Consider the following 121,338-nt stretch of genomic DNA (forward strand, 5'->3'; position numbering starts at 1 on the left):
GGGCTCTGAAGCAAAGGTCCTCAATATTTGCTGATCTATTAACAACTTGCTTTGACTAAGTGGGGGTTCAAATTCCAGCTCTCCCATGTTCTGGCTGTGTGATCTTGGACAAATCAGTTAACCTCTCTGAACCTCGTCAGGAAACTGAGGATGATAAAGCCTACCACAGCTGTGTACACAGAGAAACGACTAGAAGGAACAGGTGAAAATGTTAACGACAGTGATGTCAGAGAGACAGTACAAGGAGTGGTTTTGTTCTCATCTTTGTGATGGCCCGTATTTTCCAATTCTGTCCTTCCCCAATCATTGGGGGCTCCGTGGGCAGGATCTGGGTCTGCCTACATCACAGCCACAGAACAGCGTCTGGTACACAGTAGGCACTCAGTGTGTACTCGTTCTTGTAGAATGCACGTGTTATGCTTGATTTAGGTGGGTAAGTTGGAAAGTAGACATGCCTACTTTAGTTTTCTAAAACTCAGTTATTCCTGGCTAATTAATGGACTTGCCCTGGTGGCTACACATGGGCTCTCTCTCTCTCTCTCTCTCTCTCTCTCTCTCACACACACACATACACCCCCCAAGGTAAGACTCCAACTACTCCCTGGTTCAAGCCATCTCTACTGCCAGACTCTGAATCTTCCAGAAGAGTGGTAAGTCCTGAAGGAAGTGAACCACACCTTCTGCTATCTTTGAGACCGTGGGAAACGGTCGGCATGTGGGATTTTCTCAGGACTCCTGGTGGAGAACCTCCCAAACATTTCAGAGCCGAGCCTAGACGAGTGCTCAGGGGTTTGGTTCGGCCCAATTTCATGAACATTTTCCAAGCACCTGCCAAGGTCAGAGAAGGCCCTGAGGCACCTGGTCAACAGGAAAGGTCTTTTTCTGAATTGAGTCATGCTTTAGCCCCTGTGTGACCTGGAGAAACTGAGTTCACCTCTTTGAGCCTCAGTTTCATCACCTGTAAAATGGGGATGGTGGTGGTGACAAATACCTTCCTTGCAGGGTGGTTAGAAGGAACAAATGGGATTTTTCACCCCTTCATTCATCCAACAATTAATTTCTGAGCACTCAAATGGGCCAGGGAACACAGCAGTGACCCAGACCCCGACGCCTGTCCTCCGAGGCCCTGATGGAACAGCAGATGCGGACCTACAGCACACGACCACACAGCTGTCTAATTATCTGCCGTGATAAGAAGGGAAAGTGTAAAGCTGGAACCCGACCCAAGCAGCGGGGGTCAGGGCGTGCTCCCTGGGGACAGGGCGCTTAGGCTGACACAGAAAGGACGATCAGACTTCAGCAGGCGAAGAGAAAGGGCTTTCCAGCACAGGGGGTGGGGCGCGATGTCCAAAACCCAGAGACGATACAGAGAGTGGTGAGGCCAGGGGACCACCAGAAGCCACATGTGCCACAACGTGGAGCTTCCTCTGGCTACGGGGACAGAGCACAGCAAAGGGCTCCAAGATACTAACAATTGCTACTATTATTAACAAAGGTGTCACAGCACCCAAAGACGAGGCAGGATGACCAGGGCCAATAACGTGAGCAGCTGGGAGGGGAGGGGGCTACAGGAAGCCGTGGACAGTTGCCACTCCTCCTATCCACCCCGTCCCCCCAGCCATAGCCCCCACTTCCTTGCTTCATCCCCAGCCCTGGGAGGGGGTGGGACACGCCGGGCTGGTCTTCATCACAGCTCTGACATGAGCCGGACTGGCCACCGTCCTTAAGGTCACAACCACTAGAGTGCCGCACACCCATCAGCCTGGCCAGAGCCCCCCAGAGGCTGGACCCTGACCCTGACCCAAAACGCCCACTGGTGCCTCCTTCGCCCAAGGAGGGCCCTGTCTCCCCTAGTGTGCCCTGTGTCCTTGCCTGTTTCCCAAGACTAGCTCCATCAGTGTGCCCTCCGGGTGGGGCCCTCCCTGCTGGTCAGCCGGCCCCTCCGAGGGGCTACCCCGCTAGGCCTCTGGCTCACCGTGCATCCCCTCTACACTCCCGCCCCCGCTCCGGGTTTCCAGGGCCTCAGAGTTGCAACCTCGAGGCCTCCAGACCCGGAACACACTGTTCCTTCTGTCTGAAACGCTCTCAACATCTCGCATAAGCCCTCCCCCGCCCCCAAAACCTCTCTGTGCCTTCTCAACTCCTACTTCTCCCTCAGGTAGGGCTGCCAAATTTAGCAAATAAAAATACAGGATGTCCAGTGAAATTCGAATTTCACATAAACAATGAATAACTGTTTAGTTATGTCTGGCAGCCCTACCCTTGGGTCTCTGCTGAAATGCTGCCTCTTCCAAGAAGCCCTCCCAGGTGCACCACAGAACCGGTGGGCTCCCATAGCGTTGTGCAACGCTCTGTCTTGTTTCCTCACCAAGCTGTGAATGCCACGAGGGCCAGAAATCCATCCATCCAATGTGCCTCGTGTCCTGGCACCCACGGGACCTGGCAGGAAACAGCTGTTCCACAAACAGTTTCTGCATCAGGCAGTGAGGGGTGGCAGAGCGGCCCGGGGATGCCCTCGGCCAGACTTGCCCACACGGGTACACAGGGCCTCCAGCTGTGAGAGAATGGGTCTCCTTCCCCAAGCTGCGTCCAGAATGCTTCTCATGACACTCACCCACCTCCACGAAGCCAGAGCAGAGGAAACACGAATGAAGGTGAGAGCAGCTAGCAGGCTCCTCTCCTGTATTTTGACGGCCACTGTTGGTTTTAATTAAGATCCCGTCCTGCTCAGGCCCAGCAAGGGCCTCATCATAGGCAGCCTGGAAACAATAATCACCCAACGTGGCCGTGTAGGCTACCGAGGCACGGAGGGTGGCAGGGCGACGGGTGCCGGGAGACAGGAGCCCCGCCAGCACAGGCTTTGAGCTCGTCTAGCTCCTTGCCTGCCCAGCACATACACCATATATTTTTGAACAGAAGGGAAGAGTTGGCTTTTTCCCCCACAGTGCCAAAAATAGCCCCATCTCCTGCCTTTGAACAGGAATCTTTTGGTTCCTACAAAGAGAAAGGAGAAGGAGGGGCCCGGGAGGAGGGGCCAAGCTGGCTGGCTGGACCCCTCCCCGGCTCCCCAGCCCCAGACGGTGAGAGGGGCTGGGGTCTTTGCTAAGCCTCACCTGCTGAGGCCCAGCCTCCCAGCACCTGACTTCTGAGGACCGCCCCGCCCCCCCCGGGGATGTGTTAAGCCCCTCGTCACCCAGTCCAAGAGGTAGGAGGAGGCCAGACAAATGGAAAGCAAAGACCCGAGATGGATGAGAAGAAACGTCGTTTAGGGATTTCCCTGGTGGTCCAGCCGTTAAGACTCCGCGCTTCCACTGCCAGGGACCCAGGTCCGATCCCTGGTCGGGGAACTAAGATCCCACATGCCACGTGGCCAAAAAAAAAAAAAAAAAGAAAGAAAAGAAAAGAAATGTCGTTCATTCATTAGCTTGTCTGTTTATGGATTTGTTTTCTCCTTCATTCCAACAAATGTGCTCCAGGCTCTGTCCTAGGAGCAGGGATGCAGCAGTGAACTGTGAAACCAGACGCGTCCCACCCTCACGGCGCTCACAGCCGAATGGCAAGAAGGTGGGTTAAACAGGTCCTCACCGCCAGGTCTGGGGCGGGCACTGGCTGGGCCCAGGGCACCTCCATGGAAGGGGACGTTGGACGCTGATGCAAGCTGAGTGTGGGCGGGGGTGGGTCCTGCTCAGGCTCAGAGGAGCGAGGCAAACAGACGTCAGATGGAAGGCGGTCTCAGCCTCCCTTCGCCCAGGTGAGGACCCGCGTTTCTTCCGCAGCAGGCCCGCAGGAGGCGTTTTCCCATTTTATGTATGAGGCCACCAGGACTCAGAGGAGGGATTTCAAGAGCCTAGCGTGTGCCAGGCCCTTTTGCCAATAGTTTCACACTCATTCCATCCACCACACTGGGAGGCAGGGTTAGCATCAGCTGCCCATTTTACAGATGAAGTGAGGAAGCTCAATAGGAAAGGGCTTGGCCAAGATCCCAGAGCTGATGAGAGGAGCTGGGCTCTGTACCCAGGCCCGGCTGGTCCCTGAGGAGGAACTCAGCTGCCGTCCCCCTCCCCGCAGTTCCCTAGAAGAGAACGCAGGGGTTCATGGTAGGAAGTGATCACAGGGCTGGGAAGTGGAGAACAGGGGATTTGAACCTAGCTCTGTCTGCCTCCAAATCCACGGTCCTTTCTGGTTCCCACAGCAGTTTCTTACTTCTAAAAAAAAAAAAAAAAAAAAAAAAAGAGGCCACTTCCTGTCCCCAAAAGGCCAGAGCAGTGGGGGAGCTGGTGGAGCCTGGAGAAAGAGAGAATGGCGCTCTGAGCCCACTTCCTAGCTGAAAACCCAAGCCTGAAATAAAAAATGCAGAGTGCTATTTCTGCCTTGGGTTAAACATTCCTCAAAGCCACATTCCTCCGCTCTCCTCCTTCTCCCCTGCCAGGGAATCCAGAGCACGGTGGCCTGGATGTGCCGCCAGCTTCCTGGGGCCACCTCATGAGACCAGGAGTGCCAGGGCCAACAGCTGCCCTGAACCCATCCTGGGCAACCCCAACCCAGACTCCCTTGGTGGGGAGCACGGCCTCCTAGATGGTACCGTCAGGGTTCCCTGGGGCTGAGAAAAGGTGACATCCATATCACTGAGAGTGGGACAGATGGGGACACTGAGACCCTGAGAGGCGCAGCCACAGCAAACTGGGCTGGAACCAGGACCCCAGACTCTTAGCTCCCTGGCAATTCCCCACCCCCATCAGATTGCAGGTCAGGGACACAGGTGGGCCCCGCCCCGGTCAGCAGAGAAGCAGAACGAAGCAACACATGGCAAGCACTTTGGAAAGCCCAAGCCTTACCCAGAGGCACTCACAGGCCTGCACCATGCACAGCTCCCGGCTGGGCACTGAACAAACGCCCAAATCCACCAGATGCGTCCCTACCCTCAAGGTGCTTACAATCCCCCAGGATACTGCTACCAGACCTCCAGACCCCAAGGTCCTCTCTGTCACCGTGCCTCTGAGCCCCGCATGGCACCCGTGAGGACTTGGTCTCTCCCTTGACCAACAGACACTTCCTGAGGCCCCCAGGCCACGCCAGGCACGGGCAGGGCAGGATGGCCGGGGCACTCTGGGCCTCCACGGCTTCATCCTCGGGCTGCGCCTTAGCACCCAAGCCCCCCCCCCCCACCGGATGGGGCAAAGGCTAAGAAAGCCTCAGAGGCCTGGGTGCGGCCCAGCCCGCTGTACATGCTTATTGATGCTCCCTGGACTTGTCACGACCCTCCTCCTGTCACCGTACTGAAGGCCTCGACTCTGCCTCCATCCCACAGGAAGCCAAGTGAGGCTGCCCCCAGTCCCCTGCAGGAAGCAGAACGGCAAGACCAGTAGAGCTGGGGATTCCCTGGCGGTCCAGTGGCTAGGACTCCGCACTTTCACTGCCGAGGACTCGGGTTCAATCCCTGGTCGCGGAACTAAGATCCTGCAAGCTGCACGGTGCGGCCAAAAAAAGAGAAAAAAAAAAAAAAAAAAAGACCAATAGGGCTGTGTGTTCCCAGCTGGAAGGATCCTACCACCCCACCACCCAACCTCACATCCGGCCCAGGAATCCAGGACGCCTGGCAGTGTCTGACACTCCAGCAGTTGCTTGAATGCCTCCAGTGATGGGACACTCACTACTCTTGGCAGCAGCTCTAAGGTTACAACGCTCACAGAGGACATGGGAGGCGGGCACAGGGTGGGAAGGGCATGGCTTTGGCAAGACAAAGGTCTAAGCCTGAGCCCCAGCTTGGCCACTGACTGGCCGGGAGGCCTTGGGCATGTCCCTGAACCTGCCCGGGCCTCCTTTTCTTCATCTGTAAAATGGGCATAATAGTTCCTCCTCCAAGGGCCGTGGTGAGAACGCAGGAGGGAAAATCTGTACTCAACACTCCTGGCACCAAGTGCCCACTTGGCAGACGAGAGTCATCATCACTGTCACTCCTACCAATGACATTTCCCCACTGCTCGAGGGCAGAGGGGCTCCCAGAGACCATCGAGGCCGGGGCAGAAGGGGAGAGACGTGGCAGCCACGCCACCTGGCCCAGGGCAGGCAGCTGGGCAATCAGCTTCTGATCCAGGGCCCGGCCTGCCTGTGCCTCCCACCTGAGGGCCCCCACCCCCTGCACACCTACATTACAGCCCGCTCAGGCCTGCCGCCACACACACCAACGTGCCGCTCACTCACTCCTGACACATGCCACGACCCCGCCACTCACGCTCGGAGCATGCCCACGTGAGCCAGGGCTGCACACCCACACTCACTCATGCTCACCCCCACACCTGCACCGAAGCTTCTTGACGCCCCCCAACTGCTCAGGGCCCCTCATCACAGCCCAGGGTCAATTTCCCCCGCACCACTCACCAGATGTGTGGCCCTGGGCCAGCGCCGGTCCCCTCTGAGACTCAGTTTCCCCACCTGTAAAGTGGGGGCCATGCACGGCTCCTGGGAGGAGCGGGTGACAAACACATCAACGCTGAGCTGGGCTGGCATGCTTAATGCCAGACTCCGGCCGAGGCGACAGCCTCTCATCCTTACTCGTTGCTGGTTACGGGGTCTCCACCACCACTGATGAGCTACGGGGAGCACCCAAGCCACCAAATCCAGTGTCTTTGCTGTTTCTAACCCCGCACGCAACAGCCCTGTGTTATGAGGGCATTATACTCTCCAACTCACAGATGAGAAAACTGAGGCATCAGGAGATGAAAGACTTGCCCGTGGCTGAGCCAGCCAGAGAGTCCAAGTCATCAGGCACCGGAGCCCGAGCACGTTCCGTCCCTGGGGCCCCGGAGGAGCTGCCCCGCGGAAGTCTCACCATCTGGCAATCTGAATATTGCACAGAGCGGGAAACCGAGGCCCGGGGCGGGGGGCTAGTGATTCGAAAGTCACTGTCCAGGCTGCAGTGCCTCTGGGACAGAACCCCAAGCAGGTGTGTCTCCAGTCCTCCAGGCCCGCGTCCACACAGGATCCTAAAACCCAGCACTCTGGAGCCGGCCCGCCCTCCCCAGCTCCCAGAACGATCCAGCTACCGGCCAGGCCAAACACAGAAGCCGTGTGCATGTACCATTCCCTCCCAATTCAGCCGAGGGCCTGTGACAGCTCACGCTGTTACCTCCCGGGGGGTGGCCGCGAACCGTCCCCTGCCTCTGACGGCCAAGCAGCCCCATTCCTGCGAGGACATTTATTGAGCACTTACTAGGTGTCGGTCCCTGTGCCTGCCAACGGCACACACCTGGCACCCAGAGCTCAGCAGGGTGAGGGGCTCCCCAGGGTCACACGGCCGGCAAGCTGGCCCTTGAGCCCTCACCACTCTGCTGTCCCACCCCCGGCCGGGAACCTGACCCCAATTTCACATTACCTGGAAACCTGGCGTATTAATTTATGACGATCTCTGCCGTGGTAGATAGACCACTTGTGCAAAGTGTTTCGTCTCATAATGACAGTAAGGAGGAAGCTCTTTTTAATTTATACTGGTTTTTCTTTTCCTTACTGGAGAGCAAGAGAGATTTAGGACAAGATGAACCCCATCAGCTTCAATGAAGAAAGCAAGACATCTTCATCTCCACCCCAGCAGGCAACCCATCACGGCACCATAGGAGGCACCCGACAGGAGTCAACCTGCCCCGGGTATTTGCCATGTGACCCTGCGAGAGATACTTCACCTCTCTGGTACTCGACTGGTCCATTAGTAAAACAAGGACTTTGGACTACATGACCCCAAAGTCTCTTCTAGCTCAAAGATTCCAGGATTTTATTTTATACTAATCAAAGAAATGAATATTGAAACAGTGAGCTACTCTTTTCTTCCTCATCAAGTTGGCAATTATTAAGAAAAACAATAACACTCAGTGCTGGCAAGGATGCGGGGAAACAGGCACTCTCCCACGCACTTTTGCTGAAAATATAAATGGGAACGTACTTTGTGGAGAGCAATTGAACAATTTTTCAATCAAAAGCCTTTTAAGATGTTCCCAGCCTTTAATACGACAACTTCATCTGGGGAAATTTATCTTCAAGAAGAGACATGTGCAAAGATTTACTACAAAGATGTTCATGCCGAGATTTAGTACAGAGATGATTCTCAAGCACTGTTTATATCAGAGAGAAAAAAAAACAACCTAAATGTCCAATGGCCAGGGATTAAATAAAATATGTTGCATTCATATGAGGTACTGTTAAAAAATCATGGGCAAACGTTCACAGTTGTCAGATTTTGAGAAGTTAACAAGTATATAATCCCGAATTTACAAGGTAATGAAACCTATGTACCAAGTCCTATTCAGTCTTCCTCCTAAATATATGTAGGATCTGTCCTTGACGTCACCCCCAGTGATACCCCCAATTTATCACCATGATCACCCGGCCTTGATTCCAACCCCCTCCATACTAGGGACTACGTGCTAAAAGGATATCCAAACCCAAATCTAACGTCTCCACCACCTCCATCCATTGACAGCCACCCCCGGCCCCGCCCATCTGGGAAAATGTCCAAAACCCTTCCTACGGCCTTTGGGGCCCTTGGTGAGGGATGGCGTGAGCCCAGTGCACTGGCCGGCTGCATCTGCCCCAGAGGGGCTCAGGCCTGGCCTTGGGAGCAGAGGAATCTGGGCCCAATCCCAAGGCCGCGGCCAGGAGGAAGGGCTCTCACCTGACACTGTGAGATGTGACATGCCAGAACTCTCTAGGGTGGGGATGGGGGTGGATGGAGCTGGGGGATGCAGAAAGAGCCGGAAGAGGTGTTTGGAGGCCTGGGCTCTGAGTCCCTGCCCCTCTCTGACCTCTGCTTCTCTCGGCAAGGGGTGGCTGTAAGCCAGTGGGCCCGTCCTGCGCTGGAGGACAGAGGACTTGCCTCTGAGGATCAGTTGCCACCAGGAGAGGTTTAAAGGGTCCCCCCAGAACCAGGCACCACGCTGAACCCTTCAAGTGCGCAGATTCCTCCCACCTCTGGGGCCCCCCTGATGCCTGTTTTCCAGAGGAGGAAAGTGAAGCTCCATGAGACGGGGCTTGCCCAAGGACAGGGCCAGAACCCCGGCGCATCTGGTCCCCGGGGTCTACTTCCCTCCCTGAGACTCTGTGGCTAAACAGCGCCCCCTCCCCTTCTGGCTCACGCTCGGACCTCCAAGCCCTCGCCCCTTTAGATCCACAGAGTCACGTGGGCAGGTACAGCAGATGAGCAAACTGGTGCTCAGAGAGGGTAAGCAACTTGTCCAAGGTCACAGAGCCCGAGTGAGGACCCAGCCCATTCTCCAGGATACTGAGTTTACAACAGGCTTGATATCTTGCCCAGCCCAGCTGTAAGAGTCTAACCTCGATACCTCCTGCTGCTGCTGTTTAGCCTTCAGTGGAGTCGGGGAGCGGCCTCCTTGGTCTTACCCGCATGCACACAGGAGGCAGAGGGGTCGCAGAAGCCGCCTCCCTCCCTCAGGGCCTTCCCTCTCCTGGGTGGCTTATCCCTTTCTCGGCTGTGGGGCCCTCCACGCCCCAACTCGCTCAGTTATCTTAAGATGGGTGCCAGATACTGCCTCCCCCCAAGGCAATGTCTTGCCCTCCCTGGTCAAGCAGAGTTGGGTGGGGGAAGCACCAATCAAAGAGTATTCCTTATTCTACAGGAAGGGACCCTCAGGCGACCCTTCCCAAAGCCAGAGAGGCTGGTGACATCCAGCATCTCCCCACCAGACTCCTGGGGGTCCCCTTCTCTGCTCTGGGCTGCAGACACTTTAGCTGCTGGCTTACCCTGACCACCCCCGCATCCAGATGCCCCTCCCACCATTCTGGCATCAGGGGAAAGGCCGAAGAGACCCAAGATTGGCAACAAGAGCGGAGGGAGGAGGGGACCTCCTCTGAGTTTTGGAAGGAGGTGTGGGGAGAGCCGCGAGCACCACGGGGAGAGAATAAGGGGGAGAGAGGGTGGAGGGTTCTGCCTCCCCCAGGAGGCTGGCTGGCTTGGCCCAGAAGTCTTTAAACGGTGCAGCTCAGACCACGACAGACGGCTTGAGCCCCACAAGCTCGGTTTTCCGGATGACCTGGCTAGTTTCCACCCGAGGGCAGGAATTACATCTCTCTCGTTCACATCTCCATCTCTGTGCCCAGGACAGAGTGAGCACTCAGGGAAGGGCAGGTCAGGGCAGCCTCAAAATTAACAAGTGGGATGGGGGTGGGGGAGACACTGCAGCAGGTAAAACAAGAACCTGCTAAGGTTCGGGCAAACCCAAAGTCCCATCTTTCCACGCCTCCTGAGTGCCAGGCACAAAGACCAGGGCCGTAGGGAGGTTCCTTCATGGAGAGATGAACTCTGCTCACAAGATATATTTACGACCGGTTCGGGATGAAGCCGAATTGTGTAGTCAAAACAACGTGTTAGTAACGATCACTAACATGCATCCTCGCATCCTTGACAAGTGTGTGTCACGCATCAGGGACCTCTTACCATACGCCTTATGCTCTGCTGTATGTGAATCATCTTGTTGCCTCCTTACATGCCCTTGGAGTCAGGGACCATGAGCACACCCATTTTGCAGATGAGAAAACTGAGGCTCAGTTAGGTGAAGGACTGGCCTGTCCCACAGCCTGGGCACACAGGGATGACAACATCCTTACCAACAAACTGCACAAAAGTGGGCCAGACCTCACAGAAACCGGGCTGCTGGCCACACCGAGCACTGTTTGATGAGTCCCGGCTGGGTGGGGCCTCCGTCTCTCGCAAACCTCCTGCTGCCCCTGGATGTGAACTGTGCCGGGGAGGGTGAGGATTGGGTTACGGGGCGCTGATGACTTACAAAATCTTTTCCGCAGCAGAGGGAAAAAAATCTGCTCTGCAGTGTTAAAGCTGAATGACAGAGAGGTTTAGCTAGGCTGAATCCAGATGTGCCGAGGGAGGGCCACACGGTTGGAGCTCTCAGAACTCCTCCTGCGTCCTCACACACACAGATCACCAAGACAGTCTTTTCCAGAGAGCAGGAGACTCACCACCAAGGATGGCAGCCAGCACTGACCTGGGCATGAACATCTGGGGCTCCCCTCTGGGCCCCCCTCGGCGTTGTGGCTGGCTGTGGGATGCCGAGGTGGCCTAGGACACCAGGTGATGCTTACACATGCCAGGACTCCTAGAACCAGTTGCGGGTCTTCAACTGGGACTCCTCAGAACCAAGGTCTGCATGACAAACACTCGTTAAGGGTACAAATTCCTGGGCCCGGCCCAGACTCTAAGAATCGGAAATCTGGGAGGGCGACCAGACCCAGGCACCTTGGTGTTTAACGGACCCTCCAGGAGATTCTGACATTTGAAAGTCCTTCCTAAGCGCTCCTCTCTTGACCCCGTATAACACACAGAACCCCTTGAACAAAGAGCAGACGGCTTCACGCCCCGGCCAAAGGAGGCCCATCTGGGGCCTTAGAACAGGCTGGAGGCTTTCCTGCTGTTCCTGCCGGGAGACTTTTCATTCAACAGATACCTGTGGCCCTACTAAGTGCCAATGCAACCCGACAGGGAAGGGCCTGCCCTGAGGGAGCCGACATCAGCAAGGGAGATAGACAGAAGTCCCACGAGCCCACCACGACCTCCCTCAGCCCAAACCCAATAAGAGCCCTAGAGGAAAAGTACCCGGCTCACTCTCTCCCTCATCGAAACTGTTCCAGCTCTCCAAAGGCCTTTTAAAATAGCCCGGCCCAGCCCAGCACCATGGGCCTGATTCCTAACAAGGCCTTGTTGACTCATCTTCTCCCAAAGTTGACAGATCTGCCCAGAGAGAGGGCGATGGACAAAATGACTGCCCCAGGTGCCTTCCCAACCCAGAGGCCACCATCACGGGCTTAGAAATCGGAAAGGGACACACAGAAAAAAAGCCCCTCCAGATTTCTCAGCGCGAGCTCTGAGGTCTCTCAAGGGGATTGACTTGGGGGCCAGACAGGCCTGAGTTCGAGTCCTGACACTGCCTGCTGACGGGCCCTGGGATCTTGGGTCCCGGAACTACGGTGAGGATTGAACGCGTTAGGGAGGCAAGGAGCTTGGTGCGCGATGTGCTCCAGAAGCAGGAAACCTGGCTCCACTCAGCTCGCAGGTGATGGAGACACCCTGGTGCAGCCCAAGCTCACTCTTCCTTTGAAACCCACTGGACCCTCTGCCTCCCCAAGCCCAGGGGCCTGGGAAGCCCCGTGTGCAGCCTGCCTGCTGACAGCTACAGGCCGCAGCTGGACAGAGCCTGAAGGAAGGCCCAGCAAATCTCACAAGACAGCAGCCAAACTGGGAAGGGCCACCTACCCACCTTGGAAAGAAGGTAAGAGCAGCAAGGACGGAGTCCCTGGTCCTCAGAGCCTCAGCCCTTCAAGGAGCAGCTACTGGGATGTGAGCGCCTTGCTGCAGAATTCCACTGGAGAGGGGCCAGTACCTCCCAGTGGCCTAGCACCCACTCAGGAAAGACCCCTTCAATCCAAGCACATGGGGGTGAGGGGCATGGAGCTGAAGTGTGGGCTTGGACAGACCTGCAAACGTGCCCAGAAGACCAATGGAGTGGGGGGAGGGGCGAGCAGAGGTTGTGCAATGCACCATCACAAGCTGCCTCCCAAGCCTCCATCAACGCGTGGAGGTGGCGGTCAATCTGCCTCCGTCTAGGGAGGGCACAGAGCGACTGGACCCACGCAGCCGCCCAGGTACGGGCTCAGAATCCCAACCCAAGCCCAGAGCCCCTGCCCCGTTCCAAGTCAGATCCCCAGGCAGAAGCCCTTCCAGACCACTCAGCAGTCCTCCTCCGATCCCCCAAAAGAAACACCTTAAAAGAAAGACCGTGTGGTCAGGACCCAGTGCCATTAACCCTTGGCACGCTGGGACATCTCCAAGAGGCTTGCAGGGAAGGGAGAAGTCTGGTACAGAGAAACTGGAGAGGTGAGGCGACCGGAGAGTTGCGAAGTTGGGCACGTGGAGAGAGACACACTGGGACAGATCTAGAGAAATCTGAAATTGACAGACCCTCCTCTCAGGGGTGCCCCAGACGGTTAAAAGATGAGATGGACCAGATCACCCAGGGCTGTAGAAACCCATTTCCCAGCCTGGCAGATACAGATAGAAGCTGGGAAGGTGCAATCTGGGCCAGAGGAGAATTCAGCCTATAAACCCTGCAGCCAAGAGGATGCCCAGGACCCTTCACCGCTGCCGCTGCCATGAGCTCTCTGACAAGTCTCACCACCCCACCACACACGATCAGGGCCAGGGAGGGGGCGACAGGCTAACCTCGCAGCAGCAGCAGCAGTAGCGGCGGCAGCAGCGGCAGTAGCGGCGGCACCGTGATGCATGAATCACCCGCCCCGCTGCGCTCGTGCCAGTCGGCTCCGCGCAGCCGGAGCCACCTCGCAAGCAGGCGCCCCCTCTCCGCCCCTCGCCCTTGCACACCCCTGTCCTTTTGGACAGTTCTGCTGGGGGGGCCGCGGGGGGGCTGGGGGCTTCCCTCCGAGCCCGGGGGTGGCCCCGCGCTCGCGGACAGGCGGCACACGTCCCGGGAGCGCGTGGTTGGGGGGTGTCCTAGAACAATAGGGCCAGGTGTGGGGCTGGGGGCGCGGCCGGGAGCTTCCGAGGGGCCCGGGGCGGGTGCAGGGCAGGGGATGGCCAAGGCAGGGTGGCGGCGTCGTGGGGAGCGGAGAGCGGGCCCGGAGCGGACGCTGGGCGGGGGGTGGGGGTGGTGACCGCGCGTGGGGGGAGGGGCGCGAGGGGGCGGAGGCAGCGCCCGGCAGCGCAGGGCGGGGGTCCCGGCGCGCGCACTCACAGTAGGTTTTCCTGGTCAGCTCCTCCACGACTTCAGGCTTCAACTTGCTGTTGGATTTCCCCATCCTCGGCGGCCGCGGCCCCCGCGCCCCGGGCCGGACCCCGTCGGGACGCCCAGCGGGAGTGGCTGGGCCGGGGCGGGGTGCGCGGGGGGCCGGCGGGCCGGGGCCGCGCCTTTGTTTGCGGCTCGCGGCGCGGTGCCCGGGGCGCGGGGCAGCCGCTTGGCAGGCCCGGGCCGTCCGGCCGCCGCCCTCTCCGGGCGCCGCGGCGCGGAGCTGCGCTGGGCTGGGCGCCGACGCGGCCGCGGTGTTGCCGCGGTCGTCCCTGGTTACTGAGCTCCGCGGCACATGCTCGCTGCTGCGCTCCCTCTCGCCGCCGCCCCTGCGCTCCCCGCCTCCCGCCTCCCGCCCGCACCGGCGCGCCAGGGGTGGACCCGGAGCCGCCACTCAGCGCCCGGCGCCACCTCCCGCCCCGCACCCGCCCGGCCGGGCCTGCGCCCGCGGAAAGACGACCCCGCGAGCGCCAAGCCAAGCTCGCAGAGGGGCGCCCCCGGCCTCATCGGTCCCCGAGCGGGAGGGCGAGGTCACCCCCGCCACCTCCCTCGCGGCGATCCGGCCCCCCCGTAGGGCGGAGCCGGGCGGGGGAGGGCCCGGAAGATCTGACGTGAATGAGGCTGAGGCTCGGCTTGGCGAAATTCATTCATTCGACACTGATTTGTTGGGCGCTGGGGAAGCCTGGGAGCAGGCCAGGCGCGGTCCCAGCCCTGACGGGGCGGGGGCGGGAGGGGAGGACACGTCTCTGCAGGATGTCACATGTGGTGGCAGGTGGGGGGGGCACCTACCGCGGCCTGGGGAAGGTGACCTCCAAGCCCGGGGAGGGAGGGTGGTTGGGAACGTGTTCAAGGTCCAGAAAACCTGGAGGAGGGAAGGAGGCCTGAACGCCAGGGAGAGCTCCTCTCCGTGCACGGGACTCCACGCCCAGTCCGGGGTATGATGTGAGGCCAGAGAGAAGGGCAAGGACCAGTGGGGACAGGCCTGCGCTCGCCCCAAGGAGCTGGGCCTCTGCGATTTAAGCAAGGAGGTAACAGGGTCAGATATGCTTTCTCTGCTTCTCTGGCCTCAGTGTGGAGGGGCGCTCCGGTCAGGAGCTGTGGCCCAGACCAGTGGCCAGGGCTCCACCTGGATGGACAGAGGCAAGGGATGGGGGGTGGGGTAAGTTTATGGTGAGGGAGAGAGTCTACGTGGGCTTCCAGGGCCACCCCATCTACAATGTGAACATGTTGGGACCTCTTCTGTCCCCTTCCCCAGCTTTATCTGTTTTCTCTTTAGCAACTATCACAGATCTCTTTTTTTAATTTAATTTTATTTATTTTTTTATACAGCAGGTTCTTATTAGTCATCAATTTTATACACATCAGTGTATACATGTCAATCCCAGTCGCCCAATTCATCACAGCACCATCCCCACCCCCCTGCGGCTTTCCCCCCTTGGTGTCCATACGTTTGTTCTCTACATCTGTGTCTCAACTTGTGCCCTGCAAACCGGTTCATCTGTACCATTTTTCTAGGTTCCACGTACATGCGTTAATAAACGATATTTGTTTTTCTCTTTCTGACTTACTTCACTCTGTATGACAGTCTCTAGATCCAGCCACGTCTCAACAAATGACCCAATTTCGTTCCTTTTTATGGCTGAGTAATATTCCATTGTATATATGTACCACAACTTCTATATCCATTCATCTGTCGATGGGCATTTAGGTTGCTTCCATGACCTGGCTATTGTAAATAGTGCTGCAATGAACACTGGGGTGCATGTGTCTTTTTGAATTATGGTTTCCACCCACTTCAGACCTAGGGACACATACAGACTGAAAGTGAGGGGATGGAAAAAGGTATTCCATGCAAATGGAAATCAAAAGGAAGCTGGAGTAGCAATACTCATATCAGATAAAATAGACTTTAAAATAAAGAATGTTACAAGAGACAAGGAAGGACACTACATAATGATCAAGGGATCAATCCAAGAAGAAGATATAACAATTATAAATATATATGCACCCAACATAGAAGCACCTCAATACATAAGGCAACTGCTAACAGCTATAAAAGAGGAAATCGACAGTAACACAATAATAGTGGGGGACTTTAACACCTCACTTACACCAATGGACAGATCATCCAAAGTGAAAACAAATAAGGAAACAGAAGCATTAAATGACACAATAGACCAGATAGATTTAATTGATATTTACAGGACATTCCATCCAAAAACAGCAGATTACACTTTCTTCTCAAGTGCGCACTGAACATTCTCCAGGATAGATCACATCTTGGGTCACAAATCAAGCCTCAGTAAATTTAAGAAAATTGAAATCGTATCAAGCATCTTTTCAGACCACAACGCTATGAGATTAGAAATGAATTACAGGGAAAAAAACGTAAAAAACACAAACACATGGAGGCGAAACAAAACACTACTAAATAACCAAGAGATCACTGAAGAAATCAAAGAGGAAATCAAAAAATACCTAGAGACAAATGACAGTGAAAACACTACATCCAAAACCCATGGGATGCAGCAAAAGCAGTTCTAAGAGGGAAGTTTATAGCTATACAAGCCTACCTCAAGAAACAAGAAAAATCTCAAATAAACAATCTAACCTTACACCTAAATGAACTAGAGAAAGAGGAACAAACAATATCACAGATTTCATTAGCAGATTTTTTCATTGTGTTTTGCTGTCTCCTCAGCTAGAGTATGAGCCTCCCGAGGGCAGGGATTCTTTCTTATTTGTAGTTTTATTTCCAGCACCTAGAAGGCACCTGACTTTGCAGTGGCCACTCAGCAAACCTCTGTAAATGAGTGAAGGGCTGAGGGCGGAAGGACACCGGTGCTGGGGGCCTGGGGGTGGACAGAGCATGGCAGGAAGAGGCCGCCCTCCTCAGGGCCGCAGGGATGAGGTGGTGGGCAGGGTGTCTTTTTGTCCCCACTTTGGCACAGTGTTCAGACCTCAGGGGATCCGGGAAGCCCGAAGGAACGGGGGAGACAGAAACCCTGCCTCTCAACCCCAGATGCCTCCTCCTCCAGACATGCCCCATTCCAGCCTTTCTCCTGAAGGCCTTGCCTGGCCGAGGCCCTGGCCCCAGGAAGCCTTCAGAAAGGGGTACACTTGCTGGCCTGCTAGAGCTCATTCTGTCAAGGAAGTGAGGAGGGTACGGACCCCAAGAGCTGGGCCCACAGTTGGAGGGACCTGGTTTAAACTTGGGAACAGGATGTCCCAACCGTGAGGACTGGCTAGGAATGGACAGTAGGGAGGGACCCGCGGTGAGGGGTTTAGAGCTGGCCAGCCCAGCCTGAGCATCCTGCCTGGGAGGAGGGGGAGCCAGCAAGGGGACCAAGGCCTAGTTGGGACGACAGTGACAGCAGTAGCAATTAAAGCCCTAAATCCACGTGCTCCTCCTGTATTTCTTGCCCACTGTCTACATGCCAGGCACTGTGCTGAGCACTGGGGACACCACCGTGACCAACGTGGTCCATTTCCTCAGGGAGCTCAGGGACCTCCCCCTCCCCTGTCTGCCCCACATGGGTCCCCAAATCACACTGGTGACAAACTCCACGAAAAGATGTGAACCATACACAGAAACTCCTGTGGGGGCAGGGAGCTTCCTGCGGGCTTCACAGATTCCTCTGTCATTCAGCAAGTATTTACTGAGCACCTACTATGTGCCGGGCCTGCAGGATAGAGACAAAACTCCTGCTGTTGTGGAGTGTACAGTTAATGAGGGCACAGTGATATAAACATAAACAAAATTCATGAGTAAAATATATAATGTCAGAGGTGAAATATAACAATAAGGCAGGGAAGGCGGATGGCAAGTGCTGGGGTGGGAGCTGTGAGATGTTTACTGGCAGGGAGCCCTCAATGAAGAGGTGCTATTTGAACAAGGACCTGAAGGAGGGGGATGCCCTGCAGTAGAGCCTGGTGGCCTCTGTGTGGCCTGGCAGGGGCGCAGCAAGGTGGGGCTTAGAGAGTGAGGCAGAGATGGGAGATGAGGTCAGACTCAGGGATCTGTTGGTACTTAGCCGGATCCCTGGGCTGCTGCACACTGACTCCAGGCAGGTGGGGTGGAAACAGGGACCCTTGGGAGGTCACAGCATCATCAGCTGGAGCGGTGGTGGCCGGGTCCAGCGTGGCAGCGAGGACGTAGAGAGAACTGGTTAGAGTCGGTTATATTTTGAAGGCAGAGACGGCAGGATACCTGAATGGATCGGGTAGGGGTGTGAGACAAAGAAAGAAGGGAATCAAGGCCAAGGATTTCGACCTGAGCCACTGGGAGAATGGTTTCCATTTGCTACCGTGGGGAGTGGCCAGGTTTGCAGATGGAAAGAGCAGGAGTCCGGTTCTGGACGTGTGAGGTATGGGAGGCTTATTAGACATCCAAGTGGAGATGCCGAAGAGGCAGGTGACACAGGCGCCTGGAGTTCATGGACAGGTCCAGGCTGCAGGGATCAGCTGGGAGTCATCCTGGCAGAGATGGAATTTAAAGCCCTGCACCGGGATAAGGTCACTAAGGGAGCGTATAGATATATAGGAGCTGGTCGGGCAAGGCTGGGCAGAGTGTTCCGGGCCCCCATGACGTGGGGAGAGCATGTGGGAAGGTGCTGGGCCTTGGGGCCAGCCTTACCCTCTTTCCTGACCTGGATTTCAGCCCAAAGGGTCCCTGCCAACATCCAAATACCTTATCCCGTGCCACCCCAGACTAAGCGCTCAGATCCACTCTCTGATGCCCGGGGCCGTTCTGAGAGCACTGGTTCTGGGTCTTTCTGCCACAAGAATTTGGTGTTTTAAGGTGAAGAAAAATGTGCAGCCAGGCTTCAAGCCAGGGTTTCACGACCAGATTCCCACTTTCAGAGGCCCCTTCTGGCTGCTGTGGATTGGAGGGGACAGAGTCAAAGCCCAGAGGCCGGTGAAGAGCCAGGGAGTTTGAGTGGCAACTGATTAGATGGGGGTTGGGGGGATGAGAAAGAGGAAGGGACGGAATGGATCCCTGGTGGAGGGGGTGGAGGGGGAGGGAGAGCCCGGCAAGGAGCAGGTCATAAACCAGTGCGCACAGAATAATCGAATTAGCTCCATATACCTATGTAGAAAGCAGTCCGAAGGGTACACCTCCAGGGTGTTACAGCAATTGCTACCAGTATATGTGGGATTATAGGTCATTTTATTTTCTTCTCTCATCTGTATTTTTCCTTGTGTTTTAAAAAATTGGGATGGGACTTCCTCGGTGGTCCTATGGTTAGGACTCAGTGCTTTCACTGCCGTGACCCCGGGTTCAATCCCTGGTCAAGCCACTCAGCGGGAAAAAAAAAAAAAGGGATGTAATTCACATAATATAAATTTACCATTTTAAAGTATATAATTCAGTAGTTTTAGTCTATTCACTAGGTTCTGCAGCCATTATCACTACCTAACTTGAGAATCTCCTCTGTGTCTTATATAGACTGTTTTCTACAACTAAATGCTTTGCTTTTAAATAAGAAAAGTATTTGACAAATCATCTTGCTCAGCTGCCGGTAGCCCCAGGAATACGCCTTCCTGAGTCAGCTGCTAGGGCTGGTGGATGACCTGGATGCCCAGCCCCCTTCCAGACGTGGTGAATCTGAAGGAGGTGGCATCAGGCCTGGGAATCTGCATTTTAACCCAGCATCTGGTCTCCCTCTCTCAGCTTTCAGCTGAGAGTCCCATCCCTTGTGTTATAAGCTCACCTGGGAGAGTGACCCCAGATGCTTGCTTTGTAGTTCTTTCAGAAAGCTTTGCGGGGGGGAGGGAGAAATGACACACATGTGGTGGGCAGAGTCAGGATTAAAGATTCCCCCAGGTCACTGCATCCTGGGTGTCAGTTACCTCTTCTGCCTGATCAACAGCTCCATTCTGATCTCTTCCAGGTCTCAGTCCACATATCCAGTGCCTTATAGGGTGTGTCCATTTGGACGTCTCGCTAGCATCTCAGACTCATCACGACAGAAACATAACTTATCCCCTCCCTCCCAAAAAGAATCTTCTCCCCTTGGGCACATGGCGCCCCCCATACTCAGTGGCTCCAGCCAGAAATCTGAAACATCTTAGGCTCCTCCCTCTCCCCAGGAACCCTCTCTCTAGATCCATCAACCTGGTCCATGGGATTTCACTGCCTAAATAGCCCTCAAGGCATAAGGCTTTTCTCCACTCCTCCCCAGCCCAAAACAGGTCTAAGCCAGCCACTGCCCTTTCTCAAAGCCACCTTCTCCTGCCTTATCTCTTGGTCCCCCTAACAAGTTGTTACCCCGCCGGGGCTGCCCTCCCGCCCCCTCCCATATTGCAGTGACTGCCTAGACCTTCAAGCTCCGACAGGAAACCCCTCCCACACCTACAGCCACTGAGCACCTGAGATGTGGCCGATCCAATGGAGACGTGCTCTCTGCACAAAGTACACACTGGATTTCGCAGGGTGATACAAAATAAAAAGAATGAAAACTATCTCATTCATATATTTTAAAAATTTGATTACACACTGAACCGATAATATTTTGGCTATAATGGGTGAAATATATTATTAAAATTAATTCCATCTGTTTCTTTTAGTTTTTTTTAAATGAACCTACTAGAAAATATAAACTTCCACCGGTGGCCACATTCTATTCCTAACAGTGCTGTCTTGGACGTCCCTTCTAGTCTCCATTTAAGCATCATCTCCACAGAGCCTTCCCGGGGTCCCACAGGTGACCTCATGCCCCTGTAGTGTGCCCACCTACGCCCAACGGCACCTGGTCCTGGGGTTTGCAGCACTTTATGTGATTTAAGGAGGTGTGTCCCGAGGAAGACCTTTCCGTTCCGTCGTTCCATCGGTCAGGTGGGTGCGAATGGGGGCTGCCCAGGTACAGCCAGCTGCTAGGAGTGGGGGGAGGGGTGTGCTGGAATTTGGCCCAGTCGGGGGAGGGGGAGGAGGGGACCCACTGAATCCCCAGCGTGGAGCATGCATCCTGAGGCCCAGGCTCAGGCCTGGTTCTGTTCCTCATGCACTGTGTGGCTTCGGGCAAATCATTTCCCATCTCATGGACGAAGCTGATCTTCTCATGAGGGGAGGGTTTATAAGCATCAAAGACGCTGGGCACAAACGCACGCCAAACAGTTAACATCTTTAACCTATTAAGAACTTTCTAAGCTAAGAAGCAAACGGTGAGCCCTCAATAGAAAATGGGGAAAGGACTCAAGGAGGTGATACTGGAGCAAATGCAAGCCTCCCGTCAGCACAAAATCTGTCCCTGACAACTCATCAGAGGAACACAAAACAAACTGGAAAGAAAAAGAGTCAGTGACCATAACCCAGGGTTGGCAAAGAAGTGAGAAAATGGGCAACCAGCCACTGCCAGGCAGGTTGAGTTGGTACAACCTTTCTGAAGAACATTTTGGCAGTAAATACCCATATTCTCTGACTCAGCAATTCCACTTCTAGGAAATTCTCCGAAGCCAACAACTGGAGCTCTATACAAGTGTTTAGCTTCAAGGATGTTACTGTAGCGGCACTTATAACAACAACAACAAAAGTGGAAACAACCTACGTATCCAAAACCGAGGGATTCCATTATCCATACCATGGAATCCTATCCAACAGTATTAAATTACAGCATGGACAGAAATCTACTTACATGACACAGATCCGTTAACAGCACAAAAAAGTTTCAAAAATCCTAGGATGATGCCAACTGTGGGATGAAAAAGAAATCTGTGCTCTTCATTGTGAGTGTGTGTGGGGTTTTTTTGGCCACACCAGGCGGCATGCAGGATCTTAGTTCCCAGACCAGGGATAGAACCCATGCCCCCTGCAGTGGAGGTGCAGAGTCTTAACCACTGGACCGCCAGGGAAGTCCCTGTGTTTTTTAATTAAGTAGTTTTTAATCATATTTTTTCTCCAAGTTATGAAAAGATTATCAAAAGTATATAATCCAGTCTCTCCTGAAGAGAGAAAAAAAAGTATATAATCAAGTCTCTCCTGAAGAAAAGCCAGTCTCAGTGGTACACATGTCCTGTGGGGAAAAGGGTTCCCTGGTCAAATGCTTTGGGGGGATATCCCATTTAAGAGTCAGGCACATTCCCATACTAAAGGCTCTGAGAAATCCTGCAGAAAAGAAATTTGTTTTATTTCAGTATTTCTACTCTTATTTTTTCCTTAGCTCCAGATAGCATTTGAAGAACTGATGTCCCGTGGAATACACAGACATGAGGAACCCACTGTTTTATGGGTTCTCCCGTGGCAGAAATGATGTAATGAAGAGGTGAAATGGATGGAGGTGAAGCACTGAGTCTTTAGTTGTCATATTCACAGGGTCGGCACTGCTAGAGAGAGCCCACCCAGTGGCCAGCTGCCTCCCCATCTCAGATGTCCTGAAGGTACCTGGCCCAAAGTGGGAGCTGCATGACCATAGGCTGGGTCCAGCTGAGCTGATTCACCCTGTCCCCAAAACATGCTGCAGTGGGCTGCCGACCCCAGCCCGTGGGCAGTGGCTGCCGTAGCGCTGTGTTGGGCAGGGGCTTGGCTGGAGAGAGCGGCATGAACCACTGCGCTGTGGGTCATGGTCATCACGGAGGAAGAAGCAGCACTGTGTATCTCCGTGTTCCCTTGGGAAGAATTCTGTGGTCTTTCCCATCCTTCTTTCCTGCGGGGCAGGCTACATCATTCACCCTGAGTGAACTACCACCCAGTCAGGGCAAATGGCGATTGGAGAGGACCGGGGGCTCTGGGGTCAGAGAGGACCAGGGGCTGGTCCTCCATCCATGATGTCAGAACTGCCCACCACAGTCACATCCTCACTAGGCCCTCTGGCCAGCAGCCTTGTGTTATAGGGGCCTGTGGAAGTGGCCAGTGGGATGGTGGTTAGCACAGGCCCTGGAGCCAGACTGTGCTTACTGGTTGTGTGGCCTTAGGTAAGTTACTTAAACTCCTTAAGCCTCAGTTTCCATATCTGGAAAGTGGGCATAATAAAAATACTACCTCCCCACAGAATCGTTATGAGAATTAAGTGATGTATGGGAATACGTAGCACTCCTTAGTAAAGACTGGCTATTATTATTATTGATGAATAATAACATAGGTTTTAATAATATTATTGTTATTGACAAAGGAAAAGAGATCATTTAATGACATCATCTGGGGGGGCGTCCAGGCATGTGACGACCCGAGCACGTGATGTGGTCAGCGCCGAGATCCGCATGGGAGAAAAGAATGAAAAGAAAAACAGCTGGGCAGGTCTTCAAGACGGCGGAGGAGTAAGACGTGGAGCTCACCTTCCTCCCCACAAATACATCCAAACTACATCTACATGTGGAACAACTCCTACAGAACACCTACTGAACACTGGCAGACCTCAGACTTCCCAAAAGATGCCTTCAGGTGACCTACACGCAGAGGCGGGGCCAAATCCGAAGCTGAACCCCAGAAGCTGCGCGAACAAAGAAGGGAAAGGGAAACCTCTCCCAGCAGCCTCAGGAGCAGCGGATTAAATCTCCATGATCAACTTGATGTACCTGCATCTGTGGAACACCTGAGTAGACAACGACTCATCGCGAAATTGAGGCAGTGGACTTTGGGAGCAACTCGAGACTTCGGGTTTGCTTTCTGCATCGAATTTGTTTCTGGTTCAATGTCTATCTTAGTTTAGTGTTTAGAGCTTGTTATCATTAGTAGATATGTTTATTGATGTGGTTGCTCTCTTCCTTTTATGTGTGTGTGTGTGTGTGTGGTGTTTATTTTTCCTTCTTCTCTTTTTGGGAGTGTGTGTGCGTATGCTCCTTGGTGTGATTTTGTCCGTATAGCTTTGCTTTTGCCATTTGTTCTAGGGTTCTGACTGTCCGTTTCTGTTTTTTCTGTGTGTTTTTAATATAGTTTTTAGCGCTTGTTATCATTAGTGGATTTGTTGTTTGGTTTTGTTGCTCTCTTCTTTCTTTCTCTCTTTCTTTTTTCTTTATTACTTTTAAATTTTTTTATTTTTCATAATTTTTGCCTATTTTAATAACTTTATTTTTTTCTTTCTTTCTCTCTCTCTCTCTCTCTCCCTCCCTCCCCCTCTCTCTCTCCTTCTCTCCCTCCCTCTCTCTCTCTCTCTCTCTCTCTCTCTTTCTTTCATTTCCTTTTCTTCTGAGCTGTGTGGAAGACAGGGTCTTGGTGCTCTGGCCAGTTGTCAGACCTGAGCCTCTGAGGTGGGAGAGCCAAGTTCAGGACATTGGTCCGCCAGAGACCTCCTGGCCCCACGTAATATCAAACGGCAAAAGCTCTCCCAGAGGTCTCCATCTCAATGCTAAGACCCAGCTCCACTCAACGACCAGCAGGCTACAGTGCAGGACACCCTATGCCAAACAACTAGCAAGACAGGAACACAACCCCACCCATTAGCAGGGAGGCTGCCTAAAATCATAATAAGGCCACAGACACCCCAAAACACACCACCAGACGTGGACCTGCCCACCAGAAAGACAAGATCCAGCCTCATCCACCAGAACCTCCACCAGGAATCCTACACAACCCACTGAACCAAACTTACCCATTGGGAGCAGACACCAAAAAAATGGGAACTACGAACCTGCAGCCTGTGAAAAGGGGACCCCAAACACAGTAAGTTAAGCAAAATGAGAAGACAGAGAAATACACAGCAGATGAAGGAGGTAAAAACCCACCAGACCAAACAAATGAGGAAGAAATAGGCAGTTTACCTGAAAAAGAATTCAGAGTAATGATAGTAAAGATGATCCAAAATCTTGGAAACAGAATGGAGAAAATACAAGAAACGTTTAACAGTGACCTAGAAGAACTAAAAAGCAAACAAACAATGATGAACAACACAATAAATGAAATTAAAAATTCTCTAGAAGGAATCAATAGCAGAATAACTGAGGCAGAAGAACGGATAAGTGACCTGGAAGATCAAATAGTGGAAATAACTACCGCAGAACAGAATAAAGAAAAAAGAATGAAAAGAATTGAGGACAGTCTCAGAGACCTCTGGGACAACACTAAACGCACCAACATTCGAATTACAGGGGTCGCAGAAGAAGAAGAGAAAAAAAAGGGACTGAGAAAATATTTGAAGAGATTATAGTTGAAAACTTCCCTAATATGGGAAAGGAAATAGTCAATCAAGTCCAGGAAGCGCAGAGAGTCCCATACAGGATAAACCCAAGGAGAAACACGCCAAGACACATATTAATCAAACTATCAAAAATTAAATACAAAGAAAAAATATTAAAAGCAGCAAGGGAAAAGCAACAATTAACATACAAGGGAATCCCCATAAGGTTAACAGCTGATCTTTCAGCAGAAACTCTGCAAGCCAGAAGGGAGTGGCAGGACATATTTAAAGTGATGAAAGGGAAAAAACCGACAACCAAGATTACTCTGCCCAGCAAGGATCTCATTCAGATTCGAGGGAGAAATTAAAACCTTTACAGACAAGCAAAAGCTAAGAGAATTCAGCACCACCAAACGAGCTTTACAACAAATGCTAAAGGAACTTCTCTAGGCAGGAAACACAAGAGAAGGAAAAGACTTACAATAACAAATCCCAAGCAATTAAGAAAATGGTAATAGGAACATACATATCGATAACAACCTTAAATGTAAATGGATTAAATGCTCCAACCAAAACACAAACACTGGCTGAATGGAGACAAAAACAAGACCTGTATATATGCTGTCTACAAGAGACCCACTTTAGACCTAGGGACACATACAGACTGAAAGTGAGGGGATGGAAAAAGATATTCCATGCAATGGAAACCAGAAGAAAGCTGGAGTAGCAATTCTTATATCAGACGAAATAGACTTTAAAATAAAGACTATTACAAGAGACAAAGAAGGACACTACATAACGATCAAGGGATCAATCCAAGAAGATATAACAATTGTGAATATTTATGCACCCAACATAGGAGCATCTCAGTACATAAGGCAAATGCTAACAGCCATACAACGGGAAATCGACAGTAACACAATCATAGTAGGAGACTTTAACACCCCACTTTCACCAATGGACAGATCATCCAAAATGAAAATAAATAAGGAAACACAAACTTTAAATGATACATTAAACAAGATAGACTTAATTGATATTTATAGGACATTCCAACAAAAAACTACAGAATACACTTTCTTCTCAAGTGTTCATGGAACATTCTCCAGGATAGATCATATCTTGGGTCATAAGTCAAGCCTTGGTAAATTTAAGAAAATTGAAATCGTATCAAGTATCTTTTCCGACCACAATGCTATGAGACTAGATATCAATTACAGAACAAAATCTGTAAAAACTACAAACACACGCAGGCTAAACAAAACACTACTAAATAACCAAGAGATCACTGAAGAAATCAAAGAGGAAATCAAAAAATACCTAGAAACAAATGACAATGTAAACACGACAACCCAAAACCTATGGGATGCAGCAAAAGCAGTTCTAAGAGGGAAGAATACTAGCAAACAGAATCCAACAGCACATTAAAAGCATCATACACCATGATCAAGTGGGGTTTATCCCAGGAACGCAAGGATTCTTCAATATATGCAAATCAATCAATGTGATAAACCATATTAACAAATTGGAGGAGAAAAACCATATGATCATCTCAATAAATGCAGAAAAAGTTTTCGACAAAATTCAACACCCATTTATGATAAAAACCCTCCAGAAAGTAGGAATAGAGGGAACTTACCTCAACATAATAAAGGTCATATATGACAAACCCACAGCCAACATCATTCTCAATGGTGAAAAACTGAAAGCATTTCCTCTAAGATCAGGAACAAGACTCTCACCACTCTCACCACTATTATTCAACATAGTTTTGGAACTTTTAGTCACAGCAATCAGAAAAGGAAAAGAAATAAAAGGAATCCAAATCAGAAAAGAAGAAGTAAAACTGTCACTGTTTGCAGATGACATGATACTATACATAGCGAATCCTAAAGATGCTACCAGAAAACTACTAGAGCTAATCAATGAATTTGGTAAAGTAGCAGGATACAAAATTAATGCACAGAAATCTCTGGCATTCCTATACACTAATGATGAAAACTCTGAAAGAGAAATTAAGGAAACATTCACATTTACCACTGCAACAAAAAAAATAAAATATCTAGGAATAAACCTACCTAAGGAGACAAAAGACCTGTATGCCGAAAACTATAAGACTCTGATGAAATAAATTAAAGATGATACAAACAGATGGAGAGATATACCATGTTCCTGGCTTGGAAGAATCAACATTGTGAAAATGACTTACTACCCAAAGCAATCTACAGATTCAATGCAATCCCTATCAAACTACCAATGGCATTTTTCACAGAACTAGAACAAAAAGTTTCACAATGTGTAAGGAAACACAAAAGATCCCAAATAGCCAAAGCAATCTTGAGAAAGAAAAACAGAGCCGGAGGAATCAGGCTCCCTGACTTCAGACTGTACCACAAAGCTACCATCATCAAGACAGTATGGTACTGGTACAAAAACAAAAATACAGATCAATGGAACTGGATAGAAAGCCCAGAGATAAACCCACGCACATATGGTCAACTTATCTCTGATAAAGGAGGCAAGAATATACAATGGAGAAAAGACAGCCTCTTCAATAAATGGTGATGGGAAAACTGGACAGCTACATGTAAAAGAATACACATAATAAACTCAACACCATACACAAAAATAAACTCAAAATGGATTAAAGACCTAAATGTAAGGCCAGACACTATCAAACTCTTAGAGGGAAACATAGGCAGAACACTCCATGACATAAATCACAGCAAGATCCTTTTTGACCCACCTCTTAGAGAAATGGAAATAAAAACAAAAATAAACAAATGGGACCTAATGAAACTTCAAAGCTTTTGCAGCACAAAGGAAACCATAAACAAGATGAAAAGATAACCCTCAGAATGGGAGAAAATATTTGCAAACGAAGCAACTGACAAAGGATTAATCTCCAAAATATACAAGCAGCTCATGCAGCTCAATATCAAAAAAAATCCAAACAACACAATCCAAAACTGGGCAGAAGACCTAAATAGACATTTCTCCAAAGAAGATACACAGACTGCCAACAAACACATGAAAGGATGCTCAACATCACTAATCACTAGAGAAATGCAAATCAAAACTACAGTGAGGTGTCAAATTCAAGGTTTTTGACCTTAGCACTACTTACAATTGCCAAGACAGGGAAGCATCCTAAGTGTCCATCGACAGATGAATGGACAAAGAAGATGTGGCACATATATACAATGGAATATTACTCAGCCATAAAAAGAAACGAAATTGAGTTATTTGTAGTGAGGTGCATGGACCTAGACTCTGTCATACAGAGTGACATAAGTCAGAAGGAGAAAAACAAATACCGTACGCTAACACATATACATGGAAGAACATAGGGGCAGGACAGGAATAAAGATTCAGACATAGAGAATGGACTTGAGGACACAGAGGACACAGAGAGGGGGAAGGGTAAGCTGGGACTAAGCGAGAGAGTGGCATGGACATATATATACACTACCAAATTTAAAACAGATAGCTAGTGGGAAGCAGCCGCATAGCACAGGAAGATCAGCTCGGTGCTTTGTGACCACCTAGAGGGGTGGGATAGGGAGGGTGGGAGGGAGATGCAAGAGGGAGGAGATCTGGGGATATATGTACATGTATAGCTGATTCTTTTGTTTTTTTTTTCTGTGGTACGCAGGCCTCTCACTGTTGTGGCCTCTCCCGTTGCGGAGCACAGGCTCCGGACGCGCAGGCTCAGCGGCCATGGCTCACGGGCCCAGCCGCTCCGCGGCATGTGGGATCTTTCCGGACCGGGTCACAAACCCATGTCCCCTGCATCGGCAGGCGGACTCTCAATCACTGCACCACCAGGGAAGCCCTGATTCATTTTTTTATACAGCAGAAACTAACACACCATCGTAAAACAATTATACTCTAAAAAAAAAAAAAAAAAGACATCATCTGTGGAAAGGATCCTGACCCAATATTGTGAGGGCTGGTCCTAGGGTCAGGCATGGGGCCTCCTGAGCCTCGGATTCCTCACTTGTAAGTTGGGATCGTGGTGCCCTGGGGAGCCTGCTGCCTCACAGGGCTGCTTATGGGCCTTGACAGTGGGGCTTCTCCATCGCAGAAGGAGCGGATATCCCAGGGAGCAGCTGAGCGAGTGGGTCTGTGAATGAGAAGCAGGTGCAAAACCCATCGGCCTGGGGACACACGCTTCCGTCCTCCGTTCTCTCGGGCGCCTGGGGAAGTGAGAAGGGATCTCTTTGCTCCTGAGTCCATGACCATCACGCCCACCCACCATTAACAGGCAGTGTTCTGGTCCTCAAAGTCTCTCTGCCCGGTGCGCTTGCGAGATGTACCTTCTCTGAACCTCACCTTCCCAAAAAGCCTTTCGCGAGGGTCCCGAGTGAGCTGGAGCTGGCCACACACACACACACACACACACACACACACACACACACACACTCCTGCTGCCCCAAGGCTGTCGGCTAGTGTTCCCCTGTCCTTGCCAACCCCACTAAGGCTTATTCTCTGGGTCTGGGGAAGGGTCAGGGAATCCATGCTTGCCCCTGGCCCAGCTGAAGCGAAAGAGGGATTTATTAGAAGGTCAGGAGGAGCCAGGGGGCAGCCCTGGGACAGTGCCGGTTCCTCCCCGACATCCCGGCTCCCGGTGGCCCGCAAAAGAGAGACCACAGCCGGCTAACGGCAGCAGAACTAGCAATGTTTGTACGCACAGAACTGCTCAGGGGACTGATGGAACGGCCGGAGGACGGGCTGAGGAGGGGCAGGACCCAGGAATCTCTGGAATGTGGAATCTACTGGCAGAGGCAAGGAGACAGTGTCTTCAGGATGAGATGGGCTCTGGCCTCTTCCTCCTTCTCTGCAGCCCTTTGCCCAAAATCCAGTCCCGAGAGACTGTGTGATGGGCCACGCTACACTGGGGTCTGGGGACTCCACTGGATGGGGGCGGACAGGGCAGCTCGGTGGACAGCTTCCCCAAGGTTGATCCCAGTGGAGGAGTCGGGGGAGTCTCCCTCCAAAGTAAACGGGGTGTTTTTTTTCCAGAAGAATGGAGAATGAATGCTGGGCAGCAATGGGGTGCAGCGGGGCAAAATCTAGTACATGACGCCCAGGACCCTGCTTCTTGGGGGCAGGTTCTGCCTTTGCAGACAGCTTCCCCTGCGCCTCCTGCCCCAGCGCGGCCTTACAGTCCCTCCCGGTCACCTGCCCACCAGACCGGCGGGTGAGCCACACAGCCCAATCCTGGGGAGGAGGATCTGATTGGCTCACATGAGTCAGGTGTTTGCCTGGTCCAATCAGCCCTGGCCAACGAGGTTAGGTCACACAATGCCAGCTTCAGAGGACCACCCTCTGGAAACGGGAGCTGGACAGACACCCCGAATACCGATGACCACACAATTTGAGAATCCTCAAAGCTGGGAGCCAGTATTTGAAGTCCCCAAGTCCAACGTGCCCGACTTGCAGACAGGAGAAAGGAAGACAGAGTTTTGCTTCTCTCTGAGGGGCGGGTGCTGGACCCCCTCCCTAGGGACCAGTGGGCTCTCCCAGGGTCAAGCTCAGACATGCTCAGGGGTGGGGAAAACGAGCAGCTTTCTTGGAGGCCCAAGCCCTGGAGCCCATGACCACCCTGGGTGAGGGGAGCCACACACCACCCGCCCCCCAGCTCATCACAGAGATGTCTGTTGGTTTCCAAGCCAGGCCCAGCCCCTCCTCATCCCAGGGCGTGCCAGAACCAGAGTTAGGGGCCAGAATACAGTCTCTTCTGGGCAGATGCAAGGGTTGGTTCCTAGGAGAGGCCCTGACGGCAGCTGGGGCCCAGCCCAGCTCTCCCAGGCTCCCGGGCCCCATATGTCTGTTATCTCTGAGCCAACCCAGCAGCCTCATGAGGGCAGGACTCCATGTGTCTTGTCACTGCTGCCTGGCCAGGGCCCAACCCAGAGTGGCAGCTCAGACAACACCGATGAATATGGGTGGTGACCCTTCAGCCCCTTGACTCCTCTCTGACCGTGACGTTAAGTCTATCTGTCTCCTTGAGGTCAGCCATGCAATGAATACAATAATGCCCAGGCCACTGTCCTGGGCTCCAGGCCCACTAACCTCCTTCTGGTACAGACCTGGACAACTGCTCTCACCCTCTGGACCTCAGTTTCCCCGTCTGTACAATGAGGGGCTTCAAGGTTCCTTCCAGTTGGGACATTGTGTGCTGTAACAGTTCCAAGCTGGGGTTCAGTCTTGAAGCAGTCAGAGCTGACCAGCATTCAGGTGGGACGCCTTGCCTTCTCTTGGAGTCCTTCAGCTTCTCTTGCTTTCAGACTTGAACTTAGTAAAGAGCAAGTGCACAGTAAGAGCAGCAGCTACCACTCTCTGCGCCCTTGCTGTGTGCCAGGCAGTGCGCCAAGTGCTTGCTGAGCACCAGCCCACCGAGCCTTTGCAGGATGCTATGAATTAGGCAGCCAGGCCCAGAGAGGTTGAGGAGCTGGGCCTGGGTCACACAGCTGCTGCCCAGCCATAGGGATTCAAGTCAGGCTTGCCTGATCCCCAGCCTGTGAGTTCACTATATGGTGCAAAAGCATCCTGATATCTGAGTACAAAGAGATGTGTGGTCTGCTAAGACCCATCTTCATGTAATCGCTTGGTTTCACAGCTCACCAACGCTGGCAGAAGGCAGGGCATCCACATGATTTGGGGCTACTTACTGCTGCATGGATAAGTCTGCAAAGCCCCTTCCTCCTAACAGCTCTGGAGAGCCTGAAGGGCTGTACCTGCTCGGCCTCTGGAGTTTTGTGGAGGGAGCCTGACAGCACCCCCTGGGTCCAGCAAACAGTGGACAGCCATCAACTGTGCATCTTTAAAGCCCTCACTGTCGGGACTTCCCTGGTGGTCCAGTGGTTAAGACTCCGAACTCCCAAGGCAGGGGCCCCGGGTTCGACCCCCAGTCAGGGAACTAGATCCCACATGCCGCAATGAAGACCCGGTGCAGCCAAATAAATAAATAAATATTAAAAAATAAAATAAAGCCCTCATTCTCAACGGCCGCTGGGCCATCACTAACATACTCATGTGCAGACCTCACACCCACTCCCCCAGCCCAGGGAAATTCACGCTTCCTCACTGACTGCTGGCCAAGGATGCCTGACCCAGGGCTCCATGCCCAGTGTGGGATCCCTGCCCGCCCTACAAAGCCCAACCCCCTGCAGGGGACTCAGACGGGGTCTTCGTGTAGATTCTGGGAATAAAGAGGCAGAATGCTGCAAAGTAGGATGTAGGAAAAGCTCCTCTGGTAGGGGAGGGCACAGGGCTGAGAGTTTGGAGGAGGAGTTCTAGAAGTGTCTTTCCTGGACTCCCTAGCCCCCATCTCTCTGCCCCTTCATCTATAAAAGAATGGCCTCTGCTCCTCCTGACTGTGAAATGCTTCCAGAGCTAGCACGGCCACGCGCCCCCTCTCGCCCCACAACAGGTTAAGTATGGGCTGGGGGCTGGAGAGGGGATGTCCTTCCCCCCCTCGCTCCCACTCTGAGAGCCCATCCAGCAGCACACCTGACCCAAGTCCCAGGTCGCTCCCAGTCTGGGGGAGGGAAGGGCAGACAGGACCTGACGGTCCGTGGAACTTGGCCTCTCTCACCTTCCTGCCCAGTCCACCAGTTCCTGCTCCTCGTGGCTCTCTGCCCCACTCCATCTGAAGGACACCTGCCAACAGCAAGCTGACAACAGGGCCCTGCAGGTGACAGAGTGCCCCTCGGAGCCTGGGGCCAGACTGAAAACAACCAACCAGAGGGAGAGACAGGCATAGCTTTTGGCTCCTTCCGAACAGGCTGGTGGCTCAGGGGTGATTTAAGGGCCAGCTTGTCTCCAGGGGTGAGGATGGGCCCTGAGCCTGGAAGGCCGTGGGAGCCAGTGCAGGCTGTGGGGTGGGGGAGGCCCACCCTCCCCTTATTGGCCCCTTATTGCCCGTGTGACCTAGGTTCTCCCCTGTTCTGCTGCATGGCCAGGTTTCCCGGCAGTTCCCTCCGGAGAAGTAAATACAGCCTTGTTAATAATTCTGTCTGAATCACCCGGCCTCTGGCTGCTCTGTGCTAAGAGTGGTTCATAGGGGCCTGGAGAGACTCATAACGGGGAGGTTAAACATGACTGAAAATCAATGAGGCCACCCTCTAATGGGTTTTATGAGGCCGGGACCAGGAAAAGGCAGAAGCCACAATAGTCGGGGTCACCAATATGCAGGGCGGGCAAAGGAGCCCGCATGCGAATTCCAGAAGGGGTAAACAAGTTTTCTCTCAAAACCAACAAAATCAGCTTTTATCCCAGGCTCAGCCCTGGAAGGCTTGTTGCTTCCAGTCAAAACGCAGAGTGGTGGGTCGGAAGGACTCGCCCCAGGATACAGCACAGCTGGGCTCCAAGTCCAGCACTTGCTGTGTGGCCGTGCGCAGGTCAGTTGCCCCCTGGGACCTCACCTTGGCTGCCTGGTTTATGGAACTGGGCGGGCCCCCTTTCGTGCTCAGTGTTGGGTCTGGGGTCAGGGTTGCTGAAATCCCACCTGGCTGCCTGCCCTCAGGGCATTGGTGATGAATGAATGTCATTAGCAGATTTTCAGGAAGGACACTATAAACCATCCCCTCCCTTCCCATGACAGCCCTTCCACCTCTGCTAACTAGCCCCTTCTCGTCTCAGAATTCTGCCCCAACATTTTCCAGGGAGCCTTCCAGAACCCTCCAGGGAGACTGCAAAGGTTCCTCAGGGCTTCCTGATCCCTTGTGCATCCCTTCTGTCAGAGTGTCTACCTGCTGGAACACTGCAGAGTAACAGAAAACCTGACCTAAACTGGCTAGAGCATAAAGGGAAATTCGACTCATGTAAATCAGGAGTCCAGCAGTATCTTCAGGCAAGGCTTGATCCCTGCTTATAGGTTATGAGAGGATCTGGGTTTCCTCTCTCCATTTCTGGCTCTGCATCCTCAGCGTTAGGGCCATTCTCAGGAAGGCTCTCCAACTTGCTGCAGGCGGCAGTTTAGGCGTCCCACCTGGTGTTCACATCTTGCTGAAAGTGACCCACTTCCTCCCCACCCTCATCCTGCCAATCATCAATGTAGTGGGGTGGGGAGACAAGGGATGTGCTGATCAGTTTCAATCTCTTGAGGTTCAAGCCTAGAGCTAGGAGTATGGGGTCAGTCTCCTCCAAAACACAAGCCTGAGAAATCTGAGGTCCAGTTTGGGATAGAGAAGAAGAGATAAAAGTGCGAGAGGCAGCCAGGCCATGTCCCCCACATCACTCCTTTGTGCTGTAATTACCAGCGTGCTGGATGATCAGGGTGCAGTCTGACCACATCACTTCCCTGTTAAAACTTGCCAGTGCCCTCCCACTGCCCTCATGGTAAAGGCCAGCCTCCTTAGCAGAGGGCCTCCTGACACAGCCCACATCTGCTTTTCTAGTCTCATCCCTCTCTGCTCCCAACTTCCCACTCATGATTCCAGCTCTACTGGATCCGTCCCAATGTGCCAGGATCTCATCACTGGCCTTAGCACATGCCATTCCCCCCACCCAAACACCTTTCCATCGCTGCCTGCTTCATTGAGCTAATCCATACAAAATGGTACTTCCTCCATGAAGCCCTCCTTGACCTACCCAGGGTTGGGTGCACAGGCTGTGTTCCCACAGACACCTCTCAGTTTGGATCACTATTTTTTTAACAGCTTTTGTCAGCTATGATTCACATACCATACAATTCACACATGGAAACTGTACATTTAATGGTTTTTAGTATATTCGTAGTGTTGTACAGCCATCACCAACATTTTAGAACATTTTCATCGGTTCAAACAAAAAAACCCTCTTCTAAAAAAAAAAGTGGATGTATGTAGAACTGATTCACTTTGCTGTACACCTGAAACTAACACAACACTGCAAATCAACTGTACTCCAATAAGAATTAAAACGGCAGCAGCAAAACTCACTCTTTAGCAGTCACCCCTTGCGAGCCCCCTCCCCCGGCCCCTGGCAACCACTAATCTACTTTCAGTCTCTACAGACTTACCTATTCTGGACATATTATATACATGGAATCGTACAATATGCGGCCTTTGTGTTTTCTTTCATTTAGCAAAATGTTGTCAAGTTTCATCCATGTCATAACATGTATCAGTACTTCATGCTTTTTTTATTGCTGAATAATATTCCTTTGTACATAGATAGACCACTTTTATTTATCCATTCATCAGTGATGGACATTTGGGTTATTTCCAATTTTAGGCTATCAGGAGTAATGTTTCTATGGATATTTGTATCCAAGTTTTTATGTGGACCTGTGTCTTCATTTCTCTTGGCTGTGTACCTAAGAGCGGAATTGCTGAGTCACATGGTAACTCTACACGTCGTCTTCGGAGGAACCGCCAAACTTTTCCAAAGCAGCTGCAGCATTTTATACATTCCCATCAGCAAGTGTGTATGTAAGGATTTCAATTTCTCCACATCCTCACCAACACTTGTTGTTATATATTTTTTATTATAGCCACCCTAGTAGTGTGAAGTAGTATCTCACTAATTTTGATTCACTTTTCTCTGGATGTTGAGAGTCTTTTCAGGTGCTTGCTGGCCATCTGTCTATCTTCTTTATAGAAATGGCTATTCAGATGCCAAGACCATTTCAATGGGGTAAGGACAGTCTTATCAACTAACGGTACTGGGAAAACTGGGTATCCACACGCAAGAGAATGAAGCTGGACCCTCATCCTTACGCTATACACAAAAATGAACTCAAAATGGATCAAACTAAACCTAAGACCTAAAAACTCTTAGAAAAAAAAATAAAAGCTTCATGGCATTGGATTTGGCAGTGATTTCTTGGCAACAACAAAATAAACAAATTGGACTTAATCAAAATTTTAAAATTTTGTGCAGCAAAGGACACTATCAAGAGTGAAAATTCATTTGTTATAAAGCAGAAACTAACACACCATTGTAAACCAATTATACCCCAATAAAGATGTTAAAAAAAAAAAGACAAAAATAGGGCTAATTCCTTGGTTCTGGAGCCAAAGAAGAAGAGATAAATCCAAGAGGAACTGGTGAAAGCCATACTCCCATCACATAGTCCCATGTGTATTCTAGTATCATAACCTTTGTTACTGTGTATGTAATCACCAGTTTACTTGTCAGTCTCCTAGATTGTCAGCAACTTCAGAGCAGGGACCACACTTTATTGTCATTATTATTCCTGTGCCTGACATAGTGGCTAATATTTACTAGGTATTTAATAAATGTTTGCTGAATAAAAAAAAAAAAGAGTGAAAATTCAACCCACAGAGTGGGAGAAAATACTGCAAACCATATATCTGATAAAAGATTAGTATCCAGGGTATATAAAGAACTCCTACAACTCAACAACAAAAAAACCCAATCCAAAAACGGGCAAAGAGAACTTTGAGGACACGACGCTAAGTGAAATAGGCCAGTCACAATAGACAAGTACTGTGTGATTCCATTTATACGAGGTGTCTAGAGTAGTCAGATTCATAGACAAAGTAGAATGGGGGCGGTGCCAGGGATTTGTGGTGTAGGGGAGAATAAGGAGTTGTGGCTTAGTGGGTGTAGAGTTTCAGTTTTGCAAGATGGAAAGAGTTCTGGAGATTGGTTGCAGAACAACGTGAATGTATTTAACGCGACTGAACCGTACACTTAAAAATGGTTAAGATGATAAATTTATGTATATTTTACCATAATTAAAACTAAACTAAAACTAAAATGAGCTAAGGACTTGAATGGACATTTCTCTGAAGAAGATAAACAAATGGCCAAGAAGCACAGAAAAGATGCTCAACATCACTATTCATGAGGGACATGGAAATCAAGACCACAATGAGATACCAAATCACAGCCACTATGATGGCTATGATAAAAACAAAATAACCTACAAAATAACAAGTGCTGGCAAAGAACACTTGTGGAGAAACTAGAATCCTTGTGCACTGCTAGTGGGAATGTACAATGGTACACCTGCTGTGGAAAATGGTATGGCAGTTCCTCCAAAATTTAAATACAAAACTACCATATGATCCAGCAATCCACTTCTGGGTATGTACTCAAAAGAGTTGAAAACAGAGACTTGAATAAATATTTGTACACCCACGTTCACAGCAGCACTACTCACAATAACCAAAAAGTGGAAGCAATCCAAGTATTCATCAATGGATGAATGGATAAACAAAATATGGTATGTCTATATATACATGAAATGGAATATTGTTCAGCCTTAAAAAGGAATGAAATTCTGATACATATCACAGATGAACCTTGAAATTATTATGCTAAGTGAAACACCTATTCAGATCCTTTGCCCGTTTAAAAAATGGGTTATCTTTTTATTGAGTTGTAGGAGTTCTTCATATATCCTGGAGACAAGACCATTCTCGGATATACAGTTTGCAAGTATTTGGGTTGCCTTTTCACTTTCCTGATGATGTCCTTTGAAGCACGAAAGTTTTAATTTTCATCAACTCCAGCTTATCTTTTTTCTTTATTGCTTGTCTTTGGTGTCTTATCTAAGAAAACACTGCCTAATAATACAAGGTCGCAAAGATTTACTCCTGTGTTTTCTTCTAAGAGTTTTATAGCTTTAAGTGTATGGTTCATTTTGAGGTAGTTTTGGTATATGGTGTGAGGTAGGGCTACAAACTTACTTTTTGCATGTGGATGTCCAGTTGTCCTTAGCAGCATTGGCTGGGAAAAAAAATTCTTTCCAGATTGAATGGTTTTGGAACACTTGCCGAAAATCAACTGACCACAGATATATGGGTTTATTTCAGGACTTTCTATTTTATCTCATTGAGCTCTACATTTATACTTCTATCACTACCACATTCTCTCGATCACTACAGTTTTTTAATAAGTTCTGAAACTGAGAAGGGGAATCCATCAGCTTTGTCCCTCTTTTTCAAGACTGTTCTGGCTACTCCGGATCCCTTGCATTTGCATATGAATTTTAAGATCAGCTTGTGAATTTCTGCAAAGAAACCAGCTGGGATTTGGGTAGGGATCACACTGAATTTGGAGATCGATTTGGGGAGTATTGTCATCTTTAACAATATTGTTTCCTGATCCATGAATATGAGATGGCTATTTATTTAGATCGTCTTTCTTTCAGTGTTTTTGTTTTCAGAATATTAATTTTACACTTCTTCTGTTAAATGTTTTATTCTTTTTGATGCTATTGTAAATGGAAATGCTTTAATTTCATTTTTTGGACTGTTCGTTGCAAGTACATAGAAATAGTTGATTTCTGTATATTGACCATGCATCCTCCCTGCTTGCTTTTGCACCTCTGTGCTTAACACAGCAGGCAGGCACTCGGCCAAGGCATGGCAAAGGCTGGGAGTGGGGCAAGACTGGAGGTCAGGCCACCAGCTGCAAGGCAGCAGCTGATGTAATCCGGGTTACGTGTGAGTGCGGCTGGCCTGGCTAGTGGCAGTGGGGAGAGAGAAGTGAGTAGGTTTGAGCTACAGGACTGGGATGGGGTGAGGGAAAGGGAGTGTCAAGGATAAGGCCCAAGTTTTTGGCCTGGATCACATTTACTAGGATTGGGGAGGGGACGTGCTCATTTCATTTTGAAAGTGTAGCTTTGAAGTGCCTTTAAAACAGTCCAGGGACTTCCCTGGGGGGCCAGTGGTTAAGACTCCATGCTTCCACTGCAGGGGGCACGGGTTCGATCCCTGGTCAGGGAATTAAGATCCCGCGTGCCACGCGGCGCAGCCAAAAAAACAAAAACCAAACAGTCCAGGAGGCAGGTGGATAAACCGTAAGTAGCTCAGGACAGTTCTAGGCTGGGAATACGATCCTGGGTGTCAGAGAGCAGAAGAGAGCTGGGGCAGTGCCGAGGAGCCCAACACCGAAGGGCTGGGCGCAGGAAGCCGACTGTGGCCAAGCAGCTGGAGAGAGAAGGAAAACTACCGGAAGTCTAACCTGGCTGGCATGGAATTCTGAGGAGGGAGGCAGTGGGTGCAAGGTGATGTGGCCAAGGGTGAAAGGGGAGGGTCCCACTGTGCCACAGGCTGCTACAGTCACGGCAGGTAATAACCAAGCCCCAAAGGCTGCAGGAGACTTTGGCCGGTGGAACCCAGACCGCAGTGAGTTGGGGGTACTGGAGGGGAAAGAGGCAGACCAGAGAAGTTCGCCCTGTAAGTGGGGTGTGGGGGCTGCAGCTTGGCCTGGGGAGATTTGTTTTTTTTAATGGGAAGAAAACTTGACCAAGCAGTACTGCCGATGCGAAGGGGCCAGTTAAAATGGAAAGGGTGGGAGGAAGCGGGGGCAGCAGTCATGCGCTCAACCCTCCCCCACGCACCCCCCTTATTGCTCTCCCATCATGCGGTGGAAACCAGGCTCGCATCATTTTGCGCTGTGGTCCTGCAAACACTAGTGCGTTGAGGAGTGCAGCCCTCGGTGAGGCTTGCAGCCTAGAGCCCGGGCCCTGAATGAGACACGTGCTGAGCGCATGAACAAGACTTAAGCTCGGTTGGTTCTGCAGATGTTTCCATGAGCAGATTCCTTGTTTTTTATGAAAGTCAGCAACCCTGGCAAACTGGGAAGGAGCAGTGCAGGGTACAGCTCCTGCAAGGGGCACACTGACCCCTAAAATCCAGCCCCCAAACCGCTGAGGCAGCTTCTCCCCACGTGGTGGGGCCAAGCCAGCTCTGGCGCTGGATGGATGCTCGGAAACGCCTGTTGTGCACGCAGCTCGGGCGCAGATCTGCGGGAAGAAAGTCCAGCACTTTCTCACCCCACTTACCAGCCTCACTGTCGAGTAGCCTGAGGGCCCGCGCAGCTCTCAACCTGCCGACCTGACAGATCCCTGGGGAAGGGCAGGGCGCCCGAAGGCGGCTGCTACAGGGAAGGAGCCCACATGGGCGTCGGGAGGACTCCACAGGGTCCCAAGGGCCGTCGGCCGCTCTCACCAGGTAGATCTGGGTCAGCTGTCTGCTGCCCACTTGGTCTGCTCTTCCGGCTCATTAGAGAAACCAGAAGGCGAGTGAGCTGTGGTCGGACCCACTGGCACAGGCCTTCCTGACCCTGAGCGGCACTGGAGGTGCAGGGTCCTCGGCCCGCGAAGTTCACAGGTTGTCAGCCCGGACGGTTGCATTTCTAACGGGGGAGGAGGAAGCCAAGGCTGATGGAGGCGAGCAGCTCAGCTGGCCCGCTGGCACCCCTCACCGGATTACCACTGCAACCCTGCCACGCAGGCCCGGAGTCAGGACGCCGTCTCGCTGCTGTGTGACCAGCAGGAGTCTGCACGGGTGGGTGCTCGACGCACCCCCTGAATGACTGGGGCAAGTCTCAAGAAGGGAGCTGGGTTACACCAGAGGTTCTCAAGGTGTGACCTGGGACCAGCCGAGGTGGCATCACCTGGGAGCTTGTTAGCAATGCAACGTCTCAGGCCCCGCAAGAGACCTACTGAACCAGAAGCCCTGGGCCCTCCGGGGACTCTGATGCTTGCTCCAGTTTGTGAAGTACTGGATTAGACGGTCCCCAGGTCCTTCCCACACCTTTCCTCAGCTGTCCCCTTTCTGGGTGGCCTCAGCATCTCTCACCCTTGAGAGTCTCACCCGATTCCTGAGCTCTACTCTTGGAATGCCCTGTCCCCGCTCCTAGGCTTCTCTCCATGGACACCCTGGGTAACCCAAGGCCTCTGCAGAGTCAGGAAGGAGTTGCGGGTGAGGCATGGCCGGCAACTGGAAAGCCCGGGGGGAACGACATGGACTCTGAGGCCCTTCATTCCGAGCTTCTGGGATGCTGTGAACTGAGGATCATTCTAACGTTACTGTAAACACAGCAACAGTACCCGATAGAGCTCCAGGCCAGGCCCCTAACTTAATCCTCATCACCACACCAAGGCTGGAGTCAGGAGACCTGGGTTCTCACCTCAGCTCTGATACCTACTGGCTGGGAGAGGGGGAGGGTGGGGCACAACCCTCTCTACGCCCCCATTTTTTGCAGCTTTAAAGCCAGGGCTTTGGATGGACAAATCACAGACAGTCTCCTGAGTGGAAGAAGCCATACAAGGAAGTGTGATTCCACTCACGTGAAGTTCTAGAATAAACTAACCTACAGCGTAGAAATCAGAGCAGCGGCTGTGGTAGTTCTGGACAGGGGGTGGTTTTGACTGAGAAGGGGCACAGGGGACTTTATGGGGTGATGGAAATGTTCCATCTCACTTATGGCAGAGGCTACAGAACTGTATATACACTTGTCAAAACTCATCCAACTATATGCTTAAAGGGTAAATTTTACTGTATGTGAGTTACACCTCAATTTAAAACATTCCTAGTAAAATAAGGGGTTTGGGATTGGAGGACTTCCAAAAATGCTTTAAGTCTGAAATCTTGGATTTCTCTGATTCTGATGTGGGAACACCAGCAGGGTTATCTGATGACCAACATCATAAGAGGGTGAACCCGAGCCTGTCACAGGGTAGGCTTTACCCCAAGTCTCTGCCGTCATCTCCCCTCAAATGGCAGCAGTGCCCAGGCCCTGACTCAGAGAGCAACCCCTGTCCCCAGTGGAGGCAGGACACCAGTCAACTACAACTGATCTTCAGTTTGTTCCAAAACAAAGCCTCTGGAGTTGAAGTCACGTCTGAGTTTCAATGGCAGCTGAGACACAGGGAGCTTCTCTAGTAGGTGTCACTCTTGCCAGTGGGAGCGAGTGGGAGGCAATTAACTAATTTAATGAACAAAAATCACAAAGGAAAGAATTATAAGGGGGGAGGGGGGCGGAGAGACAGCAGGCAGCAGTTGGCAACGCCCTCGGATTACAAACATACGTTCCTGTCACAGAATCTTTATTTTACATGTTTGCATCACAGCAGGAGAACCCGTCCCCTACATCACCCGGATCGGAACCTCCACCCGGCAGATGTTCACATAAACACTCTTCAGTGACCATCAGTGTTTAAAAAAAAAGTACTGAAAACTCCTGCTGCATCCCAATCTAACCTGGAAAGCAAAGAATATTTACAGACATTTTCTCCCCCAAATGAAACTTATTTCTGGATTGGATGTGTCTGAGTGCTTCTGAGGTCACATGACTAGGCAAATCCAATTTACCATCCGCAAAGGCTGCTTTGCTTACGGCATCAAGAAGCCCCCTTGTGTGGACAGGAGTTTTGGACCCTTTTGTAATAAGTGTCTTAAACGCTAAGAAGGCTGACCGCCTGGCCCCCTGACTGGTTTGGCTGCCCACCCCAAAGCCTCAAACCCCACCCCAAGATAAGCTTGCTGTCTGGGGGCGAGCTATCTCTTCTGTCTCACCTTGACCTTTACTGACTTTATCCGCACTCCTTCCCAAACGGCCCGCCTGCAGACTTCCTGCCAGTAGGTCCCAAAGGTCCTTGACACGACACAACCAAATCCTTGCTCCTGGCACCTCCCCGCCCCGCCCCACCGAGTGCTTTCTGCACACAGTCTCTCGGAGGATGTGCGTGTCCATGTCCTAGCAACGAGCCACTGGAAAACATTATATTTCAAGCATAAGCCGTGCAGAGAGGGCAGATGCATCGCCAGGCGACAGAGGGCCCTGGGGGGAATGTCGGGCTTGCCAATCAGTAACTACATTCCAGGTCGTAGTGACAAGTATTAGCATCAACTCAGGTGGAGCTCTTGTACGACCTCCTGCCAGAAACACCCTAGAGAAAACTGGAGTAAAGGGCAGATCTTCTAGAACGTCTGGTATGGTTTTTGATACACCAAAAGGTATCAAGTTAAAGTCTAACTTAACTTCTTCCGTGGGGAATTCTGAAGAGAAAAGAAAGCAGCAGGCCACAGGCGTCCTGGGCTCAGCGTGTTGGGAATCTGCTGAAGGTCAGGCGTGGGTCAGGGAAGCAAGGGTGAGGTGTGGAGTGCAGAGCAGGAGGAGGAGGGGGCGAGGACCCATGTCCTCTGAACGAGCTGCTCGGCAGCAGGAAGCACCAACAGTCCCACTGCTCTACGGGGTGTACAGAGCAGGGCCAATAACCCATCAGACTGTCTCGGTCCTAGAAGCCTCCCTCGAAGGAAATGCTCCAGGATGGCAGAGATGGCCAGAGCCACTCACAATTAAAACTGGCATCTTTGACACTGTTCCTTGGTCAGTACAGACTAAAATAAGACATACATCTCCGTGCAGGGGCAGAAGATCATATACGGTCCAAAGCAGTAATATGTGCTCTTGGGATAAAATTCTTAGCTTGGAAAATACATCCTTCACACAGCTGCTGGGAGAAAATGCTGCAATGCACCACAGGCTTCAGCCCGTATTCCCAGACTGAGCCCATGTGGAACTGATGGGCGAGGGCCAAGGCGAGGAAAGAGAAGGAGATGGGGGGGGAGGGGGAAGGTGGGGGGGAGGAGGGGGAGGAAGGGGGGAAGAGGGAGGGGGGAGGAGAGCATCCTGTGGCGAGATCACAATGAGGGAATGGACGCCTTGCCGAGGCAGCCCCGTGGAGTGCACTTATGAAGAGACTGGTGCCGCCTTGGCTGGCTGGACATGTCCAGGGGAAAAAAAAACTGGAAATTTTACCCTAAAGTGGTTTCTTGAAAGAAAACTGAACAGACTCAGGCTATGATCTGAGAAACCATCTTTTACACCAGAGCAAGCTTCTCTTTACAAGAGGAGCCAGCAGGAGTATTCAGCGGAGGCACTGCTGCTAAAACGTTAAAGTATTGCGGGACCAAGAAACAGGCTGATGGAGTCTTTCGCCACTGTTAAGAGCCAGGATTAAGAGATCAGTGATTGTTCTTGTGGTCCGAGAAGTAATTTTCTAGCAAAACACACACACTCTATCAAAGGAAAACAGATCCTTTACTTGCTAAAGTTTCACAGCCAGCGGCACCTCCAGTCCACGGCCGGATTCTCAGAGGAAGTGCGTATATTCGCGTAGGCAGAAACGGGGAGCAGCCCAAAGCGAGGCTATAAATACCACCGATCGTTCTATGATGTGCACCGATCCTTTCTGCCCAATCCCTGAAATACTGAGAGGGCTTAACCATTCAAACACTGCATCACCGTGAGCCCAAGGGGACTGTGAGAATCAGGCTGCAGGAAGCGGGCTGTCAGCTGGGGAAGCACCTTGGCTTTAGCCCCCAATCAGTCATCTTTACTCAAGAGTAGAGCTGAATGCTGCTTACTGCCATCAAGTCATAGAGAAAGAGAACAAATTTTTGCAGAACAGGATGAAGAGCTTAAATAATTTTGTAAAAACTTGAACCACCACCTATTTTCCCAATCTTGGGCTGGGGGTTTGATTTCTCTTGATCAGCGGCCTGCCTTTAAACCTTCTGCCAGTTAAAATATAGGACGTGGGCAGACGACCCGTTTGCTAGGAAGCCTGCGGCCTGCCTTTATTTCTAATCCACTACCTTATCTCATCTGTACCTTCCGGTTCCAGAAGGGTCAGCACTGTAAAACTGCAGCCTCTCAGCCATTCTGCGAGCCTAGAGGTGCCGCGTGGGATTTGAAGACCACCCGGTACCACAGAGAAGCCCAGCCCTCTGGCTCATGCCCTCCTGTGACCGCTGGGGCCCGGAGACCTCAGAGCAGGAAGGCTGAGCAGGGGCCGGTGCCAGCCCACATGCACACCCTCATCTTCATTTACTCGCTTCCCCGCTTCCAGCACATGAAGTGAGGACACCTCCGTGGAGACCCTTTCGTGGGGTGTGTGTGTGTGTGTGTGCGTGCGTGTATGTGTTTCCTCAAACCTTTGGTTCTTGCCAAGAGGTCTACGGCCTAGTCGAGAACATCTGCTTGCAGGACAAACAGCAAGCACGTCCCTCGGAGGGAAGCACCAAAGGAAGTTTTGGCCACAGTATGCGACACATTTCTTAACCACTGGGATGGTGTTCACGTCAGGAAAACAAAGTCTGAAAAATACTCCCGTCCTCCCTGCCACTTCCTTCTGTCACACAGCTCCCAGATTACTTAAAAGACAAAAAAAGGCCCTTAGATGAATACCTGGGGCCTATTTCCTCGCTCCTGAAGATGGGAAGACACATGAACCCTTCCCTAAAATATCTGCGGAGAGGTGGGCAGCAGCAGCCTTGGAAGATGCTGGTCTTCCTCCTCACTCAGCCAGGACCGAGCCCCTGTGGAGGTGGCACTGGGCAGAGCACAGAGGGCTCATCGAAGCGCATAGAAAGGACACTTGCTTCCTCACTGGTCATTTAGGAAGTGACAATGGTACAGGAGAGGGAAAATAACTGTTTTCTGAGTAAAGACACTTCAGGTTCCCAAACCGGGCATACTGAGCGGCACCCCTAAATCTTGTGGCTTCTGATCGACCCTTCCAAGCCAGAGGTAAGAGAATAACCACCAGACACCGTCACCATCCAGCACCCAGGAGGCAGGCCAGGAGGTCGGGGGGGGGGGGCTCGGGCTCCTGACGCACGTGGGCAGTGGGAGCTACCCTGCCCGGCTGGGACCCCACGCTCCAGGGAGCTTGCCTGATGCAGTGTTTCAGTCCCCATCTCAGGCTCCGGCAGCCAAAGCCTTAGTAGGAAATAAGCGGAAAGCCCTGCTATGCCCTCCGTCACAGGGAACCTTCTGAGCTTGTCCCAATATTCAGATGACTTGGCTACGAGCTGCAGTACTGCTCACCTCAGGCAATCTATCCGTGTTCCTCTCCAAGCTCTGAAAGTTTTGAAGGGAACCTCACTGAGCTTCTGTGAAAGATCTCATCATCCCCACACCCCAGAGTAAACCTGCTAATCACCCTCATCTTCTTCGCATACTTACTCTTGGAATACAGGGACAAGGTCTGCTGCATTCCTCCCTTTAGAAGTCCTACCTGGCTACAGGGAAAGCTTTGTCATGATGACGATGTGCCTTAAGGATCTGCTTTGACATGATCCTTTCTGCCCCCAGCTGCTCCTTAAGGACAAGTCCTTCCCATTTCCCCGTATTCTGATCACACAAAATAGATGCAGCTGCGAGAAGAGAGGGAAGAGAGGGCCGCCAGAGACAGTGCTGCTCTGCGCCGTCGGGGGGACCAGATGTTCAGGGAAATCCTACAGGAGGCGGCTTTTCGAGCTTAAAAACACACTTCCGTCCATCCATTAGGTAACACAGAACACACTTCAGTCAAGAGAACCATTTGCCACCACCAGGGCCTTGACTCTGACACCGTAGCCCTCGGACGACTGTCGCTCCTGGTCACTTTCAGAATCCGGGATGAAGGTCTGGGGCGACATTCAGGGCCGGAAATCCTGGGGCACTCTCTTAATACTAAATTGGGTTTTGACTTTGCTTTCTAAAATAACCTGATCTCACTCGTTTTTTGCCCCCAAGACGCAGCGATGCTCACCTCTCCCTTCTTTGTGAGCCCCTGTGCCCCACTCGACATCTGCTCGTTTCCTAAAGCCCCTTCCCGTGCCCTGAACGGCTGCAGACACACCACCACCCGCCGTGCCCCATCCACCAACACTCCGCTGCTACACACTGGGTCACAACTGCACCTACCTGAAGAGTTCCCAATTTAAAATAACAGAGATTAAAAACAAGGTCTTCCTTTTACCCTCCTCCTCTTACACCCCCTACCCAGCACTCCCACCTGAAGGAGAATTCTAGCTGCCTATCACCAGCCACAGATCCGGCTCCAGAAAAGAGTGAAAAGTTAGGCTTCCGTGGCAACTGCTCCCAGCCACGTGCTCTGCGGTGTCACCGTCAGGAGGGCCGACCTCTCTCGCAGACCAACAGGACTACGAATAAACCGTTTCCTTTGACAGTGCCGCCTCGGAGCTCCTCCATCACGCGCTGCCTTCCCACTCACCCTGCGGCTCCACCGAGCCGTTGGTCACCTTCTTGACTTTCTTCATATTCTCCATCACCCCTGACGTGGTCACTCTGAATGAGGGAAAAAACGAGGAAAACCTCAGTCTTAAAGTAAAAGGCCGTCTTCACCACAGCACAGTGGCAGCCAGGGGTAAAGGGTGTTGGCTCTGGAATCAGACACACGTGGGTTCAAATCCTGACCCGCCCTTTGCTAGCTGTGTAAGCTTGCCCAAGTCACGTGACCTCCCTGTGCTGCAGGAGAAACACAGTCCCCACTTTCCAGAACTGTCGTGAGGGAAAAACGAGATTCTCTGTCCTGCCCAGTCACTACATACCAGCTGTTATCACAACCAGCATTCATCTCTTTCTTTTTGTCACAAATTTTTGTTACGTATACACACTAGTCACAATTATGACACCAGTATCTGTATCATAATTAACATTCTGAAAAAAAGCTAATCAGCTGTAGACGTTTACACTAACCAGCCACAGTGGATCATTTCTGAGTCCTGGGACAGAACCACAGGTTTAGAGGAACTTTCTGGGCCCAAAGATTCTTTGACCGTTAGAGACAGAGAGTGACTCACGACATCTCCTGAGAAGGTGGGGGTCTATGAGAAGATAGCCTCTTGCCTCACAAAATGTGAGCTAGACAGATTCTAAGGATCTGGGTATCCATGACGCAACTGAGCGGCTCCGTAGCAGGAAACACCAAGTCGATACTGAACTCCACCTGCTAGGCGGAGCACAGGGGATTTTCAGGGCAGCAAAATGACTCTGTATGATTCTATTATATAATGGTGGGCACACATCTGTCCAAACCCACACGGTGTACAGCACCAGGAGTGAGCCTACTGTAAACTACGGGCTCTGGATGGTAATACGTCCATACAGGCTCATCAGTTGTAAGGAACGTACTACTGTGGACAGGGGATGCTGATAATGGAGGCAGCTATGCGTGTGTGGGGCGGGGGCATATGCGAAGTATCTGTACCCTCTGTTCAATGTTATGAACCTAAAACTGTTCTACAAAATAAAGTGTTAGAAACAAACACCCCTGGCCCAGCATCTCCCTAAGGACTCTAGGAAGCAAGGAGGCACCTATGTTCCTCCATCGCGGACCAACAGGAATTTCCTAATCAGTAAAATAAATGCAATCAATCATTCCAACAGACTCTCCAAGGACCCTACCTATCCCCCGCACCAATTCCCAAGTCCTGTTACTTACAAATGGCGACTCAGTGGCCCTACATGTGACATCTAGAGTTTGTCCAGCTGGACCTAACAGTAGATAAATTATTTTATTTGAGTAAGGAAAGAAAATTTTTTCTCCCTTCTTTCCTGCCACCAGCTGCTGCTGTGACCAAGCCCCAAAGCCATCCAGTCCTCCCCAGAGTTGGGGCTTTTCTCAAACAAGAGTCCTTTGGACTCATGTGTTACCTGTACTTCTGGTAAAGCCAGGACAAAGTATGCTGCAGGTAGGTGGTTCTTGTGGGAACTGAGGGATCCCTGCAGAGGCTGTGGCTGAGTATAAATGCAGCCCCCAGACAAAGGGAACACCAACTGAGAGAACCTAGCATCACTTCCTGCCAGCCGGTGCCCGTCTCGGGCCTGACCTCACCGGGAAGCGCTCACACTTCTCCCAGGAGAAATCCATGCACCCAGGGCAGCTTCTAAAGGGACCTTCTCCAGACTAGGACACAGGCACCACAAGCCTTTCCAGCCCCAGCAGAGCAACCCCTATGCGCCTCCAAACCTGTTGACATAAGGGAAGAAGTACAACCTCGAGTCTTCCAGAAACACTCCTGGCAACAGCCGGCGGATCGTGTGGCTACTGCCCCAGGTTGAAAAGGACAAGGAGGCGGCCAACCCGCGCGGACACAGAGGGCAGAGCACAGGCGCTGTGACCCAAGGGCGGCTCGGAGAGTGGGCCTGGGAAAACCTTTGCTCCCTTTCCTTCCCTAAGGAAATACTCCTTGCCAGATGGTGGCCCAACTGAGAAAACAACATTCGCTCTGTCAGGCCAGGCCTGGGGCAAGGACAGAGAGCTGGAACTGGTGCTCCCAGGGAGCCCACTGCCCAGCAGAAGGGACGGTCTTCCAGATGGACACGCAGAGCCACTTCACACAGACAGGATGGGGGTGCCAGGGTGCAGGTGTGACGACAGCTTGGGGTGAGAAGAGTCACCTCCTGTGTTGAAAGACAGGAGCAGCAGCGAGATGGAGGAGAGGGGGGAGGGCAGGGGAGTTTCTGAAAAGAAATCTAACAAGAAAAGGCTTGGAGGAAACACAAGAAAGCTCCCCGACAGTCAGGGAGTGCTAAGAAGCTGCTGGTGAAGGAACGTGGCAGGAGAGTCGAGGGTGGGCACGTGGGGGGCTGTGGACGGCCTTCCATGCCGTGTCACCGGGGTGGGCGTGACTCTTATACCTGGGTTCTCGGGCCTGGCTCCAGCAGGATCCAGGGGAGTCAAAAAAGCACAGAGACACCTGAACCCCCAACATTCAGAATCTAGTCTCCGGGGAGGAGCCAGGGTATCCTCTTAAAAAACAGTCTACAGGTGATTTGGGTAGCTGAGGAGAATGGACGGGAAGGGAAGAAGATGGGAGGTGAGGACATCGGCCACACGAGGGCAGGGCACCAGGATAAAGTGGGGAGAGGGCGGGAGACACGACGTTAAGCCTCCAAGAAGCGGTCACTCACCCCACACAGGCCGAGGGAGAGGGAGGCATTTAGGCCAAGACCCATATTCTGCTGACAGCGACTGGGTGGATGCCGAAGCCCACAGGGTATGCAGGGGAGAGGCAAGCTTGGGGTGACAGGTGGACAGAGGGGCCCGAAGCTCAGGACAGGCAAGGGGGCTGGAGCTGGAGACTGGAGCGGTGAGTGAGCGGAGTGGAGGCGCCCGGCTGCGGGGTGAGGGGTGCGTGGGCACAGAAGGGTGGCACGGGCGGAGCCAGCGGTGATGGGGTGTGGTGTGGGGCTGGACGGGCGCTGTGCCCTGGCTCCCCAGTGGAACCTCTGGGAAGTGAGAGGGGCGCCAGGTGGAGGAGACAGAGGAGGAGGCCGTGGTCAGACTGGCGCCCAGGAGCCTCCCGGGCAGGAGGCGGCGCTTTGGCAGCTGCACAGCTCCACGCACCCCCCGCACGCCCTGGTTTCAGTACAAACACTGAATGGGGACAAAGAGCCGCAGAGCCGTCCTCGGAGCAGCGCCCCGCACTACACACAACCTGCGCAGAGGCCCTCCGTGTGGTGCAGAAAGACACCGGACAAAGCTCAGGTCGAGCACCGAGCAGCGGTGATGTTCAGTCTAAACTCAAACCCCAGGGATGCGAATGCAGGCGCAGCCCCTGGAGCCGCCCAGGCGGGGACAGCCTGGTCCCCAGAGGGCAAGGCCTGCCCTTCCTGCCTCTGCCCATCCCAGCCCTGCCTGACCTCTCGCCCCCACTGCTGAGATGCCTTTCTGTGGCTCCAGACACACACCTCTATCGCAGCGCTGTCTACACTCTGTCATGCTGTTCCCGCAGGAGACTGGGGGATTCGGCACCGGCTGGTGTCCGGAACCACCTGTAGGGCTGACAGAGCGCTCATACCAGCGCGAGTAGACTCGGTGCCCAGGCCAAGCCAGCCTCTCTGGCTGCCAAGTCCCACGCTGCTTCCAGCAGAAGCTGTCCTGCCCTCAGGGCCTGCTCAAGTTTTTTGAGCCGAGGTGGCCACTCCTGACTTCAAGAGGACACTGGCCCCAGGGTCAGCAGCCCCTGAGCCGGTCTGAGGCAAGGGGCCACAGTGCTAAGCCGACAGAGGGGCTCCCAGGGGGATGGGTCCAGGGGAGCGTGGAGGATAGAGAAGACAGTGGAGCAGAGAGGTGCCCAGAGGAGGGGGTTTCCAGCGGAGACGGGGGGAGCGGACGGACCCAGCTGCCTCCCGCTTTCCTTCTACCCCTATGTGGTGACCTCTCTTTTCCTTGTAGAGGCCTGAGTCTCGTGTTTGCAACCGACAGGGCCCTAATGAATACGGGAAAGACGAGAAAGGGGGCTTCGGGTCCCCACTGCTCCTTCTGCCACACGAGACTGCCGTCAACTGTGGCCTGGGCCGAAGTGGCACACGGATGCATCTGTTTCTGTAACCAAACTAAATCTAAATGCTAACCATTTCTGGACTTGAAATGTGGAGAGGCTTGGTTAGGAGACAATTCTATTAGTCTCCAACCTCTGTTTCTACATTTACTGGTTACCCACTTGCACGAGTGCAGGAAGTAGTAAAAGGTTACTGGCACTCGGGAAGGGGAACTCCAGAGACACAGCTTCTGGAACCCAAACCAGATCTCTTCTCACTCCCGCTTCTCAAGATGGCAGAAATAATTCAGACCATCAAGGATACACATAGCACGTGCGGTGGCTAAAAGTCTGATAACTGAAATTACATCCAACACTTAACTTGCTGATTTTGTTATGATAAATTCTGTTACCAAAATCAGTAAGCCACTTTGAGCTTGAGCCCAAACAGAGATGTCGAAAGGAACAGAAAGAGAAAAAGATGGAAAGTCAGCATTACTTCCGAAGGCGCCCTCATTCTCCCAGGCCCAGGGGGCGTAGCTGCCCGGACTGCATGCAGGCCTAGGCTGGAGGCGGGGAGGACACACTACCCTGGGCCAGACTCACTTCCCAATGCACCGCCCTCCCGCAGCTCAGCTTCAGACAGAGGAGGTAAGAAGAGGTGAATGAGAAGCTACCCAGAACCTCAGTCAGAAAGGTCACTGCGCGGCCCAGGTCAGAGTTCTGGTGCAGAGGGCATATTAGGAAGGGTGTGAATTCGTCTTAGGTGTGCGAGGCATAAACATTATTACTGATACTTTACACAAAGAGGTGCTTAATGTCCTGGGTGGGGATCAGACCTAGTGCCCTCCTTCAGGAAACACCCTCCAGTGTGCATGACAGAGCACTCAAGACCTTCTAGAAAATACAGGCAAGGCTGTGCTGGTCTCTGGTTTGGGTTATTTCTGGAGGATTTAAGAAGGGCCCTCCAGGAACAGAACTTCCGAGCAGAAGAGGGAGATGACAGTCCGGGCTCGGCGGTCCCAGAAGCTGCTGAGCCTTGACCCTCACCTGCGGCTGAAGCCTCCCCCTCAGGCCTCTTCTGCTGTCACATCTTTTAACTTCACAGAACTTTCCCAACAGTCGAGTTCTCAGCTAAAGAGAAACCCCAGTACAACTGCCTTGCTGACTAAAAGGCACCTGGCCTCAACTGGCTCCTCCACTTGTCTTTCACAGGCTCATCGGGGCTGGTGCTCCCGGGGACACCACCACCACTCCTGTAAGCAAACCTTCATTTGGGCCGACTCCCTCTCTAGGCTGGTACATGTGCAGCCCTCCCGTCACGGAAGAGACGCTCACGTCACCATTACGGGAGGGCCCACACTCAGCCAACCCCGGAGAACAGAGCACAGAGCGCTCTTCCCCGGTAACAGGAGTAGAAGCTGAGGCAACCCAAGGGTCAACCTTGGCTCAAACTGCCCACCCTCCCCAAATCTTGCCAGAAGAAAGAAACACACTCCCCCTAGTCTCCAGCGGACTGCTGGTCTGTCTTCTTCCCTTTTCCTCCCCTGATTTTAACACACACACAGGCCCTCTTGCGTTTTCGTTACCACTACCACCAAATACTGTCAGAGAGAAATAAAAACCAAAACAAATTTTTAAAATTTTGCCAATGAGACAAACATACCTTAACAAAGCATCTGCGCTTCTAGATGCAATGGCTGATGGAAAGGATGTGGGGAACAGGAACGCCTGTCTTGCTGGGGAGAACATCAACTGACCACACTTCAGTCAAGCGGAAGATGCTAGGACCCAGCCATTCAGCTTCTCGCTATGACCCCAGAGCAACCCTGCCTCAAACGGTTACAGAATGCTGAGCTACAGGGCTCCCCGCAGGGGAAAGGAAAAATACACCACGTCTCCGGTTACTTCCCAAAGCTGCTGCTTACCAGACGGACTCTATTTTTTAATTTTTTTACCAACAGCTTAAGTATTTTAATTGTTTCCAACTAAGCTTGTTCATTATAAATATATAATAAAAATGTACAAAGAATAACGCTGCACTTTTTGGTTAGATTTAAGTCAAAGGCATTCATCAATAAGGAATCTTCGGATGTGAATATTCCAGAAATTTCTCTAAGCCATCTGATGAGGAAATTGTCTCTGAATATTACCTTACTTTGGAAGGTATTGGCGGACATTTAAATTGAACTCAGACTTCTTCAAAATAAACCTTAATTTAAGAAAACTATTCTGGCCTGAGCGTCTGGCTTCCAATCTGCCTGAATCTCAGTGCTGCCTGAGATCCTTCCCTTCGGGACACTGATAGTTCTAGGAAAACCCTCAACTACCAGGAGCCACTAAAAATAAAATAGGCCACTTGGATGATCACAAAGGTTTGAGAGACAACCAAGAGTCAGGGCAGGGTTGAAGGAGGAGGCTCATCTCCTCCATGAGGCCCCTCCTTCAAGATTGGGAGAGGCGGCTGTTTATCTAATGCATAGACACCAACACAAGAGTCGAGCAAAATGAAGAAATCGAAGACTATGTTCCAAACAAAAGAAAAGACAGAACCTCAGAAAAAGCCCCTAATGAAATGAAGAATTGACTAGAAAGCTTTTCTGAAAACTAAAATGACTAGTTTAAACAACTTGTATATGAACGTGAAGCATGAAAACAAATTTACACAAATGAGAGACCTAACGGAAGGAATGGCTACCTTGATTTAAGGCAGCCTGGGAGCATGTCTTAAAAAGCAGTTATGCAAGATGATTAAGTTCCATATATATGCTGTAAAACACTGTGGCTATAATTAGCAACACTGTATTATACACTTAAACATTTATTAAGAGGCCACGTGGCTGACAGGGTCTTGGTGCTCCAGCTGGGTGTCAGGCCTGTGCCTCTGAGGTGGGAGAGCCGAGTTCAAGACATTGGTCCACCAGAGACCTCCTGGCTCCATGTAATATCAAACAGGAAAAGCTCTCCCAGAGATCTCCATCTCAATGCTAAGACCCAGCTCCACTCAACGACCAGCAAGCTCCACTGCTGGACACCCTATGCCAAACAACTAGCAAGACAGGAACACAACCCCACCCATTAGCAGAGAGGCTGCCTAAAGTCATAATAAGGTCAGATACCACAAAACACACCACTGGACGCAGACCTGCACACCAGAAAGACAAGATCCAGCCTCATCCACCAGAACACAGGCACCAGTCCCCTCTACCATGAAGCCTACACAAACCCCTGAACCAACCCCTTAGCCATTGGGAGGAGACACCAAAAACAACAGGAACTATGAACCTGCAGACTGCGAAAAAGAGACCCCAAACACAGTAAGTTAAGGAAAATGAGAAGACAGAGAAACACACAGCAGATGAAGGAGCAAGGCAAAAACCCACCAGACCTAACAAATGAAGAAGTAGGCAGTCTACCTGAAAAAGAATTCAGAGTAATGATAGTAAAGATGATCCAAAATCTTGGAAACAGAATGGAGAAAATACAAGAAACGTTTAACAATGACCTAGAAGAACTAAAGAGCAAACAAACAATGATGAACAACACAATAAATGAAATTAAAAATTCTCTAGAAGGAATCAATAGCAGAATAACTGAGAGAGAAGAACGGATAAGTGACCTGGAAGATAAAATAGTGGAAATAACTACTGCAGAGTAGAATAAAGAAAAAGGAATGAAGAGAATTGAGAACAATCTCAGAGACCTCTGGGACAACACTAAACGCACCAACATTCGAATTACAGGGGTTGCAGAAGAAGAGAAAAAAAAAGGGACTGAGAAAATATTTGAAGAGATTATAGTTGAAAACTTCCCTAATATGGGAAAGGAAATGGTCAATCAAGTCCAGGAAGCACAGAGAGTCCCATACAGGATAAATCCAAGGAGAAACAGGCCAAGACACATTTTAATCAAACTTTCAAAAATTAAATACAAAGAAAAAATATTAAAAGCAGCAAGGGAAAAACAAATAATATACAAGGGAATCCCCATAAGGTTAACAGCTGATCTTTCAGCAGAAACTCTGCAAGCCAGAAGGGAGTGGCAGGACATATCTAAAGTGATGAAAGGGAAAAACCTACAACCAAGATTACTCTACCCAGCAAGGATCTCATTCAGATTCAGTGGAGAAATTAAAACCTATACAGACAAGCAAAAGCTAAGAGAATTCAGCACCACCAAACAAGCTTTACAATGAATGCTAAAGGAACTTCTCTAGGCAGGAAACACAAGAGAAGGAAAAGACTTACAGTAACAAGCCCAAAACAATTAAGAAAATGGTAATAGGAACATACATATCGATAATTACCTTAAATGTAAATGGATTAATTACTCCAACCAAAAGACACAGACTGGCTGAATGGAGACAAAAACGAGACCCGTATATGTGCCGTCTACAAGAGACCCACTTTAGACCTAGGGACACATACAGACTGAAAGTGAGGGGATGGAAAAAGATAATCCATGCAAATGGAAATCAAAAGAAAGCTAGAGTAGCAATTCTTATATCAGACAGAATAGACTTTAAAATAGACTATGGGCTTCCTGGTGGCACAGTGGTTGAGAGTCCGCCTGCCGATGCAGGGGACACAGGTTTGTGCCCTGGTCCGGGAAGATCTCACATGCCGCGGAGCGGCTGGGCCCGTGAGCCATGGCCGCTGAGCCTGCACGTCCAGAGCCTGTGCTCCGCAACGGGAGAGGCCACAACATTGAGAGGTCCGCGTACCGCAAAAAAATAAAAATAAAATAAAGACTATTACAAGAGACAAAGAAGGACACTACATAATGATCAAGGGATCAAACCAAGAAGAAGATGTAACAACTGTAAATATTTATGCACCTAACAATGGAGCACCGCAACACATAAGGCAAATGCTAACAGCCATAAAAGGGGAAATTGACAGTAACACAATAGTAGGGGACTTTAACACCCCACCTTTACCAAGGGACAGATCATCCAAAATGAAAATAAGGAAACACAAGCTTTAAAAGATACATTAAACAAGATAGACTTAATTGATACTTATAGGGCATTCCAACGAAAAACAACAGAATACCCTTTCTTCCCAAGTGCTCATGGAACATTCTCCAGGACAGATCGTATCTTGGGTCACAAATCAAGCCTTGGTAAATTTAAGAAAACTGAAATCTTATCAAGCAGCTTTTCCAACCACACTGCTATGAGACAAGATATCAATTATAGGAAAAGATCTGTAAAAAACAGAAACACATGGAGGTTAAATAACCAAGAGATCACTGAAGAAATCAAAGAGGAAATGAAAAAATACCTAGAAACAAATGACAATGAAAACATGACAACCCAAAACCTATGGGATGCAGCAAAAGCAGTTCTAAGAGGGAAGTTAGCAATACAATCCTACCTCAAGAAACAAGAAACATCTCAAATACACAACCAAACCTTACACCTAAAGCAATTACAGAAAGAAGAACCAAAAAACCCCAAAGTGAGCAGAAGGAGAGAAATCATAAAGATCAGATCAGAAATAAATGAAAAAGAAATGACGGAAACAATAGCAAAGATCAATAAAACTAAAAGCTGGTTCTTTGAGAAGATAAACAAAATTGATAAACCATTAGCCAGACTCATCAAGAAAAAAAGAGAGAAGACTCAAATCAAAAGAAATAGAAATGAAAAAGAAGTAACAACTGACACTGCAGAAATACAGATGATCATGAGAGATTACTACAAGCAACTATATGTCAATAAAATGGACAACCTGGAAGAAATGGACAAATTCTTAGAAATGCACAACCTTCCGAGACTGAACCAGGAAGAAACAGAAAATATAAACAGACCTATCACAAGCACTGAAATTGGGACTGTCATTAAAAATCTTCCAACAAACAAAAGTCCAGGACCAGAAGGCTTCACAGGCGAATTCTATCAAACATTTAGACAAGAGCTAACACCTATCCTTCTCAAACTCTTCCAAAATATAGCAGAGGGAGGAACACTCCCAAACTCATTCTATGAGGCCACCATCACCCTGATACCAAAACCAGACAAAGATGTCACAAAGAAAGAAAACTACAGGCCAATATCACTGATGAACACAGATGCAGAAATACTCAACAAAATACTAGGAAACAGAATCCAACAACACATTAAAAGGATCATACACTCGATCCTCATGATCAAGTGGGGTTTATCCCAGGAATGCAAGGATTCTTCAATATAGGCAAATCAACGTGATACACTACATTAACAAACTGAAGGAGAAAAACCATATGATCATCTCAATAGATGCAGAAAAAGCTTTCAACAAAATTCAACACCCATTTATGATAAAAACCCTCCAGAAAGCAGGCATAGAGGGAACTGACCTCAACATAATAAAGGCCATATATGACAAACCCACAGCCAACATTGGTCTCAATGGTGAAAAACTGAAACCATTTCCACTAAGATCAGGAACAAGACAAGGTTGTCCACTCTCACCACTATTACTCAACATAGTTTTGGAAGTTTTAGTCACAGCAATCAGAAAATAAAAAGAAGTAAAAGGAATCCAAATCGGAAAAGAAGAAGTAAAACTGTCACTGTTTGTAGATGACATGATACTATACATAGAGAATCCTAAAGATGCTACCAGAAAACTACTAGAGCTAATCAATGAATTTGGTAAAGTAGCAGGACACAAAATTAATGCACAGAAATCTCTTGCATTCCTATCCACTAATGATGAAAAATCTGAAAGAGAAATTAAGAAAACACTCCCGTTTACCACTGCAACAAAAAGAATAAAATACCTAGGAATAAACCTACCTAAGGAGACAAAAGACCTGTATGCAGAAAACTGTAAGACACTGATGAAAGAAATTAAATTGGGAGATTGGGATTGATATATATACACTAATATGTATAAAATGGATAACTAATAAGAACCTGCTGTATAAAAAAATAAATAAAATTCAAAAAAAACACCATATGTAAAAAAAAAAAAAGAAATGAAAGATTATACAAACAGATGGAGAGATATACCATGTTCTTGGACCGGAAGAATCTACATTGTGAAAATGACTATATTACCCAAAGCAATCTACAGATTCAATGCAATTCCTATCAAACTACCAACGGCATTTTTCACAGAAATAGAATAAAAAGTTTCACAATTTGTATGGAAACACAAAAGAGCCCAAATAGCCAAAGCAATCTTGAGAAAGAAAAACGGAGCAGGAGGAATCAGGCTCCCTGACTTCAGACTATACTACAAAGCTACAGTAATCAAGACAGTATGGTACTGGCACAAAAACAGAAATATAGATCAATCAAACAGGATAGAAAGCCCAGAGATAAACCCATGCACATATGGTCATCTTATTTTTGATAAAGGAGGCAAAAATATACAATGGAGAAAAGAGAGCCTCTTCAATAAGTGGTGCTGGGAAAACTGGATAGCTACATGTAAAAGAATGAAAATTGGAGCACTCTCTAACACCATACACAAAAATAAACTCAAAATGGATTAAAGACCTAAATGTAATGCCAGAAACTATCAAACTCTTAGAGGGAAACATAGGGAGAACACTCCATGACATAAATCACAGCAAGATCCTTTTTGACCCACCTCCTAGAGAAATGGAAATAAAAACAAAAATAAACAAATGGGACCTAATGAAACTTCAAAGCTTTTGCACAGCAAAGGAAACCATAAACAAGACCAAAAGACAACCCTCAGAATGGGAGAAAATATTTGCAAAGGAAGCAACTGACAAAGGATTAATCTCCAAAATTTACAAGCAGCTCATGCAGCTCAATATCAATAAAACAAACAGCCCAATCCAAAACTGGGCAGAAGACCTAAACAGACATTTCGCCAAAGAAGATACACAGATTGCCAAGAAACACATGAAAGGATGCTCAACATGACTAATCATTAGAGAAATGCAAATCAAAACTACAATGAGGGGCTTCCCTGGCGGGCGCAGTGGTTCAGAGTCCGCATGCCAATGAAGGGGACAACGGGTTCGTGCCCCGGTCTGGGAAGATCCCACATGCCGTGGAGCGGCTGGGCCCGTGAGCCATGGCTGCTGAGCCTGCGCGTCCGGAGCGTGTGCTCCGCAACGGGAGAGGCTGCAACAGTGAGAGGCCCGCGTACCGCAAAAAAAAAAAAAAAAAAAAATAGAGGGACAACCTCTGGGGCAACAAACTGTGGAGAGCAGCTGCTCCAGTTCATACCACGCTGCTCTTAGTTACGTGAGGGGCGAGGGAGGGAAGGGAAAAAAGGAGATTCTTACACAGATTCCATTTCCAAGTCATCTTCTTCCTGAGAAAGTTGTAGGTAGGGGTTATCTGAAGCTGGACGGAACTTATACCCCGTTAGAACAAAGAACACCAGCGTGGCCATTTCATCCAGGAGCTGCAAATTTTAAAACCACCCCCAAATAAAGGGATTAGAATATTGTTCTTCAGAAAGCAGTGGAACTAAACAAACTGACCCCCTCCCTCCCGACCACTCGCCGATCAGTCACTCAAATGCCAGAGCTGACCGCTGGGGAGCATTTTCCTTAGAGGATTTGCTGAAGCCTTAGCTAGGAGCAGTCTGCCCAGAGATGATATTTGAGACTCCTTGCTTTAAGTGTCTTCATTGGCATCTTTTAAGAGCTCATTACATACATACATTTTCCTACAGTGTCTAAAGCACCAAGTGAGAGCCTCCAGAAAAAAGTCTCGAAATCATATGGTGGCTACCCTAGTAGTTAAACTAGTTCTAGTATATTGCAAAGATACTTTGTTATTGAAATAGTAATAATGGGCAAGAAAAAGGGAGGTCTGGATTCCAAGCTATTCTAAGCCCTATAACTGGCTTCATCTAGATTTTAATTATACAGGGCAAGTCTTTCTCGGCCTGAGGCTTTTCTCTGCAAAAACTTTTAAAATTGAAAACTAAAATCAATAATGCAATTACTTCCAGATTTCTCATGTAATCCAGCAGCTTTCCTGGACAAACATATCGTCTTAATTGCAGACCGGAAGAGACAAAAGGTCTTAGTGGCCACTGCCAAATAAATTAGTAACGATCTTAAGTTACACCCTAAGACTTCATCCTCAGACACAAATTCTCTGGCACTGTCCCCTGTGAGCAGCATACCTGGTAGAGCCACTTCCACTGGAACGGAACAGCAAGTTTGAGGAGAAATGCAATAATCCTGGTGAAGTATATGTAACACACGATCTATATGAGGAGCAAAGAAAACAAGAAATAAAATCAACATAGAAATTATGGCACCCCTTTCTTCCAATGACCTGCCTTCACAAATTAACTATAAAAGAGAAAACAGAATTACCTGAAGATCATTTGACACTTACAGTGCTAATTAATAAACATGGCAAAGAGACAGATGCTCTGCTAGTTACACAAGAAAGGATTTCTTCTTTTTCTCTAGGCGACCAAGATATTGACTGACCACAGTCACACCCACTGGGAGGACACTTTGCTGTAGTTGCTCTTAATTCCTGAGTAACCCCTTCGTCGCCTAATTCTCATACATAACCCACTGATTTCAAGCCCCAAAGGGTAATAGTTTTTTATTCCCAGGATTTGAGAAATATTTTCCAGCAGTAATAGCGAAATAAAGCCACACAGGGAAAATACTGATTTTTAGTCTCTTCAGCAGATGCTGCAAATGTTTGAGGTCCACGCTCAGAGGAAGTACCAATAATCCTAAGCATTCTAGTAAGAGAGGACGTGAAAAGGATTCAACATGCTGACCCCTCGAGAGTGGACGGCTCACTGGGACCGCACCCAGGGCAGACAGGCTTGCAGGGGACTGTGCAAAGTGACAGTCAATGCCAAAACCACAGATGAAGATGACTCAGAAGCTTTCGTTTAGTAGTACGGAAGCAAATTCTAGAAGAAATCTATACCTTATATAGTCCAGGAAATTATGACTCTGATAACTTATAGTAAGTCCTGCCTTTGGTGCTACGTTTATATGGACTTTTCATGTTCATTCCAGTCCTGTTTGTAGATATGATCCCATTTTTGTAAATGAATTTTTTAAAAAGCAAGTCAAAGGAACAGCTATGCGTGGCATATGCCTAGAAAGGAATCTAGCAAAATAACCACTGAACTGTTAACCATAATACCTGGGGGAGGAGGAAGAAAAGGGGAAGGGGTATAGAAGGTCGGGGTCATAAGGGGCTTTTGCTGTGTTCCTATAATCCTGCATTTTAAAAATATCAAGCATGTATTAATTTTCTGAGTATTTGAAGCCAAATTTAAAACTAAAATTTAAGAAGAAGTAACTCAGATATTTAATTTCCCATGCCCACGGCCCCCATCTGGCTTTGTAAACGAAGCCCACCCGCAGCTCCAGGCGGCACTTCCTGTGCTTTTACCAGTGTTTTGGAAGTTCACTAGCTCTACTCCATGAATGGACCTTACTTACAAATTTAGGAATTTTTTACTCACCAAGACGTAGTAATGTCTGAAAAGTTTCAGCTTTGCCAAGTTAATGGCAGCTGGGGAGAAGAAAGGAACAAAATGAGAGGCTACTTCTTTTCTCATTCTTAAAGCCCATCATATTCAGGTACCCTCTCAGTCAAGAGGCCAAGTCTAATGCACATGGGTACCGCCCAAGGGGTCGGGGGCACATCTGTATTTCTGGAAATGCAGTTTGGCAGGGTCTCCCCCAGTCACCAGGAAGAATTTGGGAGCTGTGGCGGCAACATGCTGGGACTCCCAGCTCCAGTAAACCAGTGCACCTCCCCACTCCACGTTCCGAAGCTTTAAACAGCCACGCTGAGAATACAGTGACACCACAGAAATCAGCAGACACTACCAATCAGGACTCTTCCCCCGCCACCCCCAAAGCCATCATTAAACATTTCAGCTCTGCCACTGTGGCTACAGGGCTGCACCCCCCAATAGGACCAGTCCCAGGTGGGTCCCTGAGCCCCATCCAGGGGAGCCTCCAGCTAACTGAGGGTATAAATTCAATTAACCCATGGGTGCGTCTTGCAAATTTCACTTAGGTTTTCACTAAGTGTCTTGTAACAGAGCCCTTGAAATACAACCTCCCCAGCTTTGCCCTACCTTCAAGATTGCTCAAGGTCAGGGAGCCAGGACAGCTAGCTTCCTGCCACCGCCAATGGCCATGAAATATTGATGACCACAGAGGGTAGCCTGGCTCCCTCCCCGACTGGCAATCCTTTCATTCATCATAAACCTCCCTGCAGGAGGCAAATTAATTTTGCTCAGTAACATTTAATTAGTGGTTCCCTTTAGGAATGGAACTGTGGGTGGTGAAGGAGCGACTTCCTTCTGTCTCCCTCCTCTGGCTCATGATTAGTCGGGGGGCAGTCAAGCTTAGGATTCCTGGAATCCTGAATTAATCTTCAAGGTGATTATCAACTAACAGTATCTGCAAGAATCCGCTCTGAGAAACCGAGTGTGTCAATGAGAGGAGGTTCAGAAAATCTGAGAAATTCTAACTCCCCAAATCGAGAGGCTATAATACCCACATACAGAGCTGTGATGGACTCGTGCACTCAGGTAACACCTGAAGAAGCTAAATGAAGCAGGCAGATCGGCAACAGCTTTCTTATCTAGCAACCCCTCTGGCAGTCTTGCTATTTTTTAAATTAAATCTCTCTGGTTCTCCGTCCTTCTTCATCTACTCTGACTCTGGGCCAGGCCCCTGGATGCAGCAGTGACCACGGCGCCTGCCCCAGGGGTGGCTGCCATCCCTTAGGGAAGGAGAGGCACTGGATCACTGGCCATCCACTCACAATGCTAAGCGCACAGAGTACTGGGCGGTGCGGGTGTGGGGTCAGGTTCTCCTCCCCGCCTGGGGGACAGGAGAGGCTTCACGAGGTCAAGATGTTAAAACAGAGAAGTGTCGGATAACTACGTCACCAGATTTCAAACTCTGCACGTTTGCATGAACCAGCGTTCCTCCTGTGTTCCTCTCTGCGTGCGAGTCTCTGCTCACACTGGCGGCAGTCAGCGACATGGCCAGCTGCTCCTGCACTCTGCCCCATAAAACCAGGTGGCCTACGAGAACTGGGCCCCTTCCAAACAAGCAAATCGGTCTTGAATTTGGACGTTCAATCCTCTTCTTTGTGAATAACTGACAAAAAACAGCACCAACAACCAGACCATTTAGACAATAAAAATGCTTTCCAAGTCTCTTCTGAATTTTGCTTGCTGAAATAAATCCTGGCAAATGAATCTCCTGCCTTTGCTTCAACAAGGAACATCAGCCCAACAGAGAGAAGCAGCATGTTTCTATTCCTGGATTTCATGGTGCTGTGCTGGGATATGCATGGTTGCCATGGCCACGCCCAACTGAAGGGCTCAGATTAAGGGGATAGGGAGGAAAGACAGGATTCCCAAAGGAGGTGGTGTCCAAGCAGAGGCCTGATGGGGGCTCAGAAGGGAGGGAGAGTGGAGAGGCAGAGCAGAGAGAACGTTGGGGAAGAGCAGATACCAAGGTTTGGAGATGCTGGTATCGTGTCTCGGTGCAGAGAAAGCAGCTCAGCGCAGCTGGACTGCGGAGAGGCTAGGGACACGGCTGGGCTGAGGACAAAGACCAAAACTCAGTCAGACGCAGACCACGAGCTGCTCTCCTCGTTGAGGCCAAGGCCCCAGGGAGCCTCTGAAGCATCTCAAGCAGGGCAAAGCCTGAATCACATCTACATTTTGGAATAATCTCTCTGGGGAAAAGATGGAAGAGTCAAGAATAAGAGTCCAGGGACTTCCCTGGCGGTCCAGTGGTTAGGACTCGGCACTTCCACTGCCGAGGGCTGGGGCTCAATCCCTGGTCGCGGAACTAAGATCCCACAAGCTGTGCAGTGTGGCCACAAAAAAAAAAAAAAAAAAAGAAGAAGAATGAGAGCCCCACTAAGGTCAAAAACCTTGAATTTGACACCTCATTGTAGCTTTGATTTGCATTTCTCTAATGATTAGTGATGTTGAGCATCCTTTCATGTGTTTGTTGGCAGTCTGTGTATCTTCTTTGGAGAAATGTCTATTTAGGTCTTCTGCCCAGTTTTGGATCCGGTTGTTTGTTTTTTTGTTATTGAGCTGCATGAGCTGCTTGTAAATTTTGGAGATTAATCCTTTGTCAGTTGCTTCATTTGCAAATATTTTCTCCCATTCTGAGGGTTGTCTTTTGGTCTTGTTTATGGTTTCCTTTGCTGTGCAAAAGCTTTGAAGTTTCATTAGGTCCCATTTGTTTATTTTTGTTTTTATTTCCATTTCTCTAGGAGGTGGATCAAAAAGGATCTTGCTGTGATGTATGTCATAGAGTGTTCTGCCTATGTTTTCCTCTAAGAGTTTGATAGTGTCTGGCCTTACATTTAGGTCTTTAATCCATTTTGAGTTTATTTTTGTGTATGGTGTTAGGGAGTGATCTAATCTCATACTTTTACATGTAGCTGTCCAGTTTTCCCAGCACCACTTACTGAAGAGGCTGTCCTTTCTCCACTGTACATTCCTGCCTGAATGGCCATCATCAAAAAATCTAGAAACAATAAACGCTGGAGAGGGTGTGGAGAAAAGGGAACACTCTTGCACTGCTGGTGGGAATGTGAATTGGTTCAGCCACTATGGAGAACAGTATGGAGGTTCCTTAAAAAACTACAAATAGAACTACCATATGACCCAGCAATCCCACTACTGGGCATATACCCTGAGAAAACCATAATTCAAAAAGAGTCATGAACCAAAATGTTCACTGCAGCTCTATTTACAATAGCCCGGAGATGGAAAAAACCTAAGTGTCTATCATCAGATGAATGGATAAAGAAGATGTGGCACATATATACAATGGAATATTACTCAGCCATAAAAAGAAACGAAACTGAGCTATTTGTAATGAGGTGGATAGACCTAGAGTCTGTCATACAGAGTGAAGTCAGTCAGAAAGAGAAAGACAAATACCATATGCTAACACATACATATGGAATTTAAGGGAAAAAAAATGTCATGAAGAACCTAGGGGTAAGACAGGAATAAAGACACGGACCTACTAGAGAATGGACTTGAGGATATGGCGAGGGGGAAGGGTAAGCTGTGACAAAGCGAGAGAGAGGCATGGACATATATACACTACCAAACGTAAGGTGGATAGCTAGTGGGAAGCAGCCGCATAGCACAGGGAGATCAGCTTGGTGCTTTGTGACCGCCTGGAGGGGTGGGATAGGGAGGGTGGGAGGGAGGGAGACGCAAGAGGGAAGAGATATGGGAACATATGTATAATTTGTTATAAAGCAGAAACTAACACACCATTGTAAAGCAATTATACTCCAATAAAGATGTAAAAAAAAAAAAAAAAACCTTGAATTTGTAGAGGTTCCTCGAAGTGGCAAGGGATCTGTCTGACAGGGCAGAGCAGTGGCGGGCCAGGGAACAAGGTGGATCCTGTCTTAGTGGCTGGGGGAGGGGTGGGATGAAGTTGAGAGTACCAGAGAGAATTCTTCAGGTGAAGTCTGAGCCCCCCGCCATCACAGGAAAGCAAATCAGGGGCAGAGGGAGGGCTGACTGAGAGGAAGCAGAGGGGTCAGGTCACCGCAGGTCTCCATGGGATCAGAGGAAGGCGGGAGGCACTGCCTCTCCCATCCCCCTGCGATCTGCACCACCACGGCTGCCTGTCAGACACTCCGAGAAGTCAGGCAGGCCAGGAAGCAGTCAAAAAATGAGCCTGCACATGACGTCCAGGCAACACGAGGAAACGTCAGCACGGGCACCGATGCTGCGCCATCCCGGGACACGTGCTGGAACAGATAAACGGACCTCGGGAACAACCGCTGTTGACTCTTAAGAAATGCAGCCACAATACGCAGGGCTCAGGGTTGATCCCGAAACCCATCAGTCACGACAGACATCATTTCCAGTCACAAGAAAGACATCCATTTGCAAGTCTGCTGCTTGTGGGATCAGGCTCCCGGGTCCCACATGGGTGTTCCAGTCACAGCCATGGCTGTGAAGGCAGGAAGCAAGCTCACTTATTGTTGTGAGCAACAGCGTAGGCCCTGCACATGTGAACATCTTGGGTTCTAATTCCAACTGTGCTGTTTACTAGCTGTGTGACCTCAGATAATTCACCTAACTTCTCTGAGACTCAGTTCCTTCATCTGTAAAACAAGAATAACACCACCTACCACTAGGGTTGGAGGAATTGACTGACACGGTACGTGGAAGACAAACAGCACACAGTAAGCACTAGGTGAATGTCTGAGGTTACAGCATTAGGACTGTATTAGGATTACAGCTGATCCTTGAACAACACGGATTTGAACTGCTCAGGTCCACCCTTACGTGGATTTTTTTCCCCAACTGTAAATACTACAGTACTAGGGGACCCGTGGTTTGTGGAATGCAGATACGGAAGAACAGCGGTGACTGTTATACTCACCGATTTTCGACTGCGCAGAGGGTTCGACTGCCCCAAGCCCCGCGCTGTTCAAGGGTCAACTGTTTATAGTTTTCCAATACCAAATGCGTTGTGATGGCTGCCACACCTGGCAGGAGTCCAGGCTCTAGTAAGTGAAAAGGGAACAAGTGGTGGCCCTGGGCTCTCCTGGAAGCAGGGCCATGTGCACATGCTGAGTCAGCACGCTGAGCAGAGGAGGAACCAGCTCCGAGGGTGCAACCTCACCAGTGTGCTGCAATGGGCAGTGATGCAGCACGTCGCAGCCTGGAATCCCAAGCCTCCCCTTGCTTTTCTTCCAAAAAAGCTTTCCCTGCAGCTAAGAGCGCCGAAGGCGTGCGCCTTACTGGGCCGCGGCAGGGCTGGCCTCCCATGGGAGTGAGGCTCACCACGTCTGGGCTGGCTATTTTTGATCCCACCACGAGGAACAGCAAATATGGTAAAAGAATGAGCAAGATGAGAGGAAAAATACCTCGGGAGGAGCCAGGAGACCCGAATTCTAGTCACCGCACCATCGTAACTCAGTGTGCCCTAGCCTGGCCTGCCACTTCCTTCTCTGGGCATCGGTCTCCTTTAGAGCAGAATGTCTTAGTGGTGGGTTAGAATTTCTTTATGGCAATGGCTCTTAACCGGTGAGCACCAGAATCATCTGCAGAGCTTTAGTTCAGGACAGATGCCCAGGTTGCCCCTGATTCTTCTGCAATTGGGCCTGGCTATAAGGATTCTGAAAAGCCTCCCAGGGAATGGGGAAGGGCAGGGATTGGGGGCAGGGAGGGAGCAGGTCCACCTGCTTCAGGAGCTCCTACAAGGCTGGCCTCTGGTGGATTCCTCTTCCTCCCACTCACTCTCAGGAAAACAGCCATGACTCTGGGTTTCGGCAAGTGCTTTTTACTGATGAGCACAGAACAAGTGCCCACGAGGCAGGAAGAGCCCAGGTTCTCATATACTTAACAAGTCAGTTCTCTGACACAGTAGCAAAAGAGCAAACGCGCCCGGCCTAGAGGAAACACCACACCTTCCCTAGACTTTCACCTTTCCTCTTTACACCAATGGCTAACTAAACAGGCTGGCAAGAAGGCAGGTCGTCCCCTTCCTCCCCAGTGGTCTTCCCTGGGTGGTCTCGGAACTGTGACAATGAAAAGAACAATAGTGCTGGTGGTCACATCTATTGAGTGGTAACCACGCACCAGGCATCTGCCTGGACACCCCTCATGCTTCATCTCATGTAATCCTCACAACATCCTCTATGAGGGAAGAGGCATTGTTACCACTGCCTCACAGATGAAGGACTCAGGCCTGAAGAAGTTTAGTAAATTACCAAGGTCACATAGCTTCTAAGTGGGGAGGCCAGTGCTCAAACCCAAGTCCCTCCCTCCAAGGACCAAGCTTTTAACACCTACACTTTGTGCTAAGAGAAAGGCAATTCATAGCTTTGTAATCCACTGGCAGCTCAGGGATGTGATGGTGGCTCGGAGTGTGGGCAATGCCCAGGAGCTGCCAGCAATCCAGTATTGAGGAGTCAATACTGGATGGTCCATGGGACACAAAGAGGCAAAGGTCCACGACAGCCACTTAAAGGGTGAAAATCCTTCCCCGGGAGTAAGGAAAGCCTCGGGGCTTAAAAACATCCTCACCTACCCATCACCTTTTTCTCCTGCTTCCTCCCTGCCACGCGTCAGAGGGAATTTTGAGTCAAGCACAAAAATTAAAGAAATGAGTGTGACGGCAAAGCCTGGACGGCAGGAGACTCACTCTGACTCACTCTCAGTAGTACCATTTCCACAACCTGCTTCAGCATCGGGCTCAGGCCCACTCTGTACGGGTGACAGGGCTGCTTCCCCTGTTCACGGTCAAGCACAGACCTGAAAGCCAGGCCACACACTGACCTGGGACCCCACTGTTCTGAAAGGGTCCTTTCTGGGGAGTGATCAGCTAATGGGGTGCCCTCTGGCCTCCATTAAGAAGAGATTCCACTAACGCATCTCACAGAGAAGGTATCAGCAAGTACGGGGAAGGGTGCGCTAATACAAGAACTACTTAGAGAAGGAAACTCTTTGACCTTCAAACTGTTGAGGGTTGTGTGAAAAGTGGTTCAAAATACATTTCCAATATATACTTAAATCAATGACCCAGGAGTGGTCAAAAGTCATGAACTGAACAGTTAATGACTGTGCATCTTACTGTAAGCAAAATTTTATCTTAAATTACTAATAAAAGGAAAGAAACAAGAATGGCCCAAGAGAGCGGCTGATGGCCATCCCACACAAGGAAAGTAATTCTATGAAGACTTGCACTATCAAGTCAAGCAAATTTCTGCCTTTCGCTTCCCTTATACTCCAGAACCACACCAAAGGCCCCGCTAGAGGAGGGGTCCTCAGGGCCAAGCTGATCTCAGACTCGGCTCCTGTCAGCCCCTCCCATCACGTCCAGTCTCTGGAAGTCCACAATGAGCTGAGCTGAGTAGAGTGTCTGGGACTCCCCCAGCCCCAGGGCCGCCCACTGCACAGATGCAAGTCAGACATCCCACTGCTTAAAGACACAGCTGGTTAACAGCGGACAGCACCTTCTCAATAAGAGAACCGGACCTCCCTGAGTACTGCAGTGATGGAGAAGAGCTGGTTTCAACTGTGTCTGTCTCGAGACTCTCAGAGTCAAATGCGTGCTGACACCCCTAGACAGAGAACCACGCCCGGATCCAAGGTGGGCCGCCAACCCAGATTACTGACCAGGCCCGCTGGGTGGCCGAGGGAAGGACCCCTCAGGCAGTTAGGTTCCCAATGTTTTAAAGGCCTAATAAAAAACTGGTAATGTGACCATGATGAGGCTGGTTCTCAGCCTGAGGACATGAGGGGCCCCTTTGCTTTTGGTTGTAGATTATACGAACTCAGGGCGGTATCACTGGCTAAATGATTACTTCAAAATGTTGATCAGAAGCTGTGATTAGGTTCACAACACTGAAGGAATTTTGTGTGATCTGCGGAGGGCAAGTAATGAGAAGATTTTGGTGTTTAAAGAAGTTAAAAATCACTGGGCTTCCCTGGTGGCGCAGTGCTTAAGAATCCGCCTGCCAATGCAGGGGACATGGGTTCAAGCCCTGGTCCAGGAAGATCCCACATGCCGCAGAGCAACTAAGCCCGCAAGCCACAACTACTGAGCCCACGTGCCACAACTACTGAAGCCCACGCGCCTAGAGCCCATGCTCTGCAACAAGAGAAGACACCGCGGTGAGAAGCCTGCGCACTGCAACAAAGAGTAGCCCCCGCTCAGCAATGGAGACCCAACGCAGCCAAAAATAAACAAATAAATAAAATTTTTTTAAAAATTAAAAATCACTGTATTAAGCCAGTCTCATAAAATACACTCTTTTCTCTCATTCTCTCTTCATGACAGTCTACTTAGCTATGGTTTTCACCCTTCCTAGGGTCACAGACTTGTTTGAAAATTTGCTGAAGGCCATGCATCCCCTACCTGCGCCTGAAGTGCCTGGTGGCACACGCCAGGGTAAGGCACTCCCGGATGCCATGGGAAGAACATCAGAGTCAGAGGGTCGCCACACACTTCAGTGAAGTGGCCCTGAGCACAGGACAGAATCCTTTTGAGAGCTCGACATATGCCCCCTCACCTCATGCCTTAAGAGAGGTAGGAGGTTTTATGAGTACTTCTATCACACTGCCGGAGAGAAAGTGGTCTGCCTAACACGCCACCCTTCTGGAGCCGAGGACTGTTACAGTGCTCCCGTGGTATGCGTCAGACTGCTGGCACAGAGGTGGATTTACAAGTACATGCTCTAGCTACACACGGACAAAAGGAAGCATGAACATCTTCTGAGGGACCGGATAAAGGGAATCTCATTTCTTCTGCCTCTTCTCTCCTATCATCAGGAAACAGCGCTCCAGAGCCAGGAGCCCAACAGACTACACTCCACAGCGGGGCAGACACTAGCAGACGGCAGGCAGTTCTGGAGGAAATCAGCCTTGCCTAGGCCGCACCCCGTCCTAGAGCACCGCCCTCAACCCTCACCTCCAGCCCCAGCCCCATGCCGAGGAGATGGGATCACGCCAGATGTGCAGCCGGGAGGCTCCCCCTTCTCCTGCCCTCCTTCTTCCCCTCCAGGCTTTTGACCCTGAGTCTCCAAGTTTAACCTAATCACAGTCCTCAGTGCCTAGAGCATCAGTGCATCTGGGGCTACCTTAATTTCCACTTGGACAAACCTGGAATTATAACCAGGAACTGAGGAAGAGGTGCTTATTCACATGGGCCAGGCGGAAGGGTACAACCCAAAGCCCTGCTGGTAAACAGAGGAGATCCATGCGAAAAGCCATCTTGCTAGTTAAAGAAAAGTACCAATTCCCATTAGAGTAAACAGGTCAGGTAAAACACCAGAGCAGATGAAGATGCAAAAGCTATTGTTCCAATCAAACAACAAAGAACACAGTTCTGGATGCAAAAGTTGGAGTTTGGCAAATACTTAAAAGCAGTGATTTCTTACATCTATGTGAGCTTAACAGTTTTCAAAGTGCTCAGTATAGAATGAAGTCAGTCAACAGCACTACACTGTAGGTACGGTTTTTAAAATGGTATCTCTTAAATGTCTACAACAGTACAACAGCCAGGAGCCGGCAAACTGTTTCTATACAGGCCTGGAGAGTAGGCGTCTGGCCTTGTGGGCCGGGGATCTCTGCCACCTCAGCGCAAAAGCAGCCACAAACCACAGGCATACACACTGCACAGCTGTGTTCCAATAAGGCTTTATCTATAAAAACAGACAGGGGTATTTCTCTTCCTTTCTCATCAGTGGGTTTTTCATTAGGCCTGTTTATATGAATACATCCAAATGAAACATTTTCCCCCCCATGAGTTGCCCAGAATGAACAGACATCTTAAATAGTCATAGAATTTGGCCAAGTAAGTCTGAAACGGGCTCAGTAGGCACAGGAGAAGAGAACCAGGCAGGCTTTTCACTCCCCTTCATGGTCATCCTGACCACCAGACTCAAGAAGCCTTGTCCCTAACACACGTTTCTCAAACTTTCAGTGTCAGGACCCCTTCACACTTTTTTTTTTTTTTTTTTTGCGCGGTACGCGGGCCTCTCACTGTTGTGGCCTCTCCCGTTGCGGAGCACAGGCTCAGCAGCCATGGCTCACGGGCCCAGCCGCTCCACGGCATGTGGGATCCTCCCAGGCCGGGACACGAACCCACGTCCCCTGCATCGGCAGGCGGACTCTCAACCACTGCACCACCAGGGAAGCCCAGGACCCCTTCACACTTTTAAAAAATTACTGAGGACCACAAAGAGCTTGTGTTGATGTGGGTAGAGTCTACCAATACTTACCATATTAGAAATTGAAACAAATTTCAAAAACATTTAATAATTCATTTAAAAGTAACAAAATAAATAATCATTACATGTTAATATAAACAATGTTTTCCTTATTAAAAAATAACTTTCAAAAAAATTTCATGAGAAGAGTGAAACTGTTTTCCATTTTTGTAAATTCCTGTAACATCTGGCTTAACAGAACACAACTGGATTCTTGTATCTGCTTCTGCCTTCAAATCTGGAGTGAGGGAGTGTTTTGGTTGAAGTCTATAAAGAAAATAGGGCCTAATCAGACGTCGGCCTTCTCAGAGAACTGTGAACAGTCATCTTTGATTCTGCATTAAAGCTTGACAAATGGTAGCTTCTTAAAGATAGGTGAGGTAGGGAATCTGAAACTGTAGCAATGAACTTTCTTTTTTTTTTAGATTACTGTGTTTTTTTAATTTAAAAAAATTTGTCTTTTAATTTTTGGCTGTGTTGGGTCTTCGTTGCTGCACACGGGCTTTCTCTAGCTGTGGTGAGCAGGGTCGTGGGCTTCTCATTGCAGTGGCCTCTCCTGCTGTGAAGCATGGGCTCTAGGTGCACAGGCTTCAGCAGCTGCAGCACACGGGCTCAGCAGTTGCGGCACGTGGGCTCAGTAGTTGTGGCACGTGGGCTTCAGCAGTTGTGGCTTGCCGGCTCCAGAGCGCAGGCTTGGTAGTTGTGGCACATGGGCTTAGTTGCTCCGTGGCACGTGGGATCTTCGCGGACCAGGGATCGGACCCATGTCCCCTGCATTGGCAGGCAGATTCTTAACCACTCCACCACCAGGTAAGTCCCTGTAGCAATGAACTTTCACACTCTGTCACAGTAAAATCCACTGGTCCATCTTAGACTCTGAATGGATCTTTTATTCACGCATGACTGTGTAACATGCAGTGATCAGGTAGAAAATATTGTTTCACTGAGTTAAGCAGATCTCTGAAATACTGAAACTTGTATCATAAAATATTTTTAAAGGCACGTTTGTTTAATATCACCCCTGCTCACACCAGATGTCTGTTAAGAACTGGGAAGCCGTCAAGCTTACAGTGGTAGATTATAAGTTTTCCTAAATTAAAATCTGTGCTTTCAAGTGAAAATTAGATCACTGACAGCAAATATTTTTGATTGTTTTCATGAAGTGACACATTCACTTCGTTCATTTTCAGGAAAATGTTTGTCAAAAGCCCAGGTCTGAGTAAACACAGTAGGACTGTCATCATTCTTTCAAATAAAAACAGTGTCCCGAGAGAAAGCAGCTAGTTTGGCTCGCAACTCAAACAACTGCACACACGCTTTTCCTCAAGATGACCACCACAGCCCGGTACAATGCACAAGTGCTTCCTGGGTACGTCCCATTCCACGCAGGATGGTAAAGACAAATATCCAAGGGTCCAGACTGAATAACATTAGTACTTTCTCCTAACTCATCAAGGCATTCTTAGTGAAGTGAGCCTTTTTCACCCCCAGGAAGTAGACGGTAATGAAGGATGCAGCGGCCACTAACAGTTTGGTGCCTCCGTCCTGAATCATGCCAAGGCACCAGCTGTTTTACCCACCTCTGCTTTTGCACCATCAGTGCAAACATCAGCAGCAAAGAAGGCTGCGAAAGTCTTATTATGAAAAAAGTTCTGATCCTGAGGACCCTCCTGAGAACGGCTGCCCTCTCAAGGCCACAGCTACTTTCAGAACACAGCGGCAGCTGGGAATGAAGCCTTTCCTCCATACCCTCTTCAACCAGCCAATCACCATTTGTTTAAGTGCTTTTGAAGCTCACGTGAAAGCTAAAATTCCGAAGAAGGCTTCCGCTGAAATTTCCTCAGAAACAAAAGGGGAAAAAAGAAGATGCTCAGAAGCAGAGATTGTTAATTAGATGTATGGTGTGTCTCCCCAATCCAGTCCTCTGAGGTAATGACACTGGAGGAAGAGAAGGGAACAAGGGTGCAGGCTCAAAGGCAGAAACAGCCAGTGACTCCTGGAAGGCAAAACACAGCGCAGCAGAGCTGGGCGTGCCTGTGAAGACTCAACGAAGCCTCCTCTCAGAGGATGTGGCACGGCAGTGACACTAAATGACAGAGCACCTGAGAGAAGCCACCACGTGTGACAGGAGAGACAAAGACACGACTTAAGGACAGTGGGCAGCTTCGCCCTTAATGTTTTCCTTTATACTTTCTCAGCTTCTGTCAAAAGGAATCTAGACACAAAGAAGTAAACAAATCCAAACGCACATTCTTTGAAAGCTACCTGCCCCCAGATAGCTGGAACACACCTCCCACTCGTTACCTATGAAATTATCCGCTCCTATATAAACTGACAACCCCGTACCCTGGTGCCCCTCTCGCCTTCTGAGATGGCCCACACTCTGTGGAGTGTGTTTCTCTCTAAATAAATCCACTTCTTGCCTATCAAAAGAGAAAAAAGAAAAAAAGAAAAGAAAAGAAAGCAATATGAATCCCAAGTGCAGGGAGAACAACTACAAACAGCCTTTCCCCCACCTGCAATCAGTCAGCCTAGACTGCACTTAAACTGACATTCTTAAGCCCAAGTCGCGGTCAAGGTCATGTAATGAGTCAGTGGAATCATGAGACTAAGAAGAAGAACCAAAGTGTCAGGCTCCATCCGGCCAAAAGCTTCCAAATCCCGCAGGAGACTTTACTGCCCACGGCCTTTGCTCTGTCAGCTGCCTCCAGGATGGGCTAGATCTCAGGCCGGGCGAACTGAGGAGCAGAGAGGGTCACCCGCAACATTCCAGGACCAGCAGGCGGTGGGCAGTGCGCTCACTCAAGCTCTCCCGTGCTGCCTCACCTCTGTCCTGGGGTAGCCGAGCAGGTGCCCGAGGATGGTGTGCCAGCACAGCGTGCTGTCCCTGAGTTCTCTGCAGGGGAGACCTCAACCGTGGGGACGTGGCTGCCCTGTTTCTGGAAGGGTCACAAGCATAACCACTCTTCAAAGCTCAGAGTGAAATATGCATTTGTGGATTGGCTCCAAAGCACCCCACAGCCTAAACCAGTTCAGTGAAAGAGGACGAGTCGAGAAGACACCCTATTCTAATCAACTCTGTCCCTCTTTCAGAGGCTTGTGATATCTGCTGACGAGACATGGGTGCTTTCCTAATGGTATGTCCCCGAGAACGGTGGAACGAAAGCCCTGGTGTGCCTGCAGGACTTCCGGTTTTCATATTCGCTCTCTGCTGAAGAGGTCCCATGCTGTCACCTGGTGGAAAAAACAAGAAACTGCCTTATATGCCCCAGGGAATGACAAAAGCGTTCCTGTTCCATAAAGTTTCTCTTTACTACAGATGCTGGGGGACAACTGTGACCCCCCCCATCTTGGGCTTCACTTGCTGTGCTGTCCACCGCAGGCAGGACACTTTACTAAACAACAATCAATGTCTCATGGAATAAATGGTCACAGAGACAGTTAATTACCACAGTCGCCCCCAAGCCCTCTAAAAGCAAAGTGGAGAAGGCAGAGAGGTGTCAGAGGATCAGAACAATGGAGAAGAGGAGAAGGGAGTGGTGAGGAAGGAATAGAGGAATTCACAAAGGGGTAAGGATGAAGCCAAGAAGAAAAGTACAGATAGGACTTCTCTTGCAGTCCAGTGGTTAAGAATCCACCTCCCAATGCAGCGTACGCGGGTTCGACCCCTGGTCAGGGAACTAAGATCTCATATGCTGCAGGGCAACTAAGCCCGCACACCGCAACTACTGAGCCCGCACAACACAACTAGAGAGCCCATGTGCCGCAACTACCGTGGGACAACTAAGCCTGCACACCGCTACTACTGAGCCTGTGTGCTCTGGAGCCCACGCACCACAGCTAGAGAGAAACCCATGCGCCGCAACAAAGACCTGACGCAGCCAAATAAACTAATTAATAAAAAAAAGAAAAGTACAGATAAAACTTATCAACTGGAAAACGTTACCCTTGGGATTTTTGAACATTTTCAGTCAGTCAGTAAAATGAACCCAGAACTACTGAAGTGTAAAAAGATGAAAAAGTTAAAATGTCTCATTTCAATATATTAAAATAAGAGAAAGACCTATTCATTAAGTTACAGAAATAATAAAACCAACTTTTTATATAACATGCATAGAAGAAGGAAAAAAAAAAAAGGCAAGAACATGCCCGAACGATAAGTTCCCAGAAGGTGGTTTTTACTTTCTGTTTGTGGCAGTGTGCTTTATCAAGATTCGAATTTATGGTTTATTTTTTGCAGCTTTCCTTTACCCCACACTCCAAGAAGGCAGAACGGCTCTCTGGGATCCGTGACTCAGAAAGCCAGGCTAAAAGCAAAAGATTTCTGCAGACCACGTTCCAGCTTAAACTCACTGAAAAGAATCTATCCCAGGAGTTCCCTGGTGGCACAGTGGTTAAGAATCCGCCTGCCAATGCAGGGGACATGGGTTCGAGCCCTGGTCCGGGAAGATCCCACATGCCGTGGAGCAACTATGCTCGTGCGCCACAACTACTGAGCCTGTGCTCTAGGGCCCATGAGCCACAACTACTGAAGGCGCAGCGCCTAGAGCCTGTGCTCCGCAATAAGAGAAGCCACAGCAATAGAGCCTGCACACCGCAACGAAGAGTAGCCCCGGCTCGCCGCAACTAGAGAAAGCCTGCGTGCAGCAATGAAGACCCAATGCAGCCAAAAATAAATAATAAATAAATTTTTAAAAAAAGTAAAAAAGAATCTATCCCAGAGGGCATTCCAGAGGGAGAAGGGAATCCAGGGCCTTTGAAGGAAGAGAGAGAGAGAGAAAAAAAAAGCTATTTCCTGGGACTAGAAAGAGAGTTGGCACATTCTGCAAGTGGGGCCTTATGGCCACCTGGGAAGCTGGGGGGCACCTTGGGAGCCTGGAATCTGAGTACCGGGGCTCCCAGCCTGGTATGACCCTCACACACCAGGCTTCTCACAGCAAGAGCACTTCACGGACCCAGACAGCAGGAATCCCGACAGCAACTACTGTGGACCCCAAACCGGAGATACCCCAGCGAGTACTGTGCTCTCAATAAGAACGCTGGGATCGTGCCTGACACTGGTATGAAGCCTTGAAGTCAGGTTAATTCAATTTAAAGAAAATCATGTGATATTAACTGTATAGCAAAGGTGAAGGAGATTTGTACCTACTATCTATTTTCCAAAATTTCCAAAATGAACCTACATTACTTTTACAATCAGAAAACAGGTCAGCAACAAAATTTTATTTAACAAGAACAAGTGAATAATCTGGCTTAAAGAACATTACTACCAGCACTGGGTGTGGGATTTCATGGATCCAGAGGCAGACGGGCCCTTTGAGAGAGCGTGCCTCCTCGACCAGCTGTGGCCCGAAATCCCCGCGTGGCCCACGGCAGCCTGTCGTCACGGACATTATTCAAATAAGCCCAGAAATGCAAAACATTTTCTCTGTGGTTCCTTTTCAGACTCAGGAGGCATGGTTCGAAAATCAAGAAGATGCAAGAGGGTTATAACGGCACAGCCATTTAAAAGTCAGAGCGCCAGAGGTTCTTTCTGGCAAGGGTCTCTTTTTGAATGAACACTGACACAACCATTTTGAAAGCGTGTTAAATCAGCAGGAAGGATGCTTTACACATAGCCATTCCCAAGCCATAACAGCCCCTATTCTCACAGTGAAGTGTCATCTGGTCCTTCCAAGACAACATTTTCTCCTCCTGACTCAGTTCTGAGAAGGTGAAGACCACACTCACGAGTGGTGATAAGCAGTCACCTCCAGGCCTTACACAACTGCTCTCAGTAATGCTCCCCACCTGCCTCACCGGCAAACAACCCGGGGCTGCTCTTACAAAGCCCCCAGGGCTCTCCCTTGAGCACCGGCCTTCCTGCTCCGCCCTCAGCAGTGCCCAGGCATGTGGCTTTAGGGAACGCTGTCCAGCACCAAAAGGAACTTGCCTTTTCCATCTGTTGCTGATGCTTCTTGTAGATGTCTGATTGACCTAAAAATAAACATTTGGAGAACAAAAAAGTTAGCTAACAAATTTGCATTCCTCTCTATTTTCAGCACTAGTAACTTGAGGCCTTGAATTTCTCGATTATAAACTTCAAAGGCTGGACTAGATGATTTTAGAGCACTCTCCCTAGACAACATGATTGTTGATAATCAACCCTTCAGCACGTATGGTGCCCAAGCCTGAGGGTTAAAGATGCCCTCTGCTGGCTCAAAAAAGCCTGGCAGAGACCTGGGTGTGAGGGGAAAGATCAAAACACAATAACACTCCTCATCTTCTTCTACCTAATCTCTCAGTCCCACAGCTACACCCCCGCCGCAACACAGCTAGGACAACGGAGCCTCAGTGAGTTCACCTGCTACCTGGAGAGAATGGACCCCATAAGAAGGTCACAGGCCGACTTCTGAAGTCTAGGTCTAGGAGCTGCGAGCACAAGGCTTCATGCAAACTCGATACTTCATCGACCTGAGATTTCTAACTTTGCTGAAAAAATGCCAACCTCCAGGGAATCTTTTCTGGCTGTGAGGTGCTGGTAACTAATTACCAGTCAGACAGGGGAACGTGAACGTTCTTAAAGAAGCTGTAGACCAGCGTTCTAGGCAGAGTTCACAGGCACCGAGGGAAGGACTGTGTGGCAGGAAGGGCACAGCACAAGCAGACATGGCACAGGGGGAGGAGGGTTGGGGTCTCACAGACCCAGGCTGCAGTCCCGGCACAGCTGCCCACTCTCTACTCAACTGTAAGTCAGTCATTTCTCCTAAAACCTCTGCAGTTTGCCCACCTGTGAGAAATGAATGGCGCAACATGTGAAATTAAGTGGCACAAAGCTGACACTGAACCAAAGCTGGCTGAATCTGAATGTTTAAAAAAAACTTTGATACTGTTTCTTAAATTACCTCTCTAGTACTTGAGTTTTTCATTTTACAGCAATTTTCAGAGTGTTTACCTTGAAGAATCTTGCCATCTGGCATCTGCTTCTTAGTGCTGTAATTAACAAAGGGCAGGAGATGGCCCCTTGTAGCTCCAGAGTGCATCTGGGGCTTCCCCAATCCCCCAGGTCCTTCCTATGTTACTGTGCAAATGTGGCCGTGGGGACTGAGGCTCTATTCCCTAATAAGATGCTCTTTCTACCTGAAGACAATGCTGGCCATCCTGTTACAGAAGCCTGGGCAGGATGCGGGGAGGTTGTGGAGATTAAGAAACTCACTCGTGCTCTCTCGCCTATGCTGGCAGCTGTCTGCTCAATCTACTGAACTGATGCATGTACACATGCGATGCATGACAGAGTTAGAGTTAAGAGTGAATCTAAATAACTGGCCCGAACGAGGATTACACTCCAGTGGCACCATGTTCTAAATAATCAGAATAACTGAATGACCTGATCGACCCCAGGAGTCTAAAAATATTAATTCACTGCATGGGGCACTGCAGAGTGGAACACCTCACTTCTAATAAAAGGCAGGTAAATCTGTATTTTTACTTTCTTCTAAAAGAACTGATTGCTTTCAAGTGGCCACAGAACTAGGTCATTATGAAGGCGAGTGTTTGACTTTTGTTAGCCCTTCTTCCTCTGAGTGCTTCCTATTGAAGCAAGAATTTCCTTCACTTTGATGAGATCTCAGGAGGACATTCTTTCTCATCAACCACTGACTTGGCACTAACGTGTCTTCACACACAACCAAAGCACGACACACACACGCATCTAAAGGCTGCCACTTCCAGGAGTGAAGCAAACCATCCTGAAGGTGCCTGTCATGTTTATGAGCTGAGAACTATCACTGGTTTTATGTTAGTAAACTTCCGCACTTTCTACCCAATCCGGCAAGATGAGGTTGTGTATGGGCTTTCTTCAACTCCCTTCCCTTTAAATTCATTCTGCTATTTTACGTTGCTACTAAGTTCTCATCTCAAGAATCTTCTCTAACGTCTGAACTGCTAAAAGCCTGTGCCAGATGAGCGCTATCACAATCTACCCGGGAACCTGAAAGAGACACAAATTCCAAGGTCCTGCCCCTGGAGACTAATTCAGGTGAGTCTGGGGCCCAGGAAGTTGTCATTTTTAAACAGATGCCCCGTGTGATTCTGACCAGTTTGGGAACGGCGGGTTCAGCCATCGGGCTGGACAGACAAGCCCACGGTGCACACGTGGCCTCCCTCCCCGCAGGCACTCACCATACCACCGGGAAGAGGATGGCTCCACAGCACAGCAGGTCCACCAGAAACAGAGAATCCTTCCACAAGCCATACTCAGTCGTCCCCTCCTCGGTGGACTCTATAATGATATAGGCCACGTTTGCCAGGACCTGCAGGACACAGGAGTTGCTGAGGCCCCAAAGCATGGACAGATCTTTACAAGAGCAGCCCCGATGCGGGGGGGGGGGGGGGGGGGGGCACCGGGAGCTAGAGGCCCCAACCTGGGACCACAGCACAGTTTCCAGGTCCATGTGCTCTTGCAGAACACTGCTTCCCTCCAATCAAGAAGTAGTCTCTGTGCCTCCTCGAGCTTGCGACTGCTCTGACCAATAGAGGGTGGCCGTGACTGACACATGTCACTTCCAAGGCAGGTCACACAAAGGACACTGCCCCTGCCTGGCTCTCACACACCTTTGGAGCCCCGGTCTTATAAGAAGTCTGGCTACCCTGAAGCGGCCCTGCCGGAGAACCCAGGCAGAGAGAGAGAAGATGCCCGAGGAGTCCCCACAGTGGACGCAGCTTGGTTCTCCACACTGAGGTGCGTCTGCGTCCACGGCCTGCTTCAATCTCCAAAGTGAAGGACGTACCTTGTACATTCAGTCCTGTTATTAAGCTCTTAGCATGTTATGAAAAGTCCCTCAGCTGGCTAAACAGAGAGAGCAATATTTTACAAACTGTGACACTACTGAGCATAAGGGAGACATAATTTATGAGATATTCTTTCGAAGATTATCACTAGGTATGAAAGCAGAGATCAGAATCCCACCTCTGTACTCCACGCGAAGTCCATGGTCCCAAATACTCTGCTTCACTGCTCTAAAGGGAATTCTCCACACTTCTACAAAAATGTGAAACCTGTCGTGCAATGACTTGGGAAGGGTAGTTTCTCTTTCCATCTAGGACTTATCAGTTAAATCATTACTGAAGCCATAAATCACTTAATACAAATGCAAAAATTAGCTTGAAATTTCAGTCTCCCACCGACACCCAGCCTCTGGGTTCCTCCTGCAGCCCAGTCCATCCTAAACATCTGCATTTGTGGCTCTGTCCATGAAGACAAAGTGGGAAACTAACAGCTTAAATGCTTAATCCCATTTTGTCCTTAGTTCACACTCTTGACACCAGACACGAAATGTTCCCAGAGGTGCTGGTGTGGAACCAAGCGCCAATGTTCTCGAAACTCCATTTTTACATCATCACTCCCTACTCAGAAATGCACAGTGGCTCCCCGTGACCAAAAGGAACAGTTTCAACTATTCAAGGCTGATGTCAAGGACTTCCCAGACGAGTCCTTACATTTAAATACTCGTAACTTCCTTACATTTAGTTTTTTAAATGGCCTTCTTTCCTCCGAGTGACCTGCCATGTAACCTTGTGGGGAACAAAAGGGGGGAAGCTGGGAAGATGTGTCCCTTATATCACAGTTTAGGCTATGTGAGGAAGAGTCAAACTGGAAGGGAAGGCAGCGGCTCCTAGAGGGAAGGCGAGGCGGGGCAGGACGGCAGGGGAGGAGCACCCAGGCCCACCGCCTCCGAGCTCTGAGACCTTGGCAGGCTGGAGAACTCAGCCCGGCAGAGAAGTGGCCCCAGTGGCTCAACAGCCAAGACCTGCCCAGTGCCTCAGCACCTCCTGTACACCAGACAGTCGTGTCATGCTTGCCTCCATCATGTGTCTTACCTTAAAACCTAGGCAAGGCTCATCTCCACCACAGAGCTCTTCCAGATCATTCGAACTGGGGTGAATACTCTCTCGTTGGAAACCTACAGCAACTGGTCTGTACCATTCACTTGGCACTAGTGTGTGCCCCTTATTATTGACCGTGAAGATGGTTTTGCCACAAGCATTGTCAAACCGCTAATCACCAGAGTGGAGCAGGCCGACCTGGGTGCCCAGAAAGTTGTCCCTCTCCCACCCTCACCTGCCACACTTACACTGTACTCCAAAATGATTGGCTGACGAGAACAACTTTATCAGATAGAAGCTCCCTGGTCAAGCAGAGCTGAGGAGCTGTGCATCTCTGCTAGGACCTCTCTGTTTATTATGCGTCCCTTACGTCCAGGTTCTATATCCAATAAGACTGTTATACATAAGACAAGGTTCCTCTCCTGAAGGGCTCACAATTTTATAAAGTTGGCCTCAGTCCGGGGCCCCAAACATATAAAGCATTTAATAAATGTTTGCCCCAATGTCTCATATTCTACCGTGTGGAAACTCACTGATGTCATTCAGTTTTAAAATAATTTGTTGGGAATTCCCTGGCGGTCCAGTGGTTAGGACTTTGCGCTTTCACTGCCATGGGTGGGGAACTAAGATCCTGCAAGCCATGTGGCATGCCGGGGGGGAAAAAATTTGTTGGTCAAGTCACCGTGTACCCAAGCTTCTTTGCTAACAGGACCATCTTGTTACAAGGCAAACAGATTCCCTAATTTCTCAGCAGCTCCCTATTCACATGCTGGCTTAAAGACGGTAGATGGTGGAGCAACCCCCAGTGCAATGACCTGAGGTCCAGGTCTGTCAGAATTCAGAAAGAGAGGCCCAGTCTCCAACCCCAGAGGCAGAAGCGGGGGTTTCCAGAAGTGACTCTCTCTTCCCAGGCAGGCCTGGAGCTGAGCCCAGCTAAGTGTCAAGAGAGAACGAGGACAAGCAGGACTAGGGTTCCTTTACCTGAAGCGGGATGACAATCATGAAGATCTTTTTGTCTTTATCAGAAAGGATGTGCTTAATGAAAGCCCAGCCGGTGCCAATGAGTGCGATGGTGATGAACAACAGGGCCCCTTTCAAGCTGCAAGGGAAAAAAATGAACAGACACCAACGGGTCTCCTTAGCGTCTCACTCTGAGAGTTAGAGCGTACAGCTCGTTCTATGATTTCACGCACCGCCGGCAAAAGACAGGTGGCCAGACTCAGGCAATTCACCGTAAGTGAGGAGCGCTTTCAGGCACACGCTAGCTAGCTATGCGCTCCACTATCTGATCGGCAGGAGCACGTCGACAGCCCCGAGCTCTCAGGTCGGGACAGCCACCGCGTGCCACACGCCTCAGGCCTGGCAGGAATCCGGCAGGCTGCCCTGGGAGGGCAGGGCCAGTCAGCGTGGGGCAGGTCTCGTCCTACCACGGCTGCCCCATCTTGTCTGGCAAGCCCCCTGGCAGGATGGGTGCTTCCTGGTCACTCTGCATACTTACAGGTGAGTGATGTAGTACACCACAGCCCACCCTTCGATCGGGAAGCCCTGGGAGGAGATATAGTGGTAGTCGATCTGCAATCAAACAAGTGCATTTCAGGAAGATCATCTACGACAAGCCTTACACACAGCAGAACAGGAAATGCCACCAGCGCCCTCATGACGGGGGACACCCGCTCCCAATCCGTAATACTGAGCTTGCTGATGCACAGTGAAGCCTGTAAGCGCACTACAAATGTCAGGAAACCTGCGTCCTGACAAGGAACTTGACGCAAGGGTTCCACGTCACTAACACCTAGTCCGGGTCCCTCTCTTTCTGGCCGCGCCATGCGGCATGTGGGATCTCAGTCCCCGACCAGGGATCGAACCTGCACCCCCAGCACTTGAAGCTCAGAGTCTTAAGCACTGGGCCACCAGGGAAGTCCCAGGGCCCCTCTCTTGAGGCAGGTGATTCACTCTGGCAAATGGATGCCTATTCTTTTCTTTAAAATCTCCAAGGGAGTTCCCTGGTGGTTAGGATTCCAGGTTTTCGCTGCCGTAGCCCAGGTAAAATAAAGTAAAATAAAATAAAATGACGTATAAAACCACCAAAAAACAAATTAAAAAAAAGACCTCCAAATGCCACAGGTCTTTTCAATGCCCCAGTCAAGAGCTTTACCTTTCATAGCCTTGCTGCTTACATAATAAATCAGTCAGTAAAGTCAGTAAAAAAATCTACGTGGGATCACCTAGCTTCAACTATGTTATCTTCGGAAAAAAATCTGTAAATTTAGAGCTACCTGAAATCACCAGTACATTTTAACTAAAGTGACCAGTTTCAGTAGTGGCCCAAATGCTTCCAGGCAGGACTCCCAAAGCTGACATCAGTTTCTTTATACATCTTTCATTCTCCCACACGTGGCTGTCTAGATATGAAAGTGACTTGAGAATCTTATCATTCGTTATCTACATGGTTCCAGAAAGAATCTTTTACCTTACACCCAAATGGGAAATTATCCAAATAATTGTCATTTCTTGAGATTGTAACTGGCTATATTATTACTTTTTCTGTGACAATATTTTTAAGTGCAGTAGGATCTTGTGCACATGTCTGGAGACTGTCACCCTCACGCATAACCCATGGATACCTCGTAGGCCTACAAATCAGGGAAGCTGTGATCTGACTCCCATGGGCAGGCTCATTTCAATCTGCATCAGTACTAAATATTCAAAGCTTAAGCTCAATTCTTATGCCTCAATCTTTAGAGCATCAGTTTTCTCTCAAAAAAGTATCCTAACACTGAACTTCATATCAAACGGGAACCGGAGGGAATATTTGGAAAAATAAAGGAAGTCATGGAAACAATTCAGCAGGTGGCACACTAATCTCAAGAAATGACTGGGAAAAAAAAAAACAAAAAAAACCACCACCAAGTGTTCTGAGAAAACTGAGTCTGAAGGTAACGTCTGAAGATCTCAAGTCTAGTATCAGGGAGATTGTGATGATTTATCTCCGTGACTAGTCCCTCCCAGACCAAAGGAGGCTTCATGACAAAGGTATTCTTTCATCTCTTATTTGATGTGTCCTATCTTCTACTTTATTTTTCCAGACAGTATAGGCATTGTACATCATTTCGTAAATGACCCCAAAATACTAATACGTACTGCGTGGAACACCAAGGAAAGAGACTTGGTGAAAGGAAGGGCGGCCATCAACCAGTGAATTTTAAATACATCATTCCTATGTAAAAACAGAGAGAAAAGAATTAAAGGAATATTTCATACTCCCAAAGAACAGGTGAAGCTCCAGGCAATATATACTTATAAGGAGGCAGTAAATACAATCTAAGCAAACCACAAACACGAAGCTTTTTAAACAAGTGGTTGCTGCCAGCAGAAAAGGCCTGGAATGGAGCCCAAGTCACCTCTACTATATAATTCAATGCTGTGAATGGAGCCGGGTTATGCACAGTGGGTTTCCAGGCCTGATAAGATGGAAATCTAAACAGGCTGCCAGCTTCTTCTCCAGAAACCACCTTGGAAAGCCCGCAGAGGCAAGAATGAGGCAGACGGATCTATGAAAATGGCGTGAAATCCCCAAGAAGGCAGAGGTGATTAGGTACAGCTACAGGGGAAATCTGTAGCCAGGAGAGGAGGATTTGGAGCCAGGCAGCAGGGCTGGTCAAAGAGAAAGCGCTGGGGTTGTGCCCCCTCTTCCCCCTCACAGCTGGAACCTGCCAAACATACCAGGACAGTGGCGCAAAGCACCCACTGCCCCACCTCCCCCTACGGGCACGAGTCCACCTTCAGTCTGCCAGGCATTCAACTCCTCTCTACCCCTTCTCGCCTCATCCTAGGAATTAACCTAATAAGACAAACAAAACCATGATGGAGAAAAATCTTGAACTCTATTAAAGAAAGCAAACAAAGACTTGAGTAAGAGCTACAGTGGGGACTCCCACTCTCGGATATCAAGACATTCTGCAAAGCCACAGCAGTAAAAACTGGGAAATGGGTGTCGCATCAGACAAGTAAACCAACATAATAGACCAGAAGGCTTATAAATAGATTCGTGTGTGTACAGAAGCTTGATGGTTAAGGTGATACCAAGTCAGTGGGAAAAGAACAGCCTGCTTAATGACTGACATTGGGAAAAAATCAGCTCAAACCTATATAAGAAATAAGGAAAGCTGGATCTCTGCTTCACACTTACTTACAACCCAGGTGGAGTCTGCTGCTAAGCATAAAATACACATTTTGTAACCTTGGAGTAGGAACGGGCCTCTTAAGATCCAAGGAGCACTGCCCCAAAGACTAAAATTAGAGCTGTGACTCCATTAGTATGAAAGATTTTTACTCAACAATTCAACTGGGAGAAGAAAGTTGCAACGTCTAAGACATGCAAGGGATTGAGATCCGAATGTGTGAGGAACTTATGCAAAGCAACAAGAAAAACACAGAAAATCCCACAGAAAAATATGCAAGTACAGGCAGTCACAGAGGGAAAACCCAGAAGGTTAACATGTCTCTGCTAAGATAATTCATATCACTGATATTCAGAGAAATGCAGAAGAAAATGAGGTACCAGTTTATACCCGTCACCCTGGCAAAACATAAGGTGTCAGTGTTGGCACACGTGTCGTAGGAGCGTAAGCCGGCACAGGCACGCATCCTGGCGGGCGACCGGTGGCACTTAGCGAAATTAAAGGAGAGCTCCCCGACACCCAGGGCACCTCCTTCCGAGAATGTACTTCAGAGGCTGCAGACCACTCCGGGGACAGGAAGGAAGGGTGGATCATGACAGTATGGGGAAGCAGGGAAATGAAGACAACCTAGGGGTCCACCATTAAGGGGGTGGGTGAGTGGAATGGGGACGCTCACTGTGGATGACATGGAGTAGCTGGACAGTAATGAACTGGATGTGCACGCAGCCATGTGACTAGATCTTAAAGAGGATATTCTGAGTGAAAAATGTACAAAAACAATACCTACAGATGGAACAGTTTATATAAATTAAAAATACATGCAGGGCTTCCCTGGTGGCACAGTGGTTAAGAATCCGCCTGCCAATGCAGGGGACGCGAGTTCGAGCCCTGGTCCAGGAAGATCCCACATGCCACGGAGCAACTAAGCCCGTGTGCCACAACTACTGAGCCTGCGCTCTAGAGCCTGCGCGCCATAACTACTGAAGCCCGTGCACCACAACTACTGAAGCCCGCGCGCCTAGAGCCTATGCTCTGCAACGAGAGAAGCTACCGCAATGAGAAGCCCGCGCACTGCAACAAAGAGTAGCCCCTGCTCGGTGCAACTAGAGAAAGCCCATGTGCTGCAACGAAGACCCAACACAGCCAAAAATAATAAATAAATTAAATAAATAAATTTATATAAAAAAATACATGCAATACCAATAAACATTATTTGTTTACAAGAATACACAAATATCCCCAAAACACATACTAAACGCATCTGAGTGGCTGGCCGTGCGGGGAAGGAACAGGAGAGGGGACAGGAAATAAAACAGGAGAGGGCCTTGCACAGAACGATAAGGAGGGCGTGTCGTGAGCTGACACACACCCAGTTTCCGGACTGGTTTCCTCCCTGGTACTTTCCTGCTCCAGTGCCTACCTACTTGAAGGTCGAAAGGGAAGTCAAGGCCAGAGTAGTCTGTCCCTCCTGAATAGTAATGAGATTTACCCAGAGAGCAGAACCGTCAAGGGCTGTGCTCACCACACACCCTGGCCACCAAGACTCGCCGTCCAAGTTACAGCATTGATGGCTGGGCCGTTATGTGAATGAAGGAAAGATCTCGGGAGCCACATCGACCTGGCTCACATGCGGGTTCCACCCTGACGACCTTCATCTCTCTAGGCCTCAGAAACCTCTGCTGAAAATGGGCCAACAATGGCCTCAAGGAGCCATGACATCCAGTGCCTGGCTGGGCAGAGAGCAGGTACCAAACCGATCAGCTGCCCGCGTTCCCGTCCCACTTCCCCGTGCTCTGGGGCCCACAACAGAACCGCAAAGGCACAGCAAGCCACTCTGGGTCCCAGGGCCAGCTCTGTCGGGGGATGCTAGCCATGTCTCTCACTTCCCCGCTCAAGGCCTCAATAAGACAAGGCAAAAAATCTCTCAGTTCCCTCCAGCACTAAGGGGCTACAAGTCTCTGAAATGCGCTGGCAGCCCTGGAGTCACATCTGTGACGTGACTCACATGGCTGGCTGTGAGACTCCTGGAAAAACACGGGGATGGGGGCTTCCCTGGTGGCACAGCGGTTAGGAGTCCGCCTGCTGACGCAGAGGACACAGGTTCGTGCCCCAGTCTGGGAGGATCCCACGTGCCGCGGAGCGGCTGGGCCCGTGGGCCATGACCGCTGGGCCTGCGCGTCCGAAGCCTGTGCTCCGCAAAGGAAGAGGCCATGGCAGTGGCAGGCCTGCGTACCGCAAAAAGAAAAAAAAAAAACACGGGGATGGGGCAGAGGTCTGAAATGATACGTTTCTGTATATAAGCTATACTTCAACAAGAAGTTTAAAATACGTTGTACAAAGTAGGTCAGCCTCGTTTAATCATAGGTTTTAAACTGCTGCCACGATTTTATATAAGTGAACCAACGACAATGACTGTTGCATCGCTAACTAAAAGGAAATTAAAATACCACTGAACATCTGGCTAAACTATTTTGTATGTCCCTCATCTTTGCATAGCACCCTGATCTGCAAAACACTCTTGTACACATCATTTCAGGGGGAATCACATAAGAAAACTAAGGATCTAAGACTTTGAGGGGAAGGCAGGGCAGTTATGACTGTCCCGGTTCTGTAGCCGAGGAGAAAGAGGCTTAGAGTGAAGGAAGGCACACAGGCAGTAAGAGTCACAGCATTTACACCTGAAATCAGGTCTCCGACTCCTAGTTCTTACTTTTCTAATATCAGCAAAAGCAAAACTTTCTGAAAAAAAAAAAACAAACCAGGGCTTCCCTGGTGGCGCAGTGGTTGAGAGTCTGCCTGCCGATGCAGGGGACGCGGGTTCATGCCCTGGTCCGGGAAGATCCCACATGCCGCGGAGTGGCTGGGCCCGTGAGCCATGGCTGCTGAGCCTGCGCCTCCGGAGCCTGTGCTCCGCAATGGGAGAGGCCACAACAGCGAGAGGCCCGCGTACCACAAAAACAAACAAACAAACAAACAAACAAAAAACAAACCAAACGCCGCCCCCCAACCACCTTTTATGGCCTGAATTTGTAGGATTCTTTTTTTCTTATTAATGGCTGCCTGATCTCCAGTCCAAACATGATTATGTAGGGTTCTTCACAAGTAAACAAGACACAGTTCCATCCAGCGGATGTAAAAGATTTGTAACAGACAGGAACCAGCAACCACATCCAGCAGAGCCCAGTACCCGAGCTGAACATGTCCACTAGAAGGCACTCTGGCCACCAGAGGTTAGAGATCTCACTCTGTCCCACCGCTCCAGAGAAAGAGGTATCTGGTACTTGGGGGTGCTTAATTATTGTCTGAATTTAAATCCATATTATAATATCATATTCACATACCATCATTTACACAGTTCATGGGCCTTATACTATAACAAACACTTCACACTATTTTTTAACTGAAAATTAGTATTGTTTTCCATTTAGGGGGAGGGACACAAACACTCCCTGCACACACACACTGTTGCTCCCCTCAAGTACCAAGAACAGGAAGTTAAAGCCTCAGGGATTTCAGAAGAAAGGCCAAGAGTCAGGCAGGTGGGCTCTGAAGAGCTTTTCTCGAGTGATGATCCCCTGGAGGTCAGTATCTACCCTGCCCAGGCTCTGTGCTGGGGCCTTCAGCGCTCAGCAGCAACTCCATGCTCCCACCAGGCACTGGGCTGTCGTCACTCATCTCTTAAGAACAAAGAGCCTCTGAATGGGACCAATGTGTTCACTCTGAGTCCTGGACTCCAGTGCCCTCGCTATGGAAATGTTTTGCTTATACATTTTATTTTGCTTGTGTATTACTGAAATATTTGGATTTGCTTTTTAAACAAAGCAATGGGAAGTGAACAAACACCAAGGCATGCAAAGGCCTCCCAGGCGGCAAGGCTCCTGCGCGGTCTCCCTTTGTTTCGGGGAACATGCCCTTTGGAGAGAACAGGATCGCTAGTGCCAAGTCCTCCAGTTCAGAAGACAGCAAAAGGTGAAATTATATAAATCCCCGAATGCTCTTGGATGAAGGGCTCAAGGAGGGGATAATTTACCGTCGTTTTCGAAGGATGTGAATCCAGATGGTCCCAGAGAGCAAAAAGAAAAAGGCCATAGAAATGTATAATTTGGGGAGAGGAATTTCTCCCGCTGAGAGGTAGCTGTCAGGATTCTTCTCTGTGATCTCGATCTGAAACCAACATGACATTAATTTTTACTTTTCAGAAACAGATCATCCCATATTCAGCAATCTGGAATCTTAGCTGTTTCATGGAAGTTCAAGAAAATGAGTACCAGCAGATAACAACCACATTCTTAATGCATAGGCTGAGAGCGTAAACACACCCTAAATTGCTTTATATTTTCTTATTTATGAACTCTCTGCTGAAGTATCCTGCCCACTGGCATAAATGTTATTTTGGCCACATGTTTCTCTTACTCTGGCTTAAGTGTTCTTAAAACTACTCTCCTAAAGAAATAACTGTCTCCCATTTTACATGGCTGACAACACCCACATGTGAGTTTCTGTATGGTACTCACATCGAGGCTGAATGAAAACTTGTCGTTAGACCATACTTCACTTCCAGGGCATTTATGAAAATAAAGACTGTAGAGGCCTTCTTGGTCTTCAGTGCTGATGTTAAAGAAAAACTGAAAGTGAAGAAGAAAAAAATTTAAGGGTACCCAAATCCTCGGCTAAAATTTAAAATCTTAGAAATAAATCGTGAATACCATGAACAGAAGAAAGCAGACTGCTTACTTAGATAATCAAACTCTCCCAGAGCAGAGTCTAAGCAGACGTCTTCTTATTCTGTGATACCCTCCTAATATTCTGTTATAACAATTTTCAAGCTAACAGAAAGGTTACCAGAATTATACAGTGAATACCTATGTACCCACTACCTAGATTCTACAATTAACAGTTTACTACACTTGCTTTATCACATATCTATCCATCAGTGATGGGTTTTTGCAGAAGTCTGCAGAGCTAACCTAAGATACAGTTTTCTAGTTTTCAAGCCCACACATATTGTTGTTTTGCTCTTTGGTAAAAAATACTTCTGAGAAAGAAAGGAGGTTCATCTGATACTTGAAAAGGTAAAGGACCAGTATTCCCTCATCAAAATTTACCCCTATGATTTTAAACAACAGTAACAGAGGCTACATTTTCTACATTTAGATATTTTTCTTTGTTTTCAACAGTATTTCATGTATTCAAATGAAGTTTAATGCAAATTAAAAAATGTATATATATAAAAAGATCACAGAATGTGACACTTTAATCAATTCCAGAGAACATTTTACTAAAAGCCTAAAATATACTGATTAGGGTTACATATATAGGTGGTAAACTATGAAGAAAAGGGAGGAAATGGTTATGATAACATCTTTCACGATAGGGCTACTCTAGAGTTGAGAGGAGCATGAGGGCCACAAGGGGGCTCTGGGGTGTTGGCACTGTTCTAGTTCTCGTCCCAAGTGATGGTTACAAAGGTGATTATTTATAATTACTTGTACTCAACGTAAGTACTATACACTCTTCTATAGGTACTATACCTCAAAATTTAAAAGAATGGGGGGAAAAAAGAGACCTCTGACAAGAAGATGAAAAGAAAAGACCAAGAATTATTCAAGCTGAAATTATTAGCATTAAACCATGTCCCAAACTCTTCACTGTAAAGTGAGAGCATGTATTCCCGTCCACCCAAGGTAGCCACAAAAAGAAAACTTTTCTAAACATGTAATTTTAATTACAAAAGTAAGACTCTCATGAAATTTCTAAAAAATATTTTTTTAAAAAATCAGTAGGGGGCTTCCCTGGTGGCCCAGTGGTTGAGAGTCCACCTGCCGATGCAGGGGACACGAGTTCGTGCCCCGGTCCGGGAAGATCCCACATGCCGCAGAGCGGCTGGGCCCGTGAGCCATGGCCGCTGAGCCTGCGCGTCCAGAGCCTGTGCTCCGCAACGGGAGAGGCCACAACAGAGAGAGGCCCGCGAACCGCAAAAAAAAAAAAAAAAAAAAAAAAAAAATCAATAGAACCATCATGGTGGATCAGAGTAGACACCTGACACTTGAAGGAAAAAAAACAAAACAAAATAAAGCAAAAATGAAAATTTTAGGGTTGGGGTAAGCCCTGACAGTCCCTTTCCAGCTCTAGGTAGATAAACTATCTGACCTCCTCTGTGGATGGAGCAGAAAAGCTCAGAATGACTGTACTGTCCAAAACTGGGAGGACACTGGGTAGCAGAACACTAAGGAGCCACCTGCCGGCTTCTTTACAAGGAGAGGGGAAGCCAGGGAGAAAGCGAGCTGCCCATTCTGTGTGCTGCCTGTTCTATGCACCCCAAGAACACTATGAACTGGCCTTTGAAGCAATTGTTCTGAATCACCACAAATGCTGCTTTCCCCTCAGTACTCACCTCGACACAAAGCACTAGTAACTGACAAATGTGTATCCTATAAATGCTTTCCTTCTGTGACTTAAAAGAGAAACATTCAAAATACTTATTTTATTAACAAACATTTTAAAGTGAGGGAAAGAAGACAGAAAAGTACCTTTTGTATTTTCTTAAGAAGGTAGTAAAGCAAAGTGATTAAACACATGGGCCTTGGAGTCAGACAGACCTGGGTTTGAACCCTCCCCTTGGGCAAGTTACTTAACCTCTCTGAGCCTCAGTTTCCTCATCTGTAAAAGGAGAATAATAATAGTACCTAATTCACAGACTGTTGGGAGGATGAACTGAGATAATGATGACATGTAAGTACTTAGCACGATGTCTGACTCACTCATTCATCTCCATAATGACTGATGGGCAGCCTGTTATGGGCCAGGCCCAAGATGAGGAATTTCATATACAGCAGCAATAAAGCAGATAGAGGGCTTCCCTGGTGGCGCAGTGGTTGAGAGTCTGCCTGCCGATGCAGAGGACGTGGGTTTGTGCCCCGGTCCGGGAGGATCCCGCATGCCGCGGAGCGGCTGGGCCCGTGAGCCATGGCCGCTGAGCCTGCGCGTCTGGAGCCTGTGCTCCGCAATGGGAGAGGCCACAACAGTGAGAGGCCCGCATAATGCAAAAAAAAAAAAAAAAAAAAAAAAAAAGCAGATAGAAATCCCTGCCCTTATGGCTACCTTCTAAAGGGAGAGACAGATAATAAATACAATAAATAAGTACAAGTATACCGTATGTTGGAAAGAAGCACTAAGGGAAAAAACAGAGCCAGGGGTGGGGCGGGGGGTGCTGCATTTAAAACAGGGCGATTGGAGGAAGCTTTGTTGAAAAGGTGACATTTGAGCAGAGACTTGAAGGAGGAAGAAATTGATCACACAGATTCTGAGGGATGAATGTCCCTCCAGCAGGTACAGCTAGAGCAGAGCCCAAGGCCTGATCTTTTCCAGGAGCAGCAAGGTGGCCTGTGTAGCTGGAAGAGAGTAATAAGCAGGGGGTGGGGAGGAAACAGGAGCTGAGGTGAAAAAGTTGACAGCAGCTGGACCATGCAGGTTTGCAGACCACATGGAAGGACTTGGGCTTTTACTCTGAGACAGAAGGGAAGCTGTTGAGGATTCAGAGCAGATGAGCACCCCAAAAGCTCTCAGTTAGCTGTTAATACCGATGGTCACTAAACTTAAAAGAACATATAAAAATTGTTAGATAGGCAAAAGAATCTATGGTGAAAGAAATCAGAATAGCAGAGGCAGGGGTGGGGAACTTTCGGAGATGGTAGAAATACAGAGAATCTTGAGAGTGGGTTATGTGGGTGCATGCAGTTGTCAGAATTGATTGAACCATACACGTAAGACCTGGGCATTTCCCTCTAAGCAAATTATACCTCAATTAATGAAAACTGGTTAGGAAAGAGACAGTGATCCTTACAAATTAATGATAAAAGATTATTTGTATAGTGCTTTACAAAGCACTTTTATTTTTGAAGAATGATACACCTAACAACCCTGTGAGACACGTGCCCTCATTTTCCATTTTCAGATCATTCAAGAGCGAGATTCAGAAGCTGAGTGAGCTGTCCAAGGTCACCAGCTAGCACATGTGCTCTGAGATCCAGTCCAGTGTCCTCCCCCGGACCCCACACATGGGCTATGATGCTGCCATAAACACTCATGTGCAGTTAACAATGGTGACAGCTGAGCAGGTCACTCAGGCCTCTGAGGCTCAGTGAACTCATCTCTGAAGTGACAACATCACCCTAAAAGATCACAATGGTCCTTTCAGGTACAGAAGTTTGTGCTTCTGACACACTCTGAATGGGAGGCAGCATGGGATTGGAGAGGCAGAGGTGTGGGGACAGCCAGGGAGAACTGGGTTGGAATACGGGCCTTCTCACTCACACTGAACATAACACTCTGAGTTATTCTCTCTCAGAGATTTCTGATTTGATAAGTGGTGGGTAACAATACCCCCCTTGTAGGTTTGTTATGGAGAGAGCTACTGTATTCAAGTGACTGACACATAGCATACCTACATTTCTACTCCTCAATTCAAAATTTCTATTAAAATTCACCCTTTTACATGGTAGAGAGAAATTCTACGAAGCTTGACTGAAAGAGAATACATACCTGAAATGAAACTGCCCCATCATTATTACGAACAGAAAAGGATTTCTCTCCTGTTGCCTAAAAAAGACATTAATGACCTATTTAGAATGAGACTGGTGGAAAAAGCATGCTAATAAAAATAAAAATTTTAAAACTCCAGAACATGCTTTTCTTAAACCCAAGCTTTCTTCAAAAGCTCACTGAAAAAGAAATTCACCATTTTTTCAAGATGTATGAAATCACCTTTCACAGAGAATGGTAATTCTTTACCCATTTCCTTTTCTCATCTACCTCTTGTCTCTTCAATACCCCATATTCACTACTGAACACCTCTCTAGTCTTAAAGCTTCCGCTAGACAACGGATGCCAACCCAGGTCACACCCTGACACAGCACCTGGGCTCTATCCCCGACTTCAAATGATCTACAAACTGCCACCAGTACAACAGACTGAAGGTATGTAACAAAAAGAAGGAACTACTGACCCATGGAACAACATGGGCGAACCTAAAATAATTACGCTAAATGAGAGAAGACAAAAAAGAGTAGGTATTGCATAATTCATTTATAGCAGCTTCTGTAAAACTAATCTATAGTTACAGATCAGTTGTTACTTAGGGACAGGAAGGTGACAAAGGGACAGGAGAAACCTTTGGGGTGATGGACATGTTCACTCTCTTGTTGTGGTGGTGGTTTCATAGGTATACACACAAGCCAAAACTTATCCAATTGTCACTTTAAATATGTGCAGTTTATTAAATATCAATTATGCTTCAATAAAGCTGTTAAAACAAAATAAAATACCGCCATTTGGATGTCCCATCACTGAAATATCAAGATATCCCAAACCAAAACCTTCCCGTTTTTCCTTCTGCTATTTCTACTTCCTACACCTCTGGGGGGGAAAAAAAAAATCTACCTCTTCTCCTACCCTCCCACCAGCCCCAAATGACCTCCCAGACTGATTGCAAAGCTCTGCTCTAGTTCAGATCCTCATCACCCTAAACCTGTATTATCACAACAGCATTCCTCCTGGTCCCTCTAGTTTCACTGTCTCCCTCTCCAAGGCTACCCTGCACGTTCCTTCAGAACTATGACCTTCCCTTAACACCTTCTGCATCACATTCCATCCTTGTCAAGAACACACGATGACTTCCTGTTTTCTGTGCATCGATGCCTTCAACTTTCCAGCCCTCTGTTAACTAAGACACCTCTCTCTGCTCCCAAATAGGTAGCTTTTACTTCCAATAGGCCAGTGCCCAGCACCTGCCATGCTCATCTCCACTTCCGGTCTTTGCTCATGATGGCCTTCACCTCCTTCGCTCTCTTCTTCCCCAATCTACCAAACTTCAAGCCCTGGTGACGTCTCTCTCCAGAGGGCTCTCCGAGAGCCCACTTCCCTCTCCTCTCACTATCTGAGCCTCTATCATGTAAGTGCTGTATAGCTCAGCACTCAGTCTTACTTTGAAATTGTTTCCGAGTGCCTAAGTTATCTCCCCAAACAGAAGGCAACCCCCTGTAGATCAGGCATGCAGATGTATGTGTGCGCACCTGTGTGTGTACATATATACATATGTATATACATTCCTATACGCACACACATACACAGACATACATATTACACCCAGGAAAGCTGAGAGCTTAAGTCAGGTTATTTCTTACCTTTGAATCCACTGTACTTCTTTCAGACTTTCCACTGTCTAGAAGCAGAACCATTTAAGAGTTATTATTGTATGATTCAGCTCATATGTATATTACAGTATCATTTTATGAGACTCTAGCTTGTCTAATATCAAATAATTGAAACAATCAAAACGGTGAGGCCACGTGCCATCTTGTGAAATGCCATCTGCTTAGAACCCCAAGCACTCCTGAGCTGTAGAAGCCGCAAATGGCAACGTGTTCTATTATAAATGCAATCTAATAAATGATAATATTCAGTACAGACGAGGGAAATCATCTCTAAATAACCTAGTGCATGTTACTGTCAGAGATACCACGTGGAATGACTTCCTTATCTTCTAAGTAATTACATTTGAAAACAGATCATTGTTTAAAATACATATATATCTAATATATGAGATTTATTTATATACATGGAAAAACAGGAAATAATATTAGCATAAAGCATACTATTTTTATTTCCACAGCAAGGAGTGTAGAAATTGCTAATGACTTCTTTCAATGAACAGAGAGGGCAGCTGTGTCTTATTTTTACTTAAGACCCTCTTCGTGAGGAAGACAGCATCTCAAATTCCCTGCAGGAAGGGAGAGAGTTTCAGGAAAAAAAGAAGGAAAAGAAAATTTTCTGCCCAGGGAATGGTTATGTGAGCCTGGGGAACCTAGACGAGGAGGAGATGGTGCACATACATCAAACTACATCATCACAAAGATGTAACGTTTCTGCATATCTTTTAATCTGGGTTAGAATTTTGACAAACCGAGAAAAAGACACATAAATAATACAATAAATAGTTATCTTTAAAGCACTCATATAAATTATTAGATAAACCTAACGGTTAATGAAAGAGGTGACAAATATAAATTGGTTAATCAACATACGGAGGAAAAGAGCAGCCTCAGTAATAAGAGTGACTTCAGGGCTTCCCTGGTGGCGCAGTGGTTGAGAATCTGCCTGCCAATGCAGGGGCCACGGGTTCGAGCCCTGGTCTGGGAGGATCCCACATGCCGCGGAGCAACTAGGCCCGTGAGCCACAACTACTGAGCCTGCGCGTCTGGGGCCTGTGCTCTGCAACAAGAGAGGCCGCAACAGTGAGAGGCCTGTGCACCACGATGAAGAATGGCCCCCGCTTGCCACAACTAGAGAAAGCCCTCACACAGAAATGAAGACCCAACACAGCCAAAAATAAATTAATTAATTAAAAAAAAAAAGTGACTTCAAAATCAAGACTACCTTTTTGCCTTTCACTTTAGAATTTAAAAAACAAAACAAATCCAAAAACCCAGTATTGTCTAGGACATGGTGACGTGGGCACTATTCTTATATATTTCCCAATAGGAGTATAAATTCACACCACTCACGTGGAGAGGAATGAAAATATGTATCAATATTCTCAAAAGTATTCATATCCTTTGAACCAGAAATTCCAATTCTGGGAACCCATCCTAAAGAAAGTTCTACATATGAAAAAAAATCTACAAATAACAATGTCTGATGTAGCAATGTTTTAATATAATAGCATCAAGGTTGAAATATGTCTCTTTAAGGGGAAAGGCTGAGCAAATTACAGTATCCATTTAATGGGATATCTGATAAGTATGAAATAACTTAAAGTTGAGTGAACAGGGATGCTTATAAAATTATAAACGTGTATGAGTTTTAAAAATCAAATATTCTAGACTTAGGAAACAAGTTTAGAAGGAAATATAAATTACTAAAATTCTAACACAGGGAGTAAGGAGAAATGACATTTCTTCTCCCATATTTTCCACATTTTTCTTTGTTACATATTTTTATATCACCTCAAAAATAAAATAATGCTAAGACTGTATGTGTTTTTACTCAGGAACAAAACAGAATCTACAGATCAGGGTAGTGAAGAAAATGCTCGCTTCTGCCTCACAGTTTACCTTGTTTTTTCTGAGTCTGGCTCCCTGCTGAAACAGCGTTAACACCAGGCTCCTGGCTCTGACCAAGGACTTTCTCATCCTTGCTGAAGATGATCTTTGGTAACTGGGTACCAGCTTCTGGTGGAGATCTTATTCGCACTCTATATTCAAACAAGACAGAAGAAAAAGAGTTCAAAGTAATGCTTATGGCCAGTAAGTGTTCTAAGTTAGGTGTTGTTTCCAGCTCTAAATCCATCATCTCATGCAGTCCCATGATGTCCTATGATGCAGATTCTATTATCTGCATTTTACAGATGTTGAAATGAAAGCTCAGAAAGGTTAAAGAACCTGCCCAAGAGTAGTAAGCCAGTGAGCAGCTGGGCGAGGACCTGGGCAGTCTCACTCTAAAGCTTAAGTTCGTAGCAACCATACAATTCTGAGGTACACATTCCCCCCTAAGTATGTGCAATGTGTTCAACAAATTGGTGTACAAGGGAAAAGGAACAAGAGGTAAAAAAAACCCCAGTAAGATGTTAAAGTGAAGCCGTGGGGAGCACGCGAGGGGCAGTGAGCATTATTAGTAGCCCGCCTAATATGCATTTCCTCCCTTCTCCCTGCTTACCAGACCGCAATTTTGTTTGCCCCATCCCGCCTGAGGAGGAACCAGCAAGTTTCCATGCCTGAGTGGACACGCAACCTCAGCTGGCACCATCACTCGTACCAAGGGGCACGTGTCTAGTACTGAACGGGGAGGAGCCTTCCTCTCTTCCCCTTAGCTGGATGCAGACAACGCACTCACTTCACTGAACACACCATGCTATTTCACACCACTCTGCCTTTGTATATCACGTTCCCTTTGCCTAAAATGCTCTTCCCTTTCTTACTCATCTGTAAAGGCTATTCATGAGAAGCGTGGTCGCACCAACACTTCTCTGAAGCTTTCCCTTCTCTTCTGCAATCCTCAGTCTCTCTGCTCTACTACTTCTCTAGTTTGCTGTGATCGTTTGTATTGCTCTTCTGTCTCCCTCATCCATCAAGAAGCTCCTCCAGGACTGGACCTCTGTCTTCCTCATCTTGTTTTTAATCTCCAGCACTCAGCAAAATATTTGGCATGTGGCAGACAATAAATGGTAACTTAACTACCAAATTCCCCCTAACTTTACTCTAGGATTGAACTGAAGGATTAGTAGAATTACTTACTCACTTCTGGAGATGTCTAGGATTAGAAGGGTGACAGAGGCAGACTGTTTCTTTAAAATACAGTAATTCACATCTTCATCCTGAGAAAGGAAGACCCAATTACACACCACCTTATTCATTCACACTAGAGTAAGAACAAAACGTTTTCAGGAACTAAGCAAATAAGCGGCCCAGACTCCATTCAAATAACACAACTGTGGGTGCTCAGAGATGCTTGCAAGTCAAAGCTGCTACCACCTCAAGAAAACAGCACTGACGGAAGCAGGGTGTTTCCACCCAGTGTCTTGGGTTCGAGTGAAGGGAGTGATCAGGTCATGCATTTGACGCTCACCAGATAAGAAGAAAATCCATCATTCTTTGTGCGGTCTAGGCTGAATCCAATCTAAGAGGAGGTAAAAACAATGGAAGTAAATAACCACATGATGCCCGGGCGCCCTTACCGTCATTACTCCAAGAGCAGAAAGGTGACTCTTTTGGCCTGGCCACCTCTTAGTTTCCTTAGCATTCATTTTGTAAGAAGGATCAGTTGTTACTAAAATTATTCAAGAATTACAACTTAACTGCTAAGAATAAAACTATCTGACGCCCGCTCACAAGTTTAATCTTCTCTACATTCTGATACTTCATATTTAAGTACGGGGTGAAGCTTTCACCTAAGCAACAGAAAAGATCTCCTGGAAAGGCACTTACAGTTGCGTCCTTGTCTGTGGCTCCTTGAGGCTCACTCACTGAAAGGCTACTGACATTCACCATCATGTACCCATTCTTGAAGAATCCAAAGGTGTTCAGATGAACCTTATGCCTCACATCATCCTAAAAGGATTTGCAGTGGTGGAATTAGTAACATGGAGAAGTTAACTTGATTAGTTAACATATTCATTTGCTTGGAAAACTATGGTTACCTAGTTCCCTGCTACCTAACCAACGTTTCTATATATTCAGTAATACAGACAGCTGTGGTCTTGCTCCAAAAGCTGAAGAAGACTCATCAGATACTCATAATATAGCAACAATTTTGCAGAAGGAAACACACAATAGATTCGATTCATTCCAGCGTATTTGTAAGGGTCCCGGGGGCAGACTCGATGGCCTGCGGAATGTGGATTCCAGGAAAGGAGGAACAGTGTTTTAGTCATCCTCCCATGCTTCCTTCAAGTACAAGGCCTGGCATCCAGTAGGCACTCAAAACATGGAGGCGGGGGGAAGAGGCCAAAGCTGCTCCAAGAATGCGCTCATTTATATAAACCTTCTGAGGCGCTTTAGTGTAAGCGGCTCCTCCCACTGCAGGACAACAGGACTATCTGAACGTTACTCGAACCTATCTCAAAATGGTGATTCCAATGTCAACTCAGTCAACAAATTTCAGGGCCAACGGAACAATGATATTAGTGAGTACTTCTGAAGCTGAGGTTCCACAAAGACGCTTCACATTGTGCAAAGTCATGAGTTGTATGTTGAGAATTATTTGCCCAAATGTGCGCAGTTATTAGGCAGCTCCTGAATGCAAGGCATTATGCTAAGCACTTTTCTAAAACTCGGATTTGGTTCCTCCTCAAATCCGCAGAGCCACCACGGGAGTGTTTGCTCCTTGCTCATGTTTCAGAACTCTATCCGTTGTTTCTTTCATTCTAAGTACAGCTCTCTTACAACATACTGAGGAGCTCTGAAAGCCCTAATTCTGTTCTTGGTCATCTCTGCTGACTTTCCTAGCAGTTTGTTTCTTTGTGTGAGGGGTAACTTTTTATTTCTAGACGTGGAGCTTCTGGACTTCAGAGGTAGTCTAATTGCAAACACCAGACGCCTGTGATGAGAGGCTAAGGATCAGATCTTCAGCAGAAAAATCAAACTGACTCCTCCCATAGCTAAGACACGTTTTACTGCCGTTAGGAGGGCTCTATTTCCTAGCCCACTCTTTCACTCGAGGAACAGAGCTCTGGAGAGGCTGCTGTTACGAGCCGAGCAGAGGGACACAGTCCCGGCGGCCCTCCCGGCCTGGGTCTAGGGCTTTGGCTCCTGCTCTCCCTCACCGGCTGCTCAAAATCCAAGGCTCTGGGTCCAGATTTCTACGCCTTGGGGCAGCCCTGGCTTGTGTTATTTTGCCTCTGGGGTTTCAGCTCCTTCTCTCCCTCTCCCCTTTATCTGGCCCTGGGACTTTCCCTCCTCTTTCTAGGAGCCCAGCTATGCATTTGCTAGACTTCCTTCCACCTCCAGGTGGGATGGAGGCTAGAAGACACTGGAGAGCTGCTAGACCACAAAAACCAGAAAAGCTGGGCTTCCCTGGTGGTGCAGTGGTTGAGACTCCGCCGGTTCATGGCCCGGTCTGGGAAGATCCCACATGCCACGGAGCGGCTGGGCCCGTGAGCCATGGCCGCTGAGCCTGCGCGTCCGCAACAGGAGAGGCCACAGCAGTGAGAGGCCCGACCTCACTGTACCGGGGCGGGGGTGGGGGGGGTGCGGGGGGACAAAAAACCAGAAAAGCTAAAGCTCCCAGTCTTTCCTGGGACTCTACGAGAGATGAACCTCCACGGAACATGATTTGAGTGGGCATCTTCTCAGTTCTCCCGAAGGTATTACAAGGCTACTACCATCCTAGACTCACAGGACAGAAATTAATTCAGCTACATATGATGGATCACTTTGGACTTTAGGGCTTAATACTCCGGCAAAATCCATAGATGAGAAGGGCTACAGAGGGACAATGAAGGAAAATGAAAAAATTCCTGCCCCACGCAACGTGGATGGATCTCACAGACATAACACTAAGCAAAACAAGCCATATTCCCCATAGGTACAACAAATTCAAATTCAAACGTTGGGGGAAATACGCTAAAGGCAATAGAGCTCAGGATGGTGGTTGGTTATTCTTGGTAGGGAGAGACTTTCCAGTCACTTGGGGGATGCGGCCTTTAGGAGCTTCTGGAAATGCTTGGTAACATTGTTGCTGGTTGCACAAGTATTCTTACACAGTGGAAATTCATTGAGTTGTACGCTTACAATGAGTATTTTCTTTAGCATGTATATTATACTTCAATAAGTTTAAATTTTGAAAAGTATGTTTGTTCTAATTTATCACGCATTTAGATGCTGTGTAGCAAAAATGGAAGCCTGTTAATCGATTTTTATATTCACACAGTCCACCACAATGTCTATTTTCTAGGTTTGGGGGGGAAAATGTTTCAATTGTAACCTTATAACAGTGATTTTTTTTCCATACAAACTCTATTCCTTTATTGTTTTTTTTTCACTTTTGTATAGCATTTCACTTGATAATACAATGCTATTAAAAACATGTTTTTGAATATTTTAAACAATCACAACAGCATCACAACTCCCTGTTTTCAGCACTTACCAAGAACTGGGTTATGTGCCAAGGGCTTTCCTATGATGTCTAATCCTTACTCAGCCCAGTGTGGTTAAAAGCAGTATCCCCATGACAGGGATGAAGACACAAGTTCAGAGATGAAACACTACCCAAGACTATCGACACTCTAAGTGGTAAAGCTGGGATTTCAACACAGATCTGACGTGAAAGCCATTTTCACACCACTATCCCCTAATACTGCAAAGTAATAACAATATAACATTAAATGCAGGTTGGAGTACCTAGAAGAAATGGACAAATTCCTAGAAACATATAACTTACCAAGACTCAATCGGAAGAAACAGAAAATCTGAATAAGGAGACTGAATCAGTATTCAAACAGTTAAGGAAAAATTAACACCAGTGTTTCTCAAACTCTTCCAAAAAATTGAAGAGGAGGGAACACTTCCAAACTTATTCTACAAGGCCAGAATCATCCTGATACCAAGCCTATAAGGATACTACAAGAAAAGAAAATTACAAGCCAATATCCCTGATGAACAAAGATGCAAAAATCCTCAACAAAATACTAGCAAACCAAATTCAACAGCACATTAAAAGGCTCATACACCATGATCAAGTAAAATTTATCCCTGGGATGCAAGGATGGTTCAACATACGTAAATCAATAAATGTGATACACCACATTAACAAAGTGAAGGAAAAAATCCTATGATTATCTCAGTAAATGCAGAAAAGGCATTTGACAAATACAACATCCTTTCATGATAAAGACGCTCAACAGATCAGGTATGGAAGGAATGTACCTCAGCATGATACAGGCTGTAATATGACAAGTCCACAGCTAACATCATACTCAACGGTGAAAAGGTGTAAACTTTCCCCCTAAGATCAGGAACAAGGCAAGGATGCCTACTCTCACTATTCAACACAGTACTAGAAGTTCTAGCCAGAGCAATCAGACAAGAAAGAGAAATCACAGGTATCCAAATTGGAAAGGGAAAAGTAAAACTGTCTCTGTTCAGAGATGACATGATGTTATATATAGAAAACACTAAAGACTCCTCCAAGAAACTATTAAAACTAATAAATTCATGGGACTTCCCTGGTGGTGCAGTGGTTAAGACTCCGCACTTCCAATGCAGGAGGCCCGGGTTCAAACCGTGGTCAGGGAACTAGACCCCACAAGCATGCCGCAACTAAGAGTTCCCATGCCACAACTAAGGAGCCCACCAGCCGCAACTAAGACCTGGTACAACCAAATAAATAAATTAAAAAAATATTTTTTAAAACCTAATAAACAAATTCAGTAAAGTTGCAAGACAAAAATCAACATACAAAAATTAGTGGCATTTCTTATACAATAACAAAATATCTGAAAGAGAAATAAAGAAAACAATTCTATTTTCAATAGCATAAAAAAAACAACAGGAACCTCCCTGGTGGTCCAGCAGATAAGACTCTGCACTCCCAATGCAGGGGGCCCAGGTCTGATCCCTGGTCAGGGAACTAGATCCCGCATGCATGCCGCAACTGAAAGCTCACATGCTGCAACTAAGAAGTCCACGCGCCACAACTAAAGATCCTGCATGCCGCAACGAAGATCCCGCATGCTGCAACTAAGACCCAGTGCAGCCAAAATAAATAAATAAATATTTTTAAAACTTTGGAATAAATTTTACCAAGGAGAAGGAAGAACTATACAATGAAAACGACAAAAACACTGATGAAAGAAATTAAAGAAGACACAAATAAATGGAGAGATAAGCTGTATTCATGGATTGGAAGAATTAACATTGTTAAAATGTCCATTCTATCCATATCATTCAGTGTAATCCCTATCAAAATTCCAGTGGCATTTTTCACAGAACTAGAACAATCCTAAATTCACATGATACCACAAAGACCTTAAAGCAATCTTGAGTAACAAGAACAATGCTGAAGGCATCACACTGACTGATTTCCAAATGTATTACAAAGTTATACTAATCAAAATAGTATGGTACTAGCATAAAGACATATAGACCAATGGAACAGAATATAGAGCCCAGAAATAAATCCACTGATTTATGTTCAACTGATCTTTGACAAAGGTGCCAAGAACACACAGTGGGGAAAGGATAGTCTCTTCAATAAATGGTGTTGGGAAAACTGTATATCCACATGCAGAAGAATGAAACTGGATCCTTTTCTCACACCATATACAAAAATCAGCTCAAAATGGATTAATGACTTAAATGTGAGACCTGAAACTGTAAAACTACTACAAGAAAACATAGGAAAACAGCTTCTTAACAATGGTCTGGGCAATAACTTTTTGGATAGTAACCAAAAGCACAGGCAACAAAAGAAAAATAGACAAATGTGACTGCATCAAACAAAAAAGCTTCTGCACAGCAAAGAAAACAATCAACAGAGTGAAGAGACAACCTACAGAATTAAGAAAAATATTTGCAAACCATGTATCTGATAAGGGGTTAGTTAATATCCAAAATATACAGGGAACTAAAACAACTCAATAGCAAGAAAACAAATATCCTGATTTAAAAATGGATAAAGGGGCTTTCCTGGTGGCACAGTGCTTAAGAATCTGCCTGCCAATGCAGGGGACACGGGTTCAAGCCCTGGCCCGGGAAGATCCCATATGCCGTGGAGCAACTAAGCCCATGCTCCACAACTACTGAGCCTGAGCTCTAGAGCCCGTGAGCCACAACTACTGAAGCCCGCGTGCCACAACCACTGAAGCCTGCATGCCACAACCACTGAAGCCTGTGCGCCTAGAGCCTGTGCTCCGCAACAAGAGAAGCCACGACAATGAGAAGCCCGCTCACTGCAACCAGAGAAAGCCCGCACGCAGTAACAAGACACAACACAGCCAAAAATAAATAAATAATTTTTTTTAAAAAGGATAAAGGATCTGAATAGACATTTCTCAAAAGAAGACATAAAAGGTGCTCAGTATCACTAATCATCAGGGAAATGTAAATTAAAGCCACAATGAAATATCACCTCACACATGTTAGAATGGCTATTATCAAAAAGTCAAAGGACAACAAGTGTTGATGAGGGAGTGGAGACAAGGGAACTCTTGTACACTGTTGGTGGGAATGTAAATTAGAAGAGTCATTATGGAAAACAGTATGAAGGTTCCTCAAAAAATTAAAATTAGAACTCTAGGGAATTCCCTGGCAGTCCAGTGGTTAGGACTCACTGCTTTCAATGCCGTGGCCCGGGTTCAATCCCTGGTCAGGGAACTAAGATCCCATAAAATGCGGGCGCGGCCAAAAAAAACCCTCTATATGATCCAGCAATCCCACTTCTGGGAATAAATCCAAAGGAAGTAAAATCACTATCTTGAAGAGATAGCTGTAACATTATTCACAATAGCCAAGATATGGAAACAATCTGAGTAGCTGTCAGCAGATAAATGGATAAAGAAAATGTGTGTTTATGTATGGACTATTTTTCAGCCTTAAAAAAGAAGGAAACCTTGTCATCTGCAACAACACAGATGAACCTGGAAGATATTACGCTAAGTTAAATAAGCCAGACACACAAAGACAAATACTGCACAGTCTCACTTATACCTGGAACCTAAAAAAGTTGAATTCTAAGAAGCAAAGAGCAGAATGGTGGTTACCAAGGCTGGGGGTAGAGGGAAATGGAAAGATGTTGGTCAAAGGGTACAAAGTTTCAGATACGCAGGATGAGTAAATTCTGCAGATTTAATGTACAACGTGGTGACTACAGTTAACAATACTGTATACCTGGGGTTTCCCTGGTGACACAGTGGTTAAGAATCCGCCTGCCAATGCAGAGGACACGGGTTCGAGCCCTGGTCCGGGAAGATCCCACGTGCCACGGAGGAACTAAGCCCGCGAGCCACAACTACTGAGCCCATGTGCCACAATTACTGAAGTCCACACACTCTAGGGCCTGTGCTCCACAACAAGAAAAGCCACTGCAATGAGAGGCCCATGCACCACAACGAAGAGTAGCCCCCGCTCACCGCAACTAGAGAAAGCCCGCGCGCAGCAACAAAGACCCAACGCAGCCAAAATAAATAAATAAATTTATTTATTAAAAAAAACCAATACTGTATACTTGAAATCTGCTAAGAGAGTAAATCTTAACTGTTCACAAACATACAATCAATTTTTTTTTTTTTTTGCCTTACGCGGGCCTCTCACTGTTGTGGCCTCTCCCGTTGCGGAGCACAGGCTCCAGACGCGCAGGCTCAGCGGCCATGGCTCACGGGCCTAGCTGCTCCGCGCCATGTGGGATCTTCCTGGACTGGGGCACGAACCCATGTCCCCTGCATCGTCAGGCGGACTCTTAACCACTGCGCCACCAGGGAAGCCCATACACATACAATTTTTATTTGTCAATTATATCTCAATAAAGCTAGAAAAAATATTAAATGCAAAGAACAGAAACAAACTATATACAGTTAAGAGCTAAATTTGTTTTTAAAAATTAAAAGGTATACATATTTACAATTATTTATAAAGGATTTGAAAGAAATTCATCAAACCATGAAAAGGTTAGTACCAGTGGGATGGTGGGTAGCAATTTTTTCTTTATACTTTTCTATATTTTCTAAATTTCTAACAAAGACCGTGTGTTAATCTGAATTACAAAAAAAAAAAATCAATCGTTATTTCTAAGTATTACCATTTGCCAGTAATAACTGCAGGACCCTCGCCTAACCTAACCTCTGACACTCCATTTTAAGCTATTATGTCACCATATCAAATAAGATACGTATGGAAGTGACTCTGTAAACTGTATTTCACTATACAAATCATAGAGACACAAACTTTGAGATTGAAAGTAAACAGGAAGGTCAAACATTCTAACCACTCATTCAACTTTGATTTAATTCAATGTAAATAAACCAATATTTACAAAACACCCCTAAGGGCTGAGGCCCAAGAAGTGATAAACACTCAGTCTCAAAAAAAATCTCCCACAGCCAGGCCTAACTGTCCAGGAACAAGGAAACCTCTCCTTCTACCACAAGGAAGCCAGAGATCTGGGGGCCCTGGGATGAACATCCCGCCCACTGTAAGTGCTACAGCCAGAGTGCTACAGGCAACATCTGGGGATGGGGTGTGAGAGGGGAAGAGAGAAGCCTCAGCACTCACATCTGTCCCTCCAGATACTCTCCCAGGTAAGAGGCAGCAATGTCAGTGTCTTGGCAGAGTGACAGAGTAAAAGGAGGCAAGGCAAGGAGTTGCCAAAGTGGGGTGAAGATGACAATATCTGACACAAGCAATGAAGATTTAATTACATTTTCAAAGCCCACTCAAATCATTTCCATTAGCACTGAATGAGCAGTAAGGTTTGCCTGTTTCTCCAAGGATCACAGAGATCGCAAACATTTGACCTTGTACCCAGTACTGTGCTAGGAAGAACTCTATCACCATTCACTCTTATTACAACACTGTGAGACAGATGTTGTTATGCCCATTTTACAGATGAGGCTCAGAGTGGTAAAACTTGCTTAAAATCGTAATGTTAGTAGGTGGCAAAGCCAGTATTCTAACTCAGGTTTGTTTAAAACCCAAACCTGTGCTCTTATCCATCTCATACTTTTTACAGGGACTCCCCTGGTGGTCCAGTGGTAAAGAATCTGTCTTCCAATGCAGGAGATGCGGGTTCAATCCCTAGTCGGGAAACTAAGATCCCACATGCCACATGGTGCAGCCAAAATAGAAAATTAATACTTTTTACAACCAAATAAATGGTATATGTTTTGCTTGTTTTAAATTTTTTTTTATTATAGAAAATTTCAAGCCATCAACTTGTGATCAATTTTGTTCCCTTACATTCCTCCCCATATAGGGGAGGAATAAAAAAATAACCATAAAAACAAGTTATATTCCTAATCACAGTAAACTGCTTATCAAGTTAATTAAATGAATTTGTTCACTCATGAGAAGTCAAGGCTACCAGAACATAAACAAAATACAGGACTGTTCCCAGGTACATATTTATATGGCTGATTGTAAAAACTTATATTTTTTCGTGGCCTTCCTTAGTAGATTTATATTATCTGAAGTTGGTGGAAACATAACTGGCCCACAGTTATAATCTCAAAAGTACTAGTTCAAACAAAGACATAAGCATTAGTTTGACGATGATGATGAAGCCATCTGAATTAATGTACACGTAATTTATCATAGAGGATCTCAGAAAAAAGGCAGCATCAGATCATTCTGGATTATTTCAGACTATTCTGAAAGGTTTTCTGGTAAACAAATAAATAAATTTATTTATTCATTTATGCATGCATGCTGTGCCGGGTCTTAGTTGCAGCACGCCAGATCCTAGTTGCAGCATGCATGCAGGATTTAGTTCCCCGACCAGGGATCCAACCTGGGCCCCTTGCATTGGGAGTGCAGAGTCTTATCCACTGGACCACCAAGGAAGTCCCCTGAAAGGTTTGTTCTTATTTGCAATAAACGACTTTGTAAAATTAAAACTTTAATATTATTGAAATTCTAAGCCAAAATTTTACCCAAAAAGTTTATTTAAAATGTGAAGTTTTGGGGCTTCCCTAGTGGTGCAGTGGTTAAGAATCCACCTGCCAATGCAGGGGACATGGGTTTGAGCCCTGGTCCGGGAAGATCCCACATGCTGCGGAGCAACTAAGCCCGTGTGCCACAACTACCGAGCCTGCGCTCTAGAGCCCGCAAGCCACAACTACTGAGCTTGCGTGCCACAACTATTGAAGTCCATGCGCCTAGAGCCCGTGCTCTGCAACAAGAGAAGCCACCGCAACGAGAAGCCCGCGCACTGCAACTAAGAGTAGCTCCCGCTCGCCGCAACTAGAGAAAGCCCACGCACAGTAATGAAGACACAACAGAGCCAAAAATAAAAATAAATTAAATTAATAAATTTATTTTTTAAAAAGTGAAATTTTGGTTCTTAATTATGGGTGCAATTTTTTTCTCTTTTTCATGTTTTCTGTTTGCATGCAACTTTATTTTTCCCACCACAAATGCTTCACCAGCATTTAAGAACATATATACACTGAAAAGTATACTCTTACTGAAATAAGTTTTCCTAAATTTTCTGGTCTACAGAGAAGATCTGAAATTAAAGGCCAGCAGGGGGTTAATAAACATGCTGAGATCCTGAACCTCACCAACAGTCAACTTAAAATAAGATGTCACCTTTTCCCTATCAGGTGGGCATAAGCTAAGACATAATGTGTTGTGGAGTATGTGGGTAAATGAACACTCTGAACATGCTCATACTCTACTGGTGGAGTGTCAATTGATAAAACCTTTATAGAGGGCTATTTGGTACCTTTCCTAGGAATCTACTCCACAGAAATACACAAAGCTAAATGACAAGAATATTCATAGCAGCTTTGTTTATAATAGCTAAAATCAAGCAATAAAAATACACTATAAATTTCCATCAACAAAAGAATGATTTTTAGAAATGGTGAGTCCCTCTTACAATGAAGTATTATTGCAGTAGTTAAACAGAAGGAAGTAGACTCATACATACACTAACATTTTTTAAATGTCCACAACTAATAAATGAAAAAGTTCATTCATTTGACAAGTATTTATTGCGTACCTACGGGCACTGCTCTAGGTTTTGAGAACAAAACACTGAAAAAATGAACAAAAAGGCCTCTCTCACTGAGCTTACATTCTAGTAGAGACAGACAGATAAGAACAAATAAACAGTATGAGCCATCGTCTGCTCAACGGTGATGAGCGCGACAGAGAAACACAGCAGGGAAGGGAGAGGAGGAGGGCGTGCAGCACTGACAGCTAAGCGAGGCTGGTCAGAGAAGCTTCACTGGGAAGGCATCTTTGAGCAGGGACTGAGAGGAGCTGGACATCAGCCTGCAGGCGTAAAGAGGAAGGGCACTTGGGCCTCGGCATCCAGGACTGCCACCCTCAGGTGAACCTCTGCTTTGTGGACGGAGGACTGCAAGAGGCCAGGATGGCTGGACATTGGCTTAGAAGTCATCGAAGAGCTCTGCACACACCCTGACCTTAGATGTTATAAAGTGATTACACCAAAAAAAGGAAAGAAAGAAACATACGTGTGGGGAATGTGTATACGAAGACCTTAAACGTGGAAGGGACACACCAAATGGTACCAGTGGTCAACTCGGAAGAATCCAACTTAAGGGGATGGGCAACAGGAAGGACTGGACTCATAATAGAAAAGCTCTTAGGTCACCAAAAAGCAAACTTACTTGTCATATAACAAATACTATTTGACTCATTCCAATGTTTTACGAAAGGTAATTATAACTTCTGTTGTTCTAATCTACACTTTATCCAAGCAAAAACATTTTTGGTTGTCTGTAAACTATGCCTCTCAAAATGAAGTACTGTATTCAAAAAAATCATTTTTATTTGACTTTAAGAGTGAATAGGATAGTTTTTGTAATCAAATTTAATTTTTAAAAATTACAAATGGGGAATTTCCTGGCGGTCCAGTGGATAGGACTCCGTGCTTCCACCACAGGGGGCACGGGTTAGATCCCTGGTCAGGGAACTAAGATTCCACATGCTGTGGCCAAAAAAAAAAAAAAAAAAAAAAGACAACTATATTAGGGAAAAAAGAATCAAAGCTCTCCCCTGCCCCCGAGTCACTACTATTTCACCACCTTGTGAAAACTATTCAGAATTTGGAGATTTCCCTCTAATCTCTGTTTTATTTTAATATCATTTATTTTCAATTATAAAACTTGCACATGCTCACAGAAAATGCAATTGAAAAAGTACAGAAAAGTAGCTGCAACCTTACCACTCAGGTATAAACTAATAATAATAGGTTGGTGTTTTCCTTTTACATCTAAGAATATTCAAAACACATTTTTCAGTCATTGTAGCTTTTCAGTGGTACTAACCAAACAAAACAGAAAGGTACAGAGCCATAATTCATAATCTTGCTGTTTGGTGGCATCTATAACAAGATCAGCCACGTACTAAGCACTCACAAGCCCACCACCCAGGTGCAAAGAATTTCTATTTTTATAAACATTGGCAACCATACTTTTTCCAGTAGTAAGCGCTCATTCTAGAAAATCTGGAACACAGACACACATTCATTTCCTCATTCAACATACTCTTCCTGAATCCTTATCTGTGTCAGGCCCTGCGCAATCAATGGTCAGCGAGACAAGTGAGCCCTTGCCCTCAGAAGACTCACAATACCCCTCGCTGTAGAACAGTAAAAGGAATAGCGACAAATATCCAAATCCCCACTCCCCACAATTACCAAATGTCTGTATTGTAGTTGCTTCAGAGCCACAGGAAGGGAGGGCGGGAAGGAGGAAAAGAACAGAACTTCATTGACAAAGTTAAGCGCCTTTGTACCTCTACTGAATCCTATTCCCCTCCACCATCGCTTCCCAAGCTCATGAATTGGTTAAGTGCGCTTCTATTTTTCACTGGACGTATCCATAACCATAAACATCATATAGCATTGCTATGTTTTTAAAATTTGGATAAACTGTGTCATGATGTATGTGTATGTCTGGCAACTTGCATTTCCAGACAACACTGTATTCTTTCAGCACCTAACTGTGTTGATACATTGAATATGCTCTAGTTCCTCACTTTGTCTGCTTGTGTTCCATCATTATGTACATCACAGTATATTCATTTCCCCAAAGCATTACTTGTGCATTCAGGTTAATTCCCAATCTTCTGCTGTGACAGTGCTGTTATGAACATTCCCTGTACATGTCTTATGCATTATGTGTGTGGGGACTGAGGGTATATATATCTAGATGGCACATTTTCAATTTTACTAGAAATTGCCAAATGGATCCCCAAAGTATATGAACGTTTCCTTACATCCTTACTGAAACTTGATGTCATCAAACATTTCATTTTTCCCAGTTTTGGGGAAAATCAAGGCTGATGTTGACTGAATTTGCATTTCCTGGTACTTCATGAGTTTGAGCACCTCATCTAGGTTTATCAGCCATTTGGGTTTTTCCTCTGTGAAATGCTTTTTTTAAAATATCATATGTCCGGGCTTCCCTGGTGGCACAGTGGTTAAGAATCCGCCTGCTAATGCAGGGGACAAGGGTTCGAGCCCTGGTCTGGGGAGATCCCACATGCAACTAAGCCCATGTGCCACAACTACTGAGCCTGCGCTCTAGAGCCCGCGAGCCACAACTACTGAGCCCGCGTGCCACAACTACTGAAGCCCGCGCGCCTAGAGCCTGTGCTCTGCAACAAGAGGAGCCACCGCAATGAGAAGCCCGCGCACCACAATGAAGAGTAGCCCCCACTCTGATTTTTCACAAGTTTAAATCCATTTATGACCAATGGAAATTTGAACCTGATTTGGTATTTCATGATATTAAAGATTAACTTTTTTCTTTGTTATAATAGCATTGTAGTTATGTTTTTGAAAGAGTCCCTGTTTCTTATAGGTACATACTGAAATATTTATGGATCAAACAACATGATGACTTTGATTCACTCTAAAATAACAACAGTGAGAGGCCCGTGTACCGGGGGGAAAAAAAAATTCACCAAGCTGCACACACATGAACTAAGAAACTAAAGAAAGGAAGGGCAATGAGACTAGAGAGGAGGCTGGCTAACAGAAAGACTGGCAGTCTAAGAGTTGTGAGTTCCCCCTAAGGGGAACAGGGTGCCACTGATGGGCTTAAAAGGGGAGTGACACGACTGGCTTTGGCTTTTAGGAAGATCATTCCAGCTACAAAACAAAATACAAACTGGAGTAATGCTAGGACACCAGGTATGAGGAGACCGCCCTGTTCCAAGAGATATAAGGATGGCCTAGACCCAACAGTCACAGTGGTGATGACAGAGAGCAGTGAATGGATTGGAGATCTATTTATTTAGAACACACATCTATGGAACTTGATGATGATAAGATAAGAATAAAAGATTTCTGACTTGAGAAAATGAGCAGCTGGTGGTCCCAGATACTAAGAAAAGAAAAACTAGAGAAGGAGTACATACAGGTTGAGGGTGAAGGGAGTGGGAGGACAGGTTGGTTTCTAACATACAGAGGTGCTTAAGAGCCATCTGAGTGGAAACAGGGGTTAAGAAATCCGATATACTTGTCCAGAGCTCAGAAGAAAGGTCAGATCTGGAGATGAAATAAGAAAAAAAATTCCCATAATTCCTAAAGACAGCTGCCATTTCGGTGTATTTTCTCCTTTTTTAAAAAAGTTGTTTTAAACTTTTCACTAAATACTAGAATACAATTCTGCTCTTTTCACTAAATATTAGAACACAAGAAGTGTTTTATATTCCTCAATAACTTCATATTTTGAACTGTTTTCAAATATAAAGCAAGTGGAGTAACAATACTTCAATTTAGTTTTTCTCACAAACTGAATTTAGAAAATAAATACAGTAACATTTAACTGAGCTAGCTGATGATCACTTACCTAGCCACTTCTATATTTTAAACAGTTCTCCAACTGGCAGTCCGCTGACTAGACTGGCCCACAAATGTGTTATACTTGGCCAACACCATGTTTTGTTTTCGTTTTTAAATTTGAGTTAGTTGCTAGCTAATTTCACATAAAAGCCTGAATTTCTAGCTTTTCTTAAACACACACACACACACACACACACACACACACACACACACACACACACACACACACACACACACGATCCAGCATATCCAGGCCACACAGGATGAAGGATAGATGAACATACTAAATTACACCACAAGGAAATAATCAGCAAAATCCAGTACGGGGGGGCTTGGAGGAATGAGATCCCCTAGATCAAGAGAGACTTAAGAGACATATTGGGCTTCCCTGGTGGCGCAGTGGTTGAGAGTCCGCCTGCCGATGCAGGGGACACGAGTTCGTGCCCCGGTCCGGGAAGATCCCACATGCCACGGAGCGGCTGGGCCGGGGAGCCATGGTCGCTGAGCCTGCGCGTCCGGAGCCTGTGCTCCACAACAGGGGAGGCCACAACAGTGAGGGGCCCGTGTACCGCAAAAAAAAAAAGGAAGAGACATACTAACCAATCATAATGTAAGGACAATATTTAGATTCTGATTTTTAAAAAGTTTAAATCCATTTATGACCAATGGAAATTTGAACCTGATTTGGTATTTCATGATATTAAAGATTAACTTTTTTCTTTGTTATAATGGCATTGCAGTCATGTTTTTGAAAGAGTCCCTGTTTCTTATAGGTACATACTGAAATATTTATGGATCAAACAACATGATGACTTTGATTCACTCTAAAATAACATAAGAAGTACTAATGCTGGCACAATATGTGGAAAGGAGAGCCCTCACAGTTTCTGGTGGGACTGGAAAATGGTACAGTCACTTTGAAAGTGCTTTGGCAGTTTCTTTAGAAGTTAAATACATATCTTCCATATGACCCAGCAATTCTACTCCACTCCTAGCTATCACCCCGCAAAATGAAAACATACGTCCCCACAAAGACCTGCATGTGAATGTCTGCAGCAATATTATTCACAATAGCCAAAAAAGGAAACCCAAATGTCCGTCACTGGTGAATGGCTGAGCATAAGGTGGCATATGCACACAATGGAATAGTCGTCAGCCACTGAAAGGAATGAATTACTAATACACAGTACCTACAACACGTATGGACCTCAACAACATAAATAAAAGAAGCCACACACAAAAGATCACATACTGTGTGACTCCATTTACATGAAATATCCAGAAAGGGCAAATCTACAGAGACAGAAAGCAGATTAGTGGTTGTCTGGGGCCGGAGGTGGGAATAGGAGTTAACTGTAAACCAACACAAGGGATCTTACAGAGGTGATGGAAATGTTCTATGGCTGAACAGTGGTGATAGATGCACAACTCAGTAAATTTACTAACAAATCACTGAACTGTACACTTAAAATGGGTGAATTTTAATGTATATAAACTATGCCTCAATAAAGTTGTTTCAAAAAGTTAAGGAATCTAAAGAAAGAACAAAAGAGAAGAAATTTGAGAAGACTGAGAAAACCAGAAGAATGATGGAAAATGTAGCATGTGATGAGAAAACTGAATAAAAAATGAAAAGACTTGTTTCTAATTAAAAAATAAAGAATGCAAGTGAGAAGTGCTTTGTGTGGGGAAGGGGCAGAATTAGCCACTGGTTAATGGTTACTGAGGCTGGGTGACAGCTACATGGGAGTTCACTATACTATTCTATTTGGTGTATGGTTGAAATTCTCCTATTTCTCTCAGTCTCAAGCAAAAGAAGATACTCTAATGTTGCTGCTCTGACAGGCTCTCTTCAGGTGATTTCCATTTCCTTGGGCAAAACACCATACTGTTTAAGAGAAAAGGAGCAACTACAGTACCCACTATGGAAAGGGCACCACAGTACTTGAGAAACAATTACAAGGATGAAAAATACGCATTAATTTAGCACAATATGGAGAAATCAATCACCAGAATTACACCAACTCGGGTTGCTTCTACCACTGAGGATAGTATACTTTTTCCTCTATACCATTATGGTCAGTATTTATTTACCTACTGATGCTGGCCATCCGACACTTTAATTTTAGAAATGCCCAAAGCCAAGAGACATGATCCAGTGTGTCCTAGTATTAGCTTTGTCTCTAATTTATAAACTACATAAGCTCAGTTGCATGACTTCATCTAAGACTCACGATCCCAAACTATAAAGTGAAAGAATTTTAGGAGTTCATCTCTTGGAGTCGTAAACCTGGGGACTAGGGCCTATGGATAAGCTTCCGCAGGATTATAAAGCCCTAGAAATTCCAAGAAAGTTTTGCCTACATTTCTACCTGCATTTTCTGGGGAGAGATTCAATACCTTTCAGCAGATTCTCAAAAGGAGCCAAGACTCACTTGGCTTCCTGCGGTTGAGAACCAATTTAATCAGGATACATTTTATTTACGAACAACTGGTAGCCAAGGTATGGAGTATGGGTCTGGCCAGGTTTTTTAATCCAGATTCTGTTTTCTTTAAACTGTACATTCACAAAATACAATGCTTTGTTAAGGTGCTGTTTTAACAAGGCGAACTTTCTACAATCCCACACTTCTAAGAAAATTGTATATTATGAAAACAATGCACAAGGCTTTGAGTCATAACGATTTAGTTTTCTACTTTCCAGATATATTAACCTGCTGAATCGCCTGGAGGCATGTTTTGAGTTATAAAGCAAGATCCAAGGGATCATTCTAGGCCTATCATAAATCCCTTCCCTAGGCAGACAATGACAGGAGCGAGAGATAAAAAGGCAGGCCCTCTAATTAGAAACATATTTTAAATGTTGGGTCTAAATTTCCGGTCACGTATTTTAAGCGAGATTTGAAATTCCTCCTGGAGATTCCCGCTTTGATCAGTCCAGAGTGCGCCCGAAGCCGAACCGGGAAATTGAGGCAAAGGTTCTGCCAAGTACAAGGGCATGGACAAGTGGAGACCGCGGACAAGCGAAGTGGGGCATAAAAGTTGGAGGTGAGAAGGGAGGAGGAAAAGCAGGTTGCTGTCGGCAAGGAAGCTAGGGAAACCAGCAGGGACTGCAAGCGCGGCCTCCGGAGTCCTTCGGGGTTACGCCGCAGTTCAGCCCCTTCCCCTCTCTCAGCTCGAATCTTCCTGCCCTTTCCAGACAGACAGGGGACTCCCGCCATTCCCAGAGTTCCCAACAGACTCTCGGAGAGAGGCCGCGCCCGGGAGAAAGGGCGGGAACCCAAACACTCACAGACAATCCCCCCCTCCTCTGGGCCAAAGTTGCCCCCAGCTCCCGGGAGCGGCCGCGGCCTCCGGCCCCCGGCCCGCTCCTACCCGGCCCCGGTCGGCCTTACCTTGAGCGCCAGGTGGTGGACGCGGCCCAGGCCAGGCTCGACCAGCAGCTGCAGCAGCCCCAGTAGTGGGAACAGCCGAAGGCCGGCGGTCCGCCGAGGACTGCGGGAGCCCGAAGAGCCGACGGGCGCCGGGGCGGCCATATTCGTTCCAGCATCACCAGCCGCTTCCTCTCCCGCCCACTTCCGGGGGTTAAAGGGCGGCGGCCGCCGGAAGGGCCTGGAAGGTGGGGTCAGGGGCTCCGCGGCCAGCGGCGCGGGGACTGTGGCTTTTTTCTTGGAGTGTGGGGCCCGGGAAGTCGCCGAGAGGCCTAAGCTGGCTACTTCGAGGCCGTTCAGTTGGCTTCTGCTGTGAGGACTTTAGGTTTAGCCAGAAGAGGTGGCGCTTCCAGTGGGGACCCTGTGGCGGTTGCCATGGCAGCAGTCGCTGGGCAGGACCAGCCCGGTCGTCGCCTCAGCCCGGCGGAGCTTGGAAAGCGACCTTGGGCCTGCGCGACCCGGCCCACCGAGTCACCCCGCTTTCCAAAGGGTGGGGGTACCGCCAGGGTGCCTGGCCGTTGATGGGACTGATTTCCCGAGCAGCGTTGACTCGGTGGAAAATGCCAAGTTCGTGGCTTGTCTTTTAGTCCTTTGGTTTTTTTGAGGCTCTTCACACTGAAATTTTTGACGAAGTGGTTGTAGTGATAGGAATTTATTGAGCCCTTATCAGGCACTTCGTTAGACCTTTTGTGTGCATTTTTGCATTTAGTCCTTGGAACAATCTGATGAGATAGGAGGTAGGTATAAGCATTATCCCCCTTTACCGGTAAGCAAACTGAAGCTCTAAGAAATTAAGTCATTTGTTCCAGGTTGAACTGGGAATCACGTGGAAACTACTAAATACTATGTTATATTGCTTCATGCTAGTTTATCCGACCACTAGAGTATGAATCTTTTAATTCTGTGTGGAAACTTCCTTTGCCTCTTATCTTTGGAATTTGTAGGGAGACCTTCTTTTATTATTATTTTTTTAATTTATGTAAGGAGATCTTTAAGGGAAGGATTCAGTAGCTGGTTGCCTTCAACTCACTATTTTTTATCAAGGAGTTGTAGAGGAACGTGCTTATTAAAATTGCCAATAGACTAGCTAGGTTTATTTAGTTTTTTGAGTTTTTTTTCATTGTTTTTGTTTTGTTTTTCTTGCCACACAAATAATGCATGCTCTTTGTGTGCAATCATTTAAGCAAAAGAGGAGAAAATAAAAACAACCAGGAATCCCAATACTGAGTGACTATCAGTGTACTAATGTGTTTTATGACAGAATCAGATTCTTTGTTTTTAACTGGACCTAGAAACTGAAATTAACATGATATATTTAAATGGAGCTAAAGTGCTGCACTCGGGTTAGAAAGAATCAGTTGGGAAAGTACAGAAGAGAGGAGGGAGGGTCCGAGATCTTTTAGCTGTGCAATCATAGTAGTAAAAGTCATGAATCTATGAATTCTTCCCTTGAGTCAAAAACCAGTACAGGTTCTGTCACACCCTCTGCAAGAACAAAAACAGGGTACTGAGGTGTAGCCGAGAAGCTAGAAAGGCAATGTTTACTATTTGGTGGTTTACTTCTTTCTCCAACCTCATATCCTTAGCCATCTATTGTGAATATGCAACCTTACTTCTTTGAACAGAATTCTCATCTGATCTTACCCCATCTTACAGGAAACTGAGAAGAAGAAACTTTATTGTTTTGGAAATCGACAAAGGAGATAATAGTTAATCTATTTATTGAGCAATTAAGTTTGCCAAATATTCTGCTAAGTACTTTATATATACATTTTATAATTTAAGACCAAAATCTTTATAAGATCTATATTTTTGTTCCTTTTTTAAAGATAAGCCTTGGTTAGATAAATTAATTTCTTCAGGATGGTCTGATCATTTATAAATGACTCTCATTCAGGCCTCTCCCATAAAGCCCAGCACTTAATCCCTGTCCTGCAATTGTTTCAAAAATTTCATTTCATATGAGGCTGGAAGGGTCCTTAGATAATCAACAGATCCTTTCACCTTATTTAACAGATGTGAAAACAAATCAAAGGAACTCAAGTGATTTGCTCAAGATCACACAATGAGTTGGGTAATTTTTGGCAAGCATCTTTAGAACCAGGACTGGAGCCTCATCTGCTTCAGAACAGGGTCTGCGCTTCTTGCACTATACCGTACATGGCTTTCTAATTCTTATAATTTTATTATTATTATTTTTAATTCTTATAATTTTAAATTTTCAAAAAATAAAATCCCAGAATCTGAGTAACCAGTGTGTTATCAAGTGAAATGCAAGAGAAATTTTCAGAAAGTATTTTAACAATCAGCAGTATGAAAGAACATAGAAGAAATGTAAAATAGTTGATACTTTCTTTTAGGTATCTGGAGGAAATACCAAAGGCAGTTAGCTGATTCTCACTTCAGTATGAAACTAATTGTTAAAAGAAATGGGGATTTTCAAGTGCAGTTTCATTTTTAAGGGCAATTTACAGTGTTGGAGTATTATTATAGTTTACTTTTTAAAGTGAGGTACCATTTTTGAGAATCTCTGGTTTTAAATTTGAATATAATAGGCTTCTAAAAACAGATTGATCAGGAAGAATATTAATTTTATTTAATATTATAATAACTAGTTTATAAAGTAGAAGACGTTTGTCTTTTAGTCTCTGGAAAACAGTTTTACGAGGGCTCAAAGCTGGGTTCTTATTCCTTGCTTCTTTTCACTTGGGAATTACTATGTGACCTTCACAGGGTCACATACCAATGGCATCTGTCCAGACGTTTATGAGGAATAGTTTCTTCAGGTATTTGAGAACTATATTGTGCCAGTCATTAGCTTGGAATTGAGAGAAGTAAGAAAGGGAACACAAATTACAAAGACTTAAGTGAAGTATTGATTAGACAGTTACTTCTCAAATTCTGTGAAAACTGCTGTCTTGGCAATTTTATATTTATTTATATATTTTTATATTTAAACACATGATTTCAGAGTTTCAAGAACAGATTATTTGCATAATCATGGTACTGTAACTGGGAACAGACCTGTTGAGTAACAGAACAAGTTAGGCCTGCCTCTCCCTGGCAACATTTTCAAAGGGGCATTAAACTTTGAGGTACTGACTGAAAGGCCTGGAGGGGCTGGAAATACTGTCTCCTAAATCTGACTTTCAGCCTTATCCTCTTAGTCAAGTGGATTTTATTTTTCTATTTCCTCTAACCTTGCAAGATCCACTGAAGTTTGCCACTAGTAGCAGAATTGGTAGTTTGAACCTAGTATGATTCATAATGTTTAGCATCAGTTTAGAAATTTCCAGAGATGTTTAATGTAATTATTGCGTTAATATTCTCCAGTTATGATTGCCATTTGTCTTTCTTATCAAAAGAGATGACATTTCAGACCAAAACCCTCTATAAACACAGTATAGCGAACCAAAAGTCAAATTGGGGTCTGGCAACACATTCAGAAGTCAAATGTCACTTTTGTTCTTCAGCTTGAAATGTCATTTCTTGGGGCATGGGGGAAGCCCACGGCCTCTCCTTGCAGAGAGTGATCTTGGAAAAGCTAGGCCCTGACCCATCTTGAATCCTGCAGGCTGCAGAAAAATTTCCAATTCACTACTCCTCAGTTTGGTGGCACAGTGTGTAACTTGCTCAGCCACATACAGCTGGTTTTTCCTGATTTTATGCACATCTTTATAGAACTTCGGGGGAATTCCACTATCAGGTACAAAAATTGGTTTCAGTTTTAAGATTCTACTCACCACAGAGTTCCTACTTTTATCCCACTTCAGCTTTTTCCACTAGAGTTTGAATGATAAGCAAATGGAGAATTTAAAGCTAGAAACTGATGGAAGCTATTTTAACGGAAAAAAAAAAAAATCTTGAGAATTTCATTAGGAAGAGTACTTCACCAATAGACAACCGCCAATCAATTGTAGTTCAGGCAGTCTGTCTTGCTGCATCAGAAGTGCTTTAAAGGATTGTTTTATTTGATAGAGGAAGTAAAAATTCTCCAGAAAACAAGAGGAAAGGAAAGGGAACCAATACTTGTGCCCTCACGTGCTAAGCATTTTACATGTATTCTTTTTTTTTTTTTTTTTTTTTGCGGTACGCGGGCCTCTCACTGCTGTGGCCCCTCCTGTTGCGGAGCACAGGCTCCGGACGCGCAGGCTCAGCGGCCATGGCTCACTGGCCCAGCCGCTCCGCGGCATGTGGGATCCTCCCGGACCGGGGCATGAACACGTGTCCCCTGCATCGGCAGGCGGACTCTCAACCCCTGGGCCACCAGGGAAGCCCAAAAGGTTTCCTTTTAATATGGTCTCTCTCTTTTTTGTTCTGCCGTCCCTTCCTCTTTGTCCCTCTTCTTTCACTTCTTTAGAGCAGCAGGTTGCTTTTCCTCCTGATTAGCATCTTTTCACAAGTGGTCACTCTGGTTTTGAGAAGTCTTCTAGAAGGCAGT

At 47.5% G+C, this 121,338-nt stretch overlaps 1 protein-coding gene across 1 annotated transcript; it reads right to left on the minus strand.

The window, feature by feature from the left end:
- Positions 1-46,438: 46,438 nt before the first annotated feature.
- Positions 46,439-117,009, minus strand: GPR107 (G protein-coupled receptor 107). The gene is made up of 18 exons (XM_082843429.1): positions 116,862-117,009; positions 99,420-99,542; positions 99,061-99,111; positions 98,730-98,809; positions 97,551-97,690; positions 95,622-95,659; positions 93,982-94,038; positions 89,955-90,065; positions 89,471-89,604; positions 84,401-84,476; positions 82,758-82,831; positions 82,241-82,358; positions 79,556-79,686; positions 77,328-77,371; positions 61,113-61,162; positions 59,790-59,873; positions 58,936-59,057; positions 46,439-46,699 (listed from the first exon to the last, which is right to left on the minus strand). The coding sequence occupies exons 1-18, from the start codon at positions 117,000-117,002 to the stop codon at positions 46,603-46,605; spliced, it is 1,671 nt and encodes a 556-aa protein (XP_082699555.1). The 5' UTR covers positions 117,003-117,009; the 3' UTR covers positions 46,439-46,602.
- Positions 117,010-121,338: the final 4,329 nt, after the last annotated feature.

This window comes from Leucopleurus acutus (assembly GCF_964270905.1).
Source record: "Leucopleurus acutus genome assembly, chromosome: 7".
Taxonomy (NCBI): Eukaryota; Metazoa; Chordata; class Mammalia; order Artiodactyla; family Delphinidae; genus Leucopleurus; species Leucopleurus acutus.

Excerpts from the sequence above, each read along its gene's own strand:
- GPR107 (XM_082843429.1), bottom strand. The coding sequence starts at position 117,002 with ATGGCCGCCCCGGCGCCCGTCGGCTCTTCGGGCTCCCGCAGTCCTCGG. Across the intron at positions 95,660-97,550 it reads CCAGACTCAGAAAAAACAAG|ACAGTGGAAAGTCTGAAAGA; the intron begins GTAAACTGTGAG and ends TTCTGCTTCTAG. Across the intron at positions 82,832-84,400 it reads TTTCCTTGGTGTTCCACGCA|ATCGACTACCACTATATCTC; the intron begins GTACGTATTAGT and ends GTTTGATTGCAG.